The sequence below is a fragment of the Thalia democratica genome, chromosome 2 (assembly GCF_965202585.1).
Source record: "Thalia democratica chromosome 2, ktThaDemo2.hap1.1, whole genome shotgun sequence".
NCBI classification, from domain to species: Eukaryota; Metazoa; Chordata; class Thaliacea; order Salpida; family Salpidae; genus Thalia; species Thalia democratica.
In genome coordinates, this window is record NC_139166.1 from 23,779,656 (window position 1) to 23,892,195 (window position 112,540).

General features: G+C 25.5%; 5 protein-coding genes across 5 annotated transcripts in view; 2 read left to right on the forward strand and 3 right to left on the reverse strand.

The window, feature by feature from the left end:
* LOC145829811 (syntaxin-1B-like) overlaps positions 1–2,535 on the forward strand; it is a 5,084-nt gene extending 2,549 nt beyond the window's left edge. Inside the window, exons 4-8 of the mRNA XM_082937678.1 lie at positions 199–366; positions 532–635; positions 843–974; positions 1,224–1,359; positions 1,874–2,535. Of these exons, the coding sequence (XP_082793804.1) occupies positions 199–366; positions 532–635; positions 843–974; positions 1,224–1,359; positions 1,874–2,266 (933 nt within the window). The 3' untranslated portion in view covers positions 2,267–2,535. The remainder of the gene's footprint in view (positions 1–198; positions 367–531; positions 636–842; positions 975–1,223; positions 1,360–1,873) is intronic.
* Positions 2,536–15,853: 13,318 nt separating this feature from the next.
* On the forward strand, positions 15,854–24,172 carry LOC145829416 (multifunctional methyltransferase subunit TRM112-like protein). The gene is made up of 3 exons (XM_082937196.1): positions 15,854–15,966; positions 17,151–17,252; positions 23,641–24,172. Exons 1-3 carry the CDS (start codon positions 15,868–15,870, stop codon positions 23,833–23,835), a joined length of 396 nt encoding a protein of 131 aa, XP_082793322.1. The 5' UTR covers positions 15,854–15,867; the 3' UTR covers positions 23,836–24,172.
* A 3,861-nt stretch (positions 24,173–28,033) lies between these two features.
* On the reverse strand, positions 28,034–51,061 carry LOC145828464 (uncharacterized). The gene is made up of 16 exons (XM_082936223.1): positions 50,870–51,061; positions 50,568–50,756; positions 50,309–50,401; positions 49,973–50,056; positions 49,734–49,861; positions 43,557–43,709; positions 42,964–43,096; positions 42,283–42,381; positions 38,988–41,586; positions 38,262–38,926; positions 38,113–38,175; positions 31,091–31,150; positions 30,715–30,774; positions 30,307–30,378; positions 29,104–29,779; positions 28,034–28,037 (listed from the first exon to the last, which is right to left on the reverse strand). Exons 1-16 carry the CDS (start codon positions 50,955–50,957, stop codon positions 28,034–28,036), a joined length of 5,166 nt encoding a protein of 1,721 aa, XP_082792349.1. The 5' UTR covers positions 50,958–51,061.
* Positions 50,976–64,872, reverse strand: LOC145829925 (uncharacterized). The gene is made up of 6 exons (XM_082937809.1): positions 64,760–64,872; positions 61,932–62,019; positions 55,757–55,837; positions 52,346–52,401; positions 51,342–51,521; positions 50,976–51,130 (listed from the first exon to the last, which is right to left on the reverse strand). The coding sequence occupies exons 3-6, from the start codon at positions 55,833–55,835 to the stop codon at positions 51,116–51,118; spliced, it is 330 nt and encodes a 109-aa protein (XP_082793935.1). The 5' UTR covers positions 55,836–55,837; positions 61,932–62,019; positions 64,760–64,872; the 3' UTR covers positions 50,976–51,115.
* A 15,014-nt stretch (positions 64,873–79,886) lies between these two features.
* Positions 79,887–92,110, reverse strand: LOC145849942 (putative serine protease K12H4.7). Its single transcript, XM_082955069.1, has 9 exons — positions 91,900–92,110; positions 88,499–88,680; positions 87,653–87,789; positions 87,451–87,546; positions 87,223–87,345; positions 84,262–84,376; positions 82,432–82,602; positions 81,116–81,311; positions 79,887–80,910 (listed from the first exon to the last, which is right to left on the reverse strand). The coding sequence occupies exons 1-9, from the start codon at positions 92,104–92,106 to the stop codon at positions 80,656–80,658; spliced, it is 1,482 nt and encodes a 493-aa protein (XP_082811195.1). The 5' UTR covers positions 92,107–92,110; the 3' UTR covers positions 79,887–80,655.
* Between the last annotated feature and the right edge of the window lie 20,430 nt (positions 92,111–112,540).

The window sequence follows — 112,540 nt, forward strand, 5'->3', positions numbered from 1 at the left end:
CTTAGTTTAAAATGATACAATTTTTATTAGAAAAATCATGCTAAAATATCAAAATTTTGCTTTGAAAGGTTTAAACTTTTATAGATCTTTAATCTATATTCATATAAATAACAACCTTTTTAATACAGTATCCGTTGTTTTTAATTGCTTATTTTCAAAGCTAATCGTATTTCTAATGAATGTATACAACTTGTATAGGTTACCGAAGTTTGCAGTAACTTTTCCGCCGTCGTTCGCAAAACTCAAAAACTGTTGAACCAAATTCGTCCGAGTGACTCAGCTTTACGCAGAATTTTACCTTCGGGCGACAAAGATTTTAATTTCTCCGTCAGTTGGCGGCAAGGGGAAGAAAAAGCGGACATAAAAGTATTGTTTTTGATTTTTGAACAATTATGTTTAAACAAGGCTTCAAGATGTATCAACCTCTATTTTTGTAATATAAAGTTTCTCAAATAATAATGTATTTTTAGTAAAAAATAATTTTATGTGCTTAGAAGCTTATTAGTAGTAGCGCTTACAAGGTAAATTTAGATACCAAGGAACCGGTTACAAAGTCTTATTAGAAAACATGCGAACTATTTCATACCTGCTGAGACCAGGATGCAAATTTTACAGTACAACATCAGATCACTACAGTGAGTTTGTATTAGTTTTAAAATAGTTTTAACTTTCTTATTACGACTAAAATATGTTTTTTTTTTTTTGTAAATTTAATCTAAAAGTTTAACTAGTTTTACTTTTATAACTTTCTAACAAATTAGACTGTTAGAATATTTATATTGTTTCTACTATAATATGGGAAAGTATAACTATTTATTTCCTCACTGGAAAATTATACGTAGATTAAAAGAAATTTGTCAAGAATTTTTTACTATGCAAAAGTGTTACAATGAAAAGTCAAAAGCTAAGATCCATCGACAAATGTCTATAATTCAAAACTTGTCAAAAAAATCATACGCTTATTCGGATGATGGGTTCGTCTTGTTTTTATTTACCTTTGACTTATTTTTAATTGTGAAGTAGTAATTAAGTTTATTATTATTAATTTTATTTAAGAAAACAAAAAATTGAATATTCATAAATTCTGTATTTTTTGGTGAAGTTAAAAACAACTAAAGACTTTTTTTTAATTAGAATCTATTTTTACACCAAATCAGTAACAAGTTAAATAAATACACGAAATAGCTAAAACATTTTCATTATGAAATCGCAATTATTTGCAGGTTCTCACCAGACTCTGATGATGAAAAAACTCCTTTTCTACATTCAAAAATAAAAGATGATGTGCAAATAAAGAAAGAAATGGCAATAAAATTAAAAAACGTAGAGTATTACGAAAAAGAAATTTACACTTTGGAGGTTTTTTGTTAAAAAAATTGTAAATGATTGATTTTATTTTTACGGTTTTCACTTTTATCTTTAACTTAATAAATCGTACTAATTCAAAACTACTCATTTTTTTATAAACAATTTAAGTACAGGTTAAAACAAAACTAATATTTAAGTAAGTGTTATATTTCGTACTCTTTAACATAAAATAATACTGTTGAACTTTTTTTTTGTTTAGTATATGCAGTCTCCATTTTTCAATTTTGTATGATAATAAAACTATTTGATTGAGTACAAAATATCAATATCAAAAACTTAGAAAATTGCTTTGAAATATTATAAGTGTTTTGATATAAATCTTTACTGTTTATTTAGGTTTTTGGTACTATTTTAGCAGATAAATTTAAAAAAATCAAAGCTATAAAAATAATAAATCAAATCAGAAAAGTGAAAACCGGCATATTAAACATTTAAATTAGGTTTTTGTATACAAGCTTTTTCATTTTCAGCAAGTTCACAAATTCAAATTCCAACTTTCTAACAGAAAAACATCAGCCAATTGTACGACTCCTACGTGTTCGTGTCCACCATGGTGCAGGACCAGGGCGCCATCGTGGACAGGGTCGAGCACCACGTCAACAACACAGCCGACTACGTGGCGTCCGGGGCCATGCAGGTGAAGAAGGCAAAGCACCTGAAGGACAAGTACCGGACCAAGAAGGTGGTTCTGGTGATTCTGCTGCTGCTCCTTGTGGGGGTCGTCGCCGTAGTCGTGGCGGTTTCCGTTGAAAATTCCGACCACTTGAGGCACCATAACTATCATCATCACCATGACGACGAACATCATCACCATGCCAACGAACCTCATCACCATGACGACGAGAATCATCGTCATGACGACCACCCCCTTCGAACTGATAACTTTAAAACGTATTAAAACAATTTGAAAATCATTGATGAAGACGAATTTGGGAGATTTTGTAAAAAATGTAGTGTAATAAGGTTTAAGCTGAGAAACTATAGTCAATTATATAAAAAAAAACTGTGTATTGAAAGTGTATTAGACACTAAATTTCAAAAAACTACTTTTGTTTTTAAATTATTCGAACGTTGTCTCTTAATTAATCAGTAATTTTAACCAAGTTAATAAGTATACACTAATTATAATTTAAGTTTTATTTTACTTTTTGTTTTATACGGCAAACTAAGTGAACAATGTTAAAAGTAAAGATAATTAGCCAATTTTGAAACCAGTTTTGTATAACTAGCTAACTTTAACTAGTAAACACTTCAAAACTTCTTTAAAGCTAAGTTTTAAACTTTTAAAATTTCAAAACTATGTTTAATATAAAGCACAATACTTGTTTTAAGTAAATTAAGATGTTAAGACGTAAAAAGTTACACTGATTTAAAATAATAAAATCGGACCATTCAGAATAAACCTGTATTTTTGGCATTAGTAATAATAGTTCATTAATAAAAATAATTTAATAGTTTTTGTAGATTTTTTTATTATATAAGAAATATTAAGCACATATATAGAAATGATCTAGTTCTATACACTTTTAATACTTTAAAATTACACAAAGCTTTGATTAACATTATTTTTTTATGAACCAATTATAGCAAATAGTTTTAAAACTGTTTAGACCAGGTTAAGTTTAAAACCAGGTGTACTACTATGATAAGTTGTTTAGAGTTTTCTAATACAATTTTGTACAAAAATTTGGAAATATACCAGATTATATACGGTAGCATATATATACTATATACCAATAGCTACAACTTTAAACGGTTTATTAAGATGATATTCTTTTATGCTCTAGTTAATTCTTGATAAATCTGAATTCTAAGCAATTCTGTAAACTTTTTTATTCTACAACTTGAATAAACATACTAAAGTTTAAAAATAATTTATTAGTAAGTATGGTACAATAAGCAAAGAGAAGATTAAAATAAAAACAGTTTTTTATTGAGCAACAGGAAAGCTATAAGTAACTGAAACGCATTATAAATGAACTCAATAAAAGAGTTACAATAATATTTTATTTAAAAAAATTCTAGACACAGTTACCTTTAAAAAAGTATACATGAACGTAAACTTTAACTAGCTTTTAAATACAAAACAAAATTGGAAATAAAACACTATTAAAAATTAATATAGTAAGTAAATTACGACAGTCAAAGAAATCTACAAACCTGATTTCTGTGAACGTTTTCTCTTATTTTGTTTAGATGTATATTATATACATATATATATATATATATATATATATATATATATATATATATATATATATATATGTACGTGTCGTCAAAAAGTATGCAATGTATAATTAGTAAATAGTTAGTATATTGAATATTTTAAAAATTCAGCGTTGTTATAATTTTATACATCTCTGTTTTATGAAAGTACGAATTTTTTGTAAAGTTTAGTAAACTGTTACAACTTTAACAAGAAAACTAGGTAAGAAAAATATCTTTTGCAGTTATTGTGAAAACTGAGCAATAAACTAATTTTTAGTCTTATTTAAAGCGTTTTTTTAATTAAAATTATCCAAAATGTTTAAAGAAAAATGTTTGATATTAGTACTTAAAGGAGCATTATAAAAATAATATTTCTAAATTAGCATATAAAACAAGCTGTATAAGTTTAGTAAGTTAAAAAAATTTCAGTAAGTTTCATTAGTTCAGTCCACAGAAAAGATTATAACGTTTTTAAGAAAAATAAAAATCGATTTTCAGAACTTTTAAAAGTAATTATAATGAAAAGAACTCTTATCAAATTTTTGAACTTGCCTGTTAAAGTTAACGAATCGGAGTCTAGTAAGTAAATTATATAAAAAATAATTCAAATGAAAATTGTTGTTAATCTTACAGAATCACTTATTGCATTAGTTATAACAAATCAATATAAAAATGTTGTTAAGATTTAAATCTTTAATAGTATTTTTAATTATTAGTTTGGTAATTGTATATAAATTAACCCTTAGTAGAAGAAAACACTCCTAAGAAATATATCAAAATGCAAGATTACATCTACAATAGAGTATTTGGTACGCAATCGAATTCACCAATTTCAAAAAATGAAAGCCTTGAAACTAGTGCAACTGGTTTAAAAGATGTAAATGAAAAAAGTAAGACTTTGCTAGTCAAAATGCAATAACAAAATTTTATTTATATATTTTGTTCCTATGTTATAACTTGATGTATATTTTAACTTTAATTTTTTGACTAAAACATTTTTTTAATAAATACTAAAATCGGGTGTCTAATCTACAGTTAGCAAAAAGTAAACTACGCATTAATTTTTTTTTAGAAAAAGATTCAAGTGGTAAATCAACATCCAATAAAATTGAAATCGGGGATAACTGAGAAGAAATTTCTTCAGTTTTACTTCTAATCAATTTTGAAAAAATGATGAAACAAGAACAGTAAGAAAGAAACGCAAAATCACCTGTTCACGTTATTTTTCTTAAGCATTAATTGTTTTATTTTAATTATAATCAAAAGTATTGTTGTTGAGCTCTATTTTGTTTAAAAAAACGTTCAAAAACAAAAGTGTATAATTTTAGTTTAAATTTATGTATTGTGATTTTTAGATAGAAAAATAAATTCATAAAGACTTTAAAGTTTAAAAACATTCAAAATAACTTCCAATAAAAAAATCAAAAAGTTTAAATGTTACTTCTTTGATTGAAACTAGATTAACATTTTCAATGCTAAAAAGAAGTTGCAGTAACTTAAGAAAAACATAACTCATTTATTTTGTCATGTAATCTACAAATAAAGTATTGATTCAAAATGAAATATGACATTCAAGAAATAGTTGTAAGGCTAAAGGTAAATACTTGTTGAACACATGACAACTCAGTTTCGGAATATCCTATATACTATAAACGCACACTTTCGATTAGTCAGACAGGTTGCTCAAAATCATTTGACTATGTAAGTCCAGGCATGAAAAATATAACGAGGTTTTTCTGCACTGGAAACGTAGAAAAAGATAAACAAGCTGCTAAAGTCGCAGCATTCAACTAGGTGATGTATTTGCCATAAATCTAAATGATATAATCTAGATCCTTGGTATAAACCTAAAGTGTAACATATTGAGTTGTTAGTTCCCTGAAAAAGCTTAATTTTGAGATTTCTGCTTATACATAAAAAAACAATTCTGATTGTACTTAGTGGATACTACAAATTTAATTTAATTTTCAGACTTTATGAAACAAGCCGAAGTTAATATTACAAACCAAAAAATATTTTTAGCAACTTTCACAAAGAGAGACAGAAAATGTTAAAGAAGTAAACGATTTGTCTTCAGCACACACTAAACTTCATTTAAGATTAATATTAAGACTAATTTCTATTACTGTTATTTTAAACTTTTCTGAATAACGCTTATCAAAATAGTTTAAAATGGTTATAAATAGTTGTTATTTCAAACTGACTCAAAAAGTTTAGACTTTATTAAAGCTACCTAAGTTGTTTAACATGTAAATCAATTGTAAATCAAAGTTTAACGTCGTTCTTAAACCTGGTAAATAAAGACAACAGTTTTCTAATGTGCTTGTTTTTTTTTTTGTACTTGATTTTTTTTTTTACAGTTACTTTGATTTTAGTGCTTTTTACTTCTTTTCTACAATATTTAGCAAACTCTGACAAAACAGAGAAAATTGATAGCAGATAGCTATGTTACCTTATGATGTATACTGTTATAGTCCTTATTTAACTACCAAACAAAATGACATTATAATCTGAAAAATATATACTTATGTATTTTTTATGACTTGTTTTTGTTGTTTTAAGCCTTAAATTTTAACTACTTTTGAAACAAAAAGCTTTTTCTTGACAACCGCAGTATTTAACATTAATTAGCTTAAGTTTTTCTAAGTATTTTCAAAATGCTTGAGTAAGTTAAAATATTTTAGATAATTTAGCATTTGCAATTTCTCAACTTTTCTTTTTATAGTAAACTAGGCAGTTAATGTAAAAACAAAAACTTTTTTTTTAATCCTTGATATCAAACGCAAGTTCATCTATTTATAATAAAACTAGTTTCTTAAAATTTATTCTACTAAAATCTAACTAGACCGAAATAAAATTTCATACACAAAAACTTATTATAAAAAAGAAAATAATCGTTATTGTTTATAGTTTTAATAGAAAATATTAATAGTTTTTAATTTTATTTGCTTTTTACCCGTTTAAAGGTTTTATACGAATCTTGATTTTTTTAACGGGCTTGTTTGTACTATACAAGCACGTCATGGGTGAATATTTTCGTCTAACAAAAAAATATTTTCATTATAACAATAAAGTAAAATAATAATTTGATATTAGAAGCAATGATTACACGGTAAAAGAAAAACGAAAAAATAATAACAGGCTGCAGGAGGTTCTTTTTTATATTATTAAGGGCAAGGATTTGCTAAGTTTGTGTCCTTTTTGTGCTGTTTTAAAAGTTCGAACCAGTGATAAACCGGATCCTAAATCTAAAAAAGATTCGGATTTGAATTCAGTTTATTGGAAAGAATTTACTTTCCGCGATCAGCTTTTTTCAGTTATATACTTTTATTATTGTGTTTTTTTACTAGAATACTTTTTTCATGGAAATCTTTACTGCTCTATCGCGGCTCTTAATATTTAAAAGGTCAATTAAGATTTTCGTTTTTGACTGTTTTAGGATTAGTTACTAGTAATAGGCATTTGTTTTAAAGAAGGATGCATATATATAATATAATTATATTTAAACCATTTGTGTAAATAAAAATAGCGTATAGTATTGAAAGAACAATATTGTATTTTAGAAATGTTAAGTTTTGTAAAAGTATTTTAAGTACTGGTTTTATTAAAAACAAAACAAAAATACAATTCAATATTTAAGTAAATAGTTGAATTTGGCCTAAAAATTTTAGCTTTGATAAGACTAAAAAGTTGAAGAAAGATTCCAGTAGGATGCTTAAAAATACGGCGATGTCTGATTTTTAAGCTAAAAAGTTTTTAACTGGGTATTTTTTACATGCGACAATTATCACATAAACACATTGTGCGCAATTTAAGACGGTTAAAATATAACTTTATGGAAGCAATTCTTTACACTATGTAATTTTTATTACTTTTTGTAAGTTTTCTTGAATTTACAGGATTTTTCAAAAAGTTGTCGTGAGACTAGTAAAATTAGTCTTTTCCTCTTGTACCGCCTAATAAACCTAAAACTCAACTATCTACAAATGATGTTTCAAATTATTTTATCTAACTGTTCCACGTTTGAAACAGAAACAAGTAGAGCAACTTTAAAAAGCGATCAATAAGATTCAGTTGGTTAACAGATTGAGACAGAATAAAAGAGTTTTTAATCGTGAAAAACGATTACTTAAACGAATTAAAAAAGCTGAAGTCTTGTCTTGTTGGAACTAAAACAAGAGAAGATACCCACGTCTTGCCAAGTTTGCAAAGAAGTATCTATCGGAACCTCCATCTTCTATTTATTCTGAAAAGTTGAAGCTGGTAATTTATACAATTAAAAGCAAAAACAATTGCTTCTAAAGACCAGCGAAAGTTTTTATCTCTTCACTACAGCTTTAAAAAGCTAGAATAGATTTTTTATAGCTTTATGTCGTTGATATAAGTACACGTTATTTACTAGATTACTTAGTTTTAAATATCTTAGTAGTTACTTAGAAAGTTAAGTTCATACTTTAATTTAAAACTTAGTATATAAAAGTCTAACCTTAACCCTATCATAAAAAAAATAAAAGTTTGAGTTTGCTATTCTTTTACACATTGTAGCATTTGTTTTTATTTTCTTTTACATCATACAAAATACAAACTTCCAGTTTAATCGTATAAGTACGTTGAAATAATATATTAATGTTTAGACTGCAATTTAGTAGAGATAGATTTATTTGTATTTTTTACAACGTTCTTTTCAGTATTCAAATGAAAGAATTATACAATAACATTTTGTTTTTTTATCAAGAAATTTGTATTTAACAGTTTTTACTAGTTATTGGTATCATGAAAATTATTTTTTGTTAGTGTGTTTTCTATTGACACTACATTAAATTTTGAATATTTAGAATCCAAATCCAGCCGGATCTTAAATTGAAAAAAAGATCCGGATCCGACTGGATCCTAATCAGTGGATCTTGTAGATCACTAGTTCTAACTTAACCCTAATGTTTTTTAAATTAGTTCTTAATTTAACAATATAAGGTTGAAATTGAAAACTTTATAGTTTAAACTGAAATGAGTTAATATATGTATTTTTTTATTTTAAATAAAAAAATTAGTTTGTACTAAGCGTTAAACAGTAGTTTACTGCATTTTATTTTTAATCTTATTTTATAAGTAAGTGGTTGTCATCTTAGATTTAAAAAAACATATTTATATAACTTTTATAAATAGTCCTGGACAAGAAGTTAAAAGGTATCCGGGTGTGCGACTCGATAATCAAAACATTCTTCGTACACCAGGTCCTATGACCAAATATTTTATACGATTTTTTGTGGTTCAATAAACTATATGAAATAGTGTTTATTTGTGTTATTTGGTTATTTATTTTGAAAATAAATTTTTTTTTTTTAATTTTATTAATACTTTTATTTAGTTTTATTAATATTTTTATTAGGTTTTAATTAATGTATTTTTTACCTAGATGACGTTAAATATACAATATATATTTTATATAAAACAAAATAATTACAATGACTACTATGACATTTAGACCTGGTATTCTGGTAAATAAAATCCAAAAATGTATATAAATGTTTAAAAAATTAACTAAAAGTTAGTTTGAAAAGACAGTTATAAAAACTTAGGAACCCATAAAATGGGTAGCTTCAGATTTCCACTTTTTTTCTTGTTAGCTTGAAAATCATGCAAATCATTAGCAAAAAGTAGCAAATCATATTTGATAAGTTAGCAAAAAAATTCTATTTATTAATTTTTTTTTAATCAATAAAACTTTTTTTTGTTGTTTTTAATATTTGGGTAAGGTTAGTTAAGGATAAGGGTAAAAATGTTTAAAAATAATTTAAAAACTAAAAAAAGTTGCCGACGCAGCATGATATGCAAATGATTTGCTACTTTTAAGCTAATGGTTTGTATGATTTTCAAGGATACCCAAAAAAAAGTAGTGGAAATCTAAAGCTACCCCCATAAAAGTGGGAAACTTAAAACCAAGAAGAATATTGAATGTTTTGCAATAGATATAAAGTAATAAAGTTCTAAAAATGAATTTAATTTAGTATATTTGAAATCAATATGAAAAAGACAGTCATTGCATAAGTTCAGATATATTTCACATTTTTATCAGTGGATACATAGCAATAAATAAAAGATAAAATTATTTTATATAGTATCAGTAGTTATCATCATAAACAAACATTATCGACGAAAACGGTTCTAATATGCACGAAGACACTTTTACATAAAAGATCAAATATAAACGAAGGGACACTTTTGCACGAAGGCTTTATTGTACCAAGGGTCACTTTTGAACGAATAAACTTTTGCACGAGAGTAGAAATAAAAATAAAATAAGATGAAAATTATAAAAAAAAGACTATTTAATCAAAAAGCAATAAATAAAAAGTTACTGACCGAGGGCAAGGTTTACGGGTAATAGTGATAGTAAAATAAATAAAATATAATAAAACTTTATTCAATCCGTGCAAAGGTGTCCCTGTGCAACACCGTATTCGTGAATGTTAGACTCCTACCCATTAATTACATACAAAGTTAATTACACAAAACTAATCAAAATACTATTTGTTAGAGCTGATTAAATACAAGCATTTAAACACCAAAAAGAGCATTAAATTTTTAAATCAACACTATAATTAAATTCTTTTTGCCTACAAAGAGTAGGTTTTCTACTTAAAATACATACAGCTTCCATTTTGACGATATAGCTATTGTCGAAATAGCATTTGAACTTGTAAATAACCATGCTTTTATCAATTGTGGGTATCTGGTCTTTGTCTTCGTCTGTCAACATAGTATTTGAGTTTTGCAGCTGAAAAAGTAGAACTTATTAGTGACTTAATATTCTTTTATTAATGAATATATCTTTGATTTATGTACGGAATTGTCAAGGTGTTTACACATTTTCTGGTCCAATTTCCTTATCTCTTTTTAAACCATTTAAGGGATACTTAATAGTTCTACTTACATCACAGGAGGATATTCATTCCTATACAATAAGGTCTTAATGTGATTAATTTCCTTTCAAAGAATTCAGGCGATCAGATTAAATGTGCACGGTGACACAGTTGACAATTTAAAAAGCGAAATGTATTTAAAAAAAACTAAAAGTTTTGTATGTAGGTCTAATTAATACCTACGGACAAGTTTTTCTTTACTTAATTTTATTTTTAGATAATTTTTAGGATAAATAAGTTTTAAAATGTAGTAACTTTACAGTAACTTGAAAAGTTCTTCTTAAATAATTTATTTATTTTTTACGATCATAGTCTTATTTATTAGATCTAAAACCGCTTTTTTTTTAATATATCTTATTTTTTTTTAGATATGGTCTCTTAATTTTTTTTTTTAACTTGAACGTTTAGAATTTGAATTTCAAAAATTTGGATTGTCATGTAAGTCAATAAAATCTTTCTGTTTGGCCCTGGAAATAACGAGCATAAAGTTAATTTTATAGGCAAATTTATTATTTTTTTAAAAAACATAAAACTTTAATATCAATTGTTTTCCTTATCTTAAAAGCTATCATCTAAAAATATCTTTTTTTATTTTAGAGAACGCACCTTTGTCTTTAATTAAAAATAAATAAAAAATATTTGGTTTGGGGTTGTAATTATTTCATGGGGTCCCTCGAAAAATAAAGGTTTTTTTTGGTTTTTTTCATTATTATTGTTTAAGAACAAAAAATAAATATTTTTTCAAAATTTTTTTTTCATTCCCCTTATTTTGCATGTTATTTACACTCTTAAATGTTTATTTTATAAATAATGTTAATATCTTTTACGATTTGGCCCCAAATCAAAATGATGAATATTACACTATCATTTGCCTTAGCCATTTCCTAGATAAAAAATTGATAAAAGGAAAAAAAAAAAGAATGTGACTTACAACAAACTTAATAAAACTAAAATAATTTAATTGAATTTGTTGTAATTCACATTCTTATTAATATTTTTTTTCTTTTATCAATTTTTTATCTAGAAAATGGCCAAGGCAAATGATAGTGTAATATTTATCATTTTGATTTGGGGCCAAGTCGTAAAAGATATTAACGTTTTTTATAAAATAAACATTTAAGAGTTTAAATAACATGCAAAATAAGGGAAACTTAAAAAAAAACAAAAAAAAACTTTATTTTTCGAGGGACCCCATGAAATAATTCCAACCCCAAACCAAATATTTTTTGGTTTTACACACGAATCGGGGCACACGCTTTTTAGCATTATTTGCAGAAACTTTTTTTCTATTTTATAAGATATGCAATATACATTTACTAACAGGTCCAAATTTCTGTGATTTCAAAAAGTAAAGACGTCGTAAGGTACGCACTTTTAAAAATAATTGTTTAACTCTTCATAATTGGTTTGAGATACTTATTAAAACTTAACATTTAAAAACTTTTTGCAGGTATTACCAGAGACAAAGACAAGCTCTTTTTAGCAAAGATAGAAAACTGTAACTACTAGTGACATTTTAACTACGTTTGACATTTTTATTATAACAAAACTTTATCGTCAGATAAATAAATGTTATTACTTTCATTAAACATGTATTTTATTAAAAGCAAATAAAATCAAAAAAAATTAATAATATGTTTAAATTAGTTTAAAATAAGATTTTTTTTTTATCAGTAGACAAAAATGCAAGTATTTAAAGAAATGAAATTCTAAAATTTATCAAACTTAAATAAAATATAATAACTTTTTAAGTTTAAACTACAAACCATTTTTTAAACAAATAAACAACTTGAATTTCATTTTGAAATTTGATTCATCAGTTTTTGACAGAAAAAAACCTTGATTAAAGCGGTACAAGTTTAATTAAACAACTATAATACAACAACTGATCTAATATATAAACACAAGTTTATTTAACATAAGTATTTTAAACAGCTTCTATCCATAAATACTTGTTTTGGAAACTTAAGATTACATTTTAAGCGTAACTACTATATTGACTGACTTGACTTTAGCAAAACATAATATTTATTTTAAAGTAGTTAAAAAACTAAAAGTAGTATGAAAGTAGCTTGAAAGTTTGAAAGAAAAATTGAAAGTTTTATCGTATTATTAAGCACATACATACTGTGCGCAATAGTTTTTTTAAATATATTTAAACTATTTATCGAAGTTTTAGTTTAAATAAACAAGAAATTTTACGCGTGCATAAACTTTTAGAGAAAGTAAAACAAGTTAAACTAGTTTTATTGTTATATTAAGAAAAAAATAGCAATCTCTGTAGTGGCTTTTTTTTAATACACGTTTTTAATATTGTTAACATCAATGTTTTACTTTTGTTTCGTATATAAAAAAAACTAAAAAGAGCGTAGCAGTCGCCTCTTAATTGCCATGAAACGGCTTTTTATAGCTAAGCTTTATTTAAATAATCATATTTAAGAAAATAATTTCAAAATTTCCAGGTTTAACTTTTAAGAAATGCTCAAATATTTTAGAACTAATTTGATTTGAAACTATTTTAATACTTTTAAAACCTTTATTGTATACAAACGATCTAATATTTTTTTAAATTTAATTTTTTGCAAACAAAGCAAACGAAAAAAGAAACAAAATTAAACAAAAACTTTGAGTAGTATCTTTACTATAAAAATATAGTATATTTGTTATACTTAATAAGTTTGGATAATTAATTTCAAGTTGTTTCTATATTTGTTTAAAAAAATAATGGTCAGTAGTTTAAACTTAAAAAGTTATTTAAACTTAGTAAGTTAAAACTTAAAAAGTTATAAATTTTAGAGTTTAATTTATTTTGAATAGTTGCATTCTTATTTTTATCTACTGATAATAATAATAAATTTTCCTTTTAAAACAGTTCTAGTACAAGTTTGACTCAACTTTGGTTTCACTAAATATATTACTAAACTTTATTTATTTATTTATTTGGTTAAATCAATTACATGTTTCATAAAAATAACGATAAAGTTTTGTTATGGTAAAAATGTCAAACGTAGTTGAAATGTCACTAGTAGATACAGTTTTCTATCTTTGCTAAAAAGAGCTTGTCTTCGTTTCTGATAATACCTGCAAAAAGTTTTCAAATGTTAAGTTTTTAATAAGTATCTCAAACCAATTATGAGAGTTAAACAACTATTTTTAATAGTGCGTACCTTACGACGTCTTTACTTTTTGAAATCACAGAAATTTGGACCTGTTAGTAAATATATATTGCATATCTTATAAAATAGAAAAAAAGTTTCTGCAAATAATGCTAAAAAGCGTGTGCCCCGATTCGTGTGTAAAACCTATTTTTTTTATAAATTAAAAACAAAGGTGCGTTCTCTAAAATAAAAAAAAAAATTAGGTAGCTTTTAAGATAAGGAAAATAATTGACATTATAGTTTTATGTTTTTAAAATAAATAATATATTTGCTTATAAAATTAACTTTATGCTCGTCTGGAAATAGACAAATAATGAAATAATGAATATCAAAATTAAAACAGATGAATATCGAAACGAAAAAACTAAATTTACTTCAAACCTGAATGCATTTAAATTGAAATGCTATTTGTAAGCAAAAAATGAATGATTAGTCCTACTAAATATTATCTGTTAAACATTACAGTTTATTGGATTGCATTAATAGTTTTTGAAAAAAGACTGGAGTTTTTAGAACAAATTAAAAACATTATTACAAATATTTGATTCTAACGTTTTGGCTAGTAGTAAAACATTTTTTGGTAATTTCCTAGTTTTGCTGTTTTAGTTTGCGCCTCCCATAAGGAACCTATAGTTGGCTCTAACTTTGACCGGCTATATCTCACAAACTATTTTGATTTTTTAAAATCTGTAAAAAGCATTTTGTAGCTTAGTAAAAAAACTAAATAAAACAAAATCAAATTTCAAAAAAAGGTGTTTACCCCCCCCCCCCCTATGCCCTTAAATTTTGCAGGTTTCTTAAAAAGAAGTCTAGTACGTTGAATTTCAGTTTGGCTAAAATACATTATAAAACATGCTTTTATGAACTGAGGGTAGATAAAGATGATTTAAAAATTTGCATAAATTAAGTTCCTGATGATAGTTAATTCTTTTGTCAATAGTATAAATTTACTAGGTGTTTACTACAGGCAAACCAGCTCTTTTTAAGCATTTAAAGTTTAAAAAGCATCTGATAGCAAATCCAAAAAAAAGAAGTGGAAATTTAAGTAAAAAGCAAAAATTTTAACTGTCCATAAAATAACCTAGTCTTGACACTTAGTTGTTTACAATCATCTTTAGTTTCATCTCCCTTTTGAATTATTTTGTTTTCTACTACAGCTCATATAGCAGCTAAAATTTATTTGGTATTAAAAACATCAAAGAGTAACTAAATTTATAATTCATTAGAGTAAGCCTTCATTTTAGTTTGCGCCTCCCATAAGGAACCTATTGTTGCCTTTGACTTTGACCGGCTATATATCAAAAATTGTTTTAAATTTTTTAAATCTGTAAAAAGCCTTTTGTAGCTCAGTAAAAACTATATAAAATGATTAAATCCCAAAAAAAAAGTGTTTACCCCCCTATACCCTTAAAACTATGTTATAAAATAATTTGGCAGCTAAAACAATACCAAAATAAATCTACAAATTTTTCATAGCTTTGCAATTTTGGCATCACTCCAGGGTTGCCACTTTACCTGGAAACCTTGAAAAACCTGGAATTTGACAATTTAGGCAAAAATAACCTGAACAAACCTGGAATTTGAGAAAATTTGAAAAAAACCTAAAAAAAACCTGGAATTTTGATCAAAAAACCTGGAATTTTTAATAATTTTAACATTTTCAGTACTAAAATTTCAATTTGACACAAAAATCAACATATAAATAAGATTTTTTTGTCATCATCAAAAATGTTAAAAAAAAAATATTTAAAGTAACTCTACAGCATCTTTTAAATGTTTTTGTACTATTTAACACAGTTTCTTTTATAGAAATTAACTTAAAACTAAAAATAGACCCAAAAATGTTTACTTTTAAAAACCTAAAAGAAATTTGGAAAACCTGGAAAAAATTTTGAAAAAACGAGTGGCAACCCTGTCACTCCATATGCTAAAAATACCAAGTAAATTAAAGAGACCAGTTATTATGCTTTTTCTTTTGATATAAAGTTAATAACTTTGATTAAAAAAGTACAGTAATATCAACATAAAAATTGATTTTAAAATTAAGTTAAAGAAGAATATGAGTAGAAGCTTAACAAAGTAATTATCTAACACCATTTAACATTTTTTTTCCATAAAATTTTTTTAAATTTTTTAGGTAACTCTAAAATAAGTTAGTTTTAATATGTATAAACACATACAAATTTACGTAATTGTTGCAGATTATATAGTTAATGTTATTAACTAAAGTATCTAAAATGCGTCTTTTAACCCACAATATGATGAAGTCTCATGTCAAAGGAGTCACTCAAGGATACCCTCTCCTTATCAAAGTAAGACTTTGCTATTTTAACACAAGTTAAAAATACTTTATTTAACTGATACGAAGGTAAAAATTAATCATTAGATTTATTACTTGAATTAAATTTTTAGATGTTTTGTAATTTTAAAAACACATTTACAATTCAGGGTTCGTGCGCGTCAGGCTAAGTCAGGCTAAATCAGTTTTTTTGAAAAAAGTTGAAAAACGTCAGGCTAAATCAGTTTTTATGTTTAAAAATTTGAGAATCTCAGTTTTTGTCAGTTCAAATGCATGAAATTTTTTTAATTAAGATCAAATGTAGATGTGAATTTATTTCTAAATAAAGATTTAGTTATTAAAGACAAAATCAGTCAGTATTTGTAAAAATAAGTGCTTAAAACCTTTTGTTGAATCTCTAAAATAATTTTAAGAATCTTCATTATTTTGTTTTTAGTAGATTAGTATAAGTTTTTGAGAGGTTTGTTTAATTACATTTTGTTTTTCTTTTACAGACTTATTCACATTTCTGTTTTAATAAAAGCTTCTGGTCCAGTCATGTAACTTATAATTGACGAATTCAAGTACTAATTGACACGAACCCTGTATATGGGTGATAAGTGGTGGATGTAATTAAGCCCCAAAATTTAATAAAGATAACAATTCTTTGAAGCAGAAATTATAATGACCCGTTAAAAATATTCAAGTTGCTGGGTAAGCTATTGATAGATTTTGAAAAATAATTCATTTAAATTTTTATTTTCTTTAAAAGTAGTATTGAGAATACTTTTATTGCGTTAATTTGCTAATTAAGACCCTCCAATACCCAAAATGCCTTCTGAAGGTGATTTTTTCTACTTTGAAAAAATGTCAGGCTAAATAGGTCTCTGTCAGGCTAAATGAAAAGGAATTTCGCGCACAAACCCTGACAATTACTTTTCAACTATTTACTATTTTGCAGTTAATGTGAAAAATAAATACTTAGTAAATTAAAATAAATATAGTTAATTTTAATTATGTTACAAAAATAACCAGTTTTATAATTTTTAAATTTGAAAATAATTTTTTTTAATGTAAGTCAAATGGCATAAACATTTTGAAATGATTATGTTTTTAGATATTATGTATTTTGACTAATTAAAAAGGTTTTTTTTATTACTGCATAATAGAACTTGAAACAAAAACTTAGTTTCAATTATATAGCTGATATTTTGACAGGCTACTGAAGTAACAACATCTGAAATAGATTTCAACCCTGAATTTATAACCTCCATGATTTCACGCATTGACTACACAGCATTGAAGAAAGCAGTAGAAATGGTAAGTATTACCTTTTTGAAAAACTTTTTATACTTTTAAGGATAGTTTTTTTTTTACCCAAGTTAACATTGACTCATAATGAGAACTTTAGACATATAATTTAAGGCAGATTTTAGAGAATATTAGTTTTTTTTACTTTGAGGTATAGTCAACTTTGAAAAAAATTTCCAATATTTGTGTTAAGAAATCAATTTTCTTTTAAACTTACAAATCTTTTTTAATATTGGTATTCTTTAGTGCACATAATTAAAATTAATAAAAAACTTTTTGATCATGCAGGGTAGTAATTAAGGTTTTCCTTCACAATAAAAATATTTTGAAGTATTAATAGTTAAATAAGTGTTTGAGTTTATATAGGGGTAAAAAGTATTTGGGTGATGTTAGCATCTCACATGGACTTGTATGATTTGGGTTTGTTTTGGCCTCATCAAAAAGAACTTTTAAAGAATTGAAAAAAGTATTTTCACCCTAAAAAACTGTTTTGACCCCCAAAAATCAAATATTTTTTTGACTTAAGGCCATAGGGGGGTTAGTCATGTTTTTTACAAGTTGATCTTATTTTATAGAGTTTTCACTTTTTTACTAAGCTTCAATTTGCCTTTTAGTGTTGTAAAAAAGATTTGACTTACTTTTTTGAGATATGACAGGTAAAAGTTGGGCCGCATAATAGGTTCCCTATGTAAAGAGAAAACTAAAATAGCAAAAAAAGACTATTTCATTTAAAATCTATCTCATCCTACAATCTTCTTCAAATTTTCAGTCTAATTTTTATATAACAACAAAAATAAGTTACTTTAGACTTAAAAAAAAATTTAAGTAAAAATACTTTTTATTTGAAAAAAAAGTCTTTTTTTTATATTTGTCATAAATTTATTTTTTAATTATTATAATTCATAAATAACATGTTTTTTTTATAATATAAGGAACATTTCCTGAAAATTTGAAGAAGATTGCTTGAAAAATGAAGGAGGAGATGAATTTTTAATGGTTTTTAAAATTTCTGAGAAAATTGATCCCAAAAGATTTGCAATCCATACATTTGTATCAGAAACTTTAAAAAAAATATCTCAAAAGTTAAATGAAATTTTTAAAGTTATAGAAACTGGCTTGTAGTTTGTACTTAAAGCTTTCATATAAAAGCCAAATTTAAGTTTTGTAAAAAAAAAGTGTTGGACCCCCCACCCCTATGGCCTCAAGTAGTAATAAAGTCAATTTTACATGTCCTAGACTTGTAATTTATATCTAAAATGAAACCTTACATTTGTAGACATCTTAATTGCTTCTTATATATTATAGCATCCATCATACCACACAAAATGTTCCAAGTCTGCAGTAATCTCGTACTTTTTGCACATTTAAAGTGAAAATTCAGTTTACAACTTATAGTGTTTCTTAACTTTTGTAATAAGATATTTTTTGTTTAGTTCAAAAAACTTAACAAATATAATCTTGGACTACAAACAAAATAGATTTTTTGAAATTATTTATAATAATAGATTTCAATAAAAAGCTCACTCCATATTTCCAGTTAAGGCAATTTAGGACATATGAACAAATTAAAAGTATTTTAAAGATAAATATGTTTACTACTATTTTCCTTTTCCAGATTCTTGAAAGTTTACTGGTTTAAAAACCATATATTTAAAAAAATATATATGTTTTAAAATTTAGTTTCAATTCAAACATAGTTATTTAATAAAATACTAACTATATAAAAAAGTTTGAAATATGTTTTTAAAACTATGAAGTAAGAATTGTCTTATTTAAAAGGTAGTTTTTGCAATCGTTTTTTATTTCATGTTTGGTTTTATAATTTTTAAAATATCTAAACTTGAGTTATTCAAAAAACTTGAAATAGCTTTTTGTCAACTTGCGTCTATTAATATATTTTAACACTAACTTAAAAAGAAAATATGAAACTAATTATTATCTGCTGTGGTTTCATTGTGACTTAGTTAATTCAGGTTTACTACACACTCAGGATAACTCAGGCTGGTTTGATATTTTTAAAAACTCAGGCCAATTAAAGCTAGCTTGAACTTTTCAAAAACTCTGGGTATTTAGGTTTTTTTTTTAAATCCTAGCTAGTTTTTTTGACTTTATTCTTTTTTTTCTTAAATTTTGTGTCTTTATCAAGTTCCTTTGTTATGATTTTGGTATCTTTAGATATTTAAGCTTAATTAAAATGTTTTTTTAGTCAACTTATATTATTAACATTTTTATTTGTAAATTATCTCATAAACTTGGGCCAACTTTGTAAATGTTACTCAGACTAGTTTTTGGACACCTAAGCTTGCTTTTTTGCCTCACATAATGGCAATCCTGTTAGGTATAAAATTAAATAAAACAAAACTTTATTACTTAGTAACATCGGCAACACATGGTATTGGTTATTGGTAAAAAATAAAAGCATTTAATAAACTCCTGATTTTGATATTTTTCAAAACTATTTTAGTAAGATAGAATACTACAATTACAACAAATCGTTTGTAAACAAATGCTTAGTAGTAATTGCAATTTTTACAGTTTTATAGTCTATAAGTAAGTTTGTAATATTACACACTTATTTAGAAGTATTTTTATCATTCATAATTTTTTTTAATCATAATAATAAAGTGTTTTTATGCACACTTTAAGAACTACTGCTAAACTATTGGTACCTAATACATGACACTGCTAACAATAGAGAGGGTAGAACTTGTTTTTACTTTGCACGAAACTTTTTTTAGTATGTAATAAAAAGTATGTTTGTATTCATTTTTAGACTTTTTAATCTTTGTTTAATTATACTTTTATTTATGGACATTATAAAAGTTTATAATTGATATAACTAGACTTTAAAAACGTGAAATTTATTATAATTTTACTAGTCACAAAATGTTTTCTTTTAAAATCTGTGGAAAGTTTAAATAGTTTTATTACTACTTGCTTATACGACTCATAGAATATTATAACTAGTTTTATAAGTATTAAGCAGTATTTATTTTAAGCTATAAAGTAAGTTACTTATAGCGGGGCAGTCAAAATTTTTAGCTAGTTTGAAATCTTTAAAAGTATCAAGACAAGTCAGGCTAGTTTTTTGTAGATTTTTAATGAGTTTAAGTTGATTTAATTTAAAATATTTTGATATTACGTACTTTAAAAAAAAGTTTACTGTATAATTTTTGCAGTGGTAATTCTAATTATTAAGTAACATTATCTGCCTTACAAGTCAACTAACTTTAATTTAGTGTGTTAAATGTTATAAAGATATAGTATATATAATAGGCATCTAAAAAACACAATGATTAACTGAAAAATTCGCGCAAAGTAAATCAAATATAAAGATTTTGTGCCAAGTATATTGATTAAATTCAATTAAAAAAATATCAAAGTTTAGTTGTTTCCTGTAGTTGCTTGAAATATTATATCTATTAATTTTATGTATACTAGAAGAAGACAGGTTATATGTATATTGATTAATTTTTACTTCAAATGCACAATGCTTAAAAATAATTTCGCTGAAGAAACAAAAAAAATTGGATAGTTTTTGATAAACTGAGGCTAATTTATAGTCACTCAAACCGATTTTTTGCCTTAAAGATTGTAAAGCGTATAAATTTTTTGATTTATTTAATAACCGTGTTTAAAAATTTATTTGCTTTAAAAACCAACTTTTTGCTCACTTAACTACAAAAAATAGAGCTAGGTGTTACTTAAATTTTTGTATGCTTCAGGGTTCGTGCGCGTCAGGCTAAGTCAGGCTAAATCAGTTTTTTTATTTAAAAATTTGAGAATCTAAGTTTTTCTCAGTTCAAATGCTTAAAAAATTTTGATTGAGAAAAATTGAGAAATATTTTTAAGATTGAATTTAGATGTGAATTAATTCTAAATAAAGATTTAGTTATTAAAGACAAAATCAGTCAGTATTTGTAATAATAAATGCTTTAAACATTTTGTTGAATCTCTTAAAAAAAAATTAAGAATCTTCCTTATTTTGTTTTGAGTAGTTTATGTACGTCATGATTATGAAAATTCATAATAAAAATACAGTTTAAACATTACAGTTTAGTTCAACAACTTAGCTGTTTGTTTGAATTTGTTTACATCAGCTATGTTTTTCAGAGCTTAGTTGGTTAAACTGTTTTAATTTGTAATTTAAAGACTTTATACTAAATACTTTTTAGATTAAAACACTTAGCAGTTAATTCATGTATTTTACTATTTATTAAAGTTATTAGAGATATTCACAACACTAAAACTTAGCTTTAAGATATAAGTACAGGGTTGCCACTTTACCTGGAAACCTGGAAAAACCTTGAATTTGACAATTTAGCAAAAATAACATGGAAAAACCTGAAATTTTAGATATTATGAAAATAACCTTGAAAACTTGGAATTTTTATGAAAAAACTTGGAAAAACATAGAATTTTAAATAATTTTAACATTTTCAGTAATAAAATTTCGATTTGACACAAAAATCTATCATATAAATATTTTTTTTTTGTCATTATCAAAAACTTTTTGATTAAAAAACACATTTAAAGTAAGTTTACAGTATCTTTTCAATGTTCTTATACTATTAAACACAGTTTCTTATACAGAAATTAGCTTAAAAACCAAGAATAAACCCAAAAATGTGTACTTTTAAAAACTTGGAAGAAATTTGGAAAACCTGGATAAAATTTTGAAAAAACGAGTGGCAACCCTGTTAGTACTAAGTTTTGTGAAAGTACAAATTTTAGGTACAATTCATTTTTCTTTATAAACACAAAATATTAAACAGGGTTCGTGCGCGTCAGGCTAAATCAGGCTAAGTCAGGCTAAATCAGTTTTTTTGAAAAAAGTTGAAAAACGTCAGGCTAAATCAGTTTTTTTATTTAAAAATTTGAGAATCTCAGTTTTTTCAGTTCAAATGCTTCACAATTTTTGATTAAAAAGAATTGAGAAAGATGTGAATTTATTTCTAAATAATGATTTAGTTATTTAAGACAAAATCAGTCAGTATTTGTAAAAATAAATGCTTAAAACCTTTTGTTGAATCTCTAAAAAATTATTATGAATCTTCATTGTTTTGTTTTGAGTAGATTATATACGTCATAATTATGAAAATTCATAAAAAAAATACAGTTTAAACATTAAAGTTTAGTTCAACAACTTAGCTGTTTGTTTGAACTTCAATACTTGTGTAAGCGTTTCATTTTAAATTTTAATAAAACAAGACAATGCACGTTGTTTTAATATAAATCTTCTGGTTATAATGTTTTTACTTAGTGCTTAATTAAAGTGAAAAATTGTCTTTAGTAATGTATACTAAATTTTTACACTAGTATAGATATAACACTAATTTTAAAACTTATCACTGAATCTGTTATGTTAAGGGCGTAGGGGGTCAATCACCTTTTTCACAATTTAGTCTTATTTTATTGAGTTGTAACTAAGCTATGAGTTGCTTTTTGCAGATTTTTAAAGCTCAAAATGTTTTTCAGATAAAGATAGTTGAATTCGGAGACTATGATAGTACTAATTAAGACCCATCAATATCTAAAATGACTTCTAAAAGAGATTTTCCTTACTTTAAAAAAATGTCAGGCTAAATTGGTCCCAGTCAGGCTAAATGAAAAAAATTTCGCGCACGAACCCTGATTAAAGTTTTTTTTTTCAAATTTAAATGTAAGCTTTTTAAATCTAATATGACATTAACAATCACTGTATTTATTTAGAGTTTAGGATTTATAATTATGTATGAATTTTAAGTGATAATCAAATCAAAATACTATAATAAACATTTTTTACTTATTTTAATACTCGTGTAAGCATTTCATTTTAAATTTTGATAAAACACGACAATGCACGTTGTTTTATTAGAAAGTTTTCGTTTATAACAATTGTGTTTAGTAATATATATTAAAATTTTACACTAGTAATAGATTAGGTATATCACTTATTTAAAACTTATCACTAAATTTGTTATGTTAAGGGCATAGAGGGAGGGTCAATCACCTTTTTCACAAATTAGTCTTATTTTATTTAGTTGTAACTAAGCTAGTTGCTTTTTGCAGATATTTATGACTCAAAATGTTTTTGGGATAAAGCTGGTTGAAGTCAGAGACTACAATAGTACTAATCACGACCCCCCAATACCTAAAATGACTTTTAAAGGGGATTTTCCTTACTTTGAAAAAATGTCAGGCTAAATTTGTCTCAGTCAATCTAAATGAAAAAAAAAATCGCGCACGAACCCTGATGCTTATTTGTTTAGTAATAAATGTAAATTTTTAATATTGAATTGAACAAATTGCCTACTCTTTACTCAAATACTCAATTAATCGAAAAAAATTAGACTAAATAGGACAATTCTTCAAATTACAAACCAATTTTTTGTTTTAATTTAAATTAATTTTTCAGCTCGAAATGCCTAGCTTGCTGCCGGCCGAAGTTTGCGACGATTACGCCAACAACGAGGAGTTCCTCAAGAAGGTTCACCACGTCATAATGGAAATTGACGTCATCGGCGGCGAGCTGGAGTGCCCCCAGAGCGGCAGAAAGTTCCCCATTTCCAGGGGAATCCCCAACATGCTGCTCAACGAGGACGAGGTTTAGGAGTAAAGATTTTAGGAAAATTTGTATATTATTAAAAAAAATTCTTTAAGTTTAGATTAGGTCTCTAGAAATTTTGAAACGGATTTTTTTCTTAAGTTATTAAGTAGTCAATAATGTTAGAATTTTTTTCGATTACAATTTTTTTAATAGTATTTGTTTATATATAAATGAATACTGTATTAAGATGCGTTTTTTTACTTTCACAATAAAAAAAACTTTTTAAGTTTTACAATTTTAACGATAAATGAATAACATCTTTAAGCATAATAAATAGAACAGTATTTTGAAAATAACTTCTTTTTTAATACTTGTTATCGATTTATAAACAATAAACGATTTGTTAACATAGTATGTATAATGAAATACAATATAATGTGCTATATAAGTAAAATAACAATAAAGATCAAAAGTAAAGTATGATGTTTTTTGCATTTAGCTGTTTTAAGCATAGCTTGTTACATTTTAGATGAGTAAAAAAAATATTTTAATGTTTGTCCTGCAAGTTGTGCGCTAAAAAAAGTTTATACCAATTAAGGGTGGTGATTTAAACTTGAATCCTGGTAAAAATTGAGTCGTTTTGTTTATAGAAATGAAAACCTGAAATTTTGAAAATTATTTCTTTAAAGATTACTGAAGATTCGACTCTTCTGTTATGTCTACTTTAATATTGAAAAGAAAAAACCTATCTGTAAACCAAAACAAACATTTAAAAAAAATATATTAGTGTTATAGTTTTAACTTGAAATTTCAAAGAAACTAGTAAAAAATCATTTAAGCCTGACGTTTTTGTGAACCGATATATTTTGTACAGTAAGGTCATTAAAATTGTTTTTCACCACCATATAAAGCTGCTGAGTGGTATAATAATAAGCAGCAATTCTTACAAAAAGTAACTTATTGATCTATATTTTCTAAAATTTTTTGTTGGTTGAAATTTTTTTATGATTTTAATTATTGTCAATTTTTGAAACATAAGCTTTATTTCTACAAAACTAACTTTAAGAAGTTATATATCAAAATATTTTTCAGATACGAGTAAGCTCGTATTTCTTAAAAAACAAGCAGATAGTTAAGTACTAATCTTTGTACTAAGATTTAGTACTAAAATTTAGTAAGTTATTGAAACTGTTTATTATATGGCTTTAAAAATATCTTATGGCAAGAACGTTGAAACAATTCATAAAAAAAATTGATAAGGTATGCAACGGAATAAAACAAATTTAAAATAGCAATACTGTATCTTGTAAGTAATTTTTGACTATGGTTTTTTCAAATTTTACTTTGATACTAATAAAAGATAAAATAAACTAATGTCTAAAAAGCTGGAATAGAATCAGGAAATTTGCAACAAAACAACCTGATTAAAGATAGTCGTCATTATAAATAAGTAAAAAAAGTTCTGCAACTCACCAAGTTATCACGCCTCTAAAGCTAGTATTGATTTAATAAATGACGAAAAGAAATATATAAGCGAAACTTACATGAGTCTAAAAAAATGTTGACTATCTTTTACGTTTTTGATTTCTAACTCGCATTTGTTTTAAGCTTATACGTTTTTACTTTTTTAACCTTATAAAAACTTATTTTGACCAAAACTGAATTTCAATGAAATTGTTCATCAAATTTGAAATAAATCATGAAATGAATGAAATTATTTTTATTTCACACTAAAAATAAATTTATAAAAAGTTGAAGTTAAATTAAAAACTTACTAAGTAAGAAAGTAAAACTTTTTAAGCCAGAATAAAAATCTGAACACTATAAAGTGTTTAACAATAGTGTATAAAGTTTTTGTGTTAATCAGAATGTACAATAAAAATTTTGCTTGTAATGAATTTTTTTAGTACAGGGTTTCCCTAAGTGGGTCATATAGTTCCCTTGGGGGAAATTTCAAAAATTGAGGGCTATGAGCTTCAAAGAGAGGTCATAATTAGTAAAGGGGCTATTAGATCACAATTTAAAACATTTAGTACATATTTTTGAGTTGATGATGAAGAGAAAACTTGAATTATGGAGGTACTAGATATTCCGGAGATCATAATAAAGAGCAAAAAAGGTTAGTTTTGAAGTTTATACAGGACCAGAGCCTCCCAAAGTAAGTCACCTCAGAAAGTAAGGAAACCATAAGCTGAGAAGGGGAGACATAAGACCATAATTTGAAATTTGCACTTGATATTTTGGAGTTCACGATGAAGTGCAAAAAAAGTCTTCGGCATATTTGTGGTTTTTTTTTTTGATAAATCTTGCAGAAGGAAACTATTTATTACTTCGTCTAAGGGAGCCTTATGAAAAAAAAAGGAAACTCTGGTTTAGAACGACTAAAATCTTAAGCTATAGAGCCTCATTTCTTAATTTTCTTTCACAAATTCAGTGTTTAAAAAAAAAATGTCGTAAAGTAATTTTTTGTATCCAAAATAAACGAATTATTGTTATTTTTAGCACAAATTAGTCTACTTCAAGTGAATTTAGTTTGGAAAAAATTTCATAAGGTTTTTTTTGTATATTTTAATTTAATGTTTTATTTTAAACTTTACTTATTCAACAACAGCATTTATATTATTTGTATAAACCAGTAGTTTTCAAAACGTGTACGCTTTAAGTGACTGGAAAAATCTTGTGGTTAATACTTATTGTGCAAAACTACAATGATTTTTTTTTGTAGTCTTTAAAAATGATTAAAAACTTTTAAGAACTATACTTAGAAATAGCTTTAGAAAATAAAACTTATTTTAAGATACTCTAATAAAAGTTTCTTAGTTATCCAAGTTTCCATTCAAACTTTTTTCTACCCGCAGCACTGTGTTTAACTTGGCGTATGTAAAACACGGCTTAAAGTTTGGTAGACTTTGGCCAATGCTTTCTATAAGTTTTTTAATAATAGTATGTAGTTCAATTTGTTTCATATCAAACAAAAGGCTAGTCACAAAAAATAAAATTAGATCTAGTTTACCTTCTTATTATTATCAAAAAAGACTTATAGAGATAAACTTGTATTTTCAAGAATAAAATATTGGCCAAGTCCGTTTTATATCTATATAAAAAATTACTGGATCACTTAGACAAACATTAAATCATTAGGTTATCAATTATAAAATAGAAAACTAGAGACAAACGTTTTAACTTATTAAATTGTTTTAAACATTAAACCGACTTTTTTTTACATTTTGTTAAATACAGCTATTAAGTATAATCAAAAATTGCATTAAGCTACTAGAGGCATAGAAAAATTTTGTGAATAAGGAAAAATTAGCAAAAAAAATTAAAAAAGTAAGAAAAACAATTATAACTATTACATTTGTTAAAAAAAATAAAACTCTTTAAAAGTATATAGTTTGATGTCTCTCATAATAGTAGTATCCAAAATCAATTTTTCTATACTTAGTTTTGAATTGAAAATTTAGTTTAATTCAATAACGAAGTTTGTTCGGAAATATAAACGCAAGCTAATAATTCTAACCAAACTTTAGAAAAAAACAAGCGTATACTTAGTTATCAGTGTTATGCATATGTGTTTTTTTTTATTCCTGGTTAAAAGTTTTTTTACACAATGCTACGTCTTTTAATAGTTTATTTTATTTAGTTAGTCTGCTTAATTTTAGCGACTTAAAGCGTATCACAATTAAAACTAGACTGATTTTAAAAGTTTACAATTTTATTTAGAATACCAATTACTGTTTTAATATCATTAAATACGTACTTTTAATAGTAAATACAAATTTAAATACTTGGCATTTCTAAAACCTATTGGCTGGTAAGTTTTTTCGTGGAAAATTGTGTTTTAACAAATATTTTTGTTACCCTTTTTGTATATTTATAATGTCTCTAAATTAGTGCAACAAAGTTTTGGCTATCTATTAACTACAGTCCCCTCTCGCGAATCTACGCACATTTTGCACAGCAAAAGTACTTAACTAAAGGAGAGAACATAGTTATGCGAGAGGCAGCAAATATACCAAACTATATTGGCTATTTGAAAAAAAAACCCTGTAATAGTGACTTTCCTACTTTTTTCTTCACAAAAACAGTTTGCATTCAAGTTTATATATTTGTGAATAGCTTTTTAACAAAAGTTGTTTATACCAACACTAAACATATTTTTCTTTGTTTATCCAAGATTAATCTTGCCTTGCATAGTATTAGAGAAAAAATTTTCTCTAATAATATGCAAGGCAAGTTAATTTTAGGTGGGTAAAGTAAATTAGCTAAAAGGAATAGGATTATTGAATTGAAATGAAATTTTATACAAATATTTGGAGAAATTAAACATTGTATATTGTTTCTTTTAAAAGTGTAAAGAAGGCTGAGATACCTAAAGCATAAAAAGCATTGTCATAGAGTTTATGTTCCTTATGAAAGGCACAAACTTAAAATTCAAAATTTTATCTATATTTTCAACACTTAAAAATATATAGATACATAAATTTTTAACTCAAAACATATAATAAGTTTACAATATTGAAGGTTTTACAAACTATTTCCTAATAACTTTTAAAGATCCTAAAATGTGTAACTAAACGAGTGCGTAGATTTGCTAGTGGTGACTGCATTTTACAAAACTATACATTTATTAAAAAGTTCTAGTTACCAGTTACAACATAGTTATTAAACATGAAATAACTTTACTAAGTGTTGTTTTTTTCTGAGGTTGATATTATATTTTTAGTAAAGATAAAAAGATTGTAATATACTCTTTGGTGTTTTTTTTTTTTGAAATAAATGAATTTTTGTTTATTAAATAACATTTCATGAACTTAAAGATCTTTTTATTAAAAAATCAAGTTTATATTTTAATTATTAATTATTTTGTAGTAAAAACTAATTCAGTTTTTGACTATAATAAAGTTTCGGTAAGTTTTTAGTACACTTATTTCCGAATTAAAATCAGTGATTTATGAATAATTTCAGTTATATATAGCTTAAACTTAATTAGTTTAACAATTGCCACATAAAATGTTTTACAAACAAAAAAATCAATGTATCTAAAACAGGAAAATATAACAAAAATCGTTATAAGATACTTTTGTACTTTACTTACCTTATAAAATAAAACTGTGTTTCTTTGTATTTCTTTTTGTAATTTTCAAAGTAAACAAAGCAATATGATTTAAAGTAAAAAACCTTATAACGAAACAACTAACATATACATCAACTATTAAACCGATGATTAATATTTTAACGAATAAACAATAAATAATGTTATAAAAAAAGCAAAGTTCTATTTTGATTTTATTTAGATGTTGTTCTAGGTGCTGCTGGTTGTGGTGCAACTTTTGTTCTAGGTGCTGCTGGTTGTGATGCAACTTTTGTTCTAGGTGCTGCTGGTTGTGATGCAACTTTTGTTCTAGGTGCTGCTGGTTGTGATGCAACTTTTGTTCTAGGTGCTGCTGGTTCTGGTGCAACTTTTGTTCTAGGTGCTGCTGGTTCTGGTGCAACTTTTGTTCTACGTGCTGCTGGTTCTGGTGCAACTTTTGTTCTAGGTGCTGCTGGTTGTGGTGCAACTTTTGTTCTACGTGTGGCTGGTTGTGATGCAACTTTTGTTCTAGGTGCTGCTGGTTGTGATGCAACTTTTGTTCTACGTGCTGCTGGTTGTGGTGCAACTTTTGTTCTAGGTGCTGCTGGTTGTCGTGCAACTTTTGTTCTACGTGCTGCTGGTTGTGGTGCAACTTTTGTTCTAGGTGCTGCTGGTTGTGGTGCAACTTTTGTTCTACGTGCTGCTGGTTGTGATGCAACTTTTGTTCTAGGTGCTGCTGGTTGTCGTGCAACTTTTGTTCTAGGTGCTGCTGGTTGTGATGCAACTTTTGTTCTAGGTGCTGCTGGTTGTCGTGCAACTTTTGTTCTAGGTGCTGCTGGTTGTGATGCAACTTTTGTTCTAGGTGCTGCTGGTTGTCGTGCAACTTTTGTTCTAGGTGCTGCTGGTGTGGTGCAACTGTTGTTCTAGGTGCTGCTGATTGTTTTGCAGATGTTGTGAAATAGATAAATTTGTTATTGATGATGGAGTTTTTTTTTTTAATTTTTACTCCATAAACACATTCAGACTTTTTCTGCTTAAACTTGACAAAACAAACATAAAATACCAAAAGCTTTTATATTAAGCTTTTTTGCAGAACAATTTTCCCGGCTCTGAAAGAAAGAAATTTTTTAAACGATATAAAATATAATTTTTTTGTTGACAACTATGAAAGTACAAAAAAACTGAAATATTAATTAATATTCTCTTAAAAACTTTTTGTTAATAAACTTAAACTGTTCTATGTAGATTGCATTTAATTTTTTGGTAAAAAAGCCTAATAAAAAGTTTAGAAAAATAGTAACTTACTAGACTTTTTGACTTTAAAAAGTCTACTTAGCCATGACCTCTTCTTAGGACCTGTTCAAGATTTTTTTATTAAACAAATTGTAATTTACTTATATAAAGCTTACTTCCTTAACGTTAACATACTATCAAGAATATTTTGTATTAGAAATACTTACTTTTGCGCACTTTAAATAAGTAGCTAAGTATAGTTCTCTGAGGATCGGTCTGCGTAGCCTGGTCTTTGAAGACTGAAATAAAAAACGTTGTTAAAAACGTTTTTTAAACTATTTACTGCATTTATGAATCAATCAAAACTAACGTTTCTCTTCTATTGCTTTTTTCTCTTGCTCGCTGTTTATATATATATGTATGTAAATTAATCTAAGCTGTTTGTAAAAGACAAATCGTTACTTTGGTTTAACTTAAATCTTTGATAATGTTTCAATTTGTGTTTATAAAAAAGCGTTTATAACTAGTTTGAAAACTAAACATGGCGGTGAATATTCTGAAATTTAGTAAAAGCCAATATATTTTTTTATCAACTACAGAAACTGTATAAGTTGTAAAATGTAATCTCTACTCACTTTTCTTTAGGTACGTCACCAGGTTGACATGCCTTTTTATCTGTTGGCTCTTCCAAAGCTCTGTTTAAAAGTGTTGGATTAATATTTTAAGTTTATGGTTTACTTAACAACATACTTTTCAAGTTTTCTCTTCCTTTTGGGACGTGAATCAGCTTCTGAAAATATTGTTTAACAATAGATAAAGATCACAGGTAGTTCGTCATTTAGCTATAACTTATACTTTTAAAAGATTTAGCAACTTGTACCAACAAAAATAAATACGTACCAAATATTTAACACTTTGTTTAATTTAGTAGTTGGCTTACTTAAACTAAACCTAAGCATATTTTTCTAATAATTTTTCATATCTTGTCAATATAATTTCAAGAGCACAAACCTTTTTTTGAGGCTTTAGATAAGCCAGAAGAAGTAGGAAATTCAATATTTCCTTCTCTAGCTGTTTATATACGTACATTTAAAAAAATTTCAAGCGAGATATGATTTATACAACTTTACTATTTTGAAATAACCAGGTTACTTTAAAAAATAGTTAAGGCAGATCGTCTATTTTTAAAGTAATACAAGTAAAAATAGTAAGTCTATATTTTAAAAAGTTTGACTTTCAGACTTCATGTGTAGTTTTAATTTAATGTTTGAAACAACTTACCCACGGATTCCTCTTCACTGTTTGATAATCTTTCCATGCTCTTACTTTTATATAGCAGATATAGTATAATAAAACTTTTGCTCACCGTACTGTGATTTTTATATAAAGATAAATTAATCTTTATTCTACTTTTAAGCAAAAATTTTTAGTGACGTATATTCAAAATTTATAGTTACGCACATAATATTAGAATAAATTCGTAATTTTCTGAAAACTTTTTATACCATCAATAATAAAAACAAATTACACAGTACTTCTTTTATTATACCGACATATATTTCTGTGTGTTAACGGATTAACACAATTCAACTGGGTTCTGAAAAAAATAAATACTTTAAGGAAAGAATTGAAGCTAAAGTAGACCCAGTTGAAGTGTGTTAATCCGTTAACACACAGAAACATATGTCGGTATAATAAAAGAAGTACTGTATAGTTTGTTTTTATTATATATTCCAGTGAACTTGTTTCACAAGGATCTTTTATTAACAAACACTTAAAGTTATATTTTGAATAGTTGTACAATCAATATAAATTGAACTCTAATAATTAATAACCATGATCTTTTGATTTCAGCAATGAACTAAATTTATAAAGTAAAATATGTGTTTTTATTGAAAATAAGTTTAAAGATATATTGTTTTGAAACTTTTAATTATTTATTAAGTATGTATTAATAAAATTGTGAATAATAACAAAACATCTTAATTTGTTCCGATAACTTAATTTTTCTAATTTATTTAAAAAGTAAGTCGGGTTTATATTAAAAGCAGAATTTTAAAAGTAAATTAGTTATAAAGTCTAATTCGAAAAACCTATTTCTATCTTTATAATTGATGTTTAGTTTTAACAAAAACGTTAGCAGTTAGCCGGATAAGTATTTAACTTACCTAATTTATATACTTGATATAACATTTTTAACAAATAGATTAACATATATTACTTTAAACAAATTTCATAAACAAAAATGTTTAAGTTTTTTTTTTTAACTTTTAGTACAGAGACCTTATGACACAATTACTAGTTTTTAACAACTTGGTTATAAAGCTTGAACAGCTTGTATAGATAGACTTCATTTAAGTTGTTTTTTAGCTTTATTAATATTAAATAACTCCTATCTTATACCACTTGACCTATTTGAATCAATAGTTATTGTTGCTTCAGCTTTAATTGAAAGAAGCTTTAAGTTGCATTGTATAAAAATCTTACATGAGATCACTCATTAAAGCCGTTATATAGGTATAAGCTGCTTCAACTAAAAAGTTTACCTATAAAAGATCTGTGTTTGAACCTCTTGTGGGTTCGGCAGGTATTTGGTGGTCGCGAGCCAAGTTTCGAAAACAAGATTGTTCGTGAGCCTCATTTGTAGTTTTTAGTCTTCCAAATTATCTAGTGTAAGTTTCGAACTTCCAATTGTCTTTTTTTTTTGCTTTTCACTTCAAACCTCAATAGTGTAAGATTGAAAAATTTTCTTTTGAGGATCAAACTTGCAAGCTTGCGGGCTGCTGCATATACATTTCATGGCCACATCCAGTGAAAGATAAAAACGTGTTTTCGGGCCACACTTTACTCTTCTTGTGGCCCGCGTGCCGTAGTTTGCCGACCACTGCTTTACTCATTAAATAAATAAAAAAAATGTCAAGTAAAATGACAAAAAAATTCCGGTGAACTTAGTTATACAAAGAGTTTAGTTAAATTTATACTTTATAGTAATAAGGCTTTACACTAGTACAAAATGGTATTCTGAACTACCAGGAGAATTTCTTCTAGTAAAGTTTTATCTATTTTAAATCAAATTTGGGATGTATAAAATAAACTTTTCAACATAGAATGTTTAGATAAAAATGCAAACTTAAAACAGTAAATTGCACAAAATTTTTAGACTTTATTTATTTTAAGAGTCATTTTTGTTTTTTGGTTTTTTTTTTTGTTTAGATAAGTTGTTATTTTGTTTTATATAAAACAATTAACTCAAACAAGAGAACTTTTAAACACTAATTTATAAATATCAAGTTTACAATCTAAAAGCAAAACTTATCTTTTTTTTTAACTTTTAAATAAAGGTGAAGAAACTTATTGAAATAACTGCTTGTTTTAGTATTTAAACTTTTAAATATAACAATAATTAAATGTTATTATTATAAAAATATTCTTTTTTGTACTGATGGTTTAAATCAGGTGCAGCTATTTTTTTTTTATATTTAACTTTAAGCATATAAAGTTGTACTATTAAGTTTTTATACAATCAGGAGGTTAAATAGCTTTTAGATAGTTAAAAAAAATATATATTGTTACATAAAAAATATTCTTTTTTTTTATTAGCAGCTTTTTTTTTAATAGCTTCCATATTTAAAATATGTTTTTCTTCTTCGATTACTAATTGTTTCGAATATAAGTATTAAAATGACGATTATAAACTTTAGCATGTTATAAATTGAGAAATAAATGTTTTTTTTGCATTTAGTTCTTAAGGTGATTGTATTTAAAAAGACACATAGTCTTATAGCATAAGTTCGTCAAATATCCGATTACGAAATAAAATAATTATTAATTTTTATGCCATTTTGAAAACAGCTCTATTTTACTTTTTGTAGTTTAATTTTTTTTATTAGTAAGAAAATGTAATAAAAAGTTTCTTAAAAAAACTTGTGGACCGAACATTTTTGAAATAATATTTTAAAGTATGAAAAAAATCTAGACTAATAATGTTTCTCTGTTAATTGAAAACAGACATTTTTACGAACTCATATAACATTAACACTGTTGTAAATAATAAATAAAAAGTTAAAGTATATATATAAATTTAAAGTTATATTATATATGAAAATTTTAATAAAAAACAACAGAAGCTTTCAAACAAACTTGAAACTTAATCAAAAAAATGTTTTAACGGAAATTTTGTATATGAGAAAAAGCTTAACATGGTGTTTTAAAGTTGTTTAAAAAGTAAAACAATAGTTTTAAGAAGAGAAGCTTAAATAAACGAGTGATATTTGAAGAACAAAAATGGTAGCATAACTTTTTTTAATACAAAACACAATTTTTTTCATTGAAGAATCACAATTTTAACTTTTAGAGTTTAGCAGCTTCTTTTAAGTAAAACTGTGATCCAAACTTATACCTTACTTCAAGTCTTTTTAATAAAAAATTAAGTATGTTTTCTATTTAAAAGTGTATACAGTTCCCTATATATAATGAAGCAATTTAAAGAAACTTACATCTTGAATAAAACATTTTTGTCAGTGTCAAGTTTATTTATTCACAAAAATTAGTTAACCGAAGTTTGATAACTTTTGTTCGACATTAAAGGCACTGGTATACAATATATTTATTTTTTGTTCATTTGTTTTTTAATTAAAATTAAAAATTATTTAAATAAAGTACTCAAAAAAACTAAAATTTTTTCTTAAGTTTGGTTAAAATTTTTTAAGCGGCTAAAAGTACTTTATAAGTCGTGACTTTGTAGTAATAGTTTATCATAAAATCAAAATAAAGTCTTTATTTTTGATTAAGAAGCAATCAAGCTAGTTAAATTCTTTTTGAAACTTGTAATAAAACACAAGCTCAAGTATTAAAGGAAATTGGAAAAAAAAAGTTACAGTGAATAACATTATCGTAAAAACAAGACTTTTTTTTTTAAACGGTTAGTGATTTTTTATACAATATTCTTTTACGTTCTTAATCCACTAAAAAGTTTAAATAATAGACTTAAGCTTTAGGTAGCTACTCTAATTAAACTATTTTGTCAAATGGTTCAAGTAAGCAAGTTAAACTAGACATATATATTAGCTTATACAGGTTATATTTTGTAGGAAAAATAATTTCAGGCCTAAAATTACTTTAAAAAACTTTGAACCATCAAATAACAATAACAACAAGTAACAATAAATCATTTGTATACTATTAAGCTTTTTAGTAAATACTACATTCAAACATTTTATCACTCTGAAAAATATTATTCAATCTTTGTGGTCTAATCAGGTTTTTCAAAATAAATAAAGGCGACATAAAATTATATTTATAAACAGTTCTTAAGATTAAAAGTTTCAAAAAAATCTTTTAACTCTCAGTAAACTAAGCGGGTACACGACCAATTGAATTCGGACAAACCAAATTCTTAAAAATATGTTTAAAGGGCCACAATTCAAAAATAACTTATGTTTAAAAGTATACTTTTCTAGGCCTTATTAATATCTACAAGCATTTTTTTCTTATTTTAAAACTTTCTGGATTCGGATAACAAAATTTTTTAAGTCTAGTAATTTTTAAGTATCTAAAAAAAAATTCTAAAACTTTGCAAAAAAAATGACTTGTAGATATTAATAGCACCTACGTACGTTTTTTTAAATATTTTACATTTTTACATATTGTATCTTGAATAACTTTTCAACAATTGAATTGTCGTGTAAAAAAACTAAGAACTTAATCACGGAAATATTCAAAAGCACTTTTTAAACTTGTAATTATTAGAATATGTTGTTCTAACAATTTTATTTTAAACTATTTTTCATTTGAAAAAATCTAATTTAAATAAGTTCTTATCCGATCCGTTATTTTCCTTCAAATGAATTTCTACTGTTATATGTTGCGTAGTCCTGGACAAGAAGTTTAAAGGTATCCGTGGTGTGCGACTCGATAACCGACATGTTTTTTTGTGCACCAGGTCCTAGGACAAAACATTTTGAGTGTATTTTTGTCGTTCAAAAAACTATATAGTTAAATTTTGAAAAGTTTTAGAAAATTACAAGTATCTTAGAACAACTTTTATTGTTTAAAAAAAACGGTTTGTAATTTATTAGGAATACGTTTAGTCTGGTTTCGTTTTACTTACATTGTCGTGGTCATGAATAACATAATCAATTACAACTTCTGAGTCTCTATTTAAGTGCTTGATTTAAACCGATTAAAATCAGTATACGTTGTATTGTATTTAGTTCTTACCTAAAATATTTATAAGCTTGTTCTTACCACACTAACACGGTAATTACAATTAAACCTGAGAATCTAGTAGACGAAAATACTATATAGTTAACCGTAAGCTAGAATAAAAAGTAAATACAAACTAATTCATAAGAATCACTAGGAATCTTATGGACTTTTTTTTTTCTAGACTCGCTAAAACGTTACTTAACTTTTTAATTCGTCTGTTTAAATAAAAACGATTAAGCTAGGATTAAATTTTTAATGAATAACTTGTTAACAATTTTTTATGAATGATAAGAATAGTTTTATTATTAACCAACCACAACTGAAGTATTCAAATAAGCGGAAACTTTAACCTTAATCATCTTAAAATTATATGTTTAAAAGCATACATTTAAAAATAAAAACGCACAATAATAACATCCGTAAGAATTTATTACCTTCAAAAGAACAAATAAAAACTTTTGAAATGCAGTGTTGGATTACGAAACTTTATAAGGCTTTTGAACAGATTTTATTATCAATTTTTAACATTTTCTACCAAATATAGTTGAAATGTTATCGAATTACTTGTTTATGTAAAAATGTTATATTAAAAAAGAGTTTAGCAAACTAGACCTATATGGGCTAATCTTAAACTGTCAAGTAAATCACTCTATATAGGTTTGAGTAATATAGAGATTCTATACACAAAGGGGCCTCGTTGACAATACAAGTCTTCCAGTCACTATTGACTTTTAAATTAGTTAAATATGTTACACCGTCTAAAGTGTAATGCTAGGTATAAAAATCAACATTTTAAGAAAATTTTATTTAGAACAAAAACAAACCACTGTCTTTACTACATGACTTACGAAAAACATAAGTGTTAATTTTACTTTATTGCATATTTTGCTGGTATACTTGTTAGACAGATCCTATATGTTTTACTTTTTTATAAGTTTGTGTAAGTTAAAAAAGGTAATTAGGATTAAACTGATTACTTTATAGTGAAGACTCTTCTAATGGCGTCCAAGATATTTTAAAATGGTAGAACTATAACATTAAATTAATCTCCATTTTCAAAATAAAATTTTTAGAGAACTCTAAAAACTTATATAAATATACTTACACAGACTTTTAGCATTTGAACTTAAATACCAGGGTAAAACTACTATTGTTTAATTTGAATATTTTTAATAGGGATACAATTTTAAACTTAAACTAAACGATAATTAAAATAACTCAAAAGCTTTCAATACAAAATACAGTCAGAACTTTCTTTCCAAAATAAACATAATAATACTTTAATTTATTTAATACAATATAAATTGATATTATAAAAAAGTATTAAAACTTTAATTCCATTTTAGTACAACAATATAAAATTAATTTATAGCTATAGGACTTTATAACTTGATAAATTAAAAATTAACTAGATTAGTGATAGACTTTGTGAATATGAAATATAAATAAAAAAGTTTAAATAAAGAGCTATTGACTAAGAAACAGTATTTTTTGTTTAATTTCCTAACAAGTTACTTAAGTACACTATTATTTTTAGGATTGAAAAATTTCAAAATTATTTTAAATAAAAAGTGATTTAAGCACATTTAAAATGAAATTAAACGATGAATGACATAAATCTTCTGATAAAATTTTAAAACAAAAATGTTCATTTTTAGATGTTTCAAGTAAAACTATTAAGTTTTGAAATAACATTTCCTAGTTATTTATTAAAGGTTTCAAATAAAAAGAAATATGTATAAAAAAAAGTTATGATTTATTTAAAAAACCCAAAAATGTTAAGCAGAAACACCACAGATTAACGATTTTTGTGCAGCGCTTTTCACTTCTCTTCATGCATCGATGACGTTCAATGACGTGGTTAATGGACGAGTAAAACTCTTGTGTATCTGGTTTAGAATAATTTTTTATTATATGCTTTAAAATAGTAAGATTTAAAAAAAATCAAGTACAGAATATATATTTATTTTCTTACTTTTCAGTAAAGACTTGTCAAGATTTCCGTGCAACAGTTCACAACTCGGCGTTATTCGCTTGCTCAGGCTCAGGCTGTTCAGTGTGATTTTCCATTGCTGGATGGCCTGGTTGATGAGCTTGCTGCGGGTAAAACTGATGTTGATAGTGGCCTTGATAAAATTGAGGGTTTTGCATTTCTTGCCAACTACAGTGATCGTAGTAATTTTGGATGTGGTGGTGGTAGTGTTGATGCTGCGCGTAAGGGTGTTGCTGTTGTGCATACTGATGGTGAGGGTGTTGCTGTTGTGCATACTGATGGTGAGGGTGTCGCTGTTGTGCATACTGATGGTGAGGGTGTTGTTGCTGCGCATACTGATGGTGAGGGTGTTGCTGCTGCGCATACTGATGGTAAGGATGTTGTTGTTGTGTATACTGATGATGAGGGTGTCGCTGTTGTGCATACTGATGGTGAGGGTGTTGTTGCTGCGCATACTGATGGTGAGGGTGTTGCTGTTGTGCATACTGATGGTGAGGGTGTTGCTGTTGTGCATACTGTTGCTGTTGTGCATACTGATGGTGAGGGTGTTGCTGTTGTGCATACTGATGGTGAGGGTATTGGTGTTGTGTATACTGATGGTGAGGGTGTTGTGTATACTGATGGTGAGGGTATTGGTGTTGTGTATACTGATGGTGTTGTTGAGGATAAAAGTGTTGTTGTTCATGATAAGGGTGTTGTTGTTGGTACGAACTTTGGTATTGAAGTTGGTGTTGTGTTGGTTGCTGAGACACGTCAGGTTGCTGCATGTTCGCGGTCGACTGTTGCTGCGTGTTCAGTTGTTGGCTGCCCACGTAAAGTTTGTTTTGTACAACGACGGGTATTCGTGGCTCAGTGGCGTCATGGGATGAAGGTCTAGTAACTTGAGGTTGTGACGAACTCGCTTGAGGTTGTGACGAACTCGCTTGAGGTTGTGACGAACTCGCTTGAGATTGTGACGAACAACTCGCTTGAGGTTGTGACGAACTCGCTTGAGATTGTGACGAACTCGCTTGAGGTTGTGACGAACTCGCTTGAGATTGTGACGAACAACTCGCTTGAGGTTGTGACGAACTCGCTTGAGGTTGTGACGAACTCGCTTGAGGTTGTGACGAACTCGCTTGAGATTGTGACGAACAACTCGCTTGAGGTTGTGACGAACTCGCTTGAGGTTGCGATGTGCTCTCAAGATGTTCTGATGAATTCTCATTGTGTTGTAATGAATTCTTTAGATGTTCTGACGAATTTTCTTGAGGTTGTAAGGCACTTGGTTTATTCAATGGATATCTTTTTAGTCTTTGATATAACTCTTTAAACTGTGGTGTCATTGGAAATAAAGCTTTTATTTTTGGTGCAGTTTTTTTAGGAGTTAGTTTTTTATTTTTTGGTTTGTTATTAGCTGTTTCAAGTTTGTGTTTGACAGCAATATTATTTTGTATTTTTCGATATTTAGTATTTAAACTAGAATTTCTTGCATTGGTATTTTCTTTGCTGCCTTCACTTTCCGCATCAACCAGTGAACTGTCAGTCCAAGTTTTAAGGCTTGAGCTAGGTACCTTACGTTTGACAAAATTATTTGTTTGGCTTTTTTCTGCAAGCATCACGTCAGGTACTTTGCTTTTGGATGCTTTTTTCTTTAAGTTTTCTTTTCCAACAAATATGACATCAGGAGTTGAGATAGGCCCTTTTTTCTTGCCAACAAATATGACGTCAGGAGTTGAGATAGGCACCTTTACCTTTCCAACAAATATGACGTCATTATCCTCGTCATCTGATAATACGATGGCTGTCTTCTTTTTCTTCTTTGCTGGAACATTTTTTTTACTTGTACTCTGAACAAGCTTAGAATGACAATTGCGATTATAATTAGCAGAAGTTGAAGCCTTCAAATCTGATTGCTTACGACCTGAAACACGATGGTTACATGAATCGTCAAAAGCAATTTTCATTGCAGGAGTCTTTTTGAAGATCCCATTGTCTGCTTGTTTTATTGAACTTTTTTTAGACTGTATACCGTTTTTAGGCGTACCACACAGTTTAGTTGTTTTAAAAGAGTGTTTCATGGCTCGATTTACTTTTTTTTTATCTACTCCATCCTCTATAAGTGTACAATCATTTACACAATCATTGTCGTGACTCTTAAATTTAGGAGTAGTAAAGTTATAAACAATTCTCTCATTATTTTTAAGCTTTTTTGGTCTATTTAAGTCTTTTTTGTTTTTTTCAGGTTTGGATTTATTACTCAGTTGTATAATCTTAGCTTCATATGAAGTCAGATTATAAGTATGACGCATTTTGGACTTTTTGACTGTTGGAACCCTGCCCACATTTCTTTCCTTTATATTCTTTAATTTTATTTTTTGCACAGGTTTTGCAGAAATCAGTGTTTTAGGAATCAGTAACTCTGTATCTTTTTCATTCCTGGCAGTTTTTCGCCGGGATGATTTTTCTCTGAGCATTGTAGCGTCTTTTAAATCGGGAGTATCACTTTCATCGGAAGGAATAGGCTTCAAAAGATCAAGCTCTTCCTCAGTTAGAGAAAAAGTATTTGTACTAGGCAAAACTTTAGAAGACTTTTTTTGATCATCGGAGTCAACTGCGCAAATTGACTCCTTAGTGGATAAACTCATGTTAAAGGCATGAGTTTTAATAGCCAAAGAAGGTTGCTTGTTAGTTGAAACGTGGTGGTTCTCTGCACTCGAATTGTCCAAAGCATCTTTTTCTAAAGGATTGTCTTCGATTTTAATGACTTCTGCATGAACTTTAAAGCTTTCTGAGTTGTGAGAACGAAGTTGCTGTTCATCGGTAGAAAAAACAGAAGCACTTTCACCGATTTCCTCAAAATCATTTTCATCATTATCCTGAGGAGCATCTTCTTCGTACAAAGGGATGAAGTGTCTACTTTTGTCTACGGGCTCGCCGTCATCATTCGGTTTATCAACAGATTCTGGTAGGCTGGTAGCCCATTCATGACTGGCAATTTGATCTTTTAATGAAGAATCTGACTTCGTTTCAGCATCTGATAACGGAGGTGTATCCAAACCTTTAAAAGGCTCACAGCGATCTACTACGTGATCTTGGCATGTAACGGTTTTAGAAGAACAAGGGGTTGTACTACCATGAAGGTCCTCATTATCAGCGTCTTCGTCAAGGTGGCGATTTAGTTTTTTTACTTCTTCATTTTTACACCCTGCATCCTCGGAACTTGTTTGAAGCTCACGGCTCTCACGTTCAGACTGTTCCGTGTTCAAAAGATAGTTTTTATTATTGGAGATAGCAGATGAAGATTGAGCTCTGGTTTCCATTGAAGCTGAAAGTAGTATTTTATAAGTTATATTGCATAATTTTAAAACTGATTTAAAGGAATGTAAAATTTCTTTTACACCTTATAAAAGTTACTTATACAAAGCATGAAAACACTGTTCTGTGCTATACTTCTGTACAACTGCTTTACGCAGTAAAACGCATATACTGTTTAATATCAACATTTAAATTGTTTTTTGTCTAAAAATATAGAATGATATACCATTATATTGGTAATAATATATACAGGGTTGCCACTGGTTTTTTTAATATTTTTTTCAAGTTCTTCAAATTTCTTCCAGGTTTTTAAAAGTAAACATTTTTGGGTCTATTTTTAGTTTAAAGTTAAACTTTGAGGTAAGAAAATGTGTTAAATTGTATAAAAACATTAAATAAAGCTACTTTAAATATGTTTTTTAACAAGAAAAACATTTGATGATGACAAATTTTATTTTATTTATATGATAGATTTTTTGAGTCAAATAGAAACTTTACTACTGAACATGTGAATATTGTTTAAATTCCAGGTTTTTTATTGATTTTTGTTGAAAATTCGAGGTTTTTCCAGATTGTTTTTGCCTAAAATGTCAAATTCCAGGTAAAGTTGCAATACTGTATATATGCAAAAATAATCTCGTAAATTTAATAAAAAGCTAAAAAGTGCAGTACATTGCTAATTACTTTTTCTATCATAAAACCTTACCTTGCTCAAATGCGGTTTCTTCAGACTTATTTTCTAAATCTTCAATGGTTTTACTGGAATTCAAAACTTTATCTTGGTGTTCAGTTGGGCTTGTAGAGGCTAGTACAATTTTTAAAAAAAGTAAATTAATTTTCTCATCATGCATAAAAACTTGTACATTACACTTTTAAGTATCTTGACATAAGTGTTAGTTCGTAGTTTATTTAAAACGTTATTTAATTTAAACCAAAGTTTGCAGAATATACACAATGCATTAATTATTGATAAAGCCAGTAGATAACAGCTGGTTGAATACTATAAAGAGAAAAACTTTTAATATTTCTATACTGTTAAGTAAAAAAAATATAGCCCTATATTATTCAAGAAACAACTTAAACTAAAGATCCCGATCCGGCCGGATCCTAAATAGTGGATCCGGTAGACCACTAGCAGCACAAACAAATTTTTCAGCTTTATTAAATAAATTAACAAAAACTTAAACTAAAAAACATTCATTTAACTTTTTTAATTTATGGTAACAAGAAAATTAGTTTTAATTAATGTTTTATCAGTTGCATATAACTCTTGATGTGTTGAGTCGGTTTTATACTAAATTTCCACAAGAGTTTATTTATTATAACTAATTTCTAAACTAAAAAATTTAAAATTCATTTTCAATAACAACAAATACCATTAACCAACCATCTTCTAGTTCTTCTTTTCCCGTTTTTTTCTCATCTTCATCTTCTGAGTATTCTGAGTCCGTAGATGCAAGTTCTATACCAGATGAAACACAAGATGATGTATCAGAATCACTGTCATCATTAGCTGGTGCCTTAAAATTATTGGCAAACATTTTAATTTGTTTTATTTTTAATTACTTGTTTTAAAGTATAGTATAAGAAACCATCACTACTTGCTTTAAAGTGACATTAAATTTTTAATCTTAAACATTTGAGAAAATCTAACATAACAAATAAATACTTATTAAGATATTTTTAAAAGTTGCTTATCTTATTTTTAAAATATATCTCAGAACTATAATGTTATTATAAAACTTTTCTAATTTTCACACTATTCCTTAGTAATGCACATACTTTTCTTCAAACGGATATAAAATACTTAAACTACTCATAGTACATATTTAGATATTTATGTTGATTGTGTATTAACATTTAATGACAAAACTTAAATACTGCTTAACGCCACGAAATTAAGTACTTTTATAAACACCCTTTTTTAATTAATTAAAAAAATATTTTTTTTTTATTTATCTATAAACTTTTTTAACTTACAGTGACAGGCTCTTGAGTTTTTTCCTTATCTGTTTCAACATCAGGTGAAGCCTTCTCTTCAGTGTTTTCATTTGTTTCCTCAATTGTAGAACTAACATCTTTTGTAGTCAATTCTACCTTTAATTTTTTTCTATTTAAAAACAGTGCATATTTCTATGAATTTTAATGAATTATAATAACTAGAACTTTTAAAATAAACAGCTAAAATAAATTAATTAAATGACAAAAACCTTAAGATATCAAGGCCAATCTTTGAGCCAAAAAAATCTGAGAGACTTTAAACTAGCCAAATTCATCTAGAATTATAAGAATTCTTTAAAAAAATTGCGCAACTATTTTCATGCCAGTGAGTATGTGCACACTGTTGTGAATATAATATATTTTAGTGCATTAATTAGTCTTATCTTTTTTAAAGTTATTGGAAAGTTTTAATACTCTATTTATCTATAAAGATAACTAAACCATAAAAAAAGTACAACAAAAATAATAAAAACTAAAAATTCAATAAAAATATAAGTTACCATTAAATAAAAAAATTAAACTAAACTATCCAATGGGAGTAAAAATGTTATCATTAATTTACTAATCATGTTTTTTAAGATGTTGAAAATCACTCATTTTGGCTTATATATACTAATATTTTTTTTACAGGGTTACCACTCTTTGAGTCAAAAAATTTTGGCTCAAGTGACCAAAACTGTGATTGGATGACTTTAAACCAGGGTTTCCCAAAGTGGGCGATATCGCCCCCCTGGGGGCGATTTTAGTAATTTGGGGGGCGATAATTAGTAAGGGGGCGAAAGGGTGGGCGATAACTAGTAAGGGGGCGAAAAGGGGCGATTTTAAAATTTTGGGCTGTCATAAGATTTTTACTTTTTTTCTTGCTATTTTACTAATTTTAGCTTGCTATTAATTATTTGACCCTGAGGTGAAACTTAAACAAAAAAGTTTCTTTTATTTATGTAACAGATAGAAAAAAAAATCAAGTGCTTATGACTCCTACTTTCAAGTAAATATTTCTTTATTTAACAATTACATAGATCATAGACGATTTAAATCCCTCTCACTATTTTATAACCTGACATATATGTTATTTGGGATCATAAATGGTTTGTAAAAATCTATGTTATTTATTATTAACTATCACCTCATGATATTTCCAGTTTTTTTTTTTTTTGAAAAGTCACTAAGTTAGACTAAGAAATAAAACTATACAGAGTTGCCAATTTACCTAGAAACCTGGAAAATTCTGAAATTTGACAATTTAGGCAAAAAAATAACTTAGAAAAAATCTGGAATTTTTAACAATTTTAACATATTAAGTAGTAAAATTTAGATTTGACACAAAAAAGCTATCATATAGATAAAAATATGGATCCCTTCGAGGCAGATACTTTTGAAGTAAACGACTTACAAACTGACCTTGAACTTAAAGTAAGTTCTTCCAAAGAACGATATGAAAGCTTTTGGACTCAACAAAAACTAAGGCAAAAGTATCCAATCATTTGAGAGGAATTTAGACTGTTGTTTATAGCTTTTCCTTCTAGCTATGTTGTTGAGAAAGCTTTCAGTTCAGTTATCAGCATCTTGAGCAAAAGATCTAATCTAGATATTTATAGAAGAGGTGACTTAAGACTCTATTTTACTGATTAAGAATCAGATTAGAAAAACTTGCAAGCAGTCATGAACCTTATCCTTCACATAATATTTGACTTCAGTAGCAGACATTATTTTTTGAAAGTTTTTTAATTTTATTTGATCTTTTGAAATATTTCTTATTTAGCCCGGTTTGTATTGTATTTAAGTAGTCTTTTTAAAATAATAACTTTATTAAGCTATTTATTCTACAACAGGTTTGCATAATGCCTAAAAAATATTAATTATGGTAGACTTCCTCTTGAGTTCGTCTTTTTTACCCAAAAAAAAGTGCAAATTTATATTTTCTTAAATTTAACTTAAGTAAAGTCTATTACTAACTAAATATTTATAAAACAAAATATATATAATATTTAATAGCTTGTATAGATCTTTTTTTTTTAATGAAAGTTTGTTTTATATTGAAGTGGATTTCATGTTTAATCTTAACATTATTGCATATAACATATTGAAATTTGTCATTTTGTAAAAAAAAATTGTAATAATTTTCTGAGTTTGCACTTTTTGATTTTTTTCAAAGTGCGAACTCAAGCGGAAGTCTACTATATTTATTAAATGGTTTATGTTTTAAAGTTGTTAATAGTTTTATTTTGACCTTGTTAATTTTGTAGTTGATATTCGTCGTTTTACATTACACTAAAAGTTTTTATAGCATAGTGATTAAAATATTTGTTTGAAAGACAGGTTTTTGTTATTACTTGTTTAATCTGTATATAACTTATATCACTATATAACTATTATCTGATTGTAAAATTCTGGTAACCATTAAAGTTTTTATGTCTATAAAGAATTTTTCGGTTTTAAAAGAGTATAAATTTGAGGTCTCTATTTCAAATGACTTCTACGTTTTCATTTAAAAGTTTCTTAAACTCAATTTTATTTTCCAACTTTATTTATTATTGTTAAAAAAATTATTATTATATAAGGAGTTTTAAACTATTAATACAACTGTTTTTTGTATTATCTTAATTCAACATATATTAGCAATTAGAACATACTTAGTTTATTTTAATACTTCAACACTAGCTTTTAGTTTTTCACTGTTTTCCTCTGTTAAATTATTAGAGGCTAATAGCTAGAAAAAAAAATTTAAACAGAACTAAATAAGCCATCAGAAAGACTGCTACAGTTACAAAAAAAAATTTTAACCTAGTTAAAAGTTTTTTTTAATTGATTACTTTCTGTTCTCAGAATTAACTGTAAACCATTGGATTTTTTATATTTGAATTTTAATAAAGAAAAAAAATTGTTAGAATTAAGGTTTAGTTCCCTAAAGATTATTCCAAGTCAAATACTATTACATGGTGTTGTACTACAAAACAAATAGTTTAAAAAGTTTGAAATTAAATTTTTAATTTTACAACTAACTTGCTTACAATATATCTTAGCATTGAAATTAATAAATTTACTGCATTAATTGAAGCTGTTGATGAAACCACTTTTCATGTAAGATAATCAACCAGTCGGTCAAATTTCCTTAAACTAGATCAGAAATTATTTTTTAATTTTTTTTTATTATGTGTAAAATAAACTGTTCACAGGGTTGCCACTCGGTCAGGAAAAGTCAGGAAATCAGGAAAAGTCGGGAGAAATTAAAAAATCAGGAAAAATCAGGAAAAAATGGGGGGTTTTGAAAAAATGACGGAAAAGTCAGGAAATTTGATAAAATTAAAAAAAAGTCAGATTATGTCATTTTAATTTTACAAAATTCCTTGTTTTCCAAAGCCTTCAAACGGTAAAAATTAATTAAAAGTCCTTTGAAGTAAGAAAAAAATTCCAAAATTTTCCTAGAAATTTACAAAAATATTTAATTTTATTTCCAATGCCTTCACCTGGTATAAGTTAAGATAAAAAACTCCTCACAGTGGAAATTGTAAAAATAAAATTGGAACACGATTTCAGCAAAGTAACTCGATTATTGTTGATGAAAATTTGTATGCGTCCTTGGAACGACGTCAGTATCAGTAGAAATGAAAATCAGCTCCATCCTACCACTATAGTTACGTCACTATAGAAATTTGCTAATAGAATCCAATAATTTTGCTTTCGAAATAAAATATCCTTTATAAAACTGCAAAAAATTTCTATTAACATATTGAACAAGTACCCTACTTTAACAAGCAGATTTTGTAAGCTTTTTAGTATTGATAATCTGTAGCAAGGACACTTCCATAGTGAAACTGATATATACACAAAAGTTTATCTAGCATAATTTTAGAATCTAAGTGTTTTTTGTTTAAGTAAATAGTTAAGTTCTTTATAGTTAAGCAGTTAGTTTAGTATTTTATGGATCAAGTTTATGTGTATACTTTATCTCTTTATAATTTTTTAAAGTTGTTTAAATTTATGAAATAAGTTTTAAGAGAGGTATATGCCAAGATTAAGTTTACACATTATTTGTATTTTTTGTAGAGTAACTTAAGTTTTTAAAGTAAATAAGAGTATATTTATTTGTTACAAATTTTATACTAAATGATTAGAGAAAATATGTTATACAACAGATATATAGTTTACTTTTTTATGTCTTTTTTTTTAAATTACTTCACTTAAGTACTGGAAGTTTGATGATAGAATTCAGCAAAAAACTGTTGTTTTTAACCTGTATAAAAATTAGATTGAAAGCTTTATATAATTTCATGTGTTAGATTATGTATTTTAGAATAAGTTTAATTTAAGAGTTTGGTTTATAAAAGTCAGGAAAATTTTGGTAAAAAGTCAGGAAAAAGTCAGGAAAAGTCAGGAATTTTTTCTCAGCTTGACCAGTGGCAACCATGTGTTCATTATTTTATAGTTTTTTAATCTCTGGTATAGTTATTTTAAAATATGCCTATTTATAAAATAATTTAAGTATTTTGTGCGGCTTAAATAAGTTACTTAGTATTAACTTCTAAATGTCCGAATCTTGTTATATGTGATATTATTATAATGTCAGGTTTCAGTTAAAATTTCAGATGGGTAACGTACGGCTCAGATCGAGTCGCAGATCCAGATGAATTTCGACCCGCTAAGTAAATTGAAAACTACTTGTGCAAAATAAATAAAATTTAGTTTTTTGATACTTAACATTTTGAAATACGCTTTCATTTCGCTTTCAGTTCACAATAGTATTTTCTAGATCACAATAATACTAAATCATTTTATTACAATTTTGCTCGAGTTTTTTAATTTTCTTATTGTTATTTTTTTAAATCATGCAGCCCGCATTTACCTTTTTTTAACGAGTTGAAACTAGAAAAGATATTTTAGTAAATATGAATTGCTGACTACAAAAGTTGTCCACCACTGGCCTTAAAGTTTCACCAGTTTCACAACAGTTCATATTTAAACAAGATTGATTACAGATTACACAAGGCTTTTTAATAATTAAGTATTTTAATACACTTTACTGGGCTTCTAAGAAAATAACTGTAAATTATTTTCTCAAGCCTTGTAAACTATATTGAACACAAAAGTGCGTGCATAAGAAGTACCAGGCTAAATTACATTTCGAACACAACTTTTTTTAGTTCAAAAGTTTGTACTCAAAAGAAAAACTACTTTTTAAAATTGTGGGGGGCGATTTTTTTCAAATTACTGAAAAGGGGGCGATTCAGTAAATGAGTTTGGGAAACCCTGCTTTAAACTGTCCTCGTGAGTCATCCTGAGTTTTTCATATCCTTAAAAAAATTAAAAATATTCTTTACCTTTCAACATTAGTAAAAATCAAGTTCTTAAAATAAAGGTTATAAAATAACAAAATATTGGAACTAAACCTCATTCAAAACTATTAAAAAAAACTGTACTGAGATTGCAAAAAAAAATATTCTGATTTTTTTTATAAAAAACAAAAATATCCTAAGTCAGTCTGTTTAAGAAAAAAAAACATATCCTGAGTTATCCTGAAATTTTCAAAAACTTTAGTGTATCCTGAGTTATCCTGAGTGTGTGGCAACAATGTTTAAACTACTTTCAGCAAAGCTGTGATTATCTTTTACACTTTTTTACAAAATGCTATAGGTAACATATTTATAATATTGAAGTAGAGCTTACTTTAATGCGAAAACTTTTGCATAATAGCTAAAACCAACACTGTTAAACTATTAATAAAAAGTAATAGAACATAAGCTTCCTATCAAATATCAAAACATTTGAAACTGATTCAATTTAAATTTATTTAAAATTTATCAAAAAACTAGCCTGATATTTTCATATCAGCTAAAAACTAGCTGAAGTTGCTCAAATAAATCAAATAGCCTGAGTTAGTCTAGGATTGTCAAAAAAACATCAATTAAGTTTAAATTAGCTTGAGTGTTGCGAAATATCTAGGTATGTTTTATAAAAAATAATCTTATTAAAGAAATTTTAAGAATATCCAATGATTTGGTTGCAACAGTATTTTTAATGATATTAAAAAACTTACAAATAGTCACTCTTTTTATATAAAATGAGCAAAAAGGTGAAGGAAGTAAAAAATTTGTTAAAGTTTTTTAAACCTGTATTAACTAAAAATGTCATACTTCTAATAGATTATAAAAAAATTACTCTTAGTATATTCTTATTTTCTTCGCCAACTGATTTATTATCTAGATCTTGCGTGTCAACCTTTTTGCTCGATGAACCAATATTTGAGTCGGATTCTTCCTGTGTTTCACTCTCCACAGATGATATACCTGTAAAAAATAATTGATTTAAATTCTTAAAGCCTTTAAAGAAGTAGTACAAATATTTTCAGACAAAGTAAAAACGAAATTTATAAGCATTTATTAAAAACTTTAACTCACTCTGTTGATTTTGGTTTGCTGTATCATCATGTTCCAATGTTAAACCGGGAGTAGTAGGAGCTGCATTTTCCAAACTAGCTGATTCTGTAAGAAGTTATTTATCATTAATAACAGAAAAATAAATTAATATTGGAATATGAGTGGTAACGAAAATTTTAATTATTAAAATTGTTTGAAAAAGTTCTTATCATTAAAACATACTTTAAGAACTTAAGTTTGTACATACAACTTTAAAAACAACTATTTATTCTTAAAAGGTATTAGGTCTGAAAAAAAAACAGTTGCAAGGGTTTAAACAAAAATTGATAAAAAGTTAGTTCGGAGGAAAAAAGATACCTGATACTGGTGACGTCTTCTTGGCTGTTTTTGGCTTTTGCCTCTCAAATTTATCGTCGCAGAAAAATTGCTTGAAATGCGAATAATGGAGATCTATATAAACAAGTATTAATGCGACCGCATAAAACATAAGAGTCAAAAGTTAAAAAACAGTTATAATTAAGCGAGAAACAGGTCAGTAGCAATATATGCAGTAATAACATAAGCGAATAGTATGCATCAAATGTTAACTTAGTAAACAGTAAAAAAACATATTTACAATGACAATCGTTCTTAGTCTTATGTCTTGCGAGGCCATCCTCAGTCCAGAATTCTTTTTGGCAGTTGTTGCAGCGAACTTTTTCACTCAGCCTTTTTATAAACTTAGGCTGTTCAAGCAGTCGATTGTGATCGGAATACGAGCCGTCATCTGAGTCAGAATATTCTTCATCTGCTGGCTCCTCTATAACTGCCGATTGCAAATTTGGATTTTTTTTGTGTAAAAAGTGTGAGCAACTTATAACATTTTAATAATAAAAACTTATTCATCTTAAAACAGTACCAACGTATATGAATGATTACCTTTTTCACAACAGTTTTGATGTCTGGTGAGACCGGCCTTGGATTTGCATTCTCTTCCACAATATGCACAGTTCAGTTTTTCACTCATTACTTTATTTTCAACACATAACTCATTGGCTGGATCTAGCAGTGAAATTTCTTGATTTTCCTCTGTTATTCCAGAATCAGTCACTGCAAGTTCATGGTGATATTTTGATGATGATTTAGATGTGCTGTTGTCAGAATTTTCTTCATCTGCTGGCTTCTTTACAGCTGATGACTCTGTGAAAAAAAATACGTTAAATCATGTTCAATGTGTAAGAGGAGCTAGGAACTTACATAATTTTTATTCAATAACTTGTAGTATTATAAACGCATTTTTTTGAAATTTAAATTATCTTATATCTACTTAGTAAATATGTCAGTAAAAGCAGTAAAACAACTGTTATTGATTACTTTTTCTGCAACAATTTTGATGTCTAATAAGACCAACATTTGATTTGCATCCTCTTCTACAAAATGCACAGTTCAGTTTCTCACTTATCACTTCCTTTTCAACCCATTCATTGGTTTGATCAAATTGTGAAAGTTCTTGATCATCATTTTCCCTTGTTATTTCAGAATCAGTCACATTGTAGTTTTTTGATTTGCTGCTCACATCACTAGCTGGTTTCTAAATAAATTACACTTTTTTTTTTAAATTAATTATCATTGTAGTCATTTTGTAACTTATTGTAGGTTTATGTCAAATGACAAACTGCAGTCTTTTATGAGTTAAAAATTAAATGAAGATTTATATACGCATAGTCAACAGAAACTTTGTATTGACTAACTCTATACAACATTAATAGAAACAAAAAGGATTATAATATACAAAATACAACTTTGGTACTTGTGGTTTTTGTGGAATACTTACAGTGAGTTTAAAAACCATAGGTGCTTTAAGTTTAAATTATTTCATTTTCAGTGTTTTCAAAATTTCATTTTTAAATTTTATACTCAATCAAAATACAAACAAAAAACGCTTAACATAAAATATACAGCAAAATTTAGCAGCAAAACAGCTAGTTATCAATCATCTATATAAAAAAAAATATATAAATGTTATACATTGCTTACCCTTGTTCTAAAGACATAACGGATTAATTATCTTTTTAACAAGTACTTAAGCTTGTGATTTAGTTGGTGTTAACTATTTTCAAAAAGTTTGGGTTTATTAATTTATACCAATAGCATTGACTACTTTTTGTACTATTCTAAATTAAACTTGAAAATTTATGTCTTTAATCTTATCTTTATTTCGAGATAACAGTTTTCTTGGGTTCATAACTTTTATTGGTATTAATCATAAATTTTACCTAGTATTTATTTCAATTGACCAGATTTTAAAAGGGTAAAACTTTCACTGAAGATAATTTATTTTTGTTAAGAACATACATAAAAAATCACTCATTCTTATTCTAGCTCGTACAAAATTAAATACGATTAGGTACAAACCTCCGTTTCAACTTCTTTCATCTCAGTGTCATGATAGATTGCACAGACTAGACGACCTATACAACATTACTTAAGTTACAGATAAAATATGTATTCTTTTATAAACTTAAAAATACTTTTACTACTTAAAAAGTATTCCATCAAATTTATTGCTACAAGTTTTCGCTCACCTTTATAGTATAAGTTCAAATTTAAAATATATACAAAGTTAGGATATTTTAAACGTTCCAAAAACAATGTTGTGGTTTAAATTACCATAATTTAAAATAATATATAAAACTTAAATATACCAACAAGAAAACAAATGTATGAAATGAAAGAACAAAATTTAATGGGTTTAAATCAAATTTTTCAAAAATGAAAAGTTGTTTATGGAATACTTACACAAATTTTTTATTTCAAGTTTCTGCAGGCATTAGCTTAGCCAACATTTTAAACGTAGAAAAATAATTCCAATTTTGAAATTTGTAATTTACAGTGTTTGAATTTATAACTCAATTTAAAAATTGTGTAAATTTATATTTAATCCTTGGTTTCTTAATCCTTTAAATTAAATAAGACCATTGTTTTACAAGTATGTTTAAACTAAGTAAAATAACAGATATGTAAATGTTTTTTATGAAATCAATTTTTTTTTTACTATATAAGCTTAATGTTGGTAAGACTATTTTAGTATTACTAACTTAATATTATATAGTATAAAAACTTTTTTTTTAAATAAAATATAGTTTTGATTTAGGCCTTAGTTTTTTATTACTATATTTATTACCATAGTTAATTATTACTACTTTTTTAAGAACATTGGGGGTCCACCCTATCTGTTCTGAGTTAATTACGTTTTGTAGGCTTGTATATTAGGTATTATACTTTTTTAAACAATTAACAAAATCACAAGTAGTTTTTGAGACAAAAGTGATCAAAGTCCTTGGGTTCAATAGGTTCTTCACAGAAGAGCAAACTAGAAAAGCTTAAAAAGATTGTTTCACTAAAAAATATGTTTTTCTTCATTTTTTAAACAATCTAATAATTTTTTTTACAAAAAGTCAATTACTAGTAATTAAATTTAACAAAAGTAGGAATTTTTTAATTAAAAAAAAATTAAGATTTTTTTAATCTAAAATTCTTATCTTTTAAAAGGTTAGGTGTCAAAAATGCACAAAGGGACAATTTTGAAGAAAGTTTTACTTTTGGACGAATATAATTTTGCACAGATTTAAAATTTATTTATATTCATTCTTTCAACATTTTTAATTTCTTTTATTTTTAGTTATATATTTTTAGTTTTTACTACCTTTGCTACCCCTAACCCTTACCCTTGGTTGGCAACTTTTTTTTCTTCTTCTTATTATATTTATTAATATTTTTTACAACTATCACTGTTACCCCTAACCCTTAGTGAGTAACTTTGTTTTCTTTTTATTTTTTTTTAATGTTACTATCATTGTTACTCCTAACTCTACCATTAACCGATATTTTTTTATTAACATTTTATTTTGTTTTTATTTTTATTACTTATTAATATTATTTTCCACTATTACTGTTACCCATGACCCTTACTTTTGGTTGTTTACTTTGTTTAATTTTATTTTTTAATTTACTCTCTTAGAAAAGTGCATTATTGCAAAATTGACCCTTTGTGCATATTTGACCCGTCCCCCTTGTAATAATTTAAATTTAAAAATCTTCAAAGGATTGAGTAATGTTTCCCGGAAATTTTTAGTCAACTGCAAAAAATATAAAGGAGAAATTATATTTATAGTTATTTTTTAAACTTCTAATAAAAATGACAAGAAAAAATAAGGTAAATACTTTTATATAGGAAACTTAATACAAAAGTGACTATGTCTCTAAAGTTTATCTTAAAGTTTTTATATACTAAACTTAAAAACTAATTATAGTTCATATTATACTATAAGCTACAATACAAGATCCAATGTTAATTTTTATGTAAAAAAACCCTTACCTCCCCGTGACCTTAATACTTAACTATACTTTAAACTAAGTAAATTAGTATCAAGCTTCTTAAAAAACTATTATTTATAAAAGCTTTTTAAAATTTTTAGTAATTGTTGAAATTTTTTTAAAATAGTTGTTAAATGGTGCAAACTCAATAGTTAATTTTGGAATACTCAAGTATGTAAGACTAAACCAAGGTTTCCAAAAGTGGGCAATATCGCTCTTTAGGGGCGATTTTAGTAAATCGTGGGCAAAATAACTAGTAAAGGGGTGAAGGGGGGGGGGGCAAATTTTAAAATTTTGGGCAGTCACAAAATTTTAAAACTGACACTAGATATTCTTGAGTTGCAGATGAAGAGCAAAAAAAAAGGTCTAGGGTGTTTTTAAATGGTAGTTTTTGAGTAGCCTTGTTGGAGGGGGCAATATCCTTTTTAATTTCTTTAAAGGAGGCCATTTAAAAAAAGTTTGGGAAACCCTGGACTAAATTTTATTTATGGAAAAATATATATTTACTTACAATTTTCTTTTGAACCAAGTTTATAAGTGTAACAAACTTATAGCTACTGTTTTCAAAAGAAAAAACAACACTACTTTTGTTAGTTAATACTAACTGTACTAAAATTTAAACGATCTTATTGTAAGTTAAAACATTGATTTAATTTTATAGACTTTTTACAAGTACATTACAGTTATGTTTTCTTTCTCAATAAACAAACTATTTAAACAAAAAAAAATCGGTAATTACCTAGGATGATGTGGCACTAATATCAAGCTGAAATGATATTATATTCAATGTCTTTTATAACCACAATTTTAGGCTAAAATTCAATAATTTAAGCCTAATATATTTAATCTAAAAAGTTACTTTGTTTTAAACAAGCTATATAGATACCTAGTACGAACTAAATTTATTTATTTTACACTGAAATATTTAATTAATTTTTTTTTACAACATCGTAATCAATATAAATTATTGTATAAAAACAAATTATTCAGTAATCTTCCTTTAATCTACCAACATATGTTTCTGTGTGTTGATTCGTTGACACACAGAAACATATGTTGGTAGAATAAATAAAGATTACTGTATAATTTGTTTTTATTTATATTCCAGTGAAGTTACTTCACTAAGATCTTTTGTTAGCAAACAATTAAACCTATATTTTGAACAGTTATAAATTATTATATTGATATAACCGCATTATATTGCAAAATAAAAGCAAATTCAAAATTTATTAGTTTTTTTTTTTTTTTATGTAATTATAATATTGAAATTTTTAGCCTAAGATTATAATTAAAAAGACTTCAAACATAATATAAATTCAGCTTGATATTGGTGCGACATTATCCTAGTTAATTAACAAAAAATCATGTTAAGTGTATATACTTAAAACCTATTTTAACTACAGTATAACTTAGCCAATAAAAACAAACAGACAGACAGTTGTGACTCACCAGTGTTATTTCTGTCAGGGTCTGAAGGGTCAAACTTTTGTCTGGAAATACCTGCATTTTCTCTTCTGTTACGATTCATCCCTGTGAAGAAATAAAAAATAACAAATAAAACTGGGTACACAAAACAGAAAATTAATAATTTATAATTAAATAATTCACAATTAAATTTTGATTAGAACCATTATAGTGATATAATTAAACTGTCGTACATACAAAATATGTTGTGTATTATCATTTAGTTATTATTTGTGAGAATTGCTATGAGTAAAATTCTTCATTTTGTATATGTTAGTACCAAATAATTTTATTTTATTTTATTTAACTTTAAAAATCTGGGTTTTTTAAAACACTAACCATATAAAATTTTCACTAAAATATATTTAATTGCTTAGCAGTAAGTAAAAAATATTTTTTTTCTAAAGCAATGATTAATTATGAACAGGTTTTTAATTTTTAGAAATACTGTAACTTATATACATATTAGCTGTTCACTTTAGAAAAATTTTTGTTAAATTCAAATCAATATAAGTACAGATATTTATTACATATTTAGTTTGAAAGAATAACTTGAACTTAAATAAATTCTGATAAGTTTTTCTACCCTCCGTGAAGAATGAATTTGACATTTAACTAGTAATTACTAGTTATTCTAACTATAACTTATATAGACTAACACCAAAACAGTTTTTGATCAAACTACTATCTCTAATTTTAAATAAATAAATAAATACATATATGTATATATCACTTTAATAAAATATTTATATATTATACAAGTTTTAGATTCAAACTCAAAAATATTTTAAATACCTTAAGTAATGTGAAAAACGACTGATGAAAATAATAAATTAAAGCATAAATAATCTATAAAAATTAGTAAATTAATTACAAACTAAGAAACACAAATTTAACATAACAAAATTACAAACTAAATAACTTACTCTTAAAATTTTATTCAGTAACTTAAGAATATGGTTTGAACTTTATAAGGTGGGTTAAGTATAGCATACAACAAAATGGCCTATTTATTCAACAGAAAACGCATAAATTGATAAAAACCCAAAAATGGTTTAATCAAAACAAAAACATAAGTAAACGAAGTTAAAGCTTGAAAATAAGGATTTCCTAAAATAATTTTTGTAATTACTACCTTGGAAGAAATTAAGAAACAATCGCTCATATTTATTAGATATCGCCCTCTCAATAGCTATTTTCCTATTTACTACTTATTTATTTGTTGCTCCTGGTAGCTAAAACCGCTCAATTTAGGAAATCGTGCTATTAACAAATAGTAAAAAAGCTAATCATATAAAAACTTATACAGATATGAAATAACTAAAAAAATTATTATATATTAATGATAGAAGTTTATAAATCGCAGTTTATTTTTTTAAAATTATTTTAAGTTAAAGCATAAACAAATTTTGAAAATTAACAGATTTATTACTTTAACTAATACTCAATAGCACAGCTTGTTTAGAGTAAAACAAAAAATTACTTAATTCAAGTATCTAATTTTAAGCCTATTATTAAAAGTATCAAAGTATAGAACTTAATTAATTTCAAAAAAAAATCTTTTAGTGAAAATTTTTACTTTGTTTTTATTTCTGTTAAAAAATAATTAAAAATGTATTAAATTGTTTAACTTTTTAAAGTAGAATATGTAATAAGTAAATCAATTTAATTTATAACTTTTTTCTTTAATCTCATTAGAATTTTATGCAATTAAAAGTTAAAGTTTTTTTGATAAAAACTATTCATTTTTTACTTAAAAAAACTCAATTTTTTTTTTTCAAAAAAACTATGATATCGAAAAAATATTAAGTTCCTTACTCGTGTGCGTACCTCTTAAAATGAGTACCTTGGTACCTTGTAGATCTACTCTAGTAAAAAAACTATAAGAATTTATATAAACTTCAAGTGTTTAGATAAACAAATAAGATCTATATACTAAATATACCGCTCAAACCTTTCCAGGACACAGTCAATGGTTGTTTGAGATTTTTCTACGGCATCAAGTAGATAAAATAACTAAATGATTAGTTTTAAAATTCTACAAATTTAAAATGCATATATAAGCTTAAAACGCTTTCAGATTTAAAATCATTTGTCAATAAACTTTTAGAACTAGAACACATTCTTGCAACTAAGTTTTTAACTTATAAAAAAAATAACAAAAACAAATCCCAAACTTTAAATCATAAACAAAATTAAATATCAAAAGTGCTAAAACTATGACTGTTCAAAAACAATTTATAAGTATTTTATAATAATTATTTTAATATCATAATATTCTCTAACTAGCAGATGATGGTTTTAAACTTAAAAAATTAAAATGAAAACTTAGCTTCTTAAAAAAAGCTATAGATCTGTATATATAATGCAGCGGCCTAATTTGCTGAGTCTTTGTTTTACAGCAATTAAAATTATTTTTCAAATCTCTCTAAAATAGAAATGGGAAGTTTTTCCAGGGGCAAGATTTACCAGAATTAAGGGCCGTTTAATATTTTAAAAGATTGATATAAATACTAAAAAACTCTTTAATTAAAAATTATAGCTAAATAATTACTAATCAACCAATAATGTATTAACAAAAAGAATTTAGAATGCAATGTCAAAAGGTTTGATCGGTAACGCTTTTGCAGTAAATAAACCTTTTTAATTCGAAACCAAAGCATATGATATTTTAAAGTTTCGTGGTTTTAAAATGTCACTTTAACTATTAAAGTTCGCAAAATTTTTTCTTATTTTTTTAATAAACAAAATAACTTAAACAACAGCATAATTGTAGGGTATAACGTAAACGACTTTTTTAGTCAGCGGGAATAAATTACCATATTTTTGTGGGAGAATGTTTTAGAAAAAGTATATTCCAAATTTAAAAATAACTCTAAAAGGGTAAATCTGTAATTAGATAAGCTTTGATTTAATGTGATAAGTTTTCAATATTTTCTAGGGATTTTTCATAATATTGCAAATTCCTTGGAAGTTAGAACCCTGTAATGTACATTTTGTTTCAACTTATTATAAATTCAGATTGTTTTCCTTAATTGGATTTTTTTTCATATCAACCTGCTTAAATAAAACTTTTCTGATTAAATAAAATTTACTAGATTGATTTATTTATTTTTTCAATTCTGCTTAGTTGAATTCTTCAAGTAAACTATTTTAACTACATTTAAGTTATATATTCTTGTCATTTAGGTTAGTAGAATATTACAAAAAAAAATCATATTACAGTCTATAAGCTTTGATGTAAGTCCAGCGCAAGCGTTGTATACTTGTTAAATAATCTATTAATATTTAATAGTCTGTAAGTTTCCACTTCAAGCTTAAAAACTTGCACAAATTGTTCTACAACTTGCAAAGACCTGTTTTGATAATGGAATTGAAACTAACATTAAACGACTTATTACTATTTTGTTTTATTTAGTGGAAATCATAACTTTAAGATATAACAACTTAAACAGATTTGTGTATTAATGTAACAAGTCCGATGGTTATCTAATCTGTTCTAATTTTCATTTTTTATAAAAACTTTCACATAAGTTTATACAATATCCAAAATATTTTAATTACGACTTGAGTTAATAGTTAAGTTATTATATTTTTATTTTACAATTACATTTACTTTATAAAAAAAGAGTTTTTACGATCTTTTGCTCGTAATTTAATTTATTTTATATTAACTACGATTTTTTTTTAAGTTCTTTTTTTCGTTCTTAATTCGTTTGTGCTTAAGTTTTTTCGACCCTTTTAAACAAGTACAGTCACCTCTCGCGAATCTACACACATTGTATCCACAGCAAAAGTGCGTAACTACACGAGAGGTAGCAGATATACCTACTATATAGGGTACTTTCTTATAATGAATTTGACTAAACACATTTTGGTTACACTCCCACTTTTTTTGTTTACAAAAATTGTTCAATTTAAGTTGCACGTACATATATGTGCAAACCTTTTCAGTAAAAGTTGTTTCTATCTTAACAGAGTACTTTTTCTACTTCGTTTCTTGTCCATCTAAGATTAAACTTGTCTTGCATGGTATTAGAGAAAGATCTTTCTTTGTTATCATGCAAAAAAAAGTTTAAATTTATATAATTAAATAAATAGCTAAAAATTTTAAAAAGGTATCACCTAAATATAAAAAGAAAAGTCAGAGAGTTCAATAGGTTCTTTATGGAACGAACAAGCTTAAAATGCAAAAATCTCAATTTTATAAGATATTAAACTATTTCTACATCTTTAAAATTCAAAAAAAAAAAAAAAACTTAAATAAGTATTTTGTTAACTAAATACATAGAATAAATTTACAATATAAACATTTTTAAAATAGTATTTTTGTAGTCAGGGTTGCCAAATGTTTTTGTTAAATTTTATCCAGGTTTTTAAAATTTTCTCTAGGTTTTTAAAAGTACACATTTTGCTTTAAGTTTAAAGTTAAATTTAAGGTAAGAAACTGTGTTAAATAGTAAAAAAGCTTTGAAAAGATACTTTAATTGTGTTTTTTATTAAAAAAAATCTTGATGATGACAAAAACAATTTGTTTATAGGAAAGATTTTTTGTGTCAAATTGAAATTTTACTACTTAACATGTCAAAATTGTTATAAATTCAAGGATTTTTTTGCAAAATTTGTCAAATTCCAGGTTTTTTGGCAGCCCTGTGTAATTCATGAGAATTTTAAAATGTGTAACTAAACGAGAGGGCGTAACCAAATTTGTGCGTAGACTTGCAAGAGGTGACTGTAAATATAAAGTAATAATCATAAAAACAAAAAAGTTTTAATTTAGTTGTATTTAAAACAATTAAAGTGAATCAAATGATAATACTGTTCATATATAATAAAAACTTGGTTGAAAATTTTAAAGAATATTAACAAGACGAGATTTGAACATCCTCGCACGTGTTGTATTTACAAACAAGTCTGTTTAACATTGATTCTTTTCGTTCTAGGTTTAAGTAGGTACTTATTAATGAAATAAAAGGTAAACAGTCAGTCGACATTACATGCTTTTTCGGTTTGTTAAATGAAATAAATGTCTTATATGTTTTATTAAGAAAGGTTATATCTAAAAATTATAATTTTTTAATAAATCAAACAAAAATGTTGAGGTTTGCTCAATGTTTGTTTTGATTACATTATCTAAATAAGTCTGTGCAAGTTGTAGAACAACTTCTGCAAGCTTTAAAGCTAAAAATGGAAACTAACTGACTATAATGTAGTAATAGATTAGTCAACAACTGTACAACGTTTGCGGTAGACTTACAGCACAACTTATAGACTGTAATATGAAATTTTTTGTATTTGGCTATTACATTTTAAAGGTTTAACTTAAGAAAAACTCTTTACTCTTAACGTTAAAAATACTCTAGCTACCTAATTGAGAGGAAGATTTATCTTAAATATAGTTACAACAGCTTACTTTAAAAACTTTAGAAAGCATAATTTTCAAAAGTTTTTAAATAGTTTTTTAAACACGACAATCATTCAAAATAATAAATAATTCAAGAAATTTCTCAACTTAATAATTTCAACACACAAAAGTTTTTTTGTTCCATAGTACAAATTAAAGTCAGAAATTAAAACTTAAACCACTAACACGCAGGTCCGAAAGATACCAAAGCACAAAACTAAAACTTTTATTAAGCATTCAAAGCCCTAACCAATAATTAAGTTACAACACCGAATGCTTTGAATGTTTAATAACAGTTTTAGTTTTGTGCTTTGGTGTTTTTCGGGTCTTCGTGATTTGAATTTTAATTTTTTATTTTAATTTGTTTTTCACTTTAATTATGTTATAATTTAGATTTATTTATTATTGATATTACCCTAAGTTTCTATAGCTTTAAAATTAATTTATTAATTCAGTAACTAATGCTTGTTGTTTTACTTTTTCTTTTTTATAGTATATAGATTTAGCAACACATTTTCTTAACTTATTATGTATTGAAAATAATTGTGAAAACTATGTTTAATTAAAGTGCCCGGCTGTGTTTTTTTCTAGAGATAAAGAAAATATTATCTATCTTACAATGCAATGGAAAGGAATTTAAACAAAAATTGTTAAAAAAAATGTTAAATTAAAAAGATGTTAATTAAAAATTATAACTTAACAAAAAGACAGAAAATTAAAATTTTATAATTAATTTGATAAAAAACAGAGACTTACTCTAGCAAATTGAGCAGTTGTCTTGATTCAGAAACTTATCAGGAACCAATCGTGATTTATTTTTGATGTTGTAGTAGAATTCCTCCATCTAGTATTAGTATTTGATGGAGAAATTAATATTTACTACACTCAAATTTTTTAATATAACGGGTTTTTTTAACGCTATTATAAATTTAACAAAATTCAGTTTATAGTTTCTTATATTTCATACACTTTTTAGTTTTACACATAATTACCAAAAATCTAACTTTATTTTTTATCAAATAAAATCGTATACAAGAACAAGTAAACTTGCGCTATTCACGGTTACATATTTAGGTTTTTGTTTAAGTATTCTAATATAAATTATACTCGCAAATTAAAAATTTTGATTTTTGTATATTTAAGACTATAGAATAGGAAACAATAATACTTTGCACTAACAGCATATACTAGTTTTGTTACTAATTTTTTTTTCTGGTAGAAAACACTAAAAGTTAAAAACTACAAAAGTGTTATATTTAAGTTTAAATCTAAGATTTATTTTAAACTGTCAATGTAATATACTTACTGATAAGTGAACAAAACTTAACTATTAACTAAATAATCTTTATTAGTATTAAATAAAAACAAAATCTAAATAATTACAACTTTAAATAAAAATTGGAGACAGAAATTTATTTTGCAATTTACTTTTTGTTAACTTAAAATTTTTCGATCTCTATATGTCAAAAGTTCATGTAGATAACCAAACGTATTTCTGTAAAACAATAAAGTTAATAAAATTGTAAGACTATGCGTCACAATGGGTAAATAAAATTATATGTAGAATGAAATGCTATTATAAAGTAATTTATAACTATTTATGAAAAACTTTAAAACACAAAACAAAATTATCATATACTAATTATAAAGTTAAGCCAATTTCTAAAAAAAATACATGTTATAACTTTACGTTGATACCAACTTTAAAAAGGTTTTAAACAGTGTTAAAAAAAACTTATCTAACAAAATTTAAAGTATAAAGCTAAAGTACTAGAAATTGAAAACATCAATTTAGCAATTTTAATAAGAGGAAACACACATATTTTAACTTTAAAAAAAAATAAATCAACAAAAATGAAACTTAGTAACAAAACTACAATAACTTAAACAAATTAAAATTATAAACAAACTTTTGTTTGCATAAACTTGACTTATTATTTTTTATAAATAACAATTCTAAAAAACTTAAATGATACATATTACGTCCTTTACAAACATAATAATACACTGAACATTTATTTTAGTCGTTAAATGAATAGGATCCGAAAAACAATTAATAGGACTACAGCAAAATTGTCAGCCCTACAAAACACGGCCCAAATAAATGTTCAGCATATTTAAGACTTCAATATTTAGGAAAGGAAGTAAAGCTTTTGGAAAACCAAATTGAAACCGTAAATAACATTTTTGGGGCAGTAAATTTAAAAATATCTCATTCCACTATAAAACCGCTAAATGGGATTGTTAAAGATCTCACTCCTGATCCAGAAAAATTCAACATAATCTATAAGTACAAATGCCATTGTGATAGTGTGTATATGGGGAGAACTTCACAACAATCCAACAAAAGAAGGGACCAGCATATTACCAACGCCTGTAGGAAACTGGATGACCTATGGGACAAACAAGCCAATAAAAAGTTAATCGGCAAAGGTGAACATCTGTTAAAAAACTTAGAATGCTCAAAAAACTATAACAACAATATGTTTTCCATTGTTTGAAAGGGACGTAATATGTATCATTCAAGTGTTTTAGAATCGTTATTTATGAAAAATAATAAGCCAAGTTTATGCAAACAAAAGTTTGTTTAAAATTCTAATTTGTTTAAATTATTGTAGTTTTGTTACTAAGTTTCATTTTTGTTGATTTACTTTTTTTTTAAGTTAAAATATGTTTGTTTCCCCTTATTAAAATTGCTAAATTGATGCTTTCAATTTCTAGTACTTTAGCTTTATTCTTTAAATTTTGTTAAATAAGTCTTCTTTTTTTACTCCGTATAAAACCTTTTTAAAGCTGGTATCAACGTAAAATTATAATAGGTTTTACTTTTAGATATTGTCTTTATAATTTGTTAAGTATCTGATAATTTAGTTTTGTCTTTTAAAGTTTTTCATTAATAGTTTTAAAATCACTTTATAATAGCATTTCATTCTACATACAATTTTATTTACCTATTGTGACGCATAGTCTTTCAATTTTATTAAGCTTACTGTTTTACAAAAATATGTTTAGTTATCTACATGAACTTTTGACAAGGGTAGATCAAAAAATTTTAAGTTAACAAAAAATAAATTGCAAAATTAATATCTGTCTCCAAATTTTATTTAAAGTTAGTACCAAAAAGAAGTTAATTACAACTTTATTTACTTTGCTTACTCTTTCTTAACTATTTTATTATCTACTTTATGTTATCACATTAAACTATTCAAAAATGTATATACTATTTTAAATGTTTTTAAATATAAATAAAGCTTTTTTTTTTTATTAATACACTAAATTTGTTATATCACATTTATAAATAGGGTTAAAGTGTTTGTTTCAATAAACTTTGATCTTAATTCTCAATATTATTTTATTTCATCTAACTATCTAATTGTAAAATACATGCCAAAACTTTTTGTCATATGGATATGTATTAAAAACTTTATTTACACTGTATTCTAAATTTAAAATTTTGAAGTGTAAACATTACTTTCATTTATAAGCTAGAAAAAAACGGCAGAAGTATTGAAGTTAAATAGTATAATGAAATGTTTAAAATTAAACATACTATCAAAAATATTTTAATGATTTAAATATTAAACCTTATTATTTTTCGAGAATATTATGAAAATTATGTAACTTCAACAGCGTATCAGCAACCCTCTACTTTTGTTATTTAGAGGAAGTATAGACTCCAAAGTGTAATCCAGAGTCATACCTGATGACAAGCTTGATTTAAAACTTACCTAATTGATATAAAAAGCTAATACTTTAGTAAGTTTTTTTTTAAGCAAATTATTCTATAATAAGCACTGTTTACATAATTAACAGAAAAATTTAGACTTTTAATTCAAAAAAAAACAATCAATTAAATTGAACTTATAATGGCAAGTGTTTATACTAGGTTTAAACTAGTGCAAATAAAATGCATTTAAAACTTTAGTTAGTATATTATATTGTTATTATTAAATGTAGACAATGTGTATAAATTTTTTAGTCTCTTTTTCAACTGTCTTAGGGTTTTTTTTTATTTGAATTAGTCCCTCAAAAGCACAAATATTTTTGATGTAACCGTAAATGTGAACATGAATTTATAACAACAAAACTTATCGATGTGTGAATTTTACTGCAATTATACAGTATATAAACTTAACATAAAAATAAACTTAAATTGTATTATATAACTTTTTTTACTACATATATTAAACAGAAATTTGAGACATGATTCGTTCAAACACATTTTTATTTAAACAAACAAGTAAAATCAATTTCAGCTAACACTCATCACCTACTTTTGTTAGCAACTAATTTTAAAATTAAATTTTAACAGTTAGTTAAAAAACAGTTAGAGGTTTCATCAGAAAGTATTCAATTAAAACTAATTAGCATAATTAAGCAAAATTAACTAGAGATAGATTAACAGTTTATAATAACATAGTTACAAATAAATTTATCAGTAATTTAACTAAGATAAGCAAACGTATAGATACAAAAACAAAACAAACAATAAATATAACAAATAAGCGACGAACAGCATTCATATCAACTTATAAAGATTAGATTTATAAATGTATTGTTGCTAGCACAAATTAGGTTTAAACGTTTTTATAAAAAAAAGATTATAAAACACTTAGATGATAATCATTACGTGCTTTACTTATAATTGAAAAATAATTATAAACTATATCTAAACTAATAAATACAAACTAATAAACTATATTAGATATGTTGATGACATTTTTGTATCTTACAAAGATGATTACAACATTAATGAATTTTTTAGCAAAATTTAAAATTTACACCCAAATTTAAAGTTTACTATTGAAAAAGAAAAATATAATTGCTTACCTTTCTTGGATGTTCATTTATTGCGTACATCTACTGAGTTGCTTACTACTGTTTATAGAAAACCAAATTTTGCTGGCCAATATATTCCTTTCAGTCATTTTGTCCTTATTCCCAAAAAATTGGCTTAATTTCCTGTTTGCTATTCAGAGCACACAAGATTCGTTCAAAGAAGTTGTTTAAGGAAGAATTGGATAAAATTAAAAGTATTTTTGGAGCTCTTGGTTATCCGTCACATATCATCAGAAAAAAAATTAAAAATACGATCTCTAAATTGGAAAAAATATGTTAAACTTTGACCAAGTAAATGCTCTATATATTTAAAACTGCCATATTTATGTAAGGAAGCAACAGCTCTTAATAAGAATGTCAAAAACACAGTCAATTCCATTGTTAGATCTGTACAGCTAAGAATTAGTCATTTTCCAAGAAAACTCTTGAATGGAATTTATAAGGATCTTACTGCCCATCTGGAAAAAAGTAAAGTAATTTATAAGTTTAAATGCCACTGTGATAGTGTGTATCTTGGCAGAACGTATTAGATTCCATATTAGAAGATGTCAACATGTTTCGAAATCTCTTAGAAGTTGGATGGACACAGGTTTGAAAAAGCCATCTAACAGGTCATCTGCGATTGTCAAACACTTATCAAACAATTCTGATTGTGCAAAGAATTCTAGTGACAGTCATTTTTCAATTATAAGTAAATCACATAATGATTACCATCTAAAAGTTTTAGAATATTTATTCATAAAAACATAAAAATGTAATTTATGCAAGCAACAATACATTTATAACTTGTTTGTAGCTTATTTTATTATTTTTATTGTTTGTTTTGTTTTTATATCTATACGTTTGCTTATCTTAGTTAAATTACTGATCAATTTATTTACAACTATAGAATTACAAACCATTAAACTATCTCTAATTAATATTGCTTAATTTTGCTAATTAGTATTAATTGAATGTTTTCTGATGAAACCTTCTGTTAATATACTCAAATTTTAATTTTAAAATTAGTTGCTAACAAAAGTAGTTGATAAGTGTTAGCTTAAATCAAGTTTACTTGTTTGTTTTTGAACGAATCATCTCTTAAAATTATGTTTAATAAATGGTATTAATATTTATTATTGATGTTTTCTATAAATATTAAGTTAAATATGTTTTAGAAGAACAAAATATTTCATAAGTATTGTTTTTTAAAGTGTAAATTAAGCAAGCTGTTTTTGGTGATTTGTATAAAAACTAACACATTTTTTGTGTCAAGAAATAGTTCACCTAAACTTAATAACCATATTCATATCTAAAAGACAAAATTAGATTAAAAATCTCAACTGAGAAAACAAAGGTTAATGAAAACATTTAAATAATTTTTTCATAGTTTTCAAAACTGAATTGTTATAAAAATATTCTTACATTAGTAGTAAAAAAAGTATATTAAGTATATTTTAAGATCAGTATATAGTAAAAAAGCTTAAAATATATTATTTTAAAAAAAATCATTAAAAATCTAACTTTTTAAAAAACTTTTATTAGTTTATCTATACTGAGCAAACTAGTTTAATAATCTACTAACTCAAAGCTTTTGTAAGCATAAAACTGAAGTCAGTATTAAATATTACTAATAATAACTGCTTGATTCTTACTAACCATTATCTGTTAAAATACTACAATAATATCTGATTCTGACTAAATTTTAGCTTATAATTAAAGCATAACCTCTTTTAAAACTGATATCGAACAAAATTTAAATTTTATTTATAAAGCTATTAATTTTTCAAGAAACTAAAATTTATACACTCATATACAACACTTTTATAATGTTTTAAAATTACATAGTAAAGTAAAACACCTATTATGGTGATATGAAACACCTATTTAACAACAGCTTTTAACATGTAAAAAAACTTAAAACATTTATAACAACAACAATATCTGGAAACTGGGAAAAAAAGGAAAGCGGCATCAAAAGTAAACGCCAACAAAAAGTCTGCAAAGCGCTCAATGCAGAGCAAACAAAACTTTCTGCCTTTCTTTGAACTTCACACTGAAGTTTACAAAACAAAGCTTATCTAGTAACAGATTGAAAACTTGAGTGCATGATAGCCTCGTGATACAATTTTAAAACCTTCATACATTATTGAGAGCGGATGTTGTTTGATGAAACAGCCCGCTGTGTCTACTTCTATTGATTATTTTGTTAACTTAACTTTCAATTTAAAGAAATTATTGAAGTTTTGACAATCAAATGAACAAAACTTATACCTTTAAAGCGTTCAATTTTACTCAATTATTATATTAATGACTATGAATTAAGAAGTGTTTTTCCTTATCATACAACAACAGTAAATATTTTACTGATAGTAGCTTTTTCCAAAAAGTATATTACAAAAAGATACTACAAGTTTTAAATTGTATCAAACTGACATTTATTTAAACAACAACAATGATGATAACTAAATGTTTAACATTTTATTAAAGTTAGAGGTGTGTTTTAATTAGACTATTTAAGAAAAGAATAGAATATTGATTTATACAATAAAATAATTGTTTAACTTTGTAACTACTACATTGCGAATAACAATATAATTGTGTAACGTTTTTACTTAGCACAATATATAAACTAGTACTTCTGGTTCTTTTAAATTTTATTCAATAATAGTTTTCAAATAACCTAAATAACTTGCAAACTATATTAACTTAAAGTTTTAAACATTTTTTTGTTAAGTTTTGTGATGTTTTTAATTTCTTTCCAGCTACTTTTAAATGATATAAAACTTTATACAAAACAGTGACTAAATGATGAGTTAATACTTGTATATAAAACAGCATTTATTTTTTAATTAACAACTATAAAAAATAATTTATAATGAATATTGATGCTTAAATGTTCAGTTTTTATGCTAGTATTTGAAATAAAATTTAATGTTTCATAGAGTCCATTAACTTTAAGTTTTAAAACAACAATAAAAACTAATTGAATAATTGTAATCTTTACTCTAGGTCTAAAATACTTTATCTCACATTTAACTAAACTAGTTTATAATGAAACAAGTTTTGGCTATAAGCATAAACAATTTGATTTTAAAACGTTATCTTACTATTTGCAACTACCCACTATTTGTCTAGTATTGTTAATAATGTCACATTTGAAATAGTGCTTTTATTTTTGTTTACTAGTACGAAAACTCTCTATTTTTATGATCACATTTCAGAATGCAAAACCAAAATAAACATTCTGAAATAAGTATTGTTTTTGATCAAAAAAAAAGGCTCAAACTATTTGGCCCAAAGACCTGGTGTAAGAAGGAACCTTTTGGTTATTGAGTCTTACTCAACTTAAATACAGTTTAACGTCATTTTTTAGGACTATGAAAGGAATAAACGCGTAGAATTTTCATACCTTTTACAACAAACAACAATTTAAATAAAATAACAAATTGAAGTCATACTTGGACTACTTTATAAAAGTTACTAGATTATATTTATGTCGAACTGTTAGTGTAATACTACAAAAATATCTTCCTTGTATAGATATATTTTTTCAAATAACACATTGTTCCTGGTTCATAATTGCCATTAGTTTGAGTTTTTAAGTTTGTAGCAGCCGTTGAAGCTAATAAACCTTCTTGTATCTAGTCTTAGATATACCATCTAGCCAGAAGAAAAAAATGGCTAGTCAAAGTTTTCGAAATTGTAGTGGAATCCGCACCAAAGATAAAACTGGCTGCCCAAGAGCATGTAAATCTGGCAAACTAAACCTAATTTTGAAACGTAAACTAAATTTTCTGAGATTTAAAATGAAAAGCCAAAAAAAAAGGTCTTAAGTACACTTTACAAGAAATACTATACTTATACTAGAGATAGTAATAATAAGTCATATAGAAATAGTACTTCGTCGAAATGAATTGGATAATTAAACAATTTTTGGGAATTTCAGGAAATCTAAATTCTTTCGTCAACCAAGGACTAAAACCTGGCCTTGCAACTAAAAGCTTGCTCAGCCCTAGTCTTAGTGAATGAAGTTCGAATAATATTTCAGAGTAAAATTAGATTTATGAAATCTCATAGGCTCTGCTTTGAAAATGAATATACAGCTAGCTACATAAAAAATGTAACCTAACTACATATAAACTATAGTGTTGTAAAATCGAATTTCGAATTCAATTCTAAATCTTTTAAAAAAGCAATGCTTGTTAAATAAGGTCAGAAAGTCTTGATCTAATCTATATCAGCTTACAAACAAAAGAACTTAAAAAGTTTATAAAGCTATTCAATTGATTTTCTATATATATTAAAAATTTGATCAAACATGACATAACTCATTTTTAATTTTAGGCACTATAATAACTTCATGTTATGGCTATAAACTAAATTAAATCTCACAACTTCAAATCCTAATTGATTCTAACTTTAACTTTATAACTAGTACACTTCTATCCTTTTTAATTTAACTTGCCTGCAAAATAACTGCAAAACTTTATCCAAATCAAAAATAATTAACTTACAATACGGCTGTGTTCTGTATGAAATGTGAACATGAACATGAAACAAATAAGATTGCAAAAAAAAATCTGGTTAGCATTTAACAAACAAAAAGAACTTTATGGTAATTAAAAACATTTTTATAACTATTAATTTAACTAATTTTAAATATTTTCGGCCAGTCTAGTCTTCCTACTAAAAACTAATTTGTATATAACAATACTTATGAAATTAAATTTAAAATGCGTACGCCTCAATTTATTTTTTATTAATAAAATGACAGAAAATTTAGATTAAAAAAGTCAAACAACTGTATCAGATAAATGCGCTTTATATAAAGTATATACTGATACCTACAACTTTTGTCAAGAACCTCTACATTTATAATATATCTAACAAAAAAAGTTTATTATTTTTTTAGCAAGTATTTAAACTTAATTTCTACATAAAACAAACCCTTATTAACCTGACTTCTAGTATCGTTTTTCTATACTACTTAGGTCTTACTGACTAAGCCATTTGTATTAAAGAAACTTATTCTAGATGGTAAAGTTTTATAAAAAACTACAAAACAATGTCTTAGTCTTTAAATTAAAAAGTACTTGTATTGTATCATCAATTTTGTTAAAACTTTTACTTCTTACTGTTTGCTTAGAATTGTTTACAAAACTTCCAGTTAATTGCTAATTTAATTCTGTACAAAAGAGCAGACATATATGTTTTTTTAATATTATTATTATTAACACATTATATATATATACATCTATGTAGACTAATAGTTTATCAGGACTAAGTGAATGTTATAGCCATTTATGTATCATATGCTATATAAATCATACAATACTAACTTAGTGTATAAGAACATTTTATGTTTATATTATTTTAAAAATAACAACTTTTTTATTTAAAAATACTTGAAGTGCAAATCAATATAACAACTATTTTATATACTTTTGTTAAATAGATCATTAAAACACTTTTATTTGCTTTAATTACTTAGTTAGGTATTTCTACATAAAATTTAACAGAAGATTGACAAGACTTGCTTTCCAAATGTATTTTTAATGTAAATGGAATTATTAACGTAAAACGCTTTACTGCCTACTTACAGATTTTGAGTTAATGGTTGTACTTCATACATAACTAAGTAGTTTATAATGCATTGCCACGCAGTTTGGAAAGGATCAGAAACTAGTTTTCTGCAAAATGAGTTTTTAATGTAAAAGATGGTACCTCAGCATAAGATTTTCAACCCTGATTTTAATTTGATAGAGTTGATTAGTGTAAAAAGTACTCACAAACAACTATAACTGTATTGTATGTTGTGCAGTGGTCCCAATGAAATAGAAAACTGAAGTTTTATAAAAATCAAAGCCACTCCTCAAAAGATATTCAAAAAATAGAAGTTAGAATATGCATTATCAAAATATCAATACTTGAAAAAATTACCACAATAAAAGTTAAGATTTATTTTGACATTCCAATGTGCTAGTTTCAAACTTACTGAAGCTTTGATCAAATCTAGGAACTTGAAAATGTATCTTTTCAACGAAAACTTTTTTAGTTTATATCATGGACTTACTATATATAGTTTATTGAACAGCAAGCTCAAAATATTTGGTCCTAAGACCTGCACAAAAAACCTTTTGGTTATTGAAGTGGTACACCATGGATATCTTTTAATGTCTTGTCTAGGACATAATACCAGTCAGGCTTATGCTGCAAATGATTTATTTTAAAAATTATAAGCTAGGTAAACTATTTATTTTTACAAAAAAAAAAAAAGTTTAAACCTATCAAATTTAGTTAAAAACATAACTAATATCACATTAAACCATATGTTAAGTTGGATGGTATATTGCAACAGCTGACAAGCATTGTTTTTCAAATTAATTTTCAAAGGTAAAAAATACAAGGAGGGCACTACTTTTTAAAGAATTTTCTTTCTGATTTACTGATCTATTTCAAGGTTTTAAAAAATACAAGTTTTTTGTTTCCTTTTTTATTTAATTTATTTTGAGATTAAAATATGTGCTTAGATTACTGGTAAGATACTGTAATGTTACTATTTATGTTTTCTATAACAAATAGTATTCTAAATATTTATTTCAAATTTTATATAAAATTTGTCACTTTTTGTGTAAAACTTGTAAAAAACTCCAGGTTTTTGATTATCAATATCCTGAGTTTTATAACTCAGAGTTATTCCAGGATTCCTGGTCAAATGTACCCCCTGTAAGTAACAAAATTAAACTTACATTTTGTATAAAAAAGTGCAACTGCTATCATAAGAAAAACTAACTGTTGTTTTTACTAATGGGTATAGGTTTTATTCTATTTTATATGGTTTGAAACATAGTCTGAAAACTTGACACTTAATCAGACAATTCAGAACTTCTTGGACAGGAAATATCCTTCACATCTCTATTTTTACTAATTGACTTGCTACCAAGGGTTCTTTTATTTAAATGCTTGTTTTTTTTTTTTGGTTATTTTAATGATTTTTTTGTCAAGTTTGTTAAAATTAAAGCTTTAGAATTTCACTTGCTCAAACTTTGTAAAAAAATTGTTTTTACACAGTGAAATTTTATAACACTGTTAAAAAACTTAATTTCAAATATTTTTAAAACTATAGTTTAATTTAAATAAAACATGTACATGTTTTTATCTTTTAAGTTAGATTACTTTTAAGGTAGATCAGTAATCACTTCCATTCATGTTTATGCTAGCTTGTTTATGTTTACACTACTATTTAAACTTTTATGGGTTTTTTACAAAGTAGGTTTGTAATCAAAACTACAACTGTAAAATATTTTAAAATACAACTACTATTCATTGTTAAGACCTTCTAAAAATAAACAGAAAAAATACAGCTCATAAAATGTTAATATTTATATAAAATAAATACATAAGGTTCAATACTTACAAATTAAACGGAATTTTTTTGATTTTTTTAAACTAGAAAAACTTTTCTAAAAGTTTGTTATCTAATTCACGCGACAAAAATAAAAGAAAATACTTTTGTTTTAAATTAGGTAATAGCTTAAATCAAACCTAAAATTGTTTAAAACTAACATGCTTAATTTCTGTTTTGCTATTATGATACTTTTTGAAAGTTAAGTCAAATAAAGTGCCGGTTTTTCTAAATTAAGTTCACACAACGATGTAGTTTACTTATATAAATTTTTAACTTATTTTTACTTTTTTAACTTTTTAAGAGATTGTATAGGCGTCTTTTAGGCTTTTAATTTAAAGTAGCAAGTCCACAAAGTACTCAATGATAACATTTTAAAAAGTATCCGTGGTGTGCAACTCAATAACCAAAGTTCTTTGTGCACCAGGTCCTAGGGTCTAAAACTTTGAGTGTTTTTTTTTTGTCGTTCAATAAACTATAAGAATATTTCACGAAATTATATTTTGTTTTAGCTTTTTTGTTGGAAATACTTATATTTTACAGAATAAATAGCAATTAAGTAAAAACAAAATTAATGAATTTTGTTAATTTTTTTAGTTTAATTTGTGTCGAGAGCAACTTTTGGAAATCTTGAAAATTATCTACATTAAAAATTTTAAAAAATAATGAAAAAGTACGCAATAATTAGTCAATCATACTAAAATTATTGATTGCTGTTGTTGTTTAGATGTTTCTAAAACAGTATGAAAGCAAAACGTATAAATTAATTTATTTTCAATTTTCATGTTAAAATCTAGGTATAAACAAAGTTATTTAACATCAAGTTTTTCTATTTACTTAAAATAGTTAAAAAATATCTTAAAATTACACTGAAAACAAATTGGAACTACTAGATGTTATTGTTTACTTAAACTTAACATCTACAATAAATGTATCTTTTAAAATACATATTTGAGTAATCTATCCTAACTGTAAAATTTTAAAGAATGGTTTTTTAAATAAGCTAGTACAAACTATTTTTTTGAGTCTTCAACACAAAATTTTTAAGTACAATGTATGGCTGTTTTAAGAACAATTTATTAAGATCTTTTAAATCTTAGCATTGAAATTGAGGAAGTAGAAAATTATGATCAATATCTATTGAGGTGCTATGAATGCATAAGTTGAATTGACCGTATTTTATTTAGTTACCAGAGCATACAAATAAAGATGGTCAATATTTTTTTGTCGAAATATGCATCGAAAAGTTTGACAAAAGTAAATACAACAGTTTTTGTATAAATTTCAAAACCTTGAACTATAACAATAGAAATGTTTGATTTTGACTTAACTTATCAAACCCTTTTTTTTTAATTTAAGATTAATCTGTCAACGAAACACTTTAGAATTTTATTTTTTTTAATACAGTATAGACCAATTAAAATTAAGCTGAAATAATCTAAAGTAAAAAAATACTTTAGAAGTAAGTAAATGTTTGTATTTATGATATTTACGAGTACAACATAATTTAAAATATTTTCTTCAAAGTTTAAATATACTTCCAATAACAAAGGATTTAAAAAAAAGTTAACCTCGAAATGCACAAAATTTAAGAAGTATCTTAGGTTTTTTTTTGATAGTTTAGCTTTAGCATAACAACTTTAGATAGTAAGAACTAAGAAGATATAACACAACAGCTTGAGCTTTCCCTTTTATAATTTTCCTAAAAACTGTTTTCTTAGCTTACTTAGTTATATCGTTATGAACAATTAGTGTATATTTGGTTTATTTATAGCAAAATAATAACGTTATATTTATTTTTTTTTTTTTACTTATTAAGAACTTTTGCATTAATTAAGCATGAATGAAGTTTTATTTAATTTTTAATAAATTATAAAATTTTGAATCTAAACAAACTTCAAAGCCTTTTCAATGAGGTATTTGGAAATTTTAAAACGAAAATTTTTTTGCAGAGAATCAAAAAGTACAAAAAATATTATAAGAAAAAAATTACAACTAGGTAGTAAAAGCTATTTTTATTCGATGAGAAAAATTAAGATAAAATTATATATAACTTTTACAAAAAAAAAATCGGTTGTTTAGATAAGGCTGATGATTTGGTATTTGGCAATTTCGCTCAATAAATTTGTTTTTCATGCAGTATAAATAAACTGTTTAAGTTATTTTTTTATGTTTTATCATTAATTGAGCAATCTTTTTAACTAAAAATTTGAAGTATTGCATAAAATTCATTAAAACTAAGCAAACCGAGAATACAAAAATAACGGTTTATTTTTTCTACAATTATTATTTTCTATCCGATGTATAGTGTACTATCATAATTTTAGTTGCTTATGTACACTTGTGTTTTATTTAAGCTAAAGTTCTAACAAACTGAAATTTAGAAACTTCAATGAAATAGTAGTCATTTTTACAATTGAATATTTGCTTTCTTCAAAAACTCTTCTTAAATAAAAATTGAAATATATATATGAAAGGCTTATATAATAATATCTACTAAATAAATATGTTACTTGTTTTCTTCTGTTGTTTTACAAAATAACTTTTTAAAATGTAAAAGGTTTAAAAGGTTAGTCTTTGCTTGTCAATATAGATTTTTAGTAATATTTTGTTGGTTTTTTTTTTGTAACTTTTCTTTTGAGCTATGATAAACACTTTAATTTTTTAATTTATTAGTTAAAAATTTATTAACCTTCATTTATGAGGTAATTTTTTGGCCAAGATACAAAGTTTCAATCAAATTTTTCCTGTACAAAAATTAAATTCTTCGAAAACTTACAAAAAAAATATTGACCACCTTTATTTGTATGCTTTAGTGACAAAATAATATACAGTCGGTTCAACTTATGCGTTCATAGCACCTCAATAGACACTGATCATAATCTTCCACTTCCTCAATTTCAATCATGAGATTTAAAAGATCTTAATAAGTTGTTCTAATAACAGCCATACATTGTACTTAAAAATTTTGTATTGAAGACTCAAAAAAAAAATCACTTGTACTAGCTTGTTTATAAAAACATACTTTAAAATTTTACAATTAGGATAGATTACTCAAATATGTATTTTGAAAGGTACATTTCTGTAGAATTTCTGATTCTTCAAGTGAACAATAACATCTAACAATTCCAATTTGTTATCAGTTCCTTTTTCCATAGTGATTTTTAGTTTTAGTGGTGATTGTGTACTCTATCTAGTGTACTAGCTCCTACAGCCCTATAAACGAAAATTTGATATAATTAGTTGACTTGCGTAGAGGGCAATGAAAATCTGTTCAGACAAATACTTAACAACAGAATTAGCAAACGTGGAAAACATATTTTTAGCTCTAGGGTATTCACTAGACATCATTTAGTCTACTACTTTAAAACAAAAAGCAAATTTGTGTTGTTTATTTTTGGATCTAAAAAATATCCGGTATATCTAAAGTTACCATATAACTATAATCCAGATTTCCAAAGCAGTTTGAAGAAATTAGTAAAAAAAAAACTGTTACAGATCAGTTAGTTTAACAATAGTACATAAAATCGATAAATTGTTCAAGGTTAATCACAAAGATAAGTTACTAATCCTGAACACCAGTAATTAATTTATAAATTTGTTTTTGTAAGCAAACACACGTGAGTAGAACCAGCAGCAATATATGCGATAAAAGTATCTACTAAAGAGTTTATTAATCAAGACCAGGGTATCTAACGGGAAATAGAAAGTTGAAAAACTATAGAAAATAAATAACAGTTCAATGGTTGGTCAACATTTGACTAGTAGTTCAAAATGTTTTAAAATTATGATGTGGATAAGTTCAAAATAGTATCAAAGGCACGTAATTGTTTTCATCTAAAATTTATGGAGAAAATTTATATCTGAAGCCTAAAATCAAAACTGTGCCAACAAAAGAAATTTGTCTATTTCGATCATATTTCTTACTTAGTTAGACTAAAAATGATTAATTTTGTACTCTATCTAGTTAGTATAATTGTGTTACATTTTTATACTATTGATTAAACGTTTGCTTTATTTTATTAACTATAAAAATTGTGTACCATTTTTAGTTTTGTTCAAGTTTTTATTAGTTAATGATAATACATCAATTTAAATCATGAATTAAATGATGACAAGCGTTGTCGAAAAGTATTTATTTTTATTTGTATATGTTCAATAAAATATTAATGATTTATAGTTGTGTGGTATCATAATGGATAAAACATTATTTAAGTTAACTTATTATATCTAGCTAAATTTTTACCTGTTTGTTTTCGTTTTTAACTATTTAAAAACGTTGTTTTTTAATGTATCATTGTTGGAAGGTTTTTTGTCGTAAGTAAAAACCATTTGATAAAGAAAATAACCTTAAATAGAAAACGAACAGTTTTAAGTATATATTGATTTAATTTTTTTTATTATTTTTGTTATAACTTTGTTTAGTTAGTATATTTACTATATACAGTTGATAACATTTTAAATCTAAAATATCCTTTATTTAAATCATAATATTACAAGTCACAAACTTATTGCAAAAATTACTTACTTATTCATCTTTCATTCTTGATAAAGTTTTATAGAAGACGAAAAGCTTCGAATTAACAATGAATAAAACTATTTTACTTTTATGTTGCAAATGGTTGTTTTTAACCCTTTACATTTAGTCTTTCGAATAGAGTTTATATATGGTAGGTATTTTTACGATGAAAACCTTTAATTTATAAAACAAACGATAACTAATTATGTTTGAAAGCACTTTTGTCTACATTTACTTGCTAAAGTTTACAAATTGTTTTAAATTTAATTCCAATAAAGTAGTAGTTGTAAATTAATTTGAAAAAAAAAGTTTTACAAAGATTAAAAAAATGCATGTAACACACTTACTTTTGGTTTACTTTAAGTGAAATAGTCATCTTCTATCAGTTGTTGAAAAATATCAAAAATGTTTTTTTTTGTTAAACATTGCTTTAGAACAAAAAACAACTGTTGAGATTTCTAATTAACACTATATATAAATTGATATAACGATACAAGCTTCTTTAATAAACACGAAAACTTTAGTCCAGGGTTACTTAAACTTTTTTTCATAAATCCTATTTTAAAGAAAAGCTATGGCTCTATCGAAAAAAATTTTCAAAAAACTACTAATAAATATGCCTAAGACCTTTTTGTGCCCTCAATTACCAACCCAAGAACATTTGGAGAAAGTTCTGAACTATGGCCCCCAAAATTGTAGTAATGGCTCCCAAGGGGGCCGTACGGAGCACTTTTGAAAACCCTGCTTTAGTCTATCGATCACCAATATTAATTAAAACTAAGCTACTTAATTTTCAACTTATAAGTGTAAAACTTGTACTGCAGTATTTCAAGGTGCATTAAATTTTAAAATCACTAATGAACATTCGTTTTACACATTTTTATGTGCTAAAAACTCATTTTCTACAAAAGTATAGACTAGGATTTCCAAAGGGGGCGATAAGAAGAAATGGGACAAAAGACGAGATTTCTAAATTTTGGGCTTTTACTTTATACTTCACTCTAATCAGTATTTGAGCATTAACTAATAAGGCAGCAAAAAAGTAAATAATTAATTAACTAACTTACACTATATATTCTGAGGTTTGTAATGAAATGTAAAAAAGTCTGAGGGGTAATTAACGGAGTATTTAAAACTTACTTTAAACATACGATTTGAAATTCCCTAAAAAAGAGGCGTTTATTTCTTATTGTTTTGGTAGGGGGCGACTAATAAATTAAGTTTGGTAAACCGTAATCTAAACAAATTTCCAGATTTTCTAAAAAAATTTAAAAAACCAATTTTTATCAAAATATCTGTAACAGTCAGTCAATTCAACCACACTAAAATGAACTAAAATTAGGTTTTACACAAACTAAAAACTCTGAAAGAAGTTGCTCAAGTATTTTAGTTATTGAAAACAAATTTTAGCTAAAATTAAGCAATAATTTTTTATTGCTTTTAAAAGTTCTGTTGATTTCAGGCATAGACAAATTACTAGTCTACATATAAATCACTGATGATTAATATAATTAAACCAAGTTATTTTTAGTTTCAAAAATTAAAATATTAAGTTCTTACATTTACATTACAGCTTGTCTAAAGACCCAAACCATAAAGTTTAGGAGATATCATATAAAGTAATTTACTATTTTCTTTAATATTTTTTTATAAAAATTAGTAAACTCAGCCTGCATACTAGCTATAAGTAACATTTATTATTTCACTAAACCAAATCTTGGAACTGATTTTCGAAACTTTAAATATCCACTTAAAATACACTCGTAAGAATATAAATAAGGGTAATTCAATCTACATAAACTTATTGCCTGGAATAAAAATTAAAAGTTTTTACTTAATATATAATATCATAAGGAAAATCTAAGGTAATGAATTTACAACATCTTTTAATTTGTTAAAGAATAGAAATGAATAGAATTTAGATAACTTCACGTAATACAAAACTTCTTGATATAATAAACATAATTTTGAAAAGGTTTAAATTGAAAAAAATTGTAGTTTATGTTAAAATCTATAATAAACATTAAATAATTTTTATTATAATAAAACAAACTAAAAACTGAAATCATAAAAAAAACCTTTAAGATATTAAACATAGATAACAGTTTATCATTTTACGCTTATGTTGAAATATAATGGTACAGTAATTATAATCATATTTGAAGATATTTTTAATCTTATTGCTTATCACTGAAAAGTACGAAATTAAAACTTTATGCCAATTAACCACAGCTAATTGATGTAAAGTTAAACAATAAGATCAGAAAATTGCACTAAAAGGTAATGAAAAATAATCTACTATGACACTAAAAATTTGAGTATGACTAATATGCAGTACTATAGTTACTGACTGTTTGGCACAGTTAACAAAGACTTTAAATCAAGTGTTATAGCAAAAAACATTTAAAGTGTATTACAAAAAATTTACAAACATTAATTTTTTTAGATATTTTGTTTTTGTTTAGCTACTTAGCTTTCTAACTAACTTTGAATATTGAAACAAGTATGTTTGCTTACTCATACGCAAAGTTTTTTAATAAGAAAATTTTATTAAACCTTTTTTTGAACTTTAAGTTTATAAACAAAAAATCAAAACTAAGACCAATCAAACAATGAATCAAAGAAGTAAAAATAAAACATACTGAAATATCTTAAATGAAAATAAGGAAAACAAATTTAGGTTGTTAAAAAAATATCTGTAAAAACTCTCCTGCGTAACACCAAACCTTAACAACTCAAACACCGAGCCACTTGTAGACCAGATCCTCCACCTCTCTCCTCGCCTGGACCAGTCCTGAGGAGTCTTCTTCCGAGCTCGGGTACATGATAGCGCAGTGGGCAGTGTCCTGAACGACCTGAACCGGCAACTTGGTACCGGCGTCCAAGTACGAGATACTGGACCATGGGTCGATGAGTCCATTGTACAGGGTCGCGTTGGTCAGCACCTCGCTTATCTTCAACCCACCGTACACGGTGTTGGTGCGCGCGATCTGATTGTAAATATTAAAAGTTGTTTTAAACTAAGTCAAGCCTGTTAGACTAAAAAACCAAATAACTTTAGTTTAGTGACTGTAAAAAATGTTCTGTAGTACTATAAGTATTTAAGTTAAGACAAAAAGTATAGAATGAAATTGCTTTATATCAATCAATTTTGGACTGTTTTTTTACAAAATATATTTCTAGAACAAAACCAACGTTTTCTCGTATTTGCTGGCCGTCGACGCCGTACATGATCTGACATTGCTGCAGGAAGAAATCGAGCGGGAAGTCTCTGAACAGGCCAGTGTCGTAAGCGGTTTGAAACCAGCCGAACTCCGTGCACGTCTGGTACATCCACTGCCTCATGGAAGGCGCCGCGTCCCAAGATGAATTCGTCATCTCAGATAAGTACCTGTTGAACAGGTAAATAAAATAAAAAACATTTCAAAAAAACCAACTGTACTTTAAACATTAACAAAATTAAACAAACCACTGCTTTTATAAAGTCATAAAGGTAGTAGAGTAGTTTTTAGGGCGTTTGTGATTAGTTGTACAATAGGGTGCTTATTTTTACAGCAAATTTTGATTTTCCAGCTGGAAAAAAATTTCTGTTTTGGAAATATCATAAAACACTCTGTACAAAATTTTAGATGATTTTAAGAAACTTTCACCTTGGTACCAACCGATTTTCTAAAAACCACCCCAATTCAAAATGTATGGGATCCTAAAATTGCGACCTTGGAGCTTTAAGCATTTTTTTACATGTGGCTAGTTGTTACTCAAACACACGGTGAACAATTTAAAACGATTTAAATAAAGTTTTATGGTATAACTTCTTTATTTTATGTAATTTTTATTACTTTTTGTAACTTTTTTGAATTTCCAGTTTTTTTTCTTCTAAAAACAAGAAATTCCAACATAAAACTTTTTTTAATTCGTTTTAAATTGTTCACAGTGTGTTTGTGTTTGAGCTTAAATAAAAATTGAGCTTAAAGCTCCAAGGTCGCAATTTTCGGATCCCATACATTTTGCATTGGGATGGTTTTTAGAAAATCGGTTGCTGCCAAGGTGAAAGTTTCTTAAAACTATCTAAATTTTTGCACAAAGTTTCTTTATGATAACTTCGAAACATATAATTTTTCCAGCTTGAAAATCAAAAGTAGCTGTAAAAATAAGCACCCTGTTGTACAATAATTAGTTATCTTTATCACACGTTTTTAGTGAACTTTGAAAAGATATTTCATATCGTGTCTATAAGTGAAAAGTCCTACACTTTTATACTCACATACTATGAATACTTTTTTTTATCTGTAGTTGTCATAACAAAATTATAACTAATTTCATGATAATAGAAAAAAAATTTCTAAAAAGTATACAAGTTTTTACTGAGTAATTTATTCCAAAAATTTTGATATATTTTTAATTTAACTTCTAGTTCTTAAAATATAACATCTTGTGTAACTTATTTAATTTTTCTAAACTAAAACTGCAATAGTAAAGTATATAGAGTAAAAATAAAGAAAAAAACGGACTTTTTATACGAGATATCAAGGCATTGTTGAGAGTTTCTTGAAGTGATTTCAACTACTACATCTCTGTAATGCTTCAAATTGTTGAGTCCATCATTTACATCACCACCAGTAAAAAATTTACCACACAATTCACTTATGTTCATTGATTGTCTACCGTGTGATTCGAAAGCTCTGTTTTCGTAACAAAAATAAACTAATTTTGTTTTAAAAACTAAGTTTTAAGTATTTTTATGATAAACTTTTTTTTATAATACTTAAACCACTGGTACTCAAAAACTAAAACTATTTTAATAGTTTTCATATATATCTAGTATAGGTTTTTGTAGATTTGGTTTTTGTTTTTATTCTAAGAATGCACATTGATTTAAAAATACATCACATTGCTTGATAAGATTTAATTAGTTATTTTACCATAAACATTTATAGCTTTTATGTTTTAATATATTAAACTTATTTATCCAAACTTTAATGATAAGTTAATTGTTTATAGTAAAGACCATAATGGAATTAAACATTTTTTTTTACCAAAATCAACATTAATTTTTATATGAAAGTTTAGAGAATAAACTACAGAAAAGTTTATATAGAACAAAAAAAAAAAGATAAAGAAATGTTGTAAAAATTTTCGAATACTAAACTATTAGACTGCAATTTTTTTAATCTTGAGTTTTCTAGGAAATTTAAAAATCAAATAAAAATATATTTTGTCCTTCATTTTTCGAGCTAAAAACCTCAAATTTTCAGGAAACATTCCTTTTGTAGTTTAAAAGGCTTTGAATATTGTGATTTTTAAAATATTAAAAACATTTCGGCATTGAATCGATTAAATATTAGTAAGGGACATACTGTGAAAGTTTGAAGATGATTGGTTAAAAAATGAAGGAGAATATAGGTTTTTAGAGAAAGTCTTTTTTTGTGTTTTTGGTTTACACCTTCTATAATGAAGCTTATGAGGTCACCAACTTTCATCGCTTATATATCGAAAGCTTCTTGAGTTTTTTAAGAGGTTAAAAAGGTTTGATAGCTCAGATTAAACTCTGTAAAATAAAATCAACTTGTAAAATTCAAGGTGGACCCCCTATGGCCTTAAGTCATTTACAAATTTAGGAACTTATAAGATATATATTAAACTGGACTTTTAAATTAATTTTGAGTTAAAAAGGTAGATTTTTTAAAAGGCAAAGTAAGACGCAAAAACTTATCTAGTTTATCTGTCTCGACATTTGAAAAGGGCTGCCACAAGATGATTTAAAGTCATAAAATAATAAACATTATTTTATATTTGATATAACAAAACTTATTAATTGATGTTACAAATAGTTCTCTACCATAGATTTTTTTAATAAAAATTATCTAAGTATAACTAAGGAAACTTCTTTAGTCGCCAAACAGAAATGGAAATGTGGACTGTTTGATGGGTCAGATTATCAGACTTTTTTGGCAAAGGTTCTTGGACCAAAAACGAATTTCGTTTGTTTAATAGCTAAACTATAATTAAAACAGCGTTAAACTACAACAACAGCTATAATCAACAATTGAATCAATATATTCCTTGTAAACTTTCTTTCAAAATTTTTATTACTTAGGCTACTTGTGCAACTTTTATAATTCTAAAAATTAAGTCACGACTAAAAAAAAACTTGCTTATTTGGCTAAATAGTATTATTTATTATAAACAAATTGACGAGTTATATAGTTTATTCAAGGCATACATTTAAAAGTAAAATATTTAGCTTGACAATACAAAATAAAAACGTAAATTGAGGTGATAGATCAAAACAAAGAAAAAAATATAACACGTTATTTTAAACAAGTACAAATTTTTCTTACTTATTATCTCTGTTGTACTGTACTATTTCGGCAATAGTGTCAGCTAACGACTGTTGGAAGAACTGCCGATCAAAACTGGTTATTACGTCACAAGTATAGTAAGAAAATAGATTTCCTAAAAGATTATTTTATAAAAGTTTTTATACACACAACTGATGAAATCTAAACATAATCATTAGTGAGAAGCTTTAAGTTGGTTTCAAAAATTGATACTGTAAGTTGTTTAAAATAATAACTGTAACATATTTGTTTGGGATTTTTTGATTAACTTGTCTTATAAACCAAAAATGTAAAAACTGCGTTTAAAAAAAAATTAATTATCGTTTATGTACATCAAAATTAAAGTACTAAAAAGTAAAAGAATATAATAATAAATTAATTTTAAAAAAATCGTATAACAAAATGACAAAATAGAAACAATATTTACAGCAGTAGCTTTAGGAAAATACGTCTAAAATGAAACTATAAAAAAAGTATATTTTTATGCGTTAAAACGTTTAAAAAATTTGAAACTTTTATTTGATTTTAAAAACATATATTGTACTTATTTCAAAAGAAAAATTATAAGCAAAACTATCGAAATGCAAAAAATTTCTGGCCCCTTTTAAGTTGCACAAATATTGTTACTTCATAATTAAATACTCAAACCAGGAGAATTTACTAAAATTTGTATTTTTTCAAATTTTAAATATTCATAAATTTATTTTCTTAGAAAAAGCAGACACATAAAACAGTTAAAATCTTCCTTAAAATCATAAAGTAAATACCAAGTTAGAGATGTATTAATATTTCCAATAGTCAATCATATCTATAAAATGTTATTTTAATTGATTGGTTTAAAGACATAATATACATAAAATTATTTTTTAACTGACAGAACTTTTTATTAAACGATTAGAAAAATTTACAAAGTAATCAAAATCTTTTAAATTAATTTGATATGAAAGATATGTGTAAAAATTAAACACTTTAAAAATATCAAGTGATATGAAACTTTTTCTGTTTACATTATAAAACTTTTAAACGTTACAACTATTTTTTAAACAATCATAAAACTGTTTGTCAACAGAAATACTATAAGTTATTATTTTTAAAACGACTACACAAGCTACATATGTAAAGCCAGATGTTGGCAAACTGCGGCTCGCTATGTACTTTTTAGCTAAAAACGTATTTTTTTAAAGCAAAAAATTTTAGGCTGTAAAACCTTACAATTATACTTTTAATTTACATTTTGGTAACTATAATTTTTTATTTAATTACATTATCGTTTAATAAAGGATTCTTAGTGATTACTACATTTTTGTAAATAACTGCAACCGGAGTTGACTTTTTATTATAGAGTGTGGTCGGCGAAGTAATTTTTATAGAACATTATTTTATAACTTTACTTATAAAGGCTGACCACTATGTTAATAAGCATTTTATAGTTAAGCTAAATGTTACAGCATATTAAAAAATAAACTATTAATAACTCATTAATAATTAAGTAATAGCAATAAACTGTATCAAGTTAATTTTGTAGAAGTTTTAGGCCTAACTCAAAAGGTTTTGTTACATTTTTTAAACGTTCTAAAATTACGTAACATTTTACTAAATAACACAAGGGTTGCCAATTTTTGAGGCGAACAGGTCAATCTGAGTGTCCAAAAACTAGTTTGAGCTTCATCAAACTAATTGGAGTCAGCAGGAGTCTTTGAGAAAGTTGAAAAAAATATGTAGAACCAAAAAGTGAAAAAAAAAACTGCTAGTCAAAATTTAGTATTCAGAAAACATCATCACAATTACATTAGGATTAAATATCTAGAAAAATTAAAACATTTTAAGAAAAAAAATTATACATGTATACCTTAAATTACCAAAAATTTATAAAAAATATACAAACATAAGCTTTTTGAATACCCTGAAAAATTTTAAAACTATGTCCAAGTATTATTTTATTCAACCAAAAACTAGTTTAAGTGTATGGCAACCCTGTGAACTAATAGAAAAATGAACACTTAAAAGTTTAATTAAGCTTTTACCAGGGTTCGTGCGCGAAATTCCTTTTCATTTAGCCTGACAGAGACCTATTTAGCCTGACATTTTTCAAAGTAGAAAAAATCACCTTCAGAAGGCATTTTGGTTGGAAACAGAATAAATTTATAATAATTATAATAATAATAATAATAATAACTTTATAATAAAATTATAAGTTACATGACTGGACCAGAAGCTTATATTAAAACAGAAATGTGAATAAGTCTGTAAAAGAAAAACAAAATGTAATTAAACACATCTCTCAAAAACTTTATGTTATAATTAAAGTATCTTAATTTTTAAAATAACTAATTAAAATAACCATGATATTACATAAGTAATTTTTTAGTCTTGAGAATATCTCTAATAACTTCGAATAAACAGAAAATAAAATATATGAACAAACTGCTAAGAGTATTTGGTATAAAGCCTTTATATTAGAAATTAAAACAGTTTAACCAACTAAGCTCTGAAAAACAAAGCTCATGTAAACAAATTCAAACAAAGAGTCAAGTTGTTGAACTAAACTGTAATGTTTAAACAGTACTTTTTTATGAATTTTTATAATTATGACGTATATAATCTACTAAAAACAAAATAATGAAGATTCTTAAAATTATTTTAGAGATTCAACAAAAGGTTTTAAGCTATTATTTTTACAAATACTGACTGATTTTGTCTTTAATAATTAAATTTTATTTAGAAATAAATTCACATCTCAATTTGATCTTAATTAAAAAAAATTCATGCATTTGAACTGACAAAAACTGAGATTCTCAAATTTTTAAACACAAAAACTGATTTAGCCTGATGTTTTTCAACATTTTTCAAAAAAACTGATTTAGCCTGACTTAGCCGGACGCGCACGAACCCTGTTTTACTTGGAAAAATTTGTAAATTTAAGTCAGCTTATACTCAAAAAAGTTGGTAAAAAAAACTAACTTATTGTATTTAAGTCATTGTTATTGAATAGATTAAGTAAATATTCTGAAGCAGACTCAATTCTTTTAGCACACTCTGAACTTCCAAGTGTTGATATTGAATTATTCACAACCGTATTGTACTCTGTTACAATGCTATTTTAAATAATCAGTACAAATGCACAGATAAAGTTTACATATTATAATAAGTAAAGCTAAACCATTAATTAGTATACTAACAAAAAATTACCTGAGAAGTCCAACATGGCATTTAGTGGAGCAGATGCTGACACTGCCCCATCAATCAAATGGGGATATTTCAATCTTGACCAAAGAGCAAGTGAACCTGAAGAAAAAAATATTTGAATGTAAATCTAACTGTAAAAGTTCACCCATTTTTTTTCATTAATAAAAATCAACAAAAATAAAAAAAGCTAAGAGTAGAACTAAACCTGGATATGAACCGCCAAACACAATCCACTTTCTGTTTTGTAAATTATATTTTTCCTTCATAGAAGAGATGAAGTTGCTCAGATCTTCAAGTGCTTGTTCACTACTTAGGTATTTCAAATTTTCTTTGCTCACATCTCTGCAAATCAAACTTCATGAAGAAATTCTTAAGCTAAGTAGTTTAATTGTACAATTTCTTATAATATTTTTGTCTTGATAGTGAACAAACTACTTATGTTCACAGTAACACTACTTGTACTTTGAAACATTTAGTCATGAATGCACTTAAAAAAAAAATTCTAAAATATTGTACTTTTTTCTGTCTTTTACTTCTAAACACCTTGCATAATAATTAACTAATTAAGCAAGTATACATTTATATTACATAAGTAAACATAATTACTAGAATATAGTTTGTTTTAAACTTGCTTAGATAAAAAACTACTTTAAAAAAACTTGCTTAGATAAAAAAAACTTTGAATATATAATATGAAATAAACTTTAATAACAATACTAAACAAAAAAAAAATAGTAAAAAATTTTTGTATAAGTGTAATAATAATATTTTTTTTTTGAACTTATTTTTAGTAAACAAACAGTAAAAGCTAAAAATAATACTAGTAAAAAATTATCTTTATAGATATAAATGACTAAATTTCTCAAACAAAAATAATATATATCATATAAAACTAGTCCAAGTTTGTATCTATGAACAATTGAAGATAAAAAAAACAGTCAAGTATTAAATAAAATTTATCTATTTAACCTAAACAAAATAGTTAATGTAAGTTAGTAAACTAAAAACAATGTAACTTTTTTATATATTTTCTAAAAATTTAAACAACTACTTTGTTGGTTGGCTCAACCCATAGTATCTGTGCTCCAGCTGGAAGCAAAAGGCTCCAGTTTTTTCAGCCATGTCAATCCAGTGACCATTTGACATCCAAACAGGAGAAGCGGGACCCTCTCCGCCTATTGATAGAAATACTGGACCACCATCTTTGCTGTACTTACTTTCAACAAAGTATCTCTGTTATAATAGAAGTCAGTATGGATTTTATCGAAATTCAAAAATAAAACTAATATTGTTAAACTGATCAAGTAAAATTTATCTTTTGTTAAGGTCAGTGGTTAGAAAACTGTAGCCTGAAATGTGTTTTTAGGCAAAAACAATGATATAAATAAAAATAAAAATTAATTTATAAAAACTAATTACATATATGTGCTTTTCATAATTGCAAGTAAAATACCTACTAAATGTTTATTAATTACACATTTGGACTTGGTGATTTTTTATTTAATTTACAATTATAATTATAAATACATTATGATCAAAGAATACTTTTCCTACTTTTGTAGCCGTGAAGACCTTTTTTCAGTAAATGTGACTTGTTTTTCATTGTGCTCTAATTTAATTGGTGTTGCAGAAAACAAAAAAAAAAATTAATTTTTTAAAACTGATCTCTTAAACAAAACTATTAGTTCACACAAAAGAAATAGTAAATCTTAACAATCATTTTCTCAATTATTTATCTAACTTTAGCTTTTAAAATGTGTTTTTGTTGCACTAGATGACATTCAATTTAATTTTTCCATGTTGTATTTAACATTTTGCTTACTTTATAATATATTAATTAGCATTTTCATCATACTTAATAGACTAGTCTACTAAAAACTTACAAATCATACTTCAAAAAAATAGATTTTTTTTGTAAATTAAGTTACTTGAAAATTAATAAATGACATTTTAAACTAAGTAGTTAACAAAAACTTTGTAGTTATATTTTAAAGCTATTTTACAATCAATAAACACAAGAGCTTTTTCTAACATGTTCAGCTGTGGATAATAGTGCAGGGTTTGTGCGCGAAATTCCTTTTCATTTAGCCTGACAGAGACCTATTTAGCCTGACATTTTTTCAAAGTAGAAAAAATCACCTTAAGAAGGCATTTTGGGTATCGGAGGGTCTTAATTAGCAAATTAACGCAATAAAAGTATTCACAAACACTATTTTTGAAGAAAATTAAAATTTAAATAAATTATTTTCAACATCTATCAATCGCTTACCCAGCAACTTGAATATCTTTAAACTGGTCATTATAATTTCTGCTTCAATGAATTCATACCTTTATTAAATTTTGGGGCTTAGTTACATCCACCGCTTATCACCCATATACAGGGTTAGTGTCAATTAGTACTTGAATTCGTCAATTATAAGTTACATGACTGGACCAGAAGCTTTTATTAAAACAGAAATGTGAATAAGTCTGTAAAAGAAAAACAAAATGTAATTAAACACATCTCTCAAAAACTTTATGTTATCATTAAAGCATCTTAATTTTTAAAATAACTAATTAAACTAATCATGATATTACATAAGTTATTTCAAAGAATCCTTTAAAACGAATACATAAAGATAAGTATTGAACACATGATCTGGACTCTAAAACTTATCTTTTCATTAACAACATAATTTCTAAAATAACTACTCAAACTAAAAAAACAGTTTAAGCTTTTTATGTTACTACATAAACTATTCAAAAAAATCTTTATAAACGAATGAATAAAAAAACATTTATATTAAAAATAATTTTATATTTAAAACTGTTATAATAAATAAATGTCTTTGAACGAAAAATAAACGTAAAATTATCTAAGCGTTATAATAAACTGAAACATTTAAAAAGAGTAAAATAAAAATTACTATCAACTCATTAACTTGCAAAATATGATTCTACTAATTATGAAACTTATATCTTTAAGCTAAGTTTTAGTCTTGTGAATATATCTCTAATAACTTTGAATTAACAGAAAATAAAATATATAAACAAACTGCTAAGAGTATTAATCTAAAAAGTATTTGGTATAAAGCCTTTATATTAGAAATTAAAACAGTTTAAGCAACTAAGCTCTGAAAAACAAAGCTCATGTAAACAAAATCAGACAAACAGCTAAGTTGTTGAACTAAACTGTAATGTTTAAACTGTACTTTTTTATGAATTTTTATAATTATGACGTATATAATCTACTAAAAACAAAATAATGAAGATTCTTAAAATAATTTTAGAGATTCAACAAAAGGTTTAAAGCACTTATTTTTACAAATACTGACTGATTTTGTCTTTAATAACTAAATCTTTATTGAGAAATAAATTCACATATCAATTTGATCTTAATTTAAAAAATTTCATGCAATTGAACTGACAAAAACTGAGATTCTCAAATTTTTAAACATAAAAACTGATTTAGCCTGACGTTTTTCAACTTTTTTCAAAAAAACTGATTTAGCCTGATTTAGCCTGACTTAGCCTGACGCGCACGAACCCTGATAGTGTGCAAATAAGTTTTTACATAGCAGAAAAGGAGTAACACTTTGATTTATAACATAAGATTCTATTGTCAAACAAATTAACCTAAATTTTTCTTTTTCAATCTAAATAACTAAACTATATAAATAGTTTTGTTGAACAACAAAAAAAAAGTGCTCAAAATATTTGGTCCTAGGATTTGGTGCACGATGAGCCTTTTGGTTATCGAGTTGCACACCACAAATACCTTTTAACATCTTGTTCAGGTCACTAACTTAACAATTTAACCGATTTCGATTTAATTTGGTTTCAACACATTTCCCAGTTGTTCAATTATGTATTTTTGCTTAATTGCATAAACTTTGTAAAATGTGTTTGGAAACTTGAGAAAATACTTAATGTTGCAGGTGTCTGTTTTTAATTTTTTTCAAGTATTAATTTATGGTTGTAAAAAGTTTATCTTTAAATATTCTTTACTCAAATGAGATTTTAAGATATAGGGAATCAATTTTGGTGAGATCAAATAGGTTTTTATTTGAAATCAATTTAACTATTAGGTTTTTATTTAAAATCAATAAAACTATATTTTACAATAAGTTTTTTTATTTAAAATCAGGGGTTGGCAACCTTTTACTAGTGATGGAACGATTTACTATCAAAAATATTATGTAGGATCACATAAAAATTGAAGAAAAAGTAAAAATAGTAGTAATACTTTTTAGACGCAGGTTTTTAGTAAACCTATATTGAAATAAACACAAATTTTAACACACAATAAAATAAAGAGCATACTTTAAACCTTGTTATAAAAACATTAAAAATTTAATATTTAGTAAAATATTTATTGATGATTTACTGGGTAAGGTTTATTAAAGTTTCAAGCAACTTAAATTTACTGAAGTGTCAAGTTATTGTAATGAGAGTTTATTATTTACAACAAACCTGGAACCACGTCCTTGAATCTGTTGGATGAAAGTTGTCAAGTTTCTGTTCGAACCAATTTTCTATTGTTTGCCTGAACCTTAACAGATTCTTCTCATGCTCAATCTTTTTATATGTGTTTTTATTATTGAACCTTTTAACAAATGAAATACAGTATACACTATAAATAGTGCATAAAAATATCACTATAAATGAAATTACTTTCATTTAAGCAGCTGTAAAACACAAAAAAAATCACTAAAGACTATAAAATCACTTCTAACTTTTGGTTAGTTTAGAAACAAAAAAATAAGAATAATACTAGAGAGAACAATTTAACTGTAAATTTTTTAACTGCTTAAAAATAGTTTTAATGCTGATATTTTTATTACCATGCAAAAATTTTCAAAAAATGTATATATTGTTGTAGAGGTGAGAGTAAATTTGATGTTTTTATACCATAAAAAAACAAAGGTAATTCCCTAGGATGATGTTGCACCAATATCAAAATAAAAATATACTATATTGTGTGTCTTTTTTAACCACAATTCAATGTTTTAAGGCTAATATTTTTAATTTGAAATAATTTTTTTATAAACAAGCAAAACAAATACACAGAAATAATTAAATTTATTTATGACAAACTAAAATATTTAATCAACTTTATTTTACTATATTGTAATAAATATAAATTATTGTATTGATATAATCGCTTTATATTGTCAAATAAAAGCAATTAAATATTAAAGTTTCATTTAATATAATTAGGGCAACTCCAATAGCTTAGACAAAAATTGATGTAATTGAACTCTCCAAAAACTTGGCATTTGTTATGATTTTTTTAATACATATTTTTCAAACACTGTAACTACTTTAGTTTTCAAAATTAGTAGTTATACGCATACCAAACTAATTTTCCAAAGTTTCATTGGTTTAATTTAGTTAGGGCGACTTTGATAGCTTAGACAATAAAGGATGTCTATTAGTTAAAAAAATTAGAAAGTGTTTGAATTTAGTCAAGATGAATTTATTTATTTTTTTTTTTTAAGGTAGAAAAACATCAGAAAATATGCACTCTCCCCTTACCTAGGATTTCTATGAAACTGTGAAACTGTAAAAATTTATATGATTATTAATTTCTATGAAACTTCAGCCTCATTAAAAAAGACATCAATATAATATAATTTCAGCTTGGTATTAGTGCAACATGGTCCTAAGTAATCACCTAAAATAATTAATGTATTTCTAAAAAATTAATTTCTATCCTAAATTATGGTTAAAAATACATTGAACCTAATACAATTTCAGCTTGATATTGGTGCAACATGGTCGTTTTTCGCTGGACAAAATCCGACTGGACAAAATTTTCAGCTTGATATTCGGCTAAAAACACAGGGAGTTCAAACAAACTAAACTGGACAATTTTGAGAAGGACAAAAAACTCACTGGACAATTTTGAGAAGGACGAAAAATCTCACTGGACAGTTTTGAAATAATAAAGATAAATAAAGAAATAATATAAAAATTAAATAAATTTTTTTCTAAATCGTAAATCAATAAAAATAAAGAAAACCAAAAAAAAAAAATTATTTTGTTAATTAATAAATATGAAATAAAAATAATGATTTTTTTTTACTTCGTAAATTATTAAAAATGAAATAAAAATAATGATTTTTTTTTCTACTTCTTTAATTAATAAAAATTAAATAAAACAAAAAATCTTTTTTTAGTTTGTAAATTAATAACAATAATTTTCTTTTTTTTTTAATTCGTAAAATAAAAATAAAAAAAAATTAAATTAAAAACAAAAAGGAAGTTCTAAATCAAAATAAAATTAAGACCTTTAAAAGTTTATAATTCTGTAAACAAAAAATACAAATAAATAAAAATAGTAAAAAGAGATTTTTAAATTTGTAAGCATTTGTATACGAACGCAATAGTGCAATAACATAAATTGTTCTTAAAAAATATTAAACCATGTGTAAAATAAAATAAAAACAAAAAAAAACAGTAAAAACTCTTATATAACATTTTAAACATTTTTAAAATATAGAAATTAATAAAAGTACACAATAATGCTGAAATATTATAAAACAATATTAAAGTTTTTCTTAATAAAAAATAAAAATAAACCTTTTCAAACTTCTTGATTGTGTTTTTAACTTACAAACACTCGAAATATTACACAATAATATTGTTACCCAGACTAGGAGCCTCACTGGTTTCCTTCGAAATTGCCTCGGTTTCAGTCTCGGAACAACTCATTTCGGTGCGCGACCGAGTCCTGGGTACCTTCAGGACTAATGCCTTTTTTAAGGGTTTTAAGGACATAATTATATAATTATTTAACTAAATATAATGAAACTAAATAATGTTGGTTTATTATGTACAAATACGCAATGACAGCTCACAATAAGTATAGACACTTAATGTTAACAAATAGAAGGAAAACGTGCTCCGGATTCCCCCCTTGACGTGTCACTGGTCTCCGGTCGCTCAACTTCTGGCACTCGACGTTGGTCCGTCTCGTTTGCAGAATCTTGCTAAACGTTGCGTGGTCTGTTTTCCTTTACTTTCCGTAATCGGAGCGTGGTGATAAAATACGATATTAAATAGGCACGATGATATAAATATGTATAAATATTACAATACAAGTACAATAGTGAATAAATGCGGTGATATAAATATATATAAATGTTACAATGCAAATACAATAGTGAGTATATATGATAATATGAATATATATAAACAATACGATAGAATTAAACAGTATGAAAACAACTTGTTCGTAGAAGTGTAGCTAAGGTTGACGCCCAGTCTGTGTGGGTTTACTTGCTGAGATGGATGTTCACTTTAATCTGATTGAACGCTGTGACTCAATCGTGGAGTCCAACTTAGAGTATTTGATGACAGAGTACTTCCAGTACTTGAATTCTTGATGCCACAGAATGCGTGGGCTTCTTCAATTAGGTGGTTGTTGAAATCTTCTTGCTTAAAGATTGACGATGTTATTTCTTTTGCGGAGCAGAGTGTCGCTTCATGCTTGTTTCGAGGTGGATTGCCTGCTTCATGCTCTGATCGGGCGTATTTATAGATTTTGAACTCTTTTCTAGAATTTTCCATAAATCACGCGATCTCTCTATTGATTCTCTCATTTTCCTGGACTTTGGACTGTAGATCACTTGATCTCTCATTTTATTCTCTCATTTTCCCTTAGCCACACCCATAAACAAGCAATTTCCAGTTTAATCAAGAAATCAAAGACAACAATCATTTTAACTAGCACTTATTTTGTTTGAAAAAATTGTTTTTTTCTTTGGAAATCAGTTTTACTATATTTATTCATTGTTTTTTTAAAAGAAAAATATAATATCAAGTGAAAAACATTAATTCCTTTAAATTATAAAAATTTGGACACAAGGCAAAATAAGATTTTGCACAAGTGTCCTACATATCGACTTATGTCCAAAAAAAAAAAATTTTCTTTTTTTATTTTTTTTTACTAAAAATTTTTTATTAACTTGTAAAAAAAAAACTTATGAGAAAAAAATATTATTAAGGAGACGAAAATTAACTTAAAATATCTAAGTGTAAAATAACTTTTGAAAGAAAAGAATAATAAAGAATTAGAGCGGGTTTACATGCTTGAAAAAAAAAAATGTTCAAATTAATAACTTTAATCTTTCTAAAAAAAATGATACATTAGCAAGTTGTCGGAGGATTGAGATGATAAATGCAAATAAATTTACAGTACAAATAACAATTTTAACAATGTTTTTAATTTTTTATTTTCTTTAGTTAAGAAATATTAATAGGTAATGGAAAAATGTATTATTAGAAAATCAAAGATTTACTGTAGAAACAAAACAGGTTTACAATGAAAAATTTTAAACATTGAAGGAGAGAAGAAAATTGAGTTTAACTTATAACTAATTCAAATGGTGTACTTATTCAAACATTCAAAAAAAAAATTAATTCGATAAGTATACAACGTTGTCATATTAAAATTTTGTATTTCAAAAGAATTACTCAATAAATAACTTATCTCGGCAATAAAATGTGTAAAGGTAACAACTGAAATAAACGTGTTAATAATAGATTTGAATTCTGGATTGCTTAAGGTTAAAAGTGAATAGATAGGAGCAAATCAATGTTATTTTTATTTTATTACTTGGAGATATTGTAGTTTATAAGGTCAAAGGTACACAAAAAAATCAGAAAAATAAATAATAATAATAAAAAAATAAACACACATATATAGACAAATAAGTTGTTATCAAGTTGTTTTTTTTTCTTTTTTTATATATTTTTGTTTATAAATTTTTATTTTATAATTTTTTTTTTTAATTCATTTTCATTTAATTTTTTTTATTTATTTATTTTTTATTTTATTTTATTTTTTTCTTTTTTTATCAAAACGAAACAAAAATGCTTGTGAAGTAACAAAAAATGTTAATATTTTATGACTATTATAATTAAAAAAAATTCTTTTATTTAGCATTAAGTTTAAATACCTTTCCTTTAAAAGTCGCCCTCATACACTTCTTCAAAAACGTTATCTCCCAGTCTTTCGGCCTCTAACATGATGTCGATGAGGATTGTGAGTAACTCAGGATCCAGCATCCTTTCGTCATCCCGCAAACGATGCCAGTTTTGTTCAATAATTGGCACTGGTGGAGCTATCAGTGGAGCTTCCCTCTCTTCGACGTATTTGTTTTCGTCGTCACTTTCATAACCTAGGTCGCTAGCTCTTTCAAACTCTTCTTCTTGTTGAATGGGACGAAAGATTTAAGTTTTCTGAGAAGAGAGGAATCAAAGAAAAACGGTACAAGTGTCACAGTCTAAAAAATGATGAAGAATCTTCTTTAAACGTAATTAAGATATTTATTTTTTATAAATATTTAAGAATATACCAAGTTTCACAAAGTTTACAAAAGAGTTGAGCATACATTAAAAGTTATTGAAAACATATTTTCAGTATGCAATTGACTACTTTACAAAAGAAAATGATGAATTCACGAAAGTTAATAAAGAAGATTACAATAATTAGAAAATTCAAATGGCTGAAGATATTTAAAAAAAAGGAGGTAAGCGAAGTTAAACAATGAAAATTTTTATAATTAATTTAACTATTGTTATATACATATAGGACGTATGGATTATAGTGCAAATGAATCAAAACTATCAGACTTTTGTTTCTCGTGATGTAAGTCTTTGTTATTTAAAAAATAAATAAGTTTGAGTAATTCAATAAAAATCAAGCATAGACAAACACTTGGAAAACACAAATACAAAGTTTGAAAACGTTTAGATGAGTATTTTGTATTTAAGAAGTGTATTAAGAAATGGATTTATACTAAAAAGCGACTATGCTAGTTTTTTTGTGTAGCATTGTAAGTGTTTGTAAATTAAAATATAAATTATTTTAAGTTAATTCAACTAAAATCAAGCATAGATAAACACTTGGAAAACACAAATACAAAGTTTGAAAACGTTTATTTAAGTATTACTTATTTGAGAAGTGTATTAAGAAATGCTTTTATACCAAAAAGCGATTATCCTAGTGTTATTGTGTAATATTTCGAGTGTTTGTAAGTTAAAAACACAATCAAGAAGTTTAAAAAGGTTTATTTTTATTTTTTATTAAGAAAAACTTTAATATTGTTTTATAATATTTCAGCATTATTGTGTACTTTTATTAATTTCTATATTTTAAAAATGTTTAAAATGTTATATAAGAGTTTTTAATGTTTTTTTATTTTTTTATTTTACACAATGGTTTAATATTTTTTAAGAACAATTTATGTTATTGCATTATTGCGTTCGTATACAAATGCTTACAAATTTAAAAATTTCTTTTTACTATTTTTGTTTATTTGTATTTTTTGTTTACAGAATTATAAACTTTTAAAGGTCTTAATTTTATTTTGATTTAGAACTTCCTTTTTGTTTTTAATTTAATTTTTTTTTTCATTAGTTTACGAATTTACGAATTAAAAAAAAATATTTTATTGTTATCAATTTACAAACTAAAAAAAAAATTTTGTTTTATTTATTTTTATTAATTAAAGAAGTATAAAAAAAAAATCATTATTTTTATTTCATTTTTAATAATTTACGAAGTAAAAAAAAATCATTATTTTTATTTAATATTTATTAATTAACGAAATAATTTTATTTTTGTTTTTCTTTATTTTTATTGATTAACAATTAAAAAAAAAAATATTTAATTTTTATATTATTTCTTTATTTATCTTTATTATTTCAAAATTGTCCAGTGAGTTTTTTGTCCTTCTCAAAATTGTCCGGTTTAGTTTGTTTGAACTCCCTGTGTTTTTAGCCGAATATCAAGCTGAAAATTTTGTCCAGTCGGATTTTGTGCAGCGAAAAAACGACCATTTGGTGCAACATCATCCTAGGTAATTACACAGTTTAATATCCGCCTTTTAAAAATGTATTTATCCATAACATAAACTAATTTAGTTTAAGTTCTTGTATCACCTATTTTACAATGTAGAGTTCTATCTAATAATTATTATTGTTTATAAAACAAAAAGGAAGCCAGTTAAATAATTTGGTCCTAAGACCTGGTGTACAAAAAAAAACTTCTGAAGTCCCACACCCATAGAAGCCAAATGTAGCTGAAACGCGGAAAATTTGTTAAAAAATGAGCTATTTTCCACAATAGCAGTTAGCTTAGCATAAACCTCTTTTAACCTAAATTTTGATTTTTATAGCAGAACGGCCTTAAGGGGCATCACGTAAACGTAAAGGGGAATCATGTTGTACAAAACATTTTAAAAATAATTTATCAAAGTTTATAAACTGTAGTAACAATGCTTGTAACTACAAGTTGTAAGGTTTAAAATAATAAATTTAAACTGTGACAAGTTAACTCATTGTAAAAGGTTCTAAAGGAACACTGCTCTTCAAATAAATTAATTTTGGAAATATTTAAAAAATGCTCATGCTCATAACTTTTATAAAATAAATCATCAGTATTAAAAAGCCAATTTTTAGTATATTTTAAAATTTCAATTAGTTATATATATTTTTCATGTTTTTCAGGTAGAAAATTAAATAATGTATTTAAATGTTAATTTAAACTTATTTAAACTTTTATATATTGTTTAACGAAAATAAGATGAAATAAGACTTTCAGCAAAATATTAAGCTTAGAAAGTTGTTTATGAAACCTTGCCAAATCCTTAATTACACTGAAAATATCAATTTTTAAATTTTCAAAGTGTTCAATTTAATGTTAAGAAGCAAAATAGAGGAGGGTGGAGTAAATCTAATGGTTGTCTACCATAAAAAATAAAAATATTCTAGAAATAAAATAATAAATTGTGATTAAAGTCTTAAAATACTTAAAGATTTTTATCAAAAAGTTTTCTTTTTAGTTTAATTTTTGTATTCTATTTTATATATTTGAATGTTATAATGAATTTTTAAATGACTTGATTAAATTTCAAATTTTATGATTTCATTCAAGTAATATAGTTTATAACCAAGACATTACTATATTGAAATTACTATTTATTCAAACATAAGTTTATCATTTTTTCAAAAACAGAAATAAGGTTTAACATTTTTTTTAGTTTTTAGAAATGTCTCTTTGGTTTCATTTTTGCACATTTTTGCTGGTCACTCTTTACTCAAAAAAAAAACAACAGATTGAGTCTTAATAAAATGGGTGAATAAGATTCCTTGAAACAACCTATCTGCAAATTTTAATTTAATAATGTCTTCCATTATTAAAGTGTAGGACTGTTTGTATAGTAGCCATATACAAAGTAGCCTACAAATGTGCATAATTGTGTTAACCATCAAAATAATAAAATTGGTTAGCCTATGTTATTAAATTAGTCCAGTTTTATTAGCTAACTCTTATTAAAAATATCTTAAAAGACTCTCCTTTTGTAACAACTAAATATTTTAACTGTATACTTATTAATTATTCAAGAATTATCTAAATGACTTTAGACTAGTAAAAAACATTTTACCTATTATTTTAGAACTTAACAGTTATATAATGTTTTATTTTTAATATTTAACAATTTATTTACTCTTTTCAGCTCTTCTTTGATTTCTTAAATAAGCTTTCTGTTATTTGATAAATATTTTTCTCACAATTTTGGTTTTGATAAATTATGTTTTTCAAGAATTCTAGAAGTTATGATTTTATAGCTCAAGTTTAGAAGTGAACAAATTTTTCTAAAAACAGCTGTGTTTAAATCAAAACTAAACAATGCCTTTTATTCACTAAAAGAAATTAACAAAGTATTATGTAAAACAATCCTAAAAAAATTAAAAATAAGTTTTGTGTAATAAGTATAATAAGTATAACAAAATAAAAGTTAAATAATTGATCTTAATCATCTAATTGTTATAAAAAATAATCATTAAGAACAGTTTTAATAAAATATTCATTAAAAAAATTTGATGGATTTGCTTCATTAAGAAAGTTTTCAGCTCATATTTCCCATATTCTACAATATATGAGAAAAAAAAAATTATGGCTTTTAAAGCTTTTAAAATAGTCAATAAAAATGTACATTAATTTTTGTGGTGGACTTTAGATAAAATGATTGTGCTAAGAATTAATGTTTCAGTTTTAAAATTTGTTTGTATCATGTAGAAATTTAACATCAGTAGATTAGTTTTTTTATAGTATCATCCATAAAGTTTATACTAAGATTTTTTACACAACCAAAAACAGTTTCAATTAACTTTTAAGATATATTTAGTTAAAAAAAGTTTCAGATACATACTGTGTGTGGTACTCTTAGGCTAGTATGAACTTTTTTTGAAATCTCATGCTAGTGTTGATTTCCTTTCAGTATCTCATACCAGTTTTTATGCCTTAATTATTTTTTATTTCTTACAAATATTAATTTTTTTAAATTCTTCTGTAATTATTTAAGTATCCTTTTTGTATTTAAACTTAATTAGTATTATTGTTGTTCAAACATTTTCTAACAAAAATGTTTTGTTTCTATTTTATTATAAACTCTAACTAGTCTGAGGTAACACAGGCTGACTATTTTGCCTCAAAGAGTGGAAATTCTGATTATTATTAACTCAGCTAAATTATAATTACTTCAACTTAGTAGTTAGAATAGTTAAAAGCAAAGTATACATTTGTAAGTTGTTTAAAAAGTAGGAATCTATCTAACTAACTAATGAATTTTTATAAAGTATTAAGTAAAAAAAAATACTTGATTTAATAGCTTATTACTAACAAAACAATGTTTTACTCCTATATTTGCATATAGGAGATCCTCAGTTGTTGTAAACAAATCTGAAAAAAAAAATTTGAACAAATAAATGGAAGTAAAATAAAATTAAAAACAAAATATTGAAATAGGCATTTAAGTGAAGAACTTTAAATTGATTAATTTAAAAAAAGTAACAATATTACTAAAAAAATATGTACAATTATGATTCCCAATATTTATTTAATCCAAAATACTAAAAAAATATTATTTGTTATTTTATGATAGTTAACTTTATAACAGCCTATTTAATATAAAGCACTTAAACATTTATTTGTCACAGCTGGTTAAAAATGATAACTTTCAAAATTGAAGCACCTACTAGGAAGAATAACCAAAAATACACTTCTAAATAGAAATCTGTTCCTGAGTTTAAAGGTAAACTAGTTGATTGTTGCTTTACATAAATAAGACTTGTCTATTAAATACAGAATATGATTTTACTTATAGACTAATAGATTTTACTAATTTGGATTATGCCTGATGTTTCTAGTTCATACCACGTAAGGTGTAGACGAGATTAAAAGTGAAATGCTCAAGTCTTAAATACCATGCTAATACTAGCCAACATTTGAAAAAAGTTAGTTTTAACTAATCATCCTACCAAAAATTTTGAATAAAAATTAAAAACATAATAAGGGCATAGGGATGTAGATCACCATTTTTACAATTTAGTCTTATAATATTGAATTTTAACTAAACTCCAAGTTGCTTTTTACAAATTAAAAAAAAAAATACTTTTTGAGATATAGCAGGTCATATTGGACAGCAACAATAGGTTCCTTTTGGGAGGGGCAAACTAAAACAGCAAAAAAAGACTACTTCACTAAAAATCTATCTTCTTCTACGTTTTTCGAGATAAATGCCACAAAGTTTCAGAATATGCTCCTTGCAACTTTTAAAAAATTGTGTCGAAAGAAAATTTAAACTAATAAAAATATATAATTTGTGACAAAAAAAAACAAAAAAAAAACTGTTTTTTTTTTGTTTATTTTTTTATAATTTTAAATCATTCTTTCTGACAAAGTTTTAAAGTACTTTAAACAACATATCCTGAAAGTTTGAGGTATTTATCTCAAAAACGTAGGAGAATATAGATTTTTAGTGAAGTAGTCTTTTTTTGCTGTTTTAGTTTGCCCCCCCCCCAAAAAAAAAAGGAACCTATTTTTGCCTCCTACTTTGACCTGATATATCTCAAAAATTGTTTTTTATTATTAATATCAGTAAAAACCATCTTGTAGCTTAAAAACTCAATAAAATAAGATCAAAATGTTAAAAAAGTGTTTAACCCCCCTATGCCCTTGATACTTTTATTAAAATTTGTTTGCATTTCTTGATTTTAAAAATAACTAAATTAATTCTCATACTGCTCTACTATTAGCATGTATTTTTCATAGATATTCATGATTAAAACTTCAGTAACAGGTTTTATTCATTATTTTTTTCATAAATGGGCTAGATTATGCATGCTTGTTTTCTAAAATATTATCATTTTGTATAAACTTTACCTGAGCACATTAAGCTGAAAACGGGTTAAAGCGGCCATTGGTTATAATAAAATAATCTTGCTGAAAAAAAAAATGTACTAAGTGTTAAACATAGTTTAACAAAGTTTGATTTTTTTGTTTTAAAATTGGTTTTGTTGTTTTTCTGCTTGAAGTATTTAAGAAGTTATGTAAGTTTAAATCCAACTAGTTTTTGCTTATACAGTTTGAAAACTACTCCGAATTGTTAATAGTTTTGACAAAATTTTCATGCAGAATGTTAGAGAAAAATTTCTGTAAGACTAATTTAGAGAAACTTTTTTAGCATTTTTCTTAAACTTTGTTGAAATAGTATTGGAAAATACAATGAGTTATTTAAAAACTTAAAATTTTTAACTTAATTTTATTTAATTTTTTTTTTAATTGATATTTTTTCAAAAAAAAAAAGTGCAAATAGGCATCAGGATGTTGCTTGTATAAACCTAAAATTAGTTAATTTCATAATGATTGTTTTATTTTGTAATATTATATATAGAATTTTTATCATATTTGCTAAAACATAAAAAAATGAAGATATTTCAGCACCAAGCAGTTGAAATATTCTCTTTTAGAAATACTTTGTAGTATATTACCATAAATCATCAATGAAATTTTCAAAAGATTATAAGTTTTAAATCAAGAAAATGTACATTTTTTTTTCAATTTTTCAAAGAATTCTGATATTTTTTAACACTAAACCAAAGAAATCAAAAAACCTAAAAAAGTTTTTATATAAAAGCTTTTAAGGTATTTTTTAGCAGTTGATGTTGGCCTTAATTTTGATAAAAATTTTAGGTTTTTTCAACTTATTTTTTTTTTTTAAAAGGAAAAATTTGCTACATTAAAGCTTACATAATTAAATTTTATTCACAGGCCACAAATGAGATATTTATATAACAATACTTTTATAATTTTTTTTTACTGAGAGATTGTTTCTTCCTAAGTATTAAGGCCATAGGGGGGGGGGGGTCCACTTTGTTTTTTACAACTTGATCTTATTTTGTAGAATTTAATCTGAGCTATCAGACACTTTTAACCGCTTAAAAAAACTCAAAGTAACTTTTGAGATATAAGCGATCAAAGAAAGGGCGTTCAATAGGTTCCTTATGGAAGGCGAAAACTAAAAATGCAAAAAAAGACTATTTCACTAAAAATCTATCTCCTTCATTTTTTGAGTAATCTTTCTCAAATTTTTACAGAATGTGTATCATTAAACTTTAAAGAGATCTATTGTAGGATTTTTTTAAATTTTGAGTAAAAAAAAAATTATTGTCAAAAAACTACCCTTTTTTTTAGTTTTTTGTGGATAACATTTTTATTTTTCAAAATTTCTAAAATTCCAATATTCAGATTCTTTAAAATATTAAAAGGAACATTTCCTGAAAATTTGAAGTCTCTAGGTCAAAAAATGAAGGAAGAGATAGGTTTTTACAGTTTTTATTTAATAAAAATATTTACTATTAAGTTTTTAATTTAATCTAATTTAAAATTTATTATTAAAAATAATTAAGAATAATATACTACACGTACATTTTTTTGCATATAAAAGCAATTTAAATCTAATTTAGTTATATTCAAACATTTTATAAACATGATAAAAGTATTAATATTATCAGTAAATATACAATTATTTCTAGTAATCTATTAAGTTTGATAAAGTGTATTTGTATCAAAGTTGTTTTTTATTTTTTGTTTAACTTTTTAATTGAAATATTTGTACAAATTTATCAATTTTTAATGTTTTATACTTGAATAAATTTTATAGCTTTCTACTTTTAATGATATTTTTTGTTTAGTATTAAATGTGTTTGTTCTAGTTCAACCTATTTTGAAAAACTTTTTTGACTTAACAGGAATTCATATCACTTGAAGCACTGATTTTAGTAAAGCCAACCGCAAAAATATAGTTAAGATTTCGAGAGAATGTTTCAATTTGATAGTGCCTGTGTTAGATAGTGTAAAACAGGTAGAATTTTAATTGTCCCAGGAGCACTCATCTCTTAAAGTTAGTTTTTGTTTTAATATTTCATTTATTATTTATTCTAAATAACTCATCAGTGTTTGTAATTTATCTATTTATTTATTTTTAGACCATCTTCCCTAATTAAAAAGATACTTTGGTCTTTAAGTTAGTTTTAAAAAAAAAGTTTTTTACCTTTCTAAAAATTTTTTTCAACTTAAATAAAAGTATGATTCCAATTTTTCAACTTCATAATATCTATATTGTTTTTCTAACTCTTCGTTTTAAAATGTATAATAATATTATATTTATTTTCAATGGATTTTAAAATATTTTAAAAATTATTTTTGAGTGATAAATAAGTTTTTGAAATTCTACTTCTCTGTAAAAAGTTTCAAATACAAACATATGTAAAACAAAGCTTTTGTAGTTATATTTAAAAGTTTTAACTAATTTACACAACTTTTTTTATGTTCTTAAGCAAAAAACCTTGAATTTTTTATTTATTTTTTTTTTTTGCAATGAAGAAAAACATAAAATTATCAATTAAACTTAGATATAAATATACTCAAAAATCATCCAATTTTAAAACTTTTGTATAAACATTTTTATTAAAATGCTAATCCAAGTTTAAGTAAAAACTAGAAATTAAAAATATTCAAAGTGCTTTATTTTTGTTATAATTTGCTCTTGCCAGGGTTGCCACACACTCAGGGAACTCAGGGAATCTCAGGGAATTTTCAAACTGTAGAAAATCTCAGGGAAACTCAGGGAATCTCAGGGAAACTCAGGGAATTTTGGCATTTTTCTTTTAACTCAGGGAAACTCAGGGAAGTTTTGATTTTTTCTCTAAATTACAGGGAAGTTTTTGAAAATCTCAGGGAAATTTTTTTCTAGATCTAGAATGAGGTTTAGTTAATCCAGTTTCAATATTTTGTTCAAAAGTAGTAATTTTTATTATTTAAGTGGTTATTTAGAATTTTTTTAGCCTTGCGGCTAGTTCTTCAATATTCTTAGTATTAACATTGTAGTTTTTTTTAGGTTTTAAACTTATATTTACTTAAGTAAAATCAAACAGTTTAGAGAAATGAAAGTTGTTTAAAAGAAAGACATACAAGTCATAATGAAGTTATTATGTATGCATTTGAGTAAGTTCTTCATGTGAAATTATTATTATAGTATAATTAAATTTTGTCAATTGAAATGTCAAACAAATTAAACTTTATTCTTTTATGTAGAAAGTTATCTAACAAGTTTACACAAAGTTGTGCAAAAATTTAGTTTTTAATTTTAAATTGGTTTAAACCTTTTAAGATTGAGTTTTTGAAAACAGTTTTTTTCATAAATTTAATGCAGAAGCATACACATACAACCTTCCTTTTATTATTAAAGAAGAAAAATGAGAATGAGGTATTAATAATTTGTGTTAGAAGAGAAAAATTTTTTTTTAAGATTTGAAAAATACTCAGGGAAACTCAGGGAAATTTAAGGTTACTCAGGGAAATTTTTGGTCACTCAGGGAAGATTTTTTGGCTCAAAGAGTGGCAACCCTGTCTTGCTTTGTGTCATGTAATACAACTTTCTGATCAAAAGAACTGTAATTTTTATTTTTGGTTTATTTTAGTATTACTTCATGAATACTGTATCAGTTGAATTGAAGTTTTTGATGCTAAAGAATTTTAAAACAATGTATAGCTTGATCTTATTTTGTAGATTTTTAACTAAATTTTATTTTGTTTATTTACTGTTTATTTAGTTTATTAAATTAATTTTGAAATATAACTGTTTAAAATTGAGAGCACAATAATTTTTAAAATATTTAACAAATTTTAAATTTACAATGATAAAAAATAAAATGATTTAGATAAACATTTAAACTAGAATAAAAATTTTAAATTAGTTTTAAATAAATATTTATAAAGGTATATGTTTTGTAACTATAAATAAATAAATCTTTGTTATATGCCAGTTATTTCATTTCCTAATTGTTTGAAGTTTTAATTATAATACATTAAAAATAATATACTTCACTGCTAGGGTAACTTGAAGTAATTTGTTCTAAATGTTTTTTTCAGATTAATAAAAAAAAAATTTTTTAACACTTTTTTTATTTTTAATTATTTCAGTATATATTTATTATTTTATTACTAACAGTTTTATGTAACAAATTTTTCACTTAAGTAAATTTAGTTGTGTTAAATATGTTCACAAAATATTGTTCTTGTGTTTTTTGAAGTTATAGAACTAATAGTTTTATCACTAACTGTTTTGTAAAACAACTTTAGTAATTATATATACTACTTCTTTTTTAATTAAAATGTGTTCAAAAATTTTTTTTTTGTTTTATTAGATTTTTTTAATTTATTTAATTTCGAACAAAAACATAAATTTCTGGTTATTATTTATAGTCATGTTTATTAAAAGAACAAACATTTTAAAAGTTATATACTGTAGGATTTAACTTTTTAAAGTGATGTGTGTTAAAAAATTAATAGTTTCAATAGAAAATTCCTCCTTATGTGGTTTTATTCCATTTTAGTGTTAATTTCTAATCAGAAATAATTAATTAAGTGGCTTAAAAATAAAAACAGTTACTGTTTAAAGCAATTTGTTTTAATTGCTTTAGAGTTTCTTTATGTTTTACGCCAACTTTACAATCTACAATATTATTACTGATGTTTTTTTCTAATTATTTTTATTAAATAAGATTTTATTTAGTTTTAGTCTATTTAGTCTATTTTTTACTTTAAATGTAAAAATTTACTAACTTAGTATATTAATTTTGTTAAAAATTTTAGAAATAGTAAACAGTTTTTTATTCAGTGTGTCAATTTATGAATTGTTGGTTTTGTTAAAACTTATTTGTCTTGTTGATTTTCTGATTTACTGGTTTTTTAGAAATGCTTGAACAAATTAGTTGAATAAACCAAGCTTATGTAACATTTTAAAATATTTTTAAATTCAATTTGTGTTTTTATTAAACCGATATTTTCGTTCAGATGCTTAAAACTAAGTGAAATTTTTACCTCGTACCTTTGAAGTTTTGTTTTTAATAGAACATTTTGATATTCAGTATTTTTGATCTTAAAATACACTTTAAGCTGTATCTTTTTATCAATTTTCTTTACACTAAATTTAAAGTTATTCATTATTATTTTATCACAAAAGCTTTTAAAGAAATGAAATTTTGAAACTACAAAAGTAAGCTCTACTTTTTTTGTGAAAACTACCTTTGAAAAAAAATAGTGTAGAAAATATCTTGAATCTATTTGATTAGTCTTTTTAATTTCACTGTAGATTATTTGATGTTTTTTGACCTTTTTCTTATTAGTTTTCAAATTAATACCTACAATAATGACATAAAACAGTTAGTTATGAAGCTTAAATTATTACCTATTATTTCTATGGTTTGGTTTTAAGAAGTACCAATAGAAGCAATTTAATTCTAATAGCTTTAATCCATTTGTTTTTCATTTTTATGATGAACAAAAAAGATTAAAAGACCAGCATAAAATTTGAAATAAGTTCTTCTAGGTGTTTTATATTGTAAAGTTATTGTAAAATAAGTTTTACTGTTTATAAGATGTTTTTTAAGGTGTTTTTTAGTTATGTAAATAGTTTTGCTGGATTTTAGACAGTGAACTATTTACAATTTCTGCAATTAATAATTTCTGCAACTACTTTGATTTGTTTTTATTATTTGTATTTTTTATATGTTGAAATTTTAACCAATTTTTATTACAAAAAGGTTACATATTTTGAAGTTACTGTAAATTGTTAAAAAAAATCATAGTCTAAACATTAAGTACAATTTCATTTAAAGACTTTTAAAAGAATCGTCTTTTAGTAAAAATTGAAAAACAATCTTATAATTTAATTTTTTTCGAATAAAAGTGTTTATTACTGTTATTTTGAGACTGAGTTTATAGAAATATGAAATTTAAGTTTTGAATTAAATTTATTTCCTTGATTAGAACCTAAAGTACATTTAAGAGTTTTACGATTCGTTTTTTTTTTCTAAAGTTTTTATATATTTATTTAAATACATTAGAAAAAAAATACTCAATTAAAAATAATATTTTGAGGCTCATGTTAAACTCAAATTCACTTAACTTAAAATTAAAAAAGTTACATACTAATCAAATATTTTAAATTTAAAATCTAAACTTAAACAGCATTGCGAATTCAATATTTGCAAATTTAACCGACTGTGTGAACTCAAAAAACACAAACCTAACTGATAGACTTCTGCATTTGAAAATTTTAAGTATGAACAAAAAACTGCAAGCAACTTTTAAATCAGCTAAAGAATGATACCAGAATTTGTACTTTTAGTTTGCATGAATTATTCTTTTAGTATTTTAGTATGAAGAAGTTATTTTCCGTAAACTGAAAGTTAACAAGAATAGCACTATAGTATATTGTTTTAGTTGTAGACTAATTAATTTACTGAAATTCAAAGAAAGCCAAACTTAGCTCTTGGGCGATACTTAACGGTTAAAAATCTGTATATGTCAATTTTCCTATACAAGTTGAATGAGGGCAAAAATAGCAGAAAAATTCTGGCAACTATGCCCACACCACTGATAAGTGGTAACTTTTAACTTATTTTACCATAAATTTAACCTTAAGATTAAAATTTAGTTTGTTTTGTGTTCAAGTAAAATTTTGTTTACATTTGATTGTTTAAATAGTATTTTCTATGACTGTTACATATCTTTTTAGATTTTTTATTTAAGCACTGACGAGGTCTTTATTTAAGCACTGACGAAATTTAGTTTGCATAATAAAGTCTTGAACACAAACAAAGATAATTATTTAATCAAGTTACGTTAGGTTTAAATTAAATACTTTATTTACAAATACATCTACGTCACCATAACAGTTTTTATGTTTGGTATAGTTGCCAGCATTTTATTCCTAATTTAGATTAGTTATTTTAGGATAGTAAACTTAAAGGAAAGATTGAGCTGAAAAATAGCTGAGTCAGCAAAAAATAAGAAGCTATTTTTCATGATAATTTTAATTATTTAAACTTCATTTCTTGATTAGTCTTTAATATGTTGGGTAAGGTGGGTTAGGGATTTTGGTACAGTTAAAAAAAGCTTTAAAAAAATTAGTGACTTAGCTTTTTTCAGCTCAGACTGACTTTAAGTACACTTTACCTAATTTTTAAGATTATTTAACTGCACAACATAAAATGCTTAACCAGACAGATAGCATGGAACGCTTGTTTGAGAACAGCTGTTTGTAGATTAATTTTTTTTTGTTAAAACTAACTGACAAATTTTAAAAGAATTAAATCCGGATCTTAGTCTACTGAGACTGGGAGCTTTTGTTTGATAATATAAGTAATACTCATTGATGGTACATTTTACTCAAGAAGGCTTTAAATTTATTGATTTTCGCCGATGTAAGCTTTTGGTTCAAAAATAAGTAGATAAATTAATTCGTTTCTATTTTTTGTTTGAATTTGATTTAGCAAAAAAAAAATAATACAAACTTGAAATTTAACATCAACACTGATCTGTAGATTTAGATTCCAGATTTTAAAGATTAGCCTTTTAGTTTCTAACAATAAAGCACCATCATGAACCTTAAAAAAACTCAACTAATTATGGAAATGGTAAAAATGTCATTTCAGTAAGTTTTAATAAATAATGAACTTCACCACACGACCAACAACAACAGAATCCGAGACAACCTACGACCGGTTTCGCCTTTAATATTAGTAAATTTTTAAGTAAATAAATTATGCCTTATGAATATATTGTATTAAAACTGGTTTTTTGCTATTATCTTCGTTGAAGGGAAAGTATGTTTTGCTATCCCTCTAAATTTCATTGGTTAAAGAATAAGCTATGACGTTAAAAAAAAAGCCTGCGTGCTTTGGTTCAAAAATTAAAAGCAAAAACTTAATCTTTTTATCAAAAAAAGTAGGTTTAAAATAAGATTTCTAAAACTATTTTTGATAGACTTGGTTATAACTCATACTATATACGGGAACGGGTCACTTTTGCACGAGCGTCACTTTTGCACGAGGGGACACTTTAGGACCAGGGGACAATTTGCACGGCGTAACTTTTGCACGACGACTCTTTTGCACGAGCGTAACTTTAGCACGAGGGGACACTTTTGCACGGAGGGTCACTTTTGCACGACGGGTCACTTTTGTACGAGGGACACTTTTGCACGGTGTCACTTTTGCACGAGGAGACAATTTTGCACGGTCGTCACTTTTGGACTGTAAATTTATTTTAATTTTAAACAATTGTTATATTTTATTAAAAAAGATTTAGTTAATTAATGAAGTGTAAAGGTATTTCAGATTTCATTAATGTTTATTTTTTAATTTAGCGTGAGAATAAAAAAAGCAATAAAATAGCGCATTTTTCATGATTTGAAATTGGATTATTTCATTACTATAATGTCGCATAATCACGATAAGCCAATGAGAGAGTAACATTTGGAAGCTTGAACTTATGTTGAAAGAAATATACAATATTAGTCTTCAACCGCTGCAATATTTCAATAATGAGTCTTGCCAGAAGTTTTTTTTATCGGTCAGTTGAAATATGGAACAAACTACCAAATGAATTAGTTTCTTGCAAAAACTTTAAGAATTTCGATAAAAGTTAAAAAAGTTTAATCTGAATTATATTTGTATTAGTAAAAATAATAATTAATTTTTATCAACCGTTGACTTAATTTTAAGAATTTGCTTAGTTTATAGTTCCTTGTCCAATGTATTTAATGATTGTTCATCTGGACAGTCTAATGTTAATATCCTTGGAGCGTTAGGTTTTTATTTTTGTTGTTAGTCAATGCTTTTAAATATTTGACGTTGATCGTTCTACATCAAAGCGTAAATAAGTTTAAATTTGTGGTTAAAATTTTGCTTTTTATGTAAACCTATAAATTTTATATCAAATTATGGTTTATCTTTGTTTTAATAAATAAACTATTTGTGTTAATTTTATTTTTTCTTTGTGTGTCTTTCAGTTTAAGTGGTCTAGGTTTTGATGCCCAGGTCGATCATATGGAAAATAAACTTGTAACCGTATAGTAAAGTATACAAAAAGGCATAGTTGTTGATTAATATATTAAAGTTCAAAATAAACTAGAACAATTTACGTACACTTAAAGTATTTTTTATCCTAGTTTCTAAATAACTTAAAATATTTGTCCCTGGTATGAATCTTTTGTAAATAATTTAATTCTATTTTTCCTTAGTTTGTTTCTAACATTAACTTTTACTGTTTAAGATTTTAAATCTTTCATTTTTTGCCTTTTATATAAATATGTTATAAAATTTTATTTTTCAGTTTCTTTTTATGTCAAAGATTTGGTACTAACTAAAACACTGTTTATTAAAATGCTAAATTGATGTTCTGTGCGAAAAATTCATCGTGCCAAAATGTCGCTGTGCAAAAATTTCATTTTAAAAATGTGACGTTGTGAAAAAGTATTATTGTGCAACAACGCTGCCGTAAAAAAATGTCGCCGTGCAAAAATGACCCTGCGTGCAAAAATGCCTCCTCGTTCAAAAATGACATCGTGAAAAAATGACCCTGCGTGCAAAAGTTTCTCCTCGTGCAAAAGTGACGCCGTGCAAAAGTGTTCCCTCGTGCAAAAGTGACCCTCCGTGCAAAAGAGTCGCCGTGCAAAAGGGTCCCCTCGTGAAAAAGTGACCCTCCGTGCAAACGTGACGCCGTGCAAAAAAGTGTCCCCTTGTGCTAAAGTGACGCGCGTGCAAAAGTGACCCGCTGTGCAAAAGTGTCCCCTCGTGCAAAAGTGACGCTCGTGCAAAAGTGACACCCACCCACTATATATTTATTTTTAATTTTTTTAAATATCTTTCGTCATTAATATGATTTAAAAGATATCCTAATGCACGACTC

Bases quoted from the DNA above. Each gene is read 5' to 3' on its own strand.
- LOC145829416 (XM_082937196.1), top strand. From the start codon at position 15,868: ATGTTATTAACTAAAGTATCTAAAATGCGTCTTTTAACCCACAATATG. The intron at 15,967-17,150 runs GTAAGACTTTGC...ATATTTTGACAG, and splicing joins GATACCCTCTCCTTATCAAA to GCTACTGAAGTAACAACATC. The intron at 17,253-23,640 runs GTAAGTATTACC...TTAATTTTTCAG, and splicing joins TGAAGAAAGCAGTAGAAATG to CTCGAAATGCCTAGCTTGCT.
- LOC145828464 (XM_082936223.1), bottom strand. From the start codon at position 50,957: ATGAGTGAAAAACTGAACTGTGCATATTGTGGAAGAGAATGCAAATCC. The intron at 50,402-50,567 runs GTAAATATGTTT...TTGTTTATATAG, and splicing joins GACTAAGAACGATTGTCATT to ATCTCCATTATTCGCATTTC. The intron at 43,710-49,733 runs GTAATTTTTTTA...TAAAATTCATAG, and splicing joins AAAATAAGAATATACTAAGA to AAATATGCACTGTTTTTAAA.
- LOC145829925 (XM_082937809.1), bottom strand. From the start codon at position 55,835: ATGAATCGTAACAGAAGAGAAAATGCAGGTATTTCCAGACAAAAGTTT. The intron at 52,402-55,756 runs GTGAGTCACAAC...AATGTTGTATAG, and splicing joins CCCTGACAGAAATAACACTG to GTCGTCTAGTCTGTGCAATC. The intron at 51,522-52,345 runs GTTTGTACCTAA...TAATTTATTTAG, and splicing joins TGAAAGAAGTTGAAACGGAG to AAACCAGCTAGTGATGTGAG.
- LOC145849942 (XM_082955069.1), bottom strand. From the start codon at position 92,106: ATGAAAGTAATTTCATTTATAGTGATATTTTTATGCACTATTTATAGT. The intron at 87,790-88,498 runs GTAGTTGTTTAA...TTTGATTTGCAG, and splicing joins GGGTTGAGCCAACCAACAAA to AGATGTGAGCAAAGAAAATT. The intron at 81,312-82,431 runs GTCCGTTTTTTT...CCTGTTCAACAG, and splicing joins CTTGATATCTCGTATAAAAA to GTACTTATCTGAGATGACGA.